At 37.4% G+C, this 144,179-nt stretch overlaps 1 protein-coding gene, 1 long non-coding RNA gene and 1 other non-coding gene across 4 annotated transcripts; 1 reads left to right on the plus strand and 2 right to left on the minus strand.

Moving 5' to 3' along the window:
* The first annotated feature begins 18,879 nt into the window (after window positions 1–18,879).
* On the plus strand, window positions 18,880–69,085 carry RPS17 (ribosomal protein S17). The gene is made up of 2 exons (XM_089827435.1): window positions 18,880–19,427; window positions 68,794–69,085. The coding sequence occupies exon 1, from the start codon at window positions 18,952–18,954 to the stop codon at window positions 19,420–19,422; it is 471 nt and encodes a 156-aa protein (XP_089683561.1). The 5' UTR covers window positions 18,880–18,951; the 3' UTR covers window positions 19,423–19,427; window positions 68,794–69,085.
* Window positions 69,086–112,237: 43,152 nt separating this feature from the next.
* LOC149564377 (uncharacterized) lies at window positions 112,238–114,964 on the minus strand. Of its 2 annotated transcripts, none has more exons than XR_016363602.1 (3): window positions 114,889–114,964; window positions 113,165–113,498; window positions 112,238–112,995 (listed from the first exon to the last, which is right to left on the minus strand). It is a non-coding gene; the product is annotated as an uncharacterized LOC149564377 (long non-coding RNA). The 2 variants fall into 2 exon arrangements; XR_016363603.1 differs by lacking the exon at window positions 114,889–114,964 and adding an exon at window positions 114,425–114,525.
* Window positions 114,965–115,365: 401 nt separating this feature from the next.
* Window positions 115,366–115,437, minus strand: TRNAT-UGU (transfer RNA threonine (anticodon UGU)). The gene has a single exon. It is a non-coding gene; the product is annotated as a tRNA-Thr (tRNA).
* Between the last annotated feature and the right edge of the window lie 28,742 nt (window positions 115,438–144,179).

Below are 144,179 nucleotides of genomic sequence, written 5' to 3' on the forward strand. Positions count from 1 at the left end.
TGATAGACTTGGGTCTACTTCATTATTTCCTTGGTATTGAGATACATCAGTCTTCATTAGGGATCACATTATCACAACCCAAGTATGCTCTTGATCTACTTGCTCGATTTTGCATGAGTGACAATAAGGTTGCATCTACTCCGTTCCTTTTAGGTGTTAAGTTAGAAGCAAAGTATTCCACTCCACTTGTTGATGCGAATTTGTATAGACAACTGGTTGGAAGTCTCATCTACTTGACACATATATGCCCTAACATATCCTTTGCAGTTGACATGGTTTCTTGCTTCATGCAAGAGCTGCATGAACTTCATTGGAAGGTAGCTAAACACATCCTACACTATATCTAGACTACACATATATATGGGATATGCTATGCAGCTGGTACTAGACTATATAGACTCAAACTATGTAGGAGATATTGATTCTCGCAAGTCTACTTCAGGGTATATGTTTTATTTTGGTTTCAGCCCCATTTTTTGGTAGAGTAAGAAGCAAAACACTATTTCTCTCTCATCAACTAAGGCCGAGTATCAAGGAGTTGTAACTACGCCGACAGAAGCTATTTGGTTACAACAAATTCTAAAGGAGTTTGGTTTTGACATACCTAGACCCATAGTCATACATTGTGATAATCAGAGTGCCATTGAAATCTCAAAACATCTAGTCCAACATCAGCATACCAAACACATTGAGGTTCATATGCACTACATCAAAGAGCTGATTCATAAGCAGGTCATTGCATTGCAATATTGTCCTATAGAGCAACAAATTGTTGACATTTTCACCAAGCCCTTCGTGAAGGTCAAGTATCTTCATTTGCGAGATCTCTTAGGGGTGCAAGATTTTTCATCAGGGGAGTCACATGACTCTTCTCTTCTTTATTGTACATATCTCTCTTTTTAGGGAAGGGTTTTTCCCATGAGGTTTTCCCTCTTTCTCTATTTTCAGAGAGATTGCATTCATTACATTGCATTGTATGTACATCTTTGCATTTGTACATGGGTAGCTAACATGGCCTAATAGTCAAAACCCATTATGCATTTTCATCATAGCTTTTGTAAGCTTAAGTGCATTCCCCTATGTTGCACTTAAGGGGGGGTGTTAGTGTAAATAATTAATTATTATTACACTTTACTTAAGTTTACTTAGGCTAAATGCATTATTTTATTATTTGTCATGCAGACGCCTAGGAGTATGCATACTCATATGAGTTGTCTTGTTGACAACACAAGAGTTAGCAACTCATTTTAGCACATGGTGTCTACAACACATGAGTTTTCATATTCAACTGAGTTGTCATGTGGACAACACAGTTGTTCACATTCTAATTAAGTGTTAGATTGTGGTGACTGAAGTTATGGCTAATTATGGCTGACATGTTATAACCCTAAAGCAGTTTAATACTTGTATAAAAGGGTTTAGGGTTGGGTTTTTTTTTTATGTTGTGATGCGAAAATTGGTTCTTGCGACGGTATTGAGCTGTAAGGGATTACAGATTGTAATCAGGTTGTAATCACTGGATTGTAATGAGATCGAACTTGTTGTTTGGTGGACGTAGCCCAGGGATTGAGTGAACCACGTTAAATCTTGGTGCCTTGTGTTCATTTTTGTGTGTTATATTATTTTATGTTATTGGTTATATTTGCATATAGTTTTTTATTTCTATCTATGGTTTATCCTAACAAGTGGTATCAAGGCCTAGTTGTTTTTCAGTTATCCTTGCAGGAAAGTTTCACAGTTGAGTAGGAGTCTCACGGTTGAGTGGGAGCAATGGTAGATGAGGGTAAGCTGAGGGTTGATAGGTTTAATGGGCAGAACTTCCAGTTATGGAAGATGCAAATGGAAGACTATCTATATCAGAAGGATTTATGGAAGCCCTTGGAAGGAAAAGCCAAGAATCAGGGAACTATGTCAGAGGTTGAATGGGATCTTTTGGATAGAAAGGCACTCGGAAGCATTAGGTTATGCTTGGCACCATCGGTGGCATTTAATATTACAAAAGCAAAGACGACAGAAGATTTGATGAAAACCCTAACAACACTGTATGAAAAGCCCTCCACTTCAAACAAGGTATTTTTTATGAAGCATTTATTTAATATGAAAATGGTAGAAGGTGAATTTGTTGCAGATTATTTAAATGAGTTTAATACTATTACTAGTTAGTTATCTTTTATGGGTATCAATTTTGATGAAAAAATTAGGGCTCTCTTGATTTTGTGTTCTTTTCCTGAAAGTTGGAATGGCTTGGTAATGGCAGTGAGTAATTATGTTCCTAGATCTAGTACCCTAAAATATGATGATGTGATCAGTGTTGTTTTGAGTGAGAAAACTCATAGGAAATCCTCAAGTGGATCTACATCAAGAAGTGTTTTGAATGCCCAAAGCAGGGGCAGAACGACTGAGAGAGGAAGTAACTCTAAAAATCATGGGAAATCAAGAGAAAAGTCAAAGGGGAGGAGGTCTCAATCGAGAGGACCAAACGATTGCTGGTACTGTGGGAAACCAGGGCACAAAAAGAAAGATTGTTGGAATCAAAAGAAAAATGAAGGAGATAAATCAGATGGAGACAAGGAGGCAAATGTGGTAAGTAACAAATTCGAACAGGATGCTTTGCTTCTGTCTTTAGAAAGTGTAGATGATTCATGGGTTTTAGATTCTGGTGCTTCATTTCATGCTACACCTCATAGAGGTTATTTCATTGATTATGTCCAAGGGGATTTTGGGCTTATTTATTTGGGGGATAATGAACCCTACCAAATTGTTGGAAAGGGAAAAATTAAGATTAAGTTGCAGAATGGGAATCATTGGCTACTACATGAGGTAAGACATGTTCCAAGGCTGAGTAGGAATTTAATTTCAGCAGGGCAACTCGGTGATGAGGGTTGTGTAGTTACTTTTAATGATAAAAATTGGAAGGTTTCAAAAGGTTCCCTTGTAGTAGCAAAAGGTGTGAAAGTAGGCACCTTATATCTTTGTATAGGTCATATTGTTCCTTCTACTTTGATTGTTTCAGAGAAAAATGAATGTTCAGGAACAATTGCTGCAGTTGAGCAAGGAGAACAAATAACTGTTGTAGATTCTGATACAACGCTGTGGCACAACAGACTTGGGCACATGAGTGAGGAAGGTATGAAAGTACTTCATTCAAAGAAAGTTTTACCAAGTCTGAAATGTGTTAATATGGATTTCTGTGAAATTTGTGTGTATATAAAACAAAAGAGAGTGAGTTTTGTAAAGACTGGGAAGGAAAACAAAAAGGAGAAATTAGAGCTTGTGCATATAGATGTATGGGGACCATCTCAGGTATCTTCCCTTGGTGGCTCTCATTATTATGTTACATTTGTTGATGACGCAACTAGAAAAGTATGGGTTTATTTCCTTAGACAAAAATCTGATGTATTTCAAACTTTTAAGAAATGGAAATGCTTGGTTGAAAATGAGACTGGTAAGAAATTAAAATGTCTCAGATCTGATAATGATGGTGAGTATTGTAGTCATGAATTTGAATATTATTGCTCCTCTAATGGTATTCGTAGATAGAAAATTATTCCAAGGACTCCACAAGAAAATGGAGTGGTTGAACGCATGAAAATGACTATAATGGAGCGCGCAAGGAGCATGAGGTTGCATGCTGGGTTGCCCTTACACATGTGGGTGGAGGTTGTCAATACTGCAGTATATTTGATTAATAGAGGTCCCTCTACTCCTTTGGGCTATGGTATTCTAGAGGAGGCATGGACTGGTAAGAAGGTGAGTTATTCTTTTCTCAAGACCTTCGGTTGTGAAGCTTTTGCTCATATAGACTCTGAAAATAGAACCAAGCTAGAAGCAAAATCAAAGAAATGTGTCTTTGTTGAACATGGCATTAATGAATTTGGTTATAGGCTTTGGAATTTTGAAAATCATAAAATTGTTAGAAGTCGGGATGTCATATTCAATGAGAAAGTGTTGTACAAAGATCTGTTGCAGCAACATGAGAAGAAAGAAGATGATTATGTAGTGCTGGATGATACTCCAAAAGTTGTTGTTCCAGCCATTCCTCATGATGTGCAGCAACTGCAACAAAAAATACCACACACACTAGTGAATGCTAGACAGTCAACGAGGCAAATTAGACCTCCACAAAGATTTTCTCCCTCTTTGTATTCTATTTTACTTACTGATGTTGGTGAACCTGAAAGTTATGTTGAAGCTGTGCAGGTGGATACTAAGATTCAGTGGGAGTCTGCAATGAAAGATGAAATGGACTCTTTGCTGAAGAATAAGGCATGGGATTTGTGCAAGTTGCTTGCAGGTAAAAAGGCTTTACAGAATAAGTGGGTTTATAGGTTGAAAGAAGAGGAAGGAGGTAAGAAAATATTTAAGGCCAGGTTAGTTGTAAAAGGATTTGCATAGAAAAAGAGAATTGACTTTGATGAGATATTTTCTCTTGTTGTTAAAATGACTTCTATCCGTACTATTTTAAGTCTTGTGGCTATTAAAGATTTGCATTTGGAGCAGCTGGATGTTAAAATAGCCTTCCTTCATGGTGATTTGGATGAAGAAATCTATATGGCTCAGCCACAGGGATTTGAGGTCAAAGGTAAGGAGAACTTAGTGTGCAAATTGAAGAAAAGTTTATATGGTTTGAAGCAATCACCTCGGCAATGGTATCTGAAATTTGACAAGTTTATGCATGAGCATGGCTATAACAGGTGTCATTCAGATTATTGTGTTTATTTTAAGAGGTTGGATGATGATAGCTACATTATTTTATGTTTATATGTTGATGATATGCTTGTAGTTGGGTCTAACATGGATCACATTAAGGGGATGAAATGCCAGTTAGCACATGCATTTGCTATGAAGGATTTGGGGGCAGCAAAACAAATCCTTGGTATGAAGATTTGTAGAGATAGGAAGAACAGAACATTGACGCTATTTCAGGTTGATTATGTTGAGAAGGTGTTGCAACGTTTCTCTATGGAGAATGCTAAAGTTGTCAACACACCTTTACCTAGTCATTTGAAATTGACTAAGGAGATGTGTCCTAAGACACAGGAAGAGGAGGATAAGATGTCCAAGGTACCCTATGCTTCAGCTGTAGGAAGCTTGATGTATGCTATGGTATGCACTAGGCCAGATATTGCCCATGCAGTGGGAGTCATTAGTAGGTATATGAGTCATCTAGGATTTGAGCATTGGAATGTTGTCAAGTGGATTCTCAGATATTTGAGAGGAACATCCAATAAGTGTTTACACTTTGGGGGCTCTACTACTGATTTACAGGGCTATGTTGACTCAGATTTGGCATGGGATATTGATACCAGGCAGAGTACTACAAGTTATGTCTTTATTGTTGGTGGGGCAGCCATGAGCTAGGTTTCTAGGTTACAAAACATTAATGCTCTATCCACTATAGAGGTAGAGTATGTTGTTGCTACAGAGGTAGCCAAGGAGATGATATGGCTTCAGTTCTTCTTGAAAGAATTGGGACATCCTTAGAAGGATAATTATTTGTTCACAGATAGTCAGAGTGCCATTCATCTTGCAAAGAATTCAGCTCTGCATTCTAAGACCAAACACATACAATTGCGGTACCATTTCATTCGGTCAGTTTTGGAGGATGGACAGTTAAAGTTGGAGAAGATACATACCAATGACAATCCAACAGATATGTTGACAAAGGTTGTAACACGGGAGAAGCTGCACTCCTCTTCAGCTTCGGTTGGTCTTTTACATTGAACATGAATAAAAGAACAGCAGAGTCCAAGGTGGTTTGATCTAGTGGGAGCCCCATGTGGTAGTGGTATTGCTACAGGATTAGTCTCCAAGCGGGAGATTGTTGTTTAGTGTGGAGCCTAATCAGTCCCCAAGTGGGAGATTGTTAGATTGTGGTGACTGATCAGGAAAGTACTGTACATACTTCATAATTAATTTTTTTTTGGTACTATTTGCCATTCGTAGAAATTTTTTTGGTACTATTCGCCATTCATAGATTCGCCACTAAAGTTATGGCTAATTATGGCTGACATGTTATAACCCTAAAGCAGTTTAATACTTGTATAAAAGGGTTTAGGGTTGGGTATTTCTTTTATGTTGTGATGTAAAAATTGGTTCTTGCGGTGGTATTGAGCTGTAAGGGATTACAGATTGGAATCAAGTTGTAATAACTGGATTCTAATAAGATCGGACTAGCTGTTTGGTGGACGTAGCCCAGGGATTGGGTGAACCACGTTAAATCTTGGTGCCTTGTGTTCATTTCTGTGTGTTCTATTATTTTATGTTATTGGTTATATTTGCATATAGTTTTTTATTTCTATCTGTGGTTTATCCTAACATTAAGAACATGGTGTCTACAACATCTTTTTATGTGACACACCTATGTAAGCTTATTCTCTCATCATCTCACTAACTTATGTGCTCAATGGAGGATAATCCACTCTTGGTGGACATGTGCTTAGTTGTGAGGCTTATCATTTTGCTAACTTCTAGTCATTCTAGAGGCCTTTATATATAGGCACTTCTAGTGTACTTGTACATCAATTCATTATCATATTGTTATTATGATCATACATCATTTGGTCTATATTGTGCTTTTTTCTTGAGCTTCTTGATCTTGGTGTCATTTTGCCCTAAGAAAAATTCTTATATATCTCACACATAAAGTGTAATGTGATAACATCTATCACCACATAAACTGGAATTTCTCCTACACCATGTGCAAGAATAAGATGCAAACTCCTAGGTGTCTAGTATGTAAATTACTATAAAATGCATTAGCCTAACTAAGATTAAGTAAAGTGTAACTAGGAACATTTAATTACACCAAAAATACACACAAAACCTCTCTATATAGATCTTTTTATACATACCTCTCTATTTTTATCTCTACTCATTTTCCCTCTTTGTATTTCTCCATCTCTTTATATTCTACTCTTTGTTCCTCATGACTAACTTTTTGGTTTTTGTGTGTGCATATCTATATGCATCTCAAGTTTAGATTGAGAACACAAAATAGTTGATGAAAAATTATTCTCTCAAGTTTCATCTATTTCCCCACCTATATTGCTTATATATCTCTCTTTATTGTGCTATGTCTATTTTTTAAACTCATTTTCTTTCCATCCTTCCACCAACCTCCTTGTACTTGATTTCATTATACTTACACCTTTTTTGGTATATGTTTGTCTCCATCTCCATCTCTTTATTTTTTTTGACAATTGTCTCTAGTTTTGACCAAAAGGTCATGGAAGGTGAATTATCAAGCCTTAAGTGGATAATATTGCCCTAATCCTATCTTCTTACGGGCACAATCTCTCTTTGAATTATTGACATGAAATTATATATATATATATATATATATATATATATATATATATATATATATAGTTGATATGTATGCCTAAGTTTCCTTAGTGTCCAAACACTTAGTCATTTACTAGGCAAGGATGGAAGGTAATCACTACAACCGAGTCATCTAGTAAAGGTTGAGTACATGGAGACTTGTTTATTTTGCATTACATGCTAAGCAAGTCAAAGATTGCCAAGCACCCTAGTTGAGGCTAAGTGCATATATAATCAAGCTATTATAGTTGAGATCGAGTAAATTGGAAGACAATTTTTGGTGAGTGAAAAGAAAAGATCGAGCAAGTAGAAGTCGAGTACTAGCATGAATGTTAGTTATGACTAAGCGTCAAAACATTAGATGTCGAGCAAAATAGTTTTGTCATATGAGTTTGAAATCACACGGACACCTATGTAAATCATTTTCACTAACTTCTATACAATATTTAATAATTGTAGAGACAGTTAAGATGGAGTTTATGCGTCTTTGCAGAAGGTAATGATCCATAGGAAAGTGAATCAACCAATCAGAAAATTAGAAGTAAACGCCAAAAGAAAATGAATTGTAAACCGTTGATTATGATCCAAAACTTTCAAAGATTATCTATTTAAGGAGAGATCTAACCCTAGGATCAGTATGGAATGCATGGATGAATGAAAGTGTGTATGTACAAGTGGAGGGAACAAGGATAGAATAAAGAAAGAAAGACCAAGTCTGAAAGGAGATTAGACAAAGCAATCCAAGTTGTGAAGGATATAATAGACATATCATATTAAGAGGTCAAATTGAGACATCGAGCAAAGGAGATACGAAATTAGCTTGTAGAGCAAACTGAGATCGGTATGGAATTTATGGATGAATGAACGTGTGTATGTACAAGTGGAGGGAACAAGGATAGAATAAAGAAAGAAAGACTAAGTCTGAAAGGAGATTAGACAGAGCAATCCAAGTTGTGAAGGATATAATAGACATATCAAATTAAGAGGTTAGATTGAGACATTGAGCAAAAGAGATATGAAATCAACTTGCAGAGCAAACTGAGGGTTAGGTATTGAATCAGTTGTAACAAATTGAGTTCGAGAAAATCTCTTAACCGAGTGATCCTAATAGGCCTATATAAATGTCCTAACAGAGTCCTTATTTAATTGTAAGTGCAAAATCCTTTAACAGGGTAAGACCTAGTAGTCTTAATAACTTTTAACAAGATAGACCCCTCACAAGGTAGTGTTGAAAAAATGTTCAGTGCTCCCCTCACAATTCATGACAAGGGCTTAACTACCTCCTATGTACTATAAGTTGAGTGGTTGTATCAGACATTGACTGATTGGTCTTTTGGTGCAACAACAACCTCATTCTAACAAGTGGTATAAGAGCTTGGTCACAAATTCAAATTCTTAGACCCTCAAGTAATGTTGAGGGGGAGATTGTTGGAAAAATGTTCAGCGCTCCCCTCGGAATTTGTGACAAGGGCTTAATCACCACCTATGTATTATAACTTGAGTGGTTTTATTGGGCATTGATTGATCAGTCTTTTGGTGTAACACAACCCCATTTTAACAAGTGGTATCAAAGCTTGATCACAAGTTCAAATCCTCAGACCCTTAGGTAATGTTGAGGGCAAGATTATTGGAAAAATGTTTAGTGCTCCCCTCAAGATTTGTGACAAGGGCTTAATCACCACCTATGTACTATAAGTTGAGTGGTTGTATCAAACATTGACTAATTGGTCTTTTGGTGCAATGACAACCCCATTCTAACAAGTAGATCATTTATTTTGGTCAAACATTATAACCTTGATAGGTTAACTTTATTGTTGTGACAGTGAAGATTTGTGGGTTTCATCCCCACCCTAGATTTACCTTCACATTGAAGTGTTTTTGGGTAACCAAATCATTTGTGTTGTGTTGAATCTTTTCATTGATATGATGTATTCATTTAAAATTCAACATTCAAGTTTTGATGTTAGATCTAAGACATGAGATGAATTAGGTGTGAATTTAGTAATTTGGTTTTATAAGTAAAAGTTTAAGATCTTGATTCACCCCCCCCCGCCCTCATATCTTGTACTCGCAAGCCCGCCAAGCAATCTCGTAACCCCCAACAAATAACCACACAATGGAAACTCAAAAACAATGCAAGATTTGAAGCCAAATCACTATACTTTATTCATAGATATAACTATTTACATGCAATGTGTCGGGCTGTAAGGCCTTCCCAATTATGGCCAAATACAAAGCAATTACAATAACAGTTCTACAAGATCCCTCAAGATCCAACCCAAACACTAGCTAGTCCAGATCCACACTCTGGTAGAAACCTCCAAGGAAGATCCAATTGGTACTCGCAAGCCCACCAAGCAATCTCCTTGTTTCTAAACTGTAGCCACTAGCCCTTCTCACAAACTTGCAACTCTACCTCAATCCTACTATAAACTACCTCACATTCGGCACTCTGTCCATAGACTCAGGAAAAATCGCTCCTCTACTTCCTCCTTCTCTCCAAGCTTCTACTAAAAAGAGATCACATCTTGAAGCTTGATTACAAATGCTCATATGCCATGCTTAAATAGGCACTTACCACCCAAGATGTTACAAACACAACCAATGTGGGATAAAAGGTAAATACAAATACCTTACAACAAATATTTAGTTCCACCCAAATACAACTAAGCACCACCATATGGCCTAACAAATATTAAATGCATGATTTAAGGAAATTTCCACAAACTTCTAGAATGCCACCTACACACCTCGATAAATGGAATGATAGCCATTTTTATTTATTTTTTCTATTTATGCCACCTATGCACCTTGACAATAGAAATTCCTCTTTTCTCCTTTTTTCCTTTTTCCTTTTTATTATTTTTCCTCTAATTTTCATCACTTTCTCTCTCCTCTAGGTTTTTTTTTATAATAAAAAAAAAAAATCAAGATGCTCCTGCATCAAATTCCACTCCAACACTCCCAAACACCTACGTTGCTTGTAGACCTAATAGGCCTAATTAGGATTGGATTACAAAGCAAGTATAAAGGAATGGGTACATAAGAATTGTCTCAACCCCTTGGATGCATTCTCCTACTCCAAAAAGTACCAAATCCTTAATTTCATGGGTCACTCAGATCATTCAAGAATATGTATGCAATATCCCCTACAATTCATGGTCAAATATATAGGGATATTTGACCTAGGGTTGGTTACTAAAAATAGAAAACCTTAAGATCCTACCTCCAAACTCTGAAATTCTATAATACATCCTCCTAACTTTCTTTTCCAAGATGGTCATAGGATTCCACCAGTGAAAAGTCAAGTTAGGGCTCCATTTCAATGAAACCCTTAACATGATGAGGGTTTTAGACTAGTCAACACTAAAATTTGAATAACTTGTACAAAAAAATTCAAAAGAACACCAAACCTAGTGCAATGTGAATCTAATTCATACTTCTATCCAACCATGCCAATTTATCTGTAATCCCAATCTATACAAGTCTGCACACTTACCAAATGCAACAAATTGAAAGCAAGCTCTCAATAATTTTATTAATTTCAAAGTCACAATACATGAATCTTCGTATGACCTCTATTTAGGAGGCTTACAACATGTTTAAATACCTTTCCCCAACAACTAAAACTTCCCAATGGAAGTTATGATCCGTTTTCAATGAGTTGCTCTTTAATCAAGCAATTATGTAACTTTTGCATTTTGACAATGCTAACAACTTTGACAATGTGTATGCAACTTTTGCAACTTTATGTTTTTTTCCTATTATACGACCTTAGGATCATCAAATCACAAAACATCATAAAACATGTTTAAAACACATATTCTATCAAAGTGTGAAGAAAATCCCATTTTGACACAATTGATTCCAAGGTTTATAAAACACCATTGAAATCCTTGGCCTTACAATTAGGTTATAATGAATGATTTCGATACATCCATGAGATCCAACCTCTTATTTGTCTAAACCTCGTAGAAACACTTAGACTCATGCCTAGGGCACCCTGCACCAAACAGTGCCATTCTCAACCTCAACTTTCCAATTATTTATTGAAACTTTGCTTTGGAAAATGTAAAGTGTAGCTCCATATTAGTTATCCCTTTGGTTTGTATTTTTCTCCCTCAAATGCCTTGAATCTTAAAAAAATAGTTGTATAAAGAAAAATAAAGGATGATGCATATGAGACTCAAAAAATGTCAATACAAAGACATACATGTCACTTAAATAATTTAATAGTCCAAAAAAACCATTATCATCAGTCTAAGATCTATCAAATGTATGGCCACCATAGTAGGCATTAACCAATATGAATGCCCTTGTTGATGTATCAAATAGTAATTGTTTCATGCATATCCACTTGATTATACTCATATGCTTGTAATATATTGATGCAGTAAGAACTATAGTCATCAATGTTTAGGTAAGATGTGAAGACTTCAATCACACACTAAAGTGGGATCAAATAGTCTAACACATAATGTATTGCATCTAATTGGTGGCATTTGACATATAAACTCAATCCCTCTTTATATATAAGAGAAAAGAGAGAGTATAAAATGATGAAGAGAAGGGAAGAGGATGAGGCATAATTTTGTAGTGGTAGATGAACAAAGAGAGGGAGTCACTCTTAAGACACTACAATCTAAATATTAAACAGTATATAAATTCAATGTAAGTGAATAATTAATTAATTTGGAACTATTACTTATGCTTCCAAATCTTGATTATGCACATGATTTTCTCAATGTCCTACTACCCATTAAGATCATGGAGGGGAGAGGATGAGCTAATTGAGCATCCCAACTTTGCACTGCTCAAAATCCTATGTGGAAATTTTAAATCACCCCCAATTTTTTATAGTAACTTACTTGGCAAGTTCCCTACTTATAAACAAGGTTTCAAGGCCATATCATAAAAAATGACGCGAGAACAACATGCTTTTTGTGAAGGTGCCCAAAAAGACTAAAAAGTTACGTGAGACTATAATTGTACGTTAAGTCACATTTTGTTGGTGCATTGATGTGGTATCACATGATTTGTTGCTTTTTAGTTCTAAGGAATAGTAGTCATCATCACAAACAACAACTTCAAAGTATTGGTGCATTATTACCAAAAATATTAGATATTTTATCAAGTGAAAAATAAGTGAGACTATACTTGTGCATCAAGTTATATTTTGTCGGTGTATTGATGTGGCATCACATTATTTGTTGTTTTTCAGATTTAAGAAATAAAAGTCATTGTCAACAACAACAACTTCAAAATATTGATATAATATATCAAAAATATAAAATATTTTATCAACAAATACTATCACAACTATTAGAAATTAGATTGCCTAATGATCTTGAAATTTGATCACCGTTGATCGCTGGGATTTTTGCTCTGCTAGGGTTTCTTGTCTCATGCGATTTTTCAGTTCTCTTGAGTATGTCTCTTTGTCTGAACTTGCCTTATCCAGGCAACACCTATCAAATTGCATTTATTGCGGGAGTCTTTAGGCTTTTTTATCATGGCTCCGGCCAGCGGTGACCCAGTTGTTTCTGGTGTGCACGCTGCTGCTTCGGACTGCCATGGCGTTGCCTCCAAACAGATGCCCGCGCAAGTTTGTCCCAAAGGTCTTTCACGAGGTAATCCTGATATTATCCTTCCTTTGCAAGAATTTGATGCTGCATGTGACTAGTTAGAGCACCACACCTTGATAGGATATTTTGTGGGTCCGACTCCTCCTGAAGCTATGCTTCGAGAATGGATTAACAAGAGTTGGACCCCTCATGGGGTCCACCTTGATGCCGTGAAAAACCTTACCAAAGGTTTTTATTTATTTCACTTTGCCAACCCATCACAAGCAGAGGCAGTTTTCACCAACGACCCTTGGTCTGTCCATTCTTCTCTGCTTGTTTTCCAAAAATGGTCCCGAGACTTTACTGTCTCAGATGATAAAAAGCTTAGGGTCCCTGTGTGGGTTGAGTTCTCAGGTTTACCCTTGCCATGTTGGCATTTCATTGAGTCCATTGCCTAAACCCTTGGCAAGGTTGTCACCAAGGAGCCTGAGAAATTCTTGAATACTAGCCCTCAGCGTCACATTTGCATCAAAGTTGATCTTTCCAAGGATCTTCGTGATTCTGTGGAAATTCAGATTGGGACGCAGACCTTCTCTCAGAAGGTGCTTTGCCTAAACCTTCCTAACACCTGCTATAGGTGCCAGTCGGCGGAACACAAGATTTGAGATTGCCCCTTAGTTACCTCCAGGGAAAACCCCGTGCCTAAAGTTGCGCCTGCCAAACAAGCCGAAGGGAAAAAAGAAGATTGGGTTACTGTTGGACGCAAGGGCAAGGCTGCCGCGACCCCTTTGCAGCCCAAACAATCTTACGCGGCGGTTGCCGTTGTTCCTCCTATTCCCACAGGAAGGTCTATACCAGCTAGCATGGGGACGTAGGTGGCTTCGACAATTCCTCCTCAGAGGGGTTCATAGGTTTCAAACCTTGCTAATATGTAGGGGATCAAGGCTATCGCTAGGGCTTTTGCCTTGGTTGGGGCTCGCACTCCGCTTGCGATCTCTTCCATTGTGCCACCAGCAATATGATGTTCTCGCAGTCCTCTTGGACGTGCAGAGGTAGCGTAGATAAAGCGACATGCTATAAGTTTTGAGGATTTCCTGTATGACTTTCACCTGGCTCCTACCTTCTTGCAAAATAGCTACTCCTCTCTTGAGGACAAGGATGACATGGAAGAGTTCTCATGAACTGCCTTTCATGGAATGTTAGAGGTCTTATGGAACTCACCAGAAAGTACTATGTCCGGGATACTCATCATAGACTTGGTAATTTGGATTTTTTGTGTTTACAAGAAGTAAAGATCTCTGGTTTCATGCTTGATGCTGCATGCCGCGTCATTTAGCTGGATGGCATTATGTTTTCCTCGCAACATGATGCTGGTCGAGGTGGTGTAGTTACTCTCCTGTCACCTTGCCTTCATTTTGCTATTATTTCACATGGTACTGACCCTTCGCATAGAATTGTTTGGCTTTTACTTTCCATTAACAATCACTCTTTTAGAGTCATTAATGTTTATGCTTCCAATGACGCTGTTGAAAGAGCCTAGTTGTGGGCCTGGATGGCTGACAATTTGACTCCAACTACTTGGGTCATGTGTGGGGACTTTAATATGGTCGAAGTGACATCTGACAATATGCCTTTTCGTTGGACAGCTGGGGAAAGAACAACCTAGTACCACATGCGTAATAAATTGGGCCTGTTTGATCCCAACACTAACTGCCACCAGAGTAGTGGGGTCTGGCACACTTGGTCCAACTTTCGAGCTGGCCCAGATCGTATATTAAAACGTCTTGATTGTGCCATGATCTTTGTGCAATCTTTTTTCTCCTTTTCTGAGGATCGAGATTTGCCTGTCATTCCCTTGTCAGATGTCACTTTATTTGACCATTGTCCTATTTATTTTGGCATTACTTGGCAAACAACTGTCCCTAAGGTAGCTAAGTCTCAATTTTACCTCAACACGTTAGTGTTGATGCATGCTTCCACCATCTCACATATCCTACATGTCTGGAATTTGGAGCCACGTCCGCACTCTCAAAGGGGATGGATTCAATGGTGGAATGATGTCATTGCCAAAACTACGCAGTTCCTGCACATCTATGGGCGTCAAGTCACCATTTTTGGAAAAAGGGCTTATGCAGCTAACAACCTTGCCCTCAGAAAAGCTTCTGAGGCTCTCACTCTTAACCCCTTTGATACAGATTTGCAAGTTCATCTTGCCAAGATTTGACATAACAAGCAAGTTGCTGACAACTATGTTGCCCGTGGAGCTCAACTCAAGGCTTGTCTCCACTAGTTGAAGGTTGGAGACAAAGCCTCAAAGGAATTTTTTCATGTTCTCTGAGCTTGTCATACCAAAGTTGGGATTCAGAAACTTAAACAGGGCACGATTGTTCTGTCCAATCTCCCCGACATCCTGCAAGCGTTCATTCATCATTATGAGAACGTCTTTGCTTCGCAGGGAAATTTGGTTGCCTAGGAAGATGCTCTCTGAAAATGCATCTCTGTTACTCCCAACCGCCTTGCGGGGGAGTAGTGTGCTTTCTGTGAGTAACTTCTTTCCCTCAACAATCTTAAAAAGGCTGCCTTTTCTATGGCAGATGACAAGTCCCCTGGGTGTGATGGATTTACATGTGAGTTTTACAAGCACCTCTAGGAGCAAATTGGCCTTGATCTGCACAGAGTCTATTTGAAGCATATCATTCTAAAAGCTTAGGAGCCATTATAAATAAAGAAAATATTAAATTCATACCTAAGGTTGGTGATCTGGAGGACATATGCAATTGGAGGCCCATCACCCTTTTAAATGTGGCTTATAAGATAATTGCCAAGGCACTCTCTCTCAAAAATAGGCACATGCTGCCTCTAATTATGCGGCCTGAGCAAACTAGCTTCATCAAATCTAGATACATTCTTGATAACATTATTGCTGTCTAGGAAGGGATGGAATGGGCTCGCAAGTCCAAACAGAAGGTTATCTTTCTAAAGATAGATTTTGCCAAAGCATATGACCGCATTGAATGGCTCTTCATCCTAGCTATGCTCCAGGCCCTGGGATTTAGTCCCAACTTTATTCAATCCATGGAGATGCTTTTTGGTGATGCTAATGCTTGCACTACCATTAATAATTCACAGTCTGAGACCTTTGGGCTCTTTCGCTCCATCAGGCAAGGTTGCCCTTTAGCTCTAGCGCTTTACGTTCTTGCTGCTAAAGGGTTTGGGTACCTGCTTGCTCATTCTATTTCCTCAGGAATGGTTCGTGGCATTACCTTGCCTGATTCTACTTCCCAGCTTGTCAATGGTCATTTTTCCAATGATTCCTTCCTTACTCTTCTTGAAGAGGAGGAAAGCATCAACAATGCACTATCTTGTCTGAAGACTTTTTGTCAAGCCTTTAGCTCTTTCATTCAATGGCATAAAATGGTCTGCTACCGCCAATCTTTTTTGCCAGCTCCACACTGGCTCAGCCAATTTGAGTGGAAATGGGTCACTCACGGTGGAAATTTTCATTTTCTTGGCATCCCTTTTGCCTTTCAGGCTTCCCCTCTGGAGCTTTGGAATGCTGTCCTTACTAAGATTGCGAAAAAGCTTGATTACTAGATTACCAAGCCGCTCTCTCTTGCTGGTAAATTCCAGATTTGTTCTAAGATTTTGGCAGCCACCCATGTTTATTATTCTTCCTGTTGGGCTCCTTCCAAATCTTCCTACCTTAAGTTGGAACGCCTGCTCAGAGATTTCCTATGGGCTTCTGGTTCCGATCATCATGGATTTCACAGAGTCACTTGGGAATTTTGTTGGCTCCCTAAAGAATCTGGTGGCCTCGGTCTCTTTTCCACTCATAAACAAGGTCTTGCGCTTTGTGCCAAGTGGATCATTCAAGCTATTACTGGAGACAAAGCTTGGAAGATTTTGGTTCGCCATTGCATTTCTTCTAGCTTCCCTATCAACAGACTTGCGTGGAAGGGGATTGGTTTTTAAACCCTTCTCATCATGCGTGATCCTATTGTCATACAGGGCTCATTTGTTATCAAGAGCATTTGGAAAGCTTGGGAGGCTATCAAGCCCTAGCTTCATTGAGCTGGGGATGACTTTCGTAATGGTCTCTCCTTGAATCAACAAAATATTTGGTGGTCTCCCCTGTTTGCCATTCAGGGTAACCCTCTTGCTAAGACCCAAGGTGCCAGTGCTCTTCGTTTTTTCAAACATGGCATCAGAACTATCAAAGATCTCTTTTCCAGAGTCACTATGAGTTTCAAGACCTGGGAAGACATGCGGGTTCAGTATTGCCTTGTCCGTGCAGATTGATAGACTTTTGACCTATTGCTTTCCTCCATCCTTGTACATGTGGCGCACAAGGTTGGAATTTAGTTTGGTCATCCTTGGTGGCATGACTGGAAGTGGTATCCTGATATTCCTTTTGCCAACTACAAGCCCAATAAGGGATACTGATGGCTTTCGCCCCATCTTCCGATGGTAGACATGCTCAATAAGAGATGGCATTTGCAATCTTCGCTTTCTCAATGGTGAAAGCACTTCGATACCATCTGGTGCACTATTACTAAGCCCAAGATCACCCACTTTGCTTGGTGCCTTGCCTTCCAAGGTCTTCCCCTGGGGCCTCGGCTCAAGCACATAGGGGTTCCTGATCCCAGATGCCCCTTCTGTGGTCAGCCTGAGTCCTTTCTGCATATTTTCTGGTTTTGTAAATGTGCGCAGAATTACTGGCACTGGATTCATGATTTTTTCAAGCCCTTTAGGCCCGAACCATTTTCATGGCACATGATCTGGCTGGGTGATTCCCCCAGAATTCCCAAAAAGTACTCCCAAATCTGGCATACATTCAGGATGGAAATTTTGTTTACTCTGTGGAAAGATAGAAATGTTGTTTTATTCACACACAACTTTTTGGATGTTAACATTGCAATGAACACTAAAGCTTGTATTTGTAACAATGTTATTATGCAGATATAGGTGCAAGCTAACAAAGTTGCTTACCTATAGGAGCTGCTCAACCACTGGGGCAATGCCCCTTGCACTGTGGCTCAAGTACCTCCAGATGCCTCGACAGATACCTCGACGCCTTGTGGCCATAGGCAGTAGCGCCACTCCTCAGGCCGCCACTCACACACTCCACGCTCGCAGGCCTCCTGCCACCGCTCTCCCAGTGGTGGGGCTGGTAGCTGGAGGCACCTCTCTGCCTCCCCACCCCGTGGTGGCTCTGGCTGGTCCCCACCTCCTCCTCTTGGCGCTCGTTGAGATAATGCTGGAAAATGGCCCCACCTGGCGTTGGCGATTTCTCCTTCACCGCCTGAGGTCAAAGATGCGGAGGCTGCCACTGATCCCCCTGCTGCTGTTGCTCTTGATGATGGCTGGTCTGTGCCCAGCTCGCCCCCCAATCCCAGAAGTGATTGGGGTTTCAATGACAAAGATGATCCTCCTCCCTTGGCTGCCACTGCTTTGGCAGCCTGAGGTTGCTATATATGTTTTTTTTTTTTGGATGAATAGTTGCTTTTTCCTGCTGATGCCGTGTGTTTAGTTCCGGCTTAGGCCATTTGAACTCTCTCACGGGGTGATCTTGTATCCTCCGACCCTTTTTTTGTGAATTGTATTCGAAGTATATTTTTTAACAGAATAGGACTATTCATCAAAAAAATATTAGAAATTAATAAATATCACAACAAATCAAAATATAATATTACTATAAAAATTAAACTTATAAATTACTTGATAAGTATGAGATAATTTCCAGAGCAAGTCAAATTGTGATATTGCTATTAGATTTAACTGTATGATTTTTGAGTCAAATTATAAATTACAAATTATAATATTACTATTCTTCTCCATTTTATATAAATTTTCTTAACTCATTTGACCCTCCACATCTACTAGACTCACCGATTGCACACGTGTTTTGCTAATAAATAATTGCAATTGATAAATATTTTCGAAAGAACGGACTTACCTATTATATGGTCTGAAAAACACTTTCCAGAGTGGGAGGATAAGGATATAAGTTGTGCATAAGGTTGCTGCTTACCATTTTTTCTGGTTTCCTCCAGCTTCCACTATGGCAATGTCGTTGGTGGGAATGGGCATCAAATTTCCAAACACCTACACAACACGGGGCTCAAGCTTAAGTATCGGGCAGAGCTCCTGTTCATTCTTCAAGGGCTCCACCCTTTCCCCACCAAATTTCCCTATTATCAAAACAAGGAAGAGCATAGCAGTGGCAATGCCAGTAGTTGCTCGGAAAATTATACAGGGAGAGGTCGTGTGTGCAGCAAGTGATAAGACGGTTCGAGTGAAGGTGTTCAGGCTGGCAGTGCATCCGAAATACAAGAAGAGAATTAGGGTGAAGAAGCACTTGCAGGCGCATGATCCAGACAACACTTTCAAGGTGGGGGATAAGGTTCAGCTCCAGAAGTGCCGACCCATCAGCAAGACCAAGGCCTTTCTTGCACTCCCTTTGCCTCCACGCAGTAATGCACGCCCCCAGCCTCAAGAGCTTTCCCTTCCTCTGGAGTCCCAATCTGCATAACTTAGGTATTCTTCCACGCCCTACTTGTACGTTTCAGAACTGGAGGAAAAAAATAACCTGTTTTGCTTTCGTCATCCTAATTGTATATTTTAGGATTTACTGATGTTGCCTAAATTAGAACTGGAGTGAAAGGAATTGTTTTTGAAACCCATGCTAGAAGTGGAGTGAAAGATGAATGATTTGATTGCCTTTGGACTGTCCATTCTTGTCAACAAAAAATACTGCTCAAGAATTAGAGGATGTATCTAATGATGTATTCTATCTATTGCCAATATTGTTTGACAAATATGTTTTCAGGACGAAGGAGAATTATTTTCAGCAAACCCGACAGTTGTAAGAGCAGTTGAGCTACTATTTCTAATTGTTGAGTCTGGCTGTTGAAAACTCATCTTCACTTATTCAAAACAGAGCACCCTTAGCACGCCTAGCTTTAGACTCAATGATTCTCACTTCCTTGTGTTTGATTATTTCTTATGCTAACAAATGATGAGTACTTAGGAAGCCTTATCTTGCGGTTTATGTGCAGCACATCTCTTTTTGAGTCTACTTTATAGCCGTATCATGTTAGATAGACAATATTATTTTTTATAATAGCTGCAGCTACATTCTCGTAGTGCTTCAAATACTGGATATTAAAGGAAGTAAGGTTCATTTTTAGCATTCTGTGCTCACGGCCCCTGCCCCCACTTTATTTGACCAAGTAGATTCGTACTGGTATTAATACAAAAAGAAGAAAATCTGTTACAGTATCACTATGTTACTTTTTTGGCTTGCAGAGTTCTACACTTCTGCCACTTGCAACAGTCCTCCTAAAATGACATATTCAATCCAGTTTCCTGGGGAAAGGTGCACATTTTTTGCTTGCTTGCAGTGCAAAATTCGTCTGTGAAAATAAACAAAAGGAAATGGACCTTTATATGCCAAAGATCGCATGGCCTCCTACAATTTTAAACTTTCTTGATATATTGTCCCCCACACCGCCAAATACACACACACACACACAATAAAACTCTGATGAAATAGAAAATAACATAATTGATCTTTATTGAATCATAGTTATGAAATACATTAGAGTTTGCTGCAATAGCTTACAACATGGGGCCTTGGCTTTCAATGATACATTGGCACTAATGCGTGGGAAGTTTGAATTAGAGAAACATTTGATATTGCAATACAAACCATTTGTTCTGCCATCAAACATTTGTAATTAACATTAAATTCTTCATCGGTCATTAATTGACTTCTACTGGTCATGAGTGATTCTTATGTAATGAGCCTTTAGCCTTAGGATTGTTCTATGTTGGTTGCAAGGTAGTACAAAGCTGAATGTCACATGAAACATGGATCTTGGTAGCATGTATTGGGAACTGTCAAAATATATGTGGTAAAGAATATGCATTGGGGCTTGATGCAGTTCATATCACAAACCACCGTAGGACCAGTGAATGCAGAAATGTAAACAAGTTTTTCAATAAATCTCTCACAGTTGTTGCATGGCTGAAATAATGATCTCTATTAAGCTTGTGCCCAAGTCTAGAACTTTGATATGCCTTTGCAATAAGAACCACAAGTTGTGGTGATCATGTGACACCTGGAACGTTATTGTAAATTTGCAAGCAAACAAACAAAATGTGTAAGAAAAAGTTTTTGGGTGATGCAAGATATCTCTTACACTTAGGATGCCCCTACATCAAGCACCGAGGATAATATGAAAAGTGGATCGATCACTTTCTGCTGGCCTGGGGGGAGTCTATTGGTCTACCTTATTATTATATTTCTTTAAGAATGTTATAAAAGGAGGTTGAGAGCTCATTGTTGAGGTTAAACATGATTTGCTTCTGCATTTGCGAGAACTTGCATTCATCTCTTATATTCTTAAGGACAAAAACCCTATTGAAAATATTAGTTTTGGGGATGAAAAACCTAGATGGTCAGTTGTGCTGTTCTGAAGAGCTTTTTGTGTTGAATGCTAGTAACAAAGATTATGATGCGTGTTGAATTGAGTTATGACTATGTTACCGGGTTTAGTTATTTTATGGCTGAACCAAGGTTGGGTTCAAACCGGGTCTGGGTACCATGTTGGTTTGATTTGCAGTTTGCCACTGTCTGTGATGATTGCCCAATGCTTGTGAAAAATGCCCTTTCCCTGCACGCTTGGGAAAAATGCCTCCCTTCTCATGTTCCTTCTCCTGCATTGGGCAATCACCACATCTTGTGCACTGGGCTGTTAATCGCTGTGTCATCTAGCATTTATCAACCATTAATCATTGGGCCATGCAGGATTTATCACCTCCTGCATTGGGTTTATTTACCGTCATAGTAATAAAGGGTCATAATATTATATGAATGTTAATTTATTATTTTTGTTTTAAATCTATATAGAAGTTGTAAGAGAATTAGGCATTTAATGATGGTAAAAGTGCAACTATGATGCTTTTAATATTGTTTTAATTTAATATCTGTTTATTTATGATTATTTTAATTTATTAAATATTGTATTATTTAATTTTAATAAATAACGCATTCATTAGATTATTTAATTATATAATTTAATTTTAAATCTATTTGGGGACTCCCTATCTATCTATCTATATATAAAGATAGATAGATCTATATTGATATATGTATGTATATTTTACATATTTTTGTACTAACGAACCAAAACAAACCCAAATACCATTTCAAAATTTTCTCGTACTGGCAACCCGGTTCTTGAAACCCATATTTGAACCCAAACCCGAACTGGCAACTAGTAATTTCTCTTGGAGTGAAGAAGATGGAGATTATTTGATAAAGTTCTATATGATGTCTGTTGATCTTTTGCAACTCGTGGTTGAAGATTCTGTATTCAAATGCCCACCCAAACAACTTGAAACTATTCAAATGACCAGGTCCCTCCCGTTTGATTGAATCTCTTATTTGGGAATAACATTGTCTCTTGTTGCAGACTGTATGAGCCAAGAACAGGCTGTACCACCACTGATTGGGGTGTATGAGCTAGGCATGAAATTTCCTCTTGTTCTTTGTGTTTTTGACTGGTTGGAGCTGCCTTGGTTTAATACTGATGCTTTCAGTTGGTTGGAAGTGTACTTTGCTATGTTTTAAGGTTTCTTGATGATGTTATATGCTGGTTTGGGCTTTTAATAGTGCTGCAATGTATATATTTGAACAGAAAAATCAGTTAATTCAGTGCATTCAGCATGCTTAGAGCCTGTTTGAAGGATCCTTATCATCTGCAAGATTAGTACTCTAGTGGATATGTTCTCTAGTATCGGTTCTAAGTGATTTTAGTGTTTCATTGTCTTGATAATTTGTTGCAGCAGTCAAATTTGTGGTCATAGGTATATGTCAGCATATATTAGTAGTTACGTTACCTAATGGTGATTTTGTATTTCATATTGCATTTTGTTGTAATTAAACACTCTGCTGAATAATTGAGAAATGCCAGTGCTTTTTATGGAAGAATCCTGTTGGTTGTACCCCAGAAGACTCAATTTTGATATTTTGACATTTCATCAAATGTTTGGCATGCAATCCTTAAATTCTGATTTCTGAATATATATATGTGTGTGTGTGTGTGTGTCTATATATATGTATGTATGTATATGTATATGTATATGTGTATGTGTGTGTATATATATATTTGTTTTGTTTGTATCTGAATGATTTTGCAATTACAAAACATATAACAATGCATGAAATAAACTTTTATTTTCCTAATCCAAACATCCCAATTTATTCAATATGAAATCTGATTGCATAAAACAGCAGTTATTGGAATTTGAGAAGTGAAATTAATCAACAATTGTGAGAACCTGGAATGCCAGCATACACAAATTTGTCACCTCATTTATTGTTACTGCTGCTACTGTAGACTATTCCACTACTTGTTGAATCTTGGGAATGATAAAAGAAGGCCCTCTGATGTCAAAATGTACCTGGCATCACCTTATTGCAGTCTTGCACACACAAACAGTGCCTCATACAATCAATTGCAGCCACCAAAGAACCAAACACAGGCATCTAAGACAAAAAACGCAGGCATAAAACAGTAATGTTGTCCCTCTAACCATGGCAATGAAAGCCTTTAATTCCAAACGCTGCCCTCGTACAGCTTCTATCTGCATTCACCAAATCAATCCCCAACTTGCAATCCCTCTCTGGAATGAATGCGGAAATCCTCATCCCAATTTGATCACAACGTTAGCACAATCATAACCTCTGGATGAGACTTCGCTGATACATTTCATTGTTAGAGAACAACCAATTGAAAGTGCAAAGTCTTAGAAGAATTCTCAATCCTTCCAACTTCCAATTGCTCAAACGCTAGGCATAACTCAACACCAAAATCGTCAAATAACAAATGCTCAATAGAATGATTTTATCCTTGCATTAAATACATATATAAAAATCGAATGCAGGCCAACTGGAGGCTTCTTGGTCACACTTTTCATAACTTAAAACATAACTTAGGCAGTTCAAAATATTTGCTTTTGTTGCCATGTATTTCCTTCTAAATATAAGCACCATGTCTCTATAATTAATTAAACATTAAATGCACTTGAACACTTTATAATATAAACTTAATGTTTAATCATTAATTAAATAGAATTTAGATAATGATCAATAATGACTATAGTAGTTAATTAAATTCTTCGAAGAACTTGTTCCAAACCTAGGTGCTTACTGCCTGACTCAGATGCCAAGGTGCCTTGCTAAAAATAACATTGGCCATAATTTGACTTACTATAAATAGTAAGTCCCAAACTATAAGCTCTGCCGATGACCCCACAACTCCATGCTACTGCCAACTGTTCATGTTCCCTGCTCAGAATAGTAATCTTGGCTTTCTTGAAACAGTAATTTACCATAAATAGTAAGTATGCCAATCTGACTCAAATGAAGAGCGAACCTGAACATCCCTGACCTTTGGAGTGGGAAAATAGCCTCTAGTTTGTTCAATTGAGACCCTCTATTTGCTAGACTTAGCCTACAAGGGCCAATGAAGGCTAAACTAGATAAACTTTGATGCTCACAAAAAATGGGACACAATAGTCTGCCCTCCCTGAGATTGCTTGCCCCCTAGCAATCACATCTACAAAGAAACTCCACTACACTGGAAGTTCAAAGGAAGACTGAAATGTCCCACACTGAAACACAATTGCTATAGCACCAACATAACCACAACTCAACAAAAATGAACAATAAATCATTTGTTCAATCTATGCGCATTGCGTACTGAAAGCGTGCACCTGAAACAAATCATGTACATGAAGATTGAAAGTGAAATTGCCTGTAACCCACAGTATGTACACAGTGCAATACTCCCCAGTTAACCTAGAGTGGAACCTTTAACCTAGAGTGGAACCTTAATGCACAGAAAAGATCCTACTACACACCATAAAGTGTCCAACAAAATATGTCTAGATCGTAAATCTTGAATAGAAGCCTAGCACTAATCTTGTCACAATGTCACCATGTGGACAATGGTGAAGCAATCCAACGGGACCCATCCAACCAATAGTTTTAAACCTACCATCACCTGGATCCCAGAATGAATGAAGCTCACATCCATCATTAGGAGGTAAGAATATCTGGAATCATCTGCTACACCAAATCACACGATACACTCTATAAGTCCCCCATGGATGTGAAACCCAACCTCTGCTAAACTGCCTTGGATGTGTTGGCCTTGCAAGAAGTCCACCACCAACTTGCAGCTACTGATTCTATTTATTGAAGATGGTGAATACCCATCCCACAGAGTATGGTATAATCTTGGAGCCAATCCACACTGATGCACCATTTAGTCCTCGACACGGGGATCAAAAGAAATATGATGAGTACTCCTCACTGTGCAGTCACAGTAAAAGGCTCCAATCTCTATCAATGGCTCACCTCTGACTACTCTGGAATCAGAAGATGAACCCGATCTCTGCCTTCAAACAGTTGATTGGACAGGGCCTTTGGTGACCCTCTTGGCAAAACCCAACTACAAAATCTCTGTGAGGACGCATTGTAGTCAGAGTATCTACAATTGCCCCCACCAAATGCTGAATGCCTTGTGAACCTCAGATGAAAGTAGCCTTGGTGACTGGAATGGTAATTCCCGAAACTCCTGTCTCTCAAGTAGGAACTCAATTAACAAATCTGTGCAGTAAAAACAATATGAGGTAGGATCAACTTGTTCTTCTACAACCCTCAACTAATCACTTTGACTTGGTGACATGATAAGCTGTAATATCCCCATCAGCTGCATGAGTTGAAGTAATAGATTTGCTTCTAGGAGAGGGAAACACATCAACATGAGAGCCATACTCCCAACCAGACGACACTTTGCAAGTCTTCTATGTAACACACAACTCTCTGGAGGATCCGCCACTGCCACACAAGAGCTATCAGTAATCCGACTTGCATCATCTGTCATAAAACTGACCTCGGGAGAACCTGATGCAACCATTGGCTCTGTACTGCTCTCACCCAAAATGCTCATCCCAACTAAAACTTGCATCCAAATCTGTGATGGTTGTAGCCACATCCTCAACACATCCACCACCATAACCTATAAGGTCATCACCAACTATAACTGTAGAAGATTATACTTGTCTATAGCTGGTGAAGACTTTGCCAAACTCAACTCCATGGTAAGCTCCTCAATCTGTGACTGAGATTTTCAAAGGGCCAATTGTGCTATTTCCAAAGCAACCATAGTCACTCCCAACTAATGGGTGAGCTCATCTACCTCCTCTTCCTTTCCACTCAATGCATCATAACAAAGGCAACTCCACTCGAAATGATAGTCTGTTAGCCAATAACTGTAAATGATTCTGTTTCATTTTTCTGACGGGGTCTCAAAGTGTATAAAACTTTGTAAGGGAAAGACTACCATCATAGTGCTCATCTATCACAAGAGTGCTCCAACCATAGATGAGCCACATCAAAATTTTCTATGGCTGTGGCAGTCATTATGTCATTAACCTTAAGTTACCAACCAAATGATGTCTCTGAAGTTCATGGCTACCATGCAAGCTCTCTGAATCAAACAGTGCAATATGATTTAAAGCTGAATCATCATTGTGCACTATATAATAAGCAACGTCATGTGTGCTATTGACTTTGCACACAATATCATTAAAGGTACTGCTGCTATGTGCCTCATAAGATGACTCAAAAGACATAGAAGTTTCTGTCTTGACATTAGCTTTCTACACTTCTTCGAATGTCATTACAAGCCCCTCCAAATCATGATCCTTGATAGGGTGGGTTGGGCTGATTTTGGGAAGGCCCAACAATATTCATATTCAAATTGGGCTGAGAACAAGATTTAGTGTGCAAAGAACATTAACAATAAGAGAAACATTCACAAACTAAAACTAAATTCACATATAAGCTTAGACAAAGAAAGCAAACAAGAAATGCAAACCTCAAAAGAGAAAACACTACATGCTTCCTTGATTTTGTAGATGTGTCCTTTGATGTGGATGGTGGAGATGGGTAATGGCAAATTGGTAGCCTTGTGAGCTCTCAATTTGGCATTATAAGGTTAAGATTGATGACTTTGGTTCTCAAAATAGCATGGTAACTTTAGCTCAAGGATTGTGATGAAATGGCTTGGGAGGGGATTCAATTTATAGGCCAAGGGGTAGAGGGATGGATGGCTAAGATGCAAGGATGGAGAGATGGTTAAAGAGGGCTAAGATGCACTCAAAGGGGAGCACATGGATTGTGCTTGTTTAGCACCAATGGGAAGGTGACACTTGTCACAAGGAGGATGAGTGTGAGAGGGTAGGATAAGGGGTTGGTTAAAGGCATGATGGGGGAGATTGAGTATGGAAGAGGGATGTAATAGTCATGAGTGGGCTTGTAAGAGTCTTTTATGGTTTGTAAGAGCACTCATGGCTTGGTGGTTGGGATATTTTGGAGAGGGGACTTTGATTTGGTTTAGAAAAGTCTTAAACTTGTTTAGGGAATGTGACAACATTAGGAGGTGGATTAGGCTTGGGTTTAGGATTAGATTAAGGATGTTACAGATGAGCAAGTAGATGACATTAATGAGGTTGGGTGAGTTAGTGGCTAAGCTAGGTTAGTATGGGTGGATGGGGTGGATTAGGCTAAATGGAGGATTAGGGATAGGTTAGGGGTTTTTAGATTTGAAGATTTTATTTATCAAATAGATTTATTTAATAAATGAGGATTTTTGGAATTAGATAGGAGAAAAGGATTTAATTGATAAATGATAGATTATTTGATTTATCAATTTTGGACTATAGATGATTAATTAAATTAATCAGCTAGGGGATGGCAAAGGATTAATTAAATAGGAATTTAATTAATGATGCCTTTAGAGATAACTAAATAGGATTACTAAAGCGGTGTAATCGAATTTAGGTGTCTATATTTTGCCCCTCTTTGACATAGTGTTGAAACAACACTATTTCAAAGAAGTTCGAGTGAAGACGACATGAGGAAGATATTTTAGCAACAAGGTTGCCCCAGTCTCGGATAAGAAGAGGAGAGACTAGACTTAGATGATGCCCCCTCAAGAAGGCGGCGAAAAGAGAAAAGAGGCTCGACGACTTCTTGAAAAGTACAAGAAATCGAGACGAGCAGAGACAGATTGGCAAAGAGGAGGGGCTGAATTAGCTCAAACTCTCACTACAGGAGAATGATAAAGTAGAATTAGAGGCACAATAGTAAAGCAAGCTTAAGACTTTCCAGGATTGGGAGGAGGATGGAGGAGTGGAGCGCTATAAAAGGAATCCATGGTAGGGAGATGGATGATGGAATGATAAAGCTGATGCAACAGGATTTCAAAGAGTCGGATTGATGGAAGATGGTTTTTGGAGATCCCTAAGACTAGGATTGTGGATCTCGAAAGATGAGGCTTGGTGGATTGATTTGATTGCTGGATCCCTAAGACTAGGATTGTGGATCCCTAAAGCTAAGCGTGAGGAGTGATTCAAAGAGATACTGATGCATAAGCTGGGGGAGGAGTGACAGATGCTGGAGATGGATGGGGGATAATGGAGATGAAGGGAACCCATTGAAGCTTTTTTGAGCGGGGGGGATACTTCAAAGAGAAGTACCACCATGTAGTTGAGCACTAGATTTGCTATAGGACTGTTGGTTAATTGCCAAGGTTACCAAGAACATCAAGGCCTTTTCACCAACCGTCCAGAGGACCTACGAACTGACTTAAAACAAACACGGAAGGATTGCCCCAGTATCACACATGAATCCCAGAGGAAGCAGCGTGGAAACGACACTGGGTAACCCACAAGCAGAAAAGAAAACAAGCAAAAGACATGATCAAGACCTAACGCTCAGATTGCCCCATTTGCAGTATACCATGATATGGAAGATCGTGGCAACCTTGAGGAGGGAACAAAAGATTGCTTGGAAAAGATACTTCAAGACCCAAAAAGGAAGATTCCAAATCAAAAGAAAGTGAAAATCCAAAAGAGAGCTGTTTGCCAACGAGATGGGTAGGACGAAGTACTAATGGACCAAGATCAGACATGAGGAAAGCTATATCTTGCAAGGATTTATCAGAGAGCACCTATGCTGATGGATGTGGATGAGTGATGCGTCTGGCAAGCTGAACTAAGAAGGATAACACTTTGGTGACAAGAGATCTAGCTAAAGGATACATTGGAATAGCTAACCAAGGGTTGTGCGATGTGTGCAAGATGCTGATCAAGGACGAACTAACACGAAAGCTGGATAGATACAATGGTACTAAGCTAAAGAGGATGTACAAGCTGATAGACCAAAATATGTTACACATGTGCAAGTTTGTTCATGTTTTGGTTTTTGTGAGATGGAAATGTTTGTGAAGGGTGGGGTATTTATAATAGTTGATAGGTGGATAGGTAGATGGTTTGCGAAAAGCTTAAGTGAAAATGGGGTTTTTTGTGTGCATGTGATAGGATACAAGCTAGGATACAAGATTATTTACAAGTTGGAATATGGTACAAGATTTGGACAAGATTCGGATATACAAGGTATGGTACAAGATTTACAAGGTATAATACAAGCTTTGGTACAAGATTTACAAGCTGAGGTACAAGATTTTACAAGCTGTACAGGAGGTATTTACAAGCTTCATTAGATTTTGGATATTTAGTTGGAACACCAAGGGAACAAGCAGGTGTTTTTATGAAATGATGGGTGGATGAGGGATAGGATAGTGATAGATAATGGATTAGTCTTAGTACACAAGGCGCCTGAATTACCAGGTTTTCACCAAGGTACCTATCCAAGGCGCTTGAATTGCCAAGTTTTCACCATTGGATGCTTATTTCTCTTTACTATTTTTTTGTATTTTTCAAAAGCTGGGTATACCAAGGATCTTCAAGCATAGAACTTCTTGAGATGAATGATGTTAGTAGGATCATTCAAGAGTTCTCCTTCTGGTGTAGATAGTTGATAGGCTCCGGAGCCAAAGGAGGCAATGACAACATAGGGACCAAGCCAGGTAGGTTCAAACTTGCCTTTCTTTTCTCGATCGGCTTGGACTTTCAAGTTTTCTTTGAGGACCATGTCACCTGGCTGAAAGTGTTGTGGAAGCACTTTCTTGTTGAAATTCTTTTTGAGACGAGTTTGATAGACTGTGAGATAATCATAAGCTTGTTGTCGCTTCTCGTCTAAAAGATCTAGCTGGGTGAGCCGAGCTACTCTGTATTCTTCATCTGATATTTGCCCTCGCAAAGATATGCGCAATGAGGGAAGTTCAACCTCTATGGGTAGTACCGCTTCGGCACCATAGACTAAGGAGTATGGAGTTGTTCTTGTGGATGTATGGAAGGAGGTTCGATAGGCCCATAGAGCTGGATTTATTTGTAGGTGCCAATCGCGGCCGGAATCATTGACAACTTTCTTTAAGATTTTGAGGAGGGTTTTGTTAGTTGCCTCTGCTTGGCCATTACTTTGTGGGAAATACGGGCTAGAAAAGCGGTGATGTATGCGGAGGGAAGTGCTTAATTCTTCCATGTTGAGATTTTCAAAGTTACCTTCGTGGTCAGTGAAGATGGTGGATGGGATGCCGAAGCGGCAAACAATGTGGTACAAGATGAATTTGGAGACCTGAAGTCTTGTAGCTGAGACTAGGGGGACTGCTTCCACCCATTTAGTGAAATAGTCTGTAGCTGTTATTATTCATTTATGTCCATTAGATGAGAGAGGTGTGATGGTTCCAACTAGATCAAGGCCCCAACAAGCGAAAGGCCAAGGTGGTGCAATAGGCTGTAGATCCTGTGCTGGAGCGTGCACAGGATTTGCATGCTGCTGACATGGGAGACACATTCTGACAAAGTCACAGGAGTCTTCTTCAATGGTAGGCCAATAGTAGCCTGCTCTAAGGATTTGTCGTGCTAGGACAATACCACTTGTGTGGGCATCGCAAAGTCCGGAGTGTACTTCTTTTAATGCCATCGCAGCCTCATTTTCATCTAAACATCGAGAGAGAGTATTGTGATAACCCCGACGATATAGGGTATTGGCTATGATAACATAGCGGGATGATTTTCGGACGAGGTTTTGGCGTTGGGTACATGTGAGGTGAGGGGATATGATACCATCGTTAAGGTAAGCGTGAATCTCATGGCACCGAGGGGATTGGGGACCAACCACGATACAAACACGGTTTGAATCCTCATTCGCATAGGCGGGGGTGAGGAGCTACTCGACTAAAAACTCATACTGTGTAGCTGCTTGGGGAATTTCCAAGAGCGAGCCGATAGTAGCCATAGCGTCTGCTGCTTTGTTCTGCATTCGAGGCACTTGTGTAAACTGAAGCTTTGTAAAATGCTGGGCTAGCTGATCAACTAGCTCTTTGTAGGGTAATAGCTTTTCATCTTTGGTTTGATATTTATTTAGGACTTGCTTGATGATGAGCTGAGAATCGCCAAAGATTTGTAACTCAGGGATGTTCCATTCTGCAGCTATCTTTAATCCTGCTACGAGAGCTTCATATTCTGCTATATTGTTGGTGCTAGGGAATTGTAGCTTGAAGGCTTTTGGAATGTAATCTCCCTGAGGTGTAACCAACAATATTCCTGCCCCTGATCCATGAGATGTGTATGAGCCATCAAAATAAAGTTTCCACGGGGGCTGTTCTTTTATTAGACAGATATGCTCATCTGGAAATTCTGTGATCAAAGGATATGCATCTATTAGAGGTGCATCAGCTAGGTGATCTGCTATAGCTTGCCCTTTGATTGCCTTTCTGTCCACATACTGGATGTCAAATTCGCTAAGGAGCATAACCCATTTGGCCAAATGGCCTGTAAGTGTTGTTCTGGAGAGCATATACTTGAGAGGGTCAATCTTGGAGACTAGTTGGATGGTATGACTTAGCATGTAGTGGCGAAGCTTTTGAGTTAAGAAAACAATTGCCAAACAAGCTTTTTCCATAGGAGTATAATTGAGTTCATAACCAACTAGGGTTCTACTGATATAGTAGATGGCTCTTTCTCTGTCGTTGTCATCAAGTTGTGCTAGAAGTGCCCCTAGAGCAATAGGCGTTGCTGATATGTACAAAATCAGGGGAGGACCAGGAACTGGTGGAACCAAGATAGGGGGATTGGTGAGATATTGCTTGAGCTGGTCGAAGCTGCGCTGACATAAAGGATCCCACTTGAAGTTTTCATCCTTCTTCAGTAAATGTGTAAATGGTGTACACTTATCTGCAAGCTGGGAGATGAAGCGCCGAACGGATTGAAGCTTTCCCTGAAGAGAGCGAAGCTGTCGCAATGTCTGGGGAGGAGGCATGTCTAAGATAGCCTTGACCTTCTTGGGGTCAATCTCTATACCTCGTTTAGAAACTATAAAGCCTAGAAGCTTGCCAGATGTGACCCCAAAGACACACTTCTTGGGATTCAACATGAGATGATATTTGGCTAACCTATCAAAGACTTTTTCCAGGTCAGCAAGATGATCCATGAAGGTATGAGATTTGACCAAGATATCATCCACATAATCCTCCAAAATGCTATGGATAAGATCATGGAAAATGGCTGCCATAGCTCTTTGATAGGTAGCCCCAACATTCTTTAGGCCAAAAGGCATCATGTTGTAGCAAAAGGTTCCCCAAGGGGTACTGAATGCTGTCTTATGCTGATCCTCTTCTGCGATCTTGATTTGATTATACTCGGAAAATCCATCCATGAGGGACAAAATTTCATGTCCAGCTGTAAGATCTACAATCATATCTATGTTGGGCAAGGGAAAATCATCCTTTGGACAAGCTTTGTTAAGATCTCTGAAATCAGTCAGGGACCATGGTGGAGATCCACTCTGAGTAGTCGATAGGTCGGATAACCTTAGCAGCTAACATTTTTTCTAATTCAGCTTTGACCAGTAATGCCACCTTGGGGTGCATTTTTCTAAGCTTTTGTCTGACGGGCTTGAGCTTTGGATCGACTGCAAGATGATGAACTACAAGCTTTGGATCAAGTCCTGGCATGTCCTGATATGACCATGCAAATCGGCCAATATTCTCTCTTAAGACCTCAAAGAGGAGGTCAACTTGGTCTTGTGATAGGGATGCAGCAATGTTAACAAGTCTGGGGATCTCTGAAGAACCGATGTTGACTTCTCTAGTATCCTCAATTAGAATAGAAGACACCTCTGGTCGATTATCTTGAGGAGGCAATGCTAAATCCTCATGTTCTACTTGTGACTCTGGATTTTCTTGCTGAGGGGCTTTCTTCGCTGCCTTAGCTAGTCTCGGATTCACCCTAGTTCCAGTTTTGGGTGTATCGGAACTAGGTTGGGGATTTTCTCCAAAATACCCCTTGGGATCTAGCTTATAGATATAGGCAGAATCTGACTTTGTTTTCTTGTGAGGAGTTTCGGCTCCCATGAATCTCAGAAGCGCTTCCTCTGATGTGAACTCATCAATGTGTATGACGCTTGGTTGGTCCCAATCTATGAGTTGTGGATAGGCGAGTGGTAGGTCAATGAGGTGGATGGATAGTTTTTGGAGAACAGAGTCTCCGAGGAAGATTTGGTCTAGGATATCGTCGTAGGCTCTCTTTTCAACTTCCTCAGGAATGTCTTCGATTTCAACAAGGTCGCGGTGAATGTTCGAAAAAGCGTGACCGTTCTCATTGGTGCCCCCAGTTGTGGGTATGCCAAAGCCAAAACCTGACTTCGATTCTCACTAGTGTGCGTCGATGGGGCACATGCCTCTTTCTTCTGGTCCTAGACCACCACCTTGATAGTTCCATTTGTTAGTGATGAGCTTATGTTCTTGGGGATACTTCTGGCTGAAGTGATCAAGGCGTGCTTGATTTCTTAGAGGCGCATCCTTATGTAACCAATTGTTGATATCTGGAGTGAGCTCCTCATGAAGAGGGATTTTCGAGGATACAAAGGTTGTTGGACCAAACTGTTTGTATCGAGGAGGTGGAATCTCCTTAGCTTTGTGATATGTCGGTCGTCCATGGGCGTGTGGATCAAGTGGGAGTGCCTCGACAGCAAATGCATTTGACAGACTATACTCTCCACAGCCTTTGTTATTGATCTTCATGGTAGATAGGGTGGAGGCGAGGATGGTTTTTAGGTCATTACAAGTGTGGGATGAACTGGCGATGGCTGTGCCGATATCAATTCCAGGGCAATGGTTTGTATATGAAGCTTCAATCGCATTGCAGTAAGCAAAGGGTTCTGGATCGGCATGGATGGTTACCTCAGTGTCTTGATGCGAAAATTTGATGCACTGATGGTAAGTGGATGGAACGGCTTTCATGGCATGAATCCATGGGCGATCGAGGAGGATGTTAAATGGTAGGTTTAGATCAATAACATGGCAAACTGTCTCTTGGATGACCGGCCCAACCTTGATTGGCAGCAAAATAGTTCCTTCTGTGGTTCTTTCCAAGTTGTCATAAGCTTTGATGGTGATAACCTCACTGATGATATCTGCCTCAGTATACCTAGCTTGTTTTATGAATTTTAGGGTGCAAATATTCAAGGCTGATCCATTATCTATCATTACTCTTTTCATGGCAAAATTGGATACCATGATGGCTATGCGAAGCGAAAGGGTGTGATCTGGCTCAACCACGGGTATGTCGGTGGGTTTGAAAGATAGGGCACATGAGGATGAAAGGTGTCCAACAAGATTACGAAAATTAGTAGCTTTGATATCAGAAGGGACACGGGATTCTATGAGAGCACTGTCAAGGATGTCTTTGTACACAGGACTAGTGCGGAGAAGGTCTAAAATGGAGATTTGGGCTGGCATGTTCCCAAGGTGTTCCAAGATATTGTACCGGCTTTTTGATGGAGCTGATGGAACTGGTGGGCCTGCGATGTTAAATCGTGCTCTTCGAGTGGTGACTGCACACTCATTGTCTGGTCCTCAAATATTGATAACATTGACAGAAGGCTCTTTCTCGGATATACAACTTATAAGGCTACCATAGTCTATATTGGATGAAGTGTGGTCATTGTTCTTCCCATGCTGTTGGTTTGGCTGGCGGTTGTTCGTGTTGTTGTTGTTTTGGATAGGTGCTTTTCCAGGATTTTGGTTATTGTGAGGAGGAAACGCATTTTGATAGAGCTGCAAGCCTGCATTGGGAGAGGTTTGTGCTCCGACTATGATTTCTTTCTGATCAATGAGGTCCTGCACATAATCTTTTAGTTTCATGCATCTGAGGGTGGTGTGACCTTTTACCCTATGAAATTTGCAGTACTCATTGTCTTTGTACCATGCAGCTTTGGATTGGCTTGGGTCAATTTGCTGGGTAGGAGGAAATTTGATGAGGTTTGCCTTGACTAATTTCTCAAAAATGACATCCAATGGCTCACCAAGGGGTGTATAGTTTCTAGGTGCAGGTTGGAATCTGGGTTTTTGCCCTGCAGCTACATTGATGGCATTAGCTTGATTGCTAGATCCTTGGAAGTTGGGTCTTGGATTGTGGCTTTGATAGCTTTGGTGATTTTGTTGTTGGTAGTTGATAGCTTGTTGGTTGTTTGGTTGATATGGTGGGTTGGGCTGATTTTGGGAAGGCCCAACAATATTCACATGTCTCGTATCAGTAACCCCATCTGTTGCAATGTGCTTGTTTTTGTTCCAATACCTAGACTTGTCATTGGAATGTGATTGATTTTGGTTGGCCTCCTTGTAAATCTTGACCACATCGTCTTTAATGAGTCCTTGCTCTAGGATCATTCCTTTCTCTTTGATATCTTTATAGGTCTGCAAATAGTTCATGGTCATGTGGTGAGCCAAGCTGGGATGGGCATTATCAATAAACATTTTCACCACATGGCGCTCTGGCAAGGTGCAGGATATGCGGGTGGTAAGGGTTTGCCATCTTTGCAGGTATTCGGCAAGGCTTTCTCCACCTTTTTGCTTAGTGTGGACAAGGTCAACTATTGATAACTCTGTTTCAACAGGATGGGCATATTGGGCTACAAATGCCTCAGACAATTCAGCGAAGTTTTTAATTGTGCCATATGGGATTCTATAAAACCATTCAAGAGCTGGCCCGGCCAAGCTTTTGGGAAAGAGGCGTAAGAGGAAGACGTCACTGTATGCCACTTCTTGGCAGTGCATGTAAAATTCTTTGATGTGGGTGACTGGGTCTCCTTTTCCTCTAAATTTGTCAAATTTAGGTATTTCAAAATGCTTGGGGAATGGAGTCATAGTAATGGCTCTATCAAATGGATAAGGACACACAGTCTCAAACTTGAATGTCTTCGGATCATTCCCTTCTTGGATGGCTTTCAGAGCTGTCTTCATTTGTTCCCATTCTGAATTGATAGGTGATGGCTGGGGTGCCCTCAATGTAGGAGTGCCTTGAGGTAGGTATGTGCTAGGTGGGGCCACTGAATATGGATGGCTGTGAGGGATTTGCTGATAGGGATTGTAAATTCTTTGGGTAGTTGCATGGTGGATGACAGGTTGCTGAGGTGGAGGTGGAGGTGGAGGTGGCACATATTGCTGCATGTGCTGCGAGGCTTGCTGTTGATATGGGATTTGAGGTTGGGATTGAGGAACATAAGCTAGCTGTGGGATAAATGGATTGCTTTGTGGAGGTAAGGTATAAGATGGTTGTGAAGCTTGGGGAAAGGATCGGGGAGCTTGTGGAACTTGACTTTGGATTTGAGAAGTTTGACCAATATATGTGGGTTGCGCCCCCATTTGGAATGGTATCTGCAAATAATTGGTGGTTGGCTGAGGTGGTGGATTACCTCCTAGAAGTGGCATTGAAAAGTAGTTGGTAATAGGAGGTAATGGATTAGTTGGTGGTGGAGGTGGCGGGAATTGAAAGCTTGGGAATGGAATTGATGGGGTTTGATAGCTTGGTGGCTGGATCTGAAAGCTTGGTAGAGTGGTGGCAGGAGCTTGGGTCACTTGAGAGCTTAGCAGAACATTGGTGGTAGCTTGTGGGGTTTGATAGCTTTGTGGAGTGAGAGTAGTAGCTTGTGGATTTGTGGCTGATGGTACTGAGCTCCAAGGACCTAATGGAAATGACAGAATTGTGCTTTGGGCTGTGGTGAACAAGTTGGGGGTGATGAAAGGTTGATTACTTGGCCCCATAGTTGGCATTCCTATTGTATATTGCTGAGGTTGGCCAAAGATGCTAGCACTGACTTGGGAGATGGGTGGATTTGGAAGGCTGGGTTGGAGAGCAGCAGCAACAATAGTGAAGGGAGTGAATGGTGAGGTGTTTTGGGCAAAGATAGTTTGGAGTGGAGAGGTATGAACCAAGGGTGGAGTGGTGGTGGCTGGGTTGGCTTGTGGAATGGAGATTTCAACTTGGGTGGAGGATGGTATGTTTGGGTCTGTTGGATCAAAAGGATTGGCTTGAGGCTCTTCTTTTGGCACATATTGAGGATAATTTGGATCATAAGAGCTGATGGGTGGTGTCAGCTGCCCAAGCAACGGGTGAGATGGATCTGATAACGGAGGAGGTCTTCCAAAGTCGAAGGCTCCTATATTGTCCCTTCGAAAGTTAGCCATGATCGTTTCTTTGTTCTTGTCTATAATGGCATTCACCAATACTGCATTTCCTGGTTGGTTCATAAAAGCTTCAATGTCAGTAGGTGATGGTATAGCGTTCTCTAGGCTGGAGGATGGTTGAGTGCTCAAGGGGAGCGATGCTGTTTGATCCAAATGATAGGGCTCCATTGTTTCCTTCTTCTTGGCTAAGCGAGTGACGAGTGGCATGAAAAATGCTCCTAGGGATGAGATGCAACAATGCTGGTGGATGCAAAAGGGGAAGGCTTTTCTATGCAGAAGATTTCCTAAGTTGAGGCAAAGCTATATGACAAAACCTAAGGAGGATTGGGTTGGGGATTCTAACTTCAAAGATATGTTGCCAAAGCATGAAAGGTCTGCTTTCCTATGTGCAAGCTTGGTGGTGATTGTGTCAACTTAAGGATAGACTGATGATCCTTTGGGAAGAACACGAGATTGACCACTTGTGGATCCCAACCTTTAGCTCAAGGTGATGAGGGATAACAAGTGACAAAGCTAGATTACCCTAAACAAAGCTCTGTCAAAGGGGTAACCTTGGTGAGATTGGTGGATTTGGAAGATGTTAGGAATGGCAAACTTTTGGTAAAGTGACAACAATTTTGAAGGCTTGGATGTGAAGTTTTTGGATTGTTGGTTGGATGGTTTGGTTCTAAATGAGATGGATGAGCTAAAATGCTTAAGGGGATGACCTAGAATGGTTGGCTTTCCTACAAAGATGACTCTGAAGTGCAGCTTAGGCAAGATGTGGAGAAACAAAGGGGTCTAATCATAGAAATCATGCCTAGTTGGTAAGGCATAAGCAGGGTTAACTCTTGGATGTTGGCTAAATTTGATAGTGCGATCTAACCAGGCTTCTTGAAGGGCTTTGTCTTCTGCTTTGTGGAGTTTGGCAATTCGAGGGCTTGGTGTTATTTCCTTTCTCTTGGCTGAAAGTTCTTGGTATGCTTGAGATGGCTTGAGTTTGACTTTGTGAAACTTCTGTTTGGGTTTGGGTTGTTCCGACATAAATTCTTGAATCTGCTTGGCTTTGAGAGATCTCGGTTGTTTTGCTTTGACTCGTTCGACTTCTGGAACAGGCAGTGACTACGGTAAGTGTGCCCTAAGCTAGGATCGACCAAGTTTGGCAAACATTTATTCAACAAAATAAAAAAAATCAAGCAATAGATAAGAACAACCAGATAGAAGTTTGTGATTCTCAGAATGTGATACTTGCGCCAAGGAGTGTATATATTCTACAAATGTTTCGATCAGTCACTTTAAACACATTAACATCCTAGATGGTTGTCTGCAAGGCTGACAGTTGGTTTAGCTAGGGAGTCCTCGATATACCCAAGGTACATAAGACTCAAATCCGTAGATGAAACCAAAAAGATGTCACACAGCCGAGAGGAGCGGTAACCCACTTCTCCTTTTTCACTTCTCAAAGGTATAAAGTTCCTTGAGGCTTAGCTCGAGTGACAAAATCTTGATCCCAAGAGAGGTGTCTTTCGATTCACCTCCCGATTCTTATACTCCGCCGGAACGCTGGAGTTGAGGTCGTCCCAAGGGGCGATGAAATCCCCAAGCAAGCCTCCTAAAAATTTAAACAAGATTTTGGATCCTAATCTTATGCACCCAAGATGGCCTCGAAAGACGACAAGGGGAGAGAAGACTTGGATGATCTTGGGCTAAAAGGCATAATTCTTTTCCAACTGACGCTTATGTTTTCTGCTCTAGACTTTGCAAGCACTCATGTTTAAGATGCAAATGTTCAATTCCAACTTGAAATGCGCCAACAAAAGTAAAATGGATCGAAGAATGCAAGCAAGAAGAAGAGTTAGGGTCAACAAAAAGCAAACTCGCGCGCCTGGAGGCCCTCCACGTCAAGTTCCGATTGATTTTCTTTAAGGCATTCAAGATTGAGTATGAGTTTATTTTAAGCCCAAAACAAAGATGTGTGAAACTCGATTTTAAGCGCGCGCCCGGAGGCCCTCCACGTCAAGATTTGTTCAAATTTTAATGCCCAAATGAAGTGTTAGCGAGCCTAATGTGCATTCAAGGAATTTTCTAAGTTAGAAAAACTAATAAAAACACAAGTGAACTTTGATCTTTGTGGAGCATTTAACACCCTCTTAGGTGGACCCATCCCCATAGATGGCGCTGAGATTGCAACCAATGGTTAAATTGATGGGTGATTAAAGAGGGTGAGTCCAACTACAAACTCACTTAGAGCGTCTTTATTTGGTTTTTATAATTTAGGAAGTTTCTAGAATGTAGATTCTTTTTATGCCCAAAAATTGAAGTGTGAGATATTGTATTGTTTCATTGATCCTTTGCATTCAAGATTGAGTTTGTTTGTTTTAAGCATGCATTCCAAGAAAGGTTGTTTTTAATCCATGATATTCAAAATTATGTTTGAGCAACATTCATTCAAAGGAAAAATGTTTAAACATTCAAGTTCATTTTAGCAATATGCATTCAAAGACAAGTGTTTAAACATTCAGGTTCATTTTTCAAGCGCATTAAAACCATGTAAAAAGAACTTGCAAAAAACATGATTAGTGGTTTCATATGTGCTCCAACCTGCAATAGCTACAAAAAGCCAATTTGATTAGTAACCCAAAAATCTCAAAATTTGAAAGCTTAACTATGGGAAAAATAAAATCAACTTTTTTTGTTCTTTTTCCTAGGCGTAAAAATGCTTAAAATAACCTCTACTCTATGGAACCACCAAAAGTTAAAATTCGATTTATACTCTTTTTTTTTTTTTTGGGTTTTTAAACTACAGAGTGCAGAAACAAAGATGTTAAAACAGAAATTCAGCAAAGATAGGCGGAGACGACAGTTCATCAGGCGCAGACGCCAAACTGCGGAGATGTTGATCTGCGGAGACGACAGAGAAAGAGGTGGAGACGACAGTTTAAGTTGGCGGCGGCGGAGACGACAGAGTATCTGGCAGAAACGACAGTTTGCAGGTGTAGACGCCAATCTGTGGAGATGACAGTTGAGGTTGCAGAGACGACAAAATAGCTGGCGGAGACGACAGTTTGCAGGCGCAGACGCCAATCTGCGGAGACGACAGTTGAGGTTGTGGAGATGACAGAATAGCTGGCGGAGACGATAGTTTGTAGGCGCAGACGCCAATCTGCGGAGACGACACTGCGCGAAAAGAACTGAAATGTGCGGATTTTTCCAGAAATTTTTAAAATTTTTTTTTAAAATTTTCGGATTTTTAGAGGGTATGTCTTTTTCGTAAGTGCGCCTTTCAACCTGCAAAAACAAGGAAAACACCCTACAACCTACTCAAACAACAACAAGCATTAGAGGGTTAGTTTATAAAAGCAACATGTAGATTGAAATGGATAAATAAATGACCCATAGTGGGGTCCCATCGGGCGTGCCAAAATGTAAAACAAGATTTAGTGTGCAAAGAACATTAACAATAAGAAAAACATTCACAAACTAAAACTAAATTCACATATAAGTTTAGACAAAGAAAGCAAACAAAAAATGCAAACCTCAAAAGAGAAAACACTCCATGCTTTCTTGATTTTGTAGATGTGTCCTTTGATGTGGATGTATGCCCAATCGCTTGCCCAATTGCTTCAATGGTGGAGATGGGTAATGGCAAATTGGTAGCCTTGTGAGTTCTCAATTTGGCATTATAAGGTTAAGATTGATGACTTTGGTTCTCAAAATAGCATGGTAACTTTAGCTCAAGGATTGTGTTGAAATGGCTTGGGAGGGGATTCAATTTATAGGCCAAGGGGTAGAGGGATGGATGGCTAAGATGCAAGGATGAAGAGATGGTTAAGGAGGGCTAAGATGCACTCAAAGGGGAGCACATGGATTGTGCTTGTTTAGCACCAATGGGAAGGTGACACTTGTCACAAGGAGGATGAGTGTGAGAGGGTAGGATAAGGGGTTGGTTAAAGGCATGATGAGGGAGATTGAGTATGGAAGAGGGATGTAAGAGTCATGAGTGGGCTTGTAAGAGTCTTTTATGGTTTGTAAGAGCACTCATGGCTTGGTGGTTGGGATATTTTGGAGAGGGGACTTTGATTTGGTTTAGGAAAGTCTTAAACTTGTTTAGGGAATGTGACAACATTAGGGGGTGGATTAGGCTTGGGTTTAGGATTAGATTAAGGATGTTAGAGATGTGCAAGTGGATGGCATTAATGAGGTTGGGTGAGTTAGTGGCTAAGCTAGGTTAGTATGGGTGGATGGGGTGGATTAGGCTAAATGGAGGATTAGGGATAGGTTAGGGGTTTTTAGATTTGAGGATTTTATTTATCAAATAGATTTATTTAATAAATGAGGATTTTTGGAATTAGATAGGAGAAAAGGATTTAATTGATAAATGATAGATTATTTGATTTATCAATTTAGGACTATAGATGATTAACTAAATTAATCAGCTAGAGGATGGCAAAGGATTAATTAAATAAGAATTTAATTAATGATGCCTTTAGAGATAATTAAAGCGGTGTAATCAAATTTAGGTGTCTACATTACCAACCACTAAGTTTTTTGATTTATTTTCCCAGGTCCGATTTTCAAAATCAGATCCATTGTGGCCTGCACTTGCATCACATAACTTATCTCTAACACTCAAATCTTAAGTGTCTATACAAGAAGACTCTATACTACCATCTTCTACCCATGGAATGGCTGCTATCACAGGAGGTGTCTACTAAATCCGTTGTGATAAAAATCAGAATTATTATCCATGCTGATAACAACTCCTTGAGCACCAACACTCTCTTCGAATTTCACTCTTGTTTCCATTATTTCCTATTTACTGATAAAATTATCTGTATTAGTGTTTGCTTCCTTTTTCTTTGCAAATATAGGATCCAAGATCTCCGAATTTTTTAGAAGCCGTGATAAATTCTTATCATAGTTTTGAAAGGCCTACATGAGCTCTGGCATGGGATCCTGTAAAGACTTTGTTTTATGCGTACCAAAACAAACAAGAGTTCTGGTCACTCTAATATCAACTGTGGGAGCTCAATGATTGTCCAACAGCAGTAGGATGGCAGGAAACCACTCTAGTAGCACTGTAAGAACCCTGTTGGTTCTACCCCAGATGTCTTAATTTTGACCTTTTGACATTTTGGCAAGTGGTTGGCATGCCGTCCTTAAATTCTGATTTCTGAATTACATGTGTTTGTTTTGTTTGTATTTGAATAGCTTTGCAATTAGAAAACTATAACAATGCACGCAATAAAATTTTATTTTCCTAATTCAAACATCCAATTTATCCAATATGAAATCTGGCTCCATACAACAGGAGTTATTGGAATTTGAGAAATGAAATTGATCAACAATTATGAGAACCGGGAATGCCAACATACACAAATTTATCACCCCATTTATTGTTACTTCTGCTGCTGCAGACTATTCCACTTGCCGTTGAAGCTTGGGAATGATAAAAGAAGGCCCTCTGATGTCAAAACATGCCTGGCATCATTTTATTGCAGCCCTACACATACAAATGCTGCCTCATACAATCAATTGCAGCCACCAAAGAACCTAACACAGGCTAGTAAGACAAAATGCAGGAATAATAATATTGTCGTCTCTCTAACTATGGCAGCAGCAGCCTTTATTTCCAAACGACCCTGCATGCAATTGCTATCTGCATTCACCAAATCTATCTTTGACTCGCAATACCTCTCTGGAATGAATACTGAAATCCTTAGCCCAATTTGATATCAATTTTAGCACAATCATAACATCTGGATGAGATTTTTGCTGACGCAATTAATTAGCAGAGAACAACCAAATTTAAGTGCAAAGTCTTTGAAGAATTCTCAGTTCTTCCAGCTTCCAATTGCTCAAACCCTAGGCACAACTTAATCACCAAAGTCATCAAATAACAAATGCTGAATAGAATGACTTTATCCTTGTATTCAATGCATTTATAATTCTCAAATGCAAACTGGCTGGAGGCTTCTTGGTCACACTTATCATAACTTAAAACATAACTTAGGCATTTAAAAATATTTGCTTTTGTTGCCAAGTATTTCCCTCCAAATATAAACACCATTTCTCTTTATGCTTAAATAAACTTTGATGTACTTGAGAACACTTTATAATATCAAATTTATATTTAATTTTAATTAAATAAAATTTATATTTCCACTCTACAATGATTGATAATGACTTTGATAGCTCTTTAAGTTCTTCAAAGGACTTGCTCAAAATCTAGGTGCTCACTGCCCGATTCAGATGCCAATAACCATATATTGACTTGCTATTAGTAGTAAGTCGCAAACTGGAAGTTCTGTCAATGTCCCCAGAACTCCATGCCACTACCAATTGTTCAGGTGCCCTGCTTAGAATAGTAACCAGGACTTTCCCATATTAGTAACTTGCCATAATTTATAAATAGTAAGTGCCAATTTGACTCAAACGAAGAGAAACCCTGAACATCGTTGACTTCTAGAGTGGGAAAATAGCCTTTGGCTCAACCAATTGAGACCCTCTATCCACCAGACTTAGCCTATGGGGGCCAATGTTAGGCTGAACTAAACAAACTCTGATGCTCACAGAAAAGGGGACATCACATTTTATAATTGCAGCTTATTGAATAAGCGACAAGTGGCAGTGTTGTAATTGCACTCTGTTGAATAAGCAAGAGGTTGTCGTATTTGTTGTGCTTGAGCTTTGATATTTGTATTCCTTGATTGCACATACCATGGATATTGGCATCCATCATGGTGTTTTTGTAGGATTAAGTTAGTATGAGAGCTTCACATTTAAATCCATATGTTGTATACCAGAGAGCAGCATGGCTGCCTTGAGTTTATGAATAAGCCTCATAGACAAATAATGTATTAATTGATGTATGATTGAGTTTTGGGTCTAGATCAATGAGAAGCGTAGCTTCCTATTCATAAAGGAAATGACACTCTGCTAGATTCTTCATCAAGGAATAAATGTTAACTCCCATCTTTAAATGAGTGAAAACAACTCTCCCTTATAAATGATAGTCTCATCCTCCTGACCAATATCCCCACAGAGAGGGAGGACTGTTGCACATAGAATATACCCAACTAGTGGTGATATCTAAATGTTGAAGCTTCTTGATAATTTAAACAATTAGTTGACGACTCCAAGCTACCAGTTGTTAATGTGACCATGGCATGTTATATAGCAGTTTCAATTTACGAGCTATTCACTCCTTACTTAAGCCTTCTGAGGTCGATTTCTTTACGTCTCATATCATAGGATTGAGACACTTGTCATTATCATAGTTTGTCCTAGGGTTTTTATAAGGCTTAATCCTTGTCTATGTAGCAAGGTCATCTTATTGTTATTGAATCTGTCCTCAGTTTTATTTTAAATTAATCTGTCATCAAATTTGTCCTCCAACTGTCAATGTCACTGGAGATTATAGCATTGATCTGTCCCTAATAAATTGGTGCACTTTCCACTTGGATGCATTCCAAAAATATCATCACCACCCAACATGTCCAAAATTGCCACAATCTGTCTTGCATGTTCATTCCAGCCAAATCGTACATGTGGGGCATCAATATGAAGAATAGATCTTTGGTTGCAATTTGAAATCAGATCAATTATGTTCACTGGTGATCTCTGTGTGAAATCACTTGAAGGAATTGTTGGTTTTTGTCTGCCAATTCCTATCTAGAGGGTGTTTGTCCTTAGTTAAATTGAAATAAAGTTAAGTACCTCATCAAGTTGTTAAAATTGGAAAATAGAATGGTTGATCAATATGCCTACTCCTTGCTTGGTCCCTTCGAAAGACAACACTTCAAATTCTCTTCATGATCCTCAATTGATATTTGAGTGGAACTTTTAAAAATAAAATATAATCACAGCAGACCCTATCTTATAGTTTCACTTTGTTTGAAGCCTTCTTTCTGATAATTCCATTTTATAGTAACACTTAAGTAGCTTCTTTTATGAAATAATGTTCCTCTTGAGTTATTATTATGCTTACATTTTCTTGGTGCAAACCTCCCAAAGCCCACAAGACATGAATGTTGGGCATTTGGGTTCAACTTGGCATCATTTCAAAAAGGGGACATTAAATTGTGCTACTTGTCACCTACAAGGTCTGGTTTGGCAAAACATGTCTCAACAACTTGTAACATAAAATAAAGGAAAAAAATTACAACTATTAGATACATACTTCATAAAAGAATACATATTATACAATCAAAAAAATCAGAAATTGTAAGATATTATTTAAAAAAATTAAATTACTAACTTGAGTTCAAGTTCACTTACCTTCAGTAACTCCAAACGTGAGAACATTCTAAATATTCTTCGAGTCATGTGGTGGTTTGTGATGAACATCTGGATGATCTCAGCCTTTGCATACATCTCCTTGATCCACTCAGTATTGCTCCCAAGCTTTTGTAGCATACGATTGAGTGAGTGAACCACACAAGATGTCCAAAAAAGATGCTGATATCTCTCTTCAACCAACAAACTAGGAGCTCTACAATTCTCTACGTTGTTTGTTATGACTTGGACAATGTTTATAGCACCCACTTGTTCAATGACAAAGATGAGGATATTAGCAATAGATGGCCCATCTTTTGCTTGCCCCTCTTAAACCATTGCTTTCAAAATTATTGCCCCTTTAGGGGACACCGCCAAAACATTGATTGATGGACAATTTCTAGCATATTTCGACACATCTAAAACAATTGTTACTTCTCTCTCAATCCATGAATCCTTTATGGCCTACCCACACCCCTTGGTAACAACCAGCGAGATCTCCAACTAGCCCTCCTTATTCTAGTTGGAGGGCAGGTCTTGCCTCCTTGGTCCGTCAACCCTATAGAATTGTAGGCATAGAATAGTAGGGCCGCCCATAGAATTTTAGGGCAGCTCCAGCAGTGAAGGCTTAGCTTAGGCCTTCAATTGCTTATCAATCAACTTGACCACTTGATCCAACAAGGTGGTTCGTACTCTCTTAATACTGGGGCCCTGATATCATGTAGGAGCTTCATTAGCACTTCTCAACATCTTCTTCCAATATGGAGAGTAATCAACATTAAAAGATAGCCCATTTGAATACAAGCATCTTGCCACATCAACATTGGCAATTTCCCTACTTTGATTTTGAAATGCAATTTCTATTGGCACCTTTCTTTTGTGTGTAATGGGTGCTTCATTTTCACAGTCAAGGGCAGCTGAGGTAGTTTAGAAGGGGTGATCTTTGATCACAACATTTGTGGGGGATTTCATTCCCTTTGCTTTTTTTTTTCACTTCTATTGCTAGTGCCGTCAATGTTACTTTGCCCGCGTTCTTCTCTCTCTTTTGCTTTCTCATGCTCTTGAATATATTTTAATACTGTTGAATTGGGTACATGTGCACTTTTTTCCAGGACATTTCTTGACTCCTCTTGCAAGGTATCCACACAAATGGCCTACCATATGAAAATATGAACTATTCCTTTCTACATCACAACCTTGACATTTTCAACGGAATGCACCACTTCTTGGAAGGGGACTTACAATATCCACATACTTCGATAAAGGAGAATCAGATTGGGGTTCTATTCTTTGTTTGGTATTGCCTGTTAAAGTAACTAAGATCCTTTCTGCAAATGTAGAATCATAGCCATTGTTATTGATGATCTTCAAATGCAGATTTGGATCTCATATAAATATGAGAGGAGGAGACATGTCCCTATAGTTAATTATCATTTAGTTAATAACTATATGTATAACTCACCTTTAAGCATATATAATATTAATATATTAACCATATATGTAATATATTATTATATAATAATATGTAATGCATAATATATATAATATATATTATATATATAAGATATTTATCTTAAAGATAATTTACCATCGATAAGGTATCTCATAATAAAATCAATCCAACAGAGGCTAGAACAAGTCATGTCCTGTAGAGACATGATTCTACTTGGCCAAAGGCCACGTAGGGTCATGTCCCTACTTGATCATCGTCGGTGTATAAGCAAATACAATTAGTTTGCTTCTCAATCGACAATCATGTAGTGGTAAAACAATTACATTGAGGAAATTCATAACACAATAGTCTCTTCTGGTTATAAGAGCCCGATTAGTTAAGTCGTTTATATATATATATATATATATATAATATGAGACATTAAACAATGTTCATATAAATCATGAATACAAATACTCAATGTAATGAGTATATCACTTCAATTGATGCTATACTTCAACACTCCCTCTTAGCAAGGGAGAAGTGAAAAAACATTTTATGAGATATCAGTATCAAGGATATCTATACACAACATATTATCAGACTTTAACACTCTGAAATAGTGACTTGTCAGATAACTACAATCACAATGTTATGAACACTATCATAACATATAATATGATCTCTAATTGTCCGAGACAATATCTAGAGTAATCATAATGTTTTCGTTAACAATGACTTTCGACGTATCTGAAACAAAATTGTCATAATAATAGGCCTATCATTTGCAAGATCATCACCTTACAAAGATTACCTTTTGACTGTTTGTTATCATGGTGTCCGACAAAATCTGGCCCAAAGAACCATGATAATAGGTCTACCATTTCTAAGATCATTTTATAATGGTTATCTTCTGTTTATATATGTCAATGAAAAATCGTCACCTTTCATTACATATCATATGTGAAATAGTAACCACCATGGACCCAGTCATAGGGTGGTACAAAGGGTTTTCACCTCATATTTCTCTCTTGTAGAGGAGAGCGCATTATAAAGAATTTCTCTTAGAACTTCTTCTCATAGAGAAGATATCATCCACAAAGGATTGCATCTCAAAATTTCTCCCTCTAAACGTTGATCCTGGGAAGTCAGGTCCTCTTGTTACTTGCTCAGAAACTCTCTTTACCCAAGGATGCCTGTAGAACTCATCACTTCCTCATAATATATGTTGGAGTAGGCCCATCAACATCATGCAATCACCCACATGTATTTCTAGACTCACTCTGAATATAAATCTTCTAAGCTCCTACATTGCCTATGAAGAAGTGTCATACTCCCTCTTAATGCAGAAGAATCTCATAATCTCAATCATCATACTCCCTCTTAATGTAGAAGAATCTCATAATCTCAATCATCAAAGATGAGAGCCTTATTTTATCCATCTTGATCATCAAGGTCTTTGGAGTTACTATCACTAGGTTGAGTTTGCCCAATATCTGGTAGCATGTGTAAAGTACCAACTTTCTTTTCCAGTAAGAACATCCTCAGACATAAAGGAAAAGATCAAGGCAAATAACCCTTATAGTATGTATAGAATTAAAAATAAGAGAGAGACTACAAATTAGATAAATGCAAAAGATAAGAATACTTATTTGCACGTAAAGATTCAGAAATTGTCTTCTTAGATTATTTGAGAATAGAACATCTCCCTTCTAATGAAGGTTCAAGTGAGAATGTTACATTGACTATTATTCCCCCCCCACAATATAAAATTCCCATCTTATATTGTTTTCTATCAAATATGATAACTTCTTTCTTGAAAATCCAAACATTCATTTAGCTTAATAGTAGAAACGAACACAAACTTGTCCACAATATGCCAATATCTTGATTAAGATGATTGTGCCACTTGAATGACTCTACAACTCATATGTCAAGTATCATTTATCGTAGATGATTCAAATGAATTCACCACTTTCATATGATGCACACAAGGGGTAGGCCCATTAAGAGCACATAGTTGCATGAATTATAGTCCTCTTGACTGTTACAATTTATCGATCATTGAAGATTCTATCACAGCATGGTTTACTCCCTCTGAATCAATATGATCGAGATCATTGAAGGTTGACGAAACTATATCCTCTATCTGCTCCCTCTCTTTCAAGGTTGCAGCTGATGAGATGTCAAATGTTCGGTTCCCTCTTAATCAATCTCCTCCTTTCTGTAATAATATTCTCGGAGGAAAAGATCAAGGCAAATAGTTCTTATAGTAAAAATCACCATTAATTATTATTATTATATTTTGACTATAAGAACATTAGAAATTTAATTTTAAATAATCATCTATATAAATGGTCCACTTTAGCATTACATAGATTAATGCTCCATCCTACAAGCTAATAGATATAGGATTAATTATATTCCACACACACACACACACACTCACACACAAAAGCTACACTATCTGATTCTCCCATATATATTTATTTAATTTCACTTTCTAAAGAGAGCTTTACAACTATGCTCATTGTCTCAATAACATAAGGTATGAACCATAGTCATAATATTAAAATTACATTAAAGTTTCTTAATAAGTGGGTCCCTCATGTACCTGAACTAGCCTCTTTCAAGTGTCTTTCGATAGCATCCGTGTCATTTCATTTAAATTCCACCGATGACATCACTATGCCAATTATAAGAGCATAAGTTGGGGGCAACCATTTCATAGTAATTACAATGGGACAGATCTCTCAGCACCCTCTTGGAGGTACCCACGTGGAGACACCAATGGCCACGTACAGACACCAATGGCCACGTACATCAACTCGCGTACACCTTTTTCATTCACTACTTCCATGTAATCCTTTTATTTGATGTATTTCTCATTTTGTATGCTTCGTTTGTCAAAGTACTTTTGACGTGGCCCACCACAATGCCATGAGTGCAATCCATTTTATGCATATGTAGAGAATGTGACTTTTAGGGGTTCTATTATTCACTCTTTTACTCTACCGAATGATGGTAAGGCCCATTACTTATGTGGCATATCAGATGATTTGAATCTTGTCTTCTTCTTGTTCAATGACTAGCCAAAAGTGGAGGCATACTGAAGGTGGTTTCAAAACAAGTGTCGCCATTGGACATTGACCTGACAAATAACATCTGCAAATTTCTTTAGCTTATTTTCCCTCTGCCCAATTGACTTATATCTTCCATACATACAACTCATCCAATATATATATATATATATTTGTGTGATATATCCTTTCGGTTCATCGAAGGTGATCTTATCATGCTGATGATATTTCATTCTTAGCAGTTCATCGACTCCTTGTTTAGTGGTAATGTTCGATCCGTTGAGGTTGATTTGTATCAACCCATACTTAATTTCTGTCATGACTTTCCACAGTGTCTTTCTCAAGCCTTCCTTGCACTTCATGATGGCAGTTACATGGAACTTTGCCCTTTGTTTCATGCTCACGCTTTCTTCACTCTACTCGTAGAAAATATTTTAGAAAGATTTTTAGTTTGGTTCAATACAAATTTAGGTCAAGGAATGTTGGTAAAGTTCCACCGATCACATAAAGAACCTTCAATATTATCTGTACTCTTCATTGTTGTTCATGCTGCAAATTGGTGTTATCATCACTTGTTTGTAGCATCACAACACAACGTTATTGATTGCAAATTTGAGGATTGCCGCACTGGATGTTACTATTGAGCCTTGCAAAATACAACATTATATGCGGGCTCTTAGAAGATAGAAATATGTATCAACATCACTAGTCATTGGTATATTCATCAATAGTTGCACAAGATGTGAAACTTCCTTCAATACGATCATTGCTCATTTTTCTGAACTGTTGACAGGGCCTTATCTAGGCTTGGAGATCCTTATACATATGTGTTGCGTTTGCTGTTTATATGCATCTGCCACATGTCTCATGTTTAAATGGTTCTTATTCTTTTACGTTTGCAGCCTGTTCTGATACCATGTTAAAGTAACTAAGATCATTTCTGCAAATGTAGAATCATAGCCATTGTAAATGCAGATTTGGATCTCATATAAATATGAGAGGAGGAGACATGTCCCTATAGTTAACCATCATTTAGTTAATAAATAACTATATGTATAACTCACCTTTAAGCATATAGATAATATTAATATATTAACCATATATGTAATATATTATTATATAATAATATATAATGCATAATATATATGATATATATTATATTATATAAGATATTTATCTTAAAGATAATTTACCATCAATGAGGTATCTCATTATAAAATCAATCCGATAGAGGCTACAACAAAGTCATGTCCCGTAGAGACATGACACTACTTGGCTAAAGGCCACGTAGGGTCATGTCCCTACATGATCACCGTTGGTGTATAAGCAAATACAATTAGTTTGCTTTTCAATCGACAATCATGTGGTGGTAAAACAATTACATTCAGGATATTCATAACGTAATAGTCTCTTTTGATTATAAGAGCTTGATTAGTTAAGTCATATATATATATATATATATATATATATATATATATATATATATATATATATATATATATATATATATAATGCGAGACATAAAACAATGTTCATATAAATTATGAATACAAATACTCAATGTAATGAGTATATCACTTCGACTGATGCTATACTTCAACATTGCCTACTAGGAAGAGGTAGATGCCATTGTAGTTTCTTTTCCTATGGCAAGAATTGTATACATATTTAATATAAAACTTGAAAGCAAGAGAATGAATTTTTTTTAAAACAATGGCTAGATCTTATGGACAATGAAAGATAACTGGAAAAAAATAAAAAGCTTAAACAAAAACAAAAAGAAAATGGAACAAGGACTTACCTCTTCCACTCATTGTAAGTGTGCAAAGGTGTAGGAATGAGGCACAAACACTTCAAGATGGCTCACAATTGAATCTTCCAACTCCTCCTTGCACAACCAAACTCTTGCTCAAGCATCTATTTGCTCTTGCTCAAGACAAAGTAACTACTTGCACACCACAAATAAGTTAGAAACCAACATAAGCCTTTCATTTACACATTTTAGGGTTAAGGATGTCAAAAGTTTGTTAAATTTGCAAAAAAAAACCATTTTAAGGCCGTTCGTGGGGCCTAGTTCGCATAATTCTCTTGTGTTTCGATCTTAGATTGATTAGTTCGCCCAGGTACGATGAGATTGGCTTGCAGTTTGAATTGGGGTCTTAAAAAACAAACCTTGTTTGGACTAGATGGTGAACTATACTTAGACTAGGTATCAATTTGTACCTAGGGTGGTCCAACAGAGGGCCGGGGGGATGGGGGGGAGGGGGGGACAAACCAAGGTAATGTAGGAAATAACATTGGTGGAAGGCTAACTTATAAAGAGATAAGTATTCTTTATGGTTGAATAATGTTCATGAATTTTTCATACTATTAATTCATGATATGTCATTGGGATCGTGAATCATGTATCATTCAAGCATTGATATTTCTCTTCAAAATAGTCTTTGGACTATTATTAATCTTTCAAGATAGCCCAAGAAGCATAAGAGATTTCCTTCAAGAAAGGAAGATCTTGATAATTGCTTGCATTTCTTCAAAGGGGAAGAATTAACATTCAAAGGGAGTTTGATAATTCATCAAAGGTTACCTTCATCGAGAAGGTCAAAAGGTTGATATTTGATTCATAGGGAGTCTGACATATATTAAGAAGCAACCTTGGACGAAGAGGTTAGAAGGTTGATATTTGCTTCAAAGAGAGCCATTCATTTTAGAAGGTTGATGTTAGGTTTAGAGGGAGCCACATCACCTTGGTAATGCATTTTTCTATGGGAGAAGTTTGAGGTGAAAGCCCCCATTCCATCTTTTGCGAGTAGGTATGGTATATCCACGCTCTACGAGTAGGCATAGTGGAGATGCATTCTTCTCTGGGAAAAGTCTAAGGTGAAAGCCCTCATTCCACCCTTTGTGAGTAGGTATGGTGGGTCCACCCTCTGCTAGTAGGCATGGTGGGTCCACCCTCTACAAATAGGCATGGTGGATGTCATGGAAGAAATTCCATGATGTGGCACTTTTGTTTATTCACCCTCTGTGAGTAGCCATGGTGAACTTTCTGTGTTCCATTTGGGGATGTAGCCATGATGGATCCACTCTTTGGGAGTAGCCATGGTGGTTGTGTTGACTTGCATTTTCATGGGAGTAGTCATGATGGTTGTCATTGTATAACTCGGATAATCAGAAGGAATCCTCCCTAGCTAAGAGGGAGTGTTGATGTGTAGCTAGGTCGTATCCCTTCTAGGGCATCCTAGTACACCTAATGGCTAATTGGCTTGTCAGCCTTAGCCATGTTGCTAATGAACTTTGTCATATCAATCCTTTTTGGGTCTGCCCTATTTGGGCAATTCATGTAACTTGCAATTATGTAATTGGGCAAGACCCACATGAATGTAAATTGTAATTAATAGATCTAATCCTATTCTTGGCATCAAAACTGCTGACTGGAGGTCTATTAGGAGGCGTTGATTCATACATATGAAAGGCCATTCTTGCATTAATATTAATGAATTCTGTGATGTACAAAATATGTAGTGTGCTTGGGGGTGATGATAAGAGCTTATCATCTATGGTTGGCAAGGCAACAGATCTGATGGTTTGCTTGTGGTCGACAAGCACTACCATAAAGTCAACATAATCAACAATTTGTAGTTGTTTTTCACTAACTACAAACGAACCAGAGCAAACTATCTGCTGGTGCAATGTCATCAAAAGGTTAATTGAAATATGTATTATGTATTAGGCACATATCTACCACCTTTCATCTTGATCCCATAGATTCTACTGATCTTCTTGAGGCGAGGGTTTGAAATTCTTTACAACAGATATACATCTACCATACTTGCTTTCATTGAAACATTCACTTTTGTGCAAGTATTCACATTAGTGACAATAGGAAAGTTTCAATAGATGCATGTATTCTTGATTGCCTCTGTCAATCAAAGCTACATTGAGAGGACAATGGACATACCACAGGATTGAGAGTGGGATATTGAAGGATTTGCAAATCAGGAATATTATTGGTGATGATAGAAATCCTTGAGATGCTTAAGTAAAAAGCTTTCTTTCTCCATCTCAGATGTGAGCATCTACCATGGAAGATCCACCTAGTGGTAAATAAATTCCTTCCTGCTGCAGTTGTAGCTGAAAAATCTACTTTCCTGCATTTTAGCCAACATATACTGTCATAGAGTTCTTCCCCAAGGCATCATGAATCAAATTTTACTATGGTGTAGTATGTGTTGACACTTTGAAGCTAAATTCCATCAAGTTGCTTAGTTAGCATATGAGTTGTGCTTGATATGGTGTTTGTGAAACTGAAAATATCAGATTATATCCAATTCTCTTCTTCCAGTAAAGAGAGGGTGTGGTGCAGAGTGACAGAAGAATATCCCTCAACGGAACCCCGTGGCTCCCCCAAATAAGATTTTGAAGGATCACAGAAAGAACTAATTCCTCCAAAGGAACTCCTTGTCTAACTTTCCATCTTTCAGACCCCACCTCTGCAGTCAAGCTGGAAGTGAACGAAGAGACTTGGAGGGCTGACACTTGGCAATGCTATGCCCAAGTTTCTCATGGTGGAACATCTAAAAGGAAGCCCTCATAGTTCAGAAATTGACTCCGTGAACCTTGATCTGAGAAGATGTGAATGGAATCTGGAATTATGCGAAGGTTTGAAGATATTGATGAAGACATAAACCCTCATATAGCTGCTCTGAACAAATCTTGCTGGGAATCAATTGTCACAAAGTTGCCAATCTGTTCAACCATCCTCCTAATAAAATTTAGAGACATTGGAACCAAAGGGAGTGTGTAGAAACAAATCCAAAGGGGGATCTTGGTTATGGTTTCAATCCTAGGATTGGGAAAGAGCTTCAATGGGCAAATCAAAACAGTAGCCTTGCCAGAGAAGCAAGGTCCATTGAGTCAAAACAAATTTGTGATCTTCCTCTAACTGAAAACTAATGTGAAAGAAACCTCTGGACAGCGAAAAAAGAGAAGTGCATTTAAGCTTTCTCCATGTAGTCTTAATCCATGAAATGAACTGTAGTTGGCAGTTCTTAGAAGAAATCTAAAGATGAGGGATCTACCTTTCAATTCCCTTGCAACTTAATCAATACTGTCCTCTGGAAATATCAAATTTGTTAATCAAGTTGCCATCTTGATGGAAATGTACCCCAAAATTAAAGACTTAGGTCTATATATATCCTCATTCCATGAATGATCTAAGTGAGTTGTTGCTCAATGTTTGTACCCTTCAGTGGCTTAAAACCAACATCAACTGTCACTGCATGCTCCTCTTTGCCAATACATTGCTGAAAATTCCGATACAACTCCAAAGCCTGAGACACCTTCACCTTTATCAACATGGGGGAAAGGTGGGGAATGATTCCAGATTTGGGACAAAAAGGCACTGCAACAATGAAAACGGTTAAATGGCTTATTGTACTCCACAAATCTTCTGAATAAGAGCCCACCTATGTGGCTTACCTTCTTTGGTAAAAGTGTCAACTGTATTTTCAGGCTTAGCACACATTTATCTTCTTTGGATTCGGGACTCAGAAAATGGAGAAAGTTTTATCATAACTTTCTAATATGACATCTTCATGCTTCGATTCATTTTGGATTCCATTTCTTTGCATTCAGCTTCATGAGCTCCATTTGTATCATTGACAAGAACTGCAGAAAACCTGAAACAGATATTCTCCAAACAGCCATTTTCACTTGTTTCCTTTTCATATTCAGTTATATAATGATGGATATTTCGTACCCTAAATATAGATGTGAAAATGATGAATTGCAGTAGTGCCAAATTTAAATTAATAAAAGTCAACTGAGCATGAGGAAATTAGAGCAACTCATACAAGAATGGAAGAAAAAAGGGCTTATAGAGCCTAAATTTTCAGAGAAAACTCTAGGAACAGTGAGGACTAATGGTTTCCTCATTCATCATCTCCAATCCAAATACAATCTTAGGCCTCTTTGTCATTATACAAGAAAGAACATTTAGCGTTTTGCCCAAAGATTAATCACTAACTCTCACACTTACTTCTTTGTTCTATTCGAGCCAACTTGTGGTACTGGTCACTATTGCACACTCTATGACTTAAGACTCAACCCATACATCTCTTGAATGCTTCTTCTAGTTTCCAATATACCTAATTAGTAATTGCAATGGTTATTAATGTTTGTACAAGCTAAAGTAGAAGTTGAAAAGGTGCAATGAAGAGAAAAAATGCAGAATTCTTGTTGTCACTGACTGTTTTTGTGTTATGGGATGAAATTACTGATTTTAGCACCCTAAAGCCTGTTTGGTTGCTGGAATATGATTTAGGAATTGGAGTCTAAAATCCTTGATTTGGGACTCTGGAACTTGAAATCCATATTGCGGTTTCTGGAATTTATTTAGGGACTATTTGGTTCAAACCCAAAAATATTTGATATTTGGAATTTGTTATTCCAAGCCTGTTTGGTTCAATATATGAATATATGGTTCAAAAAATGAGTAAAAGTTACAATGACAGGCGATTCATATCTCCGATTTGTTCAAGGACCTGTTCATGGTGCTTCCTGTTGGAAATATAGGAGTAACTGAGAGGGGAGAGGGGTGAATCAGTTACCACTAAAATAAATCCCAGATCCCTTAGATGTCAACAATAAAATTTAGACTGAGAAAACTGATTGTTGTGGTTATTTGGTAAACACACATAAAATGTTGTAACTCGGTAAATGCAGAGTGTGAATTACTTTTAGCAGATCTTAAAACATTAATAGTAATTAATTTGCAAGCATAAGAGAAATAACATGAACGCATGAGACACCAGGATTTAATGTGGAAACCCAATTTGGGAAAAACCACCAATGTAATTAATTACTGTTTTTCACTCTTCGAAAGTGAGCTCTGTTAGGAGCCAACCCTGTTAAAGGTTACAAAACACATTGTTAGGTGTGACCTTGGTAGAGGATTTAGTCACCCTGCTAGGAGTGGCCTTGCAAGAGGTCTTAAAACAATTCAATGGAATTGCCACCCTGTTAGAGGATTTACAACTGGCTGTTAAACCGACTCTGTTAAGAGATTTTAGATCACTGCTACAATGGTTAGAGAGTAACAATGAAATGACCTGATTGCGATGCAACTGAATTGCTGAATCCATATCTCTTTCTTGCTTAAACTTGATCCTTCCTGATCGAATATTACTTTTCTGCTCCACAAGGATACCTGCTTATCCTTCAAGTTCGCTTCCTCTCTTTTCTTCTCAATTCAATCAACACACTTGCACACACTAGAATTCTCAACTTGACCTTTCATTTATACTTTCTAGATTGTCACATCGGCCCAAATTCAAATTACAATCACCAATATTCATCATCATAGTCAGCTAGAAACAATACATAAAGTAATTAAGCTTCATATGCCAAAACAAGAAAAATCCTTCGAGAGCCGATCCTACTCGGTAGAAACTATCTTTAGAATGATTCTCTGTGTTAACCAACAGAGGCTCAGTTAACACTACGAACTTGCAGAAATCCTTTGGCAACCGAGTGAACTTGGTGAACATTGACTCTGTCCAACTTTCCCTTCATTAACCGAGTGAGCTCGGTTAACACTCTTTTTTGCCTCAATTCCTTCGACACCTGAGTGAGCTTGGTAGACACTGTCATCTGTTCAGAGTAAACTTGTGAACGCTTGGTAGACAAGGAAAACTATCTTCACTGACTAAGTGAGCTTGGTAAGCATTGTCTGTCAATTGATATGACATTTGTGTAACATCAAAGACAACACATAATTAATCAATTGTATCCAACACTTCCAACTCCACACATGTCGAAAATGTCGATGTTCATTGCAAAATAGAATTTCAAGAAAAAGTTAAAAGAAAGACGAAAGAAATTAAATATGTGCAATACTAGTTCTTTTATTTAATCCAAACATACGAGCAGGTGCAACAATAGCCAAAAATTTTCCCCCAATTAAAAAAATTGTAGATGCAATAATCTTTTGAATTTCTTCAAGCGGCAATTGCGTTTTTTTACAAAATGGGGTTCAAAGGGTGCCCAAAGTAGATGCAAAGGGCATCATTTCTTTAAACACCTCACTCTCTCAGTTACAACTCAATTAAATTTCAAAAATATGTGCAAAAATAGGTGCTCCCAAATGGGCATCTGGATGTCAAAACCAATTAAATTGCACTTTAGTTGAAATCCTCATTTTCAAAAAACGGGATTTAAAATGGGGATTAAAACGGGAATTCCACATAACAAGTATTTTGAGGGGAGACAAAATTCTTGTTTTGGGGGTCAAATGGGGATACCGAATCCACATTTTTCCTAATTCCAATTCTCATTTTGCAGACCCAAACAGTGGATTAGGATTTTTTGAGAATTCTGAATTCCAATTCCCACTCAAATCTGCGATCCAAATGGTAATGGTTTTGTGTTTGCCCCAACAATTGCAAAATCCGTACTATTCGAAATCAGCAATTGCATGATCCATAGTTTAAAATACTGGCGAAATAACGCCAAAATTGCAAGTTATCGTGAGTCAGCAGGAAAAAAGATTTAAACGCCGAAAATCTTGGCAACGATATTTCCAATAAATCGTGGCGTGTATATTTTATTAAAATCGCGATTAACCAGAAAAGGCGGCAGTTTAAATCGTCGATCAACACAAAATGACAATTTTTGGTTTAGAATGCAGTGTGCATGTCATCGCATGAAAAGCTGGCTTTAGGTATATGGTCGAGACAGGGTAATGAAGGCGGTTTTGAGACAGGGTAATGAAGGCAAACCGCAACCTCAGTGTTGATGAAGACAGAGCCTCACAAACCATTTCCAAATCCTCCCACGCCGCACTATGTCGTGACATAAGCTTATGATCGATGATGCCTTTGGTTTCGTAGTTGTTTTCAAAATTTCGATATGGGTTAGAACTTTATTAATACGTTTTTATAAAATTTATGAAACATAAATCATATTCTATTAAAATTGATATTTTAAATTTTTTAATAATATAAATTTAAAATGTTACATTTAATTAGTATAAATTGTTAGATTAAAATATAATCATATTATAGAATATTATATTGTAATTTTATTAATTAAACCTTATTAATATATACTAACTATTTAATAATAAATATTTATAAAATTATTATTAACAAATTACATGTTAATATTTTAATATTTATTATTATTTTATTAAAATTTTCAAATTATTATATATTCTACAAATTTGGTGTATGTATGCCTTTTTAAGAATACTTTAAGAAATTTCATATTTTCAAATGTTTGATAAAAGTGCTTTTTGCCGATTCTGAGTTTTTCAAAAAATTTGGGCTAGCTGAGATATTGCCAATACTGAGTCTTTAAACTATGGCATGATCATTCCCAGTTGATGAAATTATGTATTTCAATTGAAAGTATGTGGATGAAATTATGTATTGCAATTGCAAAGTTTTAACAACATGTGCTCCATAATTATTCCCTTCTAGAAATAACAGTTTCACACAGATTCCTGAAACACCCTGGTAGAACATATTGTTATTGAAGGTCATAAGCTGAAAACATTTATGCCATGTTTTATTATAAGGTTATAAAACCTTATATCAAGCTTATCCCATTTAAAATAAATATAGTCTAATAACATTTAGATAATTGCATATTTATAAAGAACAGTTTTGAATAGGTGTGACAAACATGCCTTGAGATGTTTTGCCTTCCCTTCTCTATTTAAGATAGTTCTCTCACATTGAAAGGCATTTAACTTGGAGATGAATATTATCACCATGCATAAGAAATATTATTGGCGTCGTGAAAGTAAAAGAGTGGTTCCCTTGTTTGGTATTCATTACAACTTTTAATAGGCCATGTTGTAAGCATTTTCTAGTATAATGATTGTTATGTGGATTTTTAATCTGAAAGGGTTTTCCCCATGTAAATTTTGTGTAACGTGTTTAAAACTTTTATCTGTGTATCATGTAATTCTAATTTTACTCATTTGTAATGATTACTGACCTAAAATCCTAATTAGCACACCTATTTCATTTCAATTTGTGACCATTTTCATTGTGAAATCTTAGTGCAATTGACTTCTTTTCTGATCCATCTATAGATCATTCAATATATGGTATTTACTATTTTGCAAGTCACTATTTTAAGAAATGTTAGTTCAAAACTATAGCCTTTGTAAGTTACCCGTTTTGAGCTATAGTAGCATGCACTTTGGGCATTTAGGAAAGTCAAAAAACCATTGTTTTCAGAAATACTATGAGCTGAAGCTGAAGAATTCAAGACATCATTTTCAGTAGCAATCATTAGACATGGTCTTCTGTTTTAATAAGACAAGCATTCAGCATTATGACAAAAGCTGAACTTAACCCTGAACAATTTTCACACACACACATGCTCATTATCCAAAAGAGTGTTTTTTATATGACAGACATATTTCCATGTATGTCTGAACTTAGAATGGTATGATAATAGGAGCATTCGACACCAAACCCTAAGGTTTATCAGGTGCTCTAGAAGACGATGAATTGTAAACACTAGACATTATTACCCATTTTACATCTTGTTTTCAACTAGAACTTTACAATTTCTTAGGAGACGTGAGTATAATATGGATTTGCAAAAATATTGTAGTATAGACTGTAGTTATGAACTTAAAGTAGCACTTCATTTGAGATGATGATTGTGGAATCATTAGAGGATAGGGAGGCCATTCCCTTGATGTGGATTTTGAATTCAACTCTTTAGGGGAGAGTCTTTATGATTACCTTAAATCTACCAAATTGATCACTTCTTCCTTCCAACCTGTCACTTTTCTTGGAGGCATTAAGCTCCTCATAGACATTTTAGATTTTATACGAATGGGTATAGGTTGGTGAGACATGCTCTTCCCTGCATCCTACAATGGTTGAGGCTCCTCTATTCTCACTCTAGTGGTTATGGTTCTTTCTCTTCTTGATGTTTGGAACTTCCTCTCATCTTCGTGATGTATATCTCAGCAGTAGGCTTCCATTACAAGCTAATTTCCCACTACTAGTAGTTCCTTTGCCTCGAATGTTGGTGGGGTGGTCTACATGACATCAGCTGCCTCCTAGGATTATCCAACCTAGTTCACTTAGGTTTGGACTCTCCCCATTGATCCTCTTTGTGGTGATCCCAAATCTACTAGATTGATTGCTTCTTCCTTTCAATCTATCAACATTCTTGGAGGTGGTAAGTGTCCTGTAGACACTTCGCAGATGGGTCCAGATCAATGAGGAATGCTCTTCCATGCATACTGATACTGCTAGGCTCCCTTGCTCTTACTCTAGTGGTTGTGGCTCCATCTCTTCTTGGCTTTGAGGACCTTCTCTGATGCAGAGAGAATCAATTGATGATTCAAATCTGCATATATTCTTTATCTCACTGCACTTCCTACACAACCATCCCTTCATAGAGATTCCAATCCCCTCACTATTTTAATGATCAATGAACAAACTTCATGGTTACCTATCGAATCATCTTCAACTCAAAGAGATAAACAAAATACCATCATATGAAAAATGGTTACCAAATAACGAACACCCCGCCCTTGGGTTGCCTCTAGATTGGTAACACCAAAAGATCGATTACTAAATATCGATCATGCTTCAATACCACCTTGGAAACATCGGCCTCTACTTTATGATAGTTCGGTTCCTTCAATGGTTTGTAGGAATCAATAATCAAACCTATATCCCTTGGCTTCTTGTGTGAACCTTCTTGTCAACATGCCGAACAATACTAGTTTTACCACCTTACACGCATAAGAAACCATGCTCGAACATGGAGCTCTCTTTGAAGGCCAATACTTCGTACTCGATTAGGAATGATTCCCCATATTGATGCAGGTGCATCACAGAAGTGGAATCATTTTGAAGACTATGGCGAATACCTGGATTTGTGTGGTTATTTACATTGTAATATGGTTTAGTAAGCCATTTTATGTTTTTATTAATTGAGTCCAAACAGTCTAAGTGTCATAAACATGAAAAATGGAAGGTTAATGTGTTTTAGAGTTTATTCAAATTGGTCATGAAGAACCAATAAGGAAATTATAATGAGTTAGTTATCGATTGTGGGAAGTTGGTTAGTTATTTGGTTGTATTTGGTTTTGAAAAGTTATTTATGCTTGTATTCGGCAAAAACTGAGGAGGTGAGAAAAGTCTCGAGGAAGGAGACGATAGATGTAATAGGAAGGAATATGTGACGAAGAATGGAATAAGAATGTGAGGGAATGAGTTTTCTATTATGAATATTGTATTCTTCTATTGTTCATTTATGTTCCTCTGTTACTAAATCCTTCACTGATTGTGACAGTTACAAATTAGTTTAAGCTATGTTGTGGAACTGCATTTCTTTCGAAATCGATTCCATTTGCTATTTGTGGACCGATTATCAAAATTTTAATGCTCTGTGTACATTGTGATATAAGTTGGTATTAGCAATCGGTATGAAGGTGTCGATTCATTTATAAATTGAGGTGTTGAAATAGTCCTGATTTGGGGAACTTTATAAATAAAAAATCTTATGTGATTATGTTTATGTGTCCCCTTGCTCAATCGAGTATCAACTGAGAAACCGTAGGTTCACTCTCAAAATTCTTTAAGATCGGGATAGACTCTAAAGGCTGCTACACAATTATTCCATTGTTTTCGAACCTTGGAATTGTTATTATAACAGTGATGAAGCCGTGAGGAACCCGAGGTGATATGTGTGTGCAGAGTAGCTCCTGTTTGGTGTAGTCCTAGGCTGTTTGTATCGAACCACAACATAATGGAAAAAGAGATGTGATGACAGTCTGTTGGACCCATGAGCATTGCAATTTCAGTTTGGGTGCTATCAGAAAAGCTCGTGTCTGGCAATGATGTTTAGGGGTGTATCAAGTGGCATTGAAGTTCATTGTTAAAGAACCGAGGATGGCAAAATGGTGGTAGATCCATGAAGGGATGGCGGCAATTTGGAGTAACTGTGAACATTGAAACCACAATAATGATGATTCAGATGATATGGGGAATCATTCCTAATCGTGTACGAAGTATTGGCCTTTGAAGAGAACTCCATGTTCGAGCATGGTTTCTTATGCGTGTAAGGTGGTAAAACTAGTATTGTTCGACATGTTGACAGGAAGGTCCACATAAGAAGTCGAGGGATATAGGTTTGACTATTGATTCCTGCAGACCATTGAAGGAACCGAACTATCATAAAGTAGAGGCTGATGTTTTCAAGGTGTTATTGAAGCATCATCGATATTTAGTAATCGATCTTTTGGTGTTACCAATCTGGAGGCAACCCGAGGGCGGGTTGTTCGTTATTTGGTAACCATTTTTCATATGATGGTATTTTTGTTTATCTGTATGAGTTGAAGATGATTCGGTAGGTAATCATGAAGTTTGTTCATTGATCATTAAAATAGTGAGGGGATTGGAATCTCTATGAAGGGATGGTTGTGTAGGAAGTGCATTGAGATAAAGAATATATGCAGATTTGAATCATCAGTTGATTCTCTCTGCATCACACATCATTTGAATCATCATTATTGTGGTTTCAATGTTCATGGTTACTCCGGACTGCTGCCATCCCTTTATGAATCTACCACCATTTTGCTATCCTCGGTTCTTTAACAGTGAACTCCAATGCCACTCGATACACCCCTATACATCATTGCTAGACAGGAGCTTTTCTGATAGCACCCAAACTGAAATTGCAATGCTCATGGGTCCAACGGACTGTCATCACATCTCTTTTTCCATTATTTTGTGGTTTGATACAAACATACAAACATATAAACAGCCTACGGCTACACCAAACAAGAGCTACTCTGCACACACATATCACCTCAGATTCCTCACGGCTTCATCACTGTTATAATAACAGTTCCAAGATTCGAAAACAATGGAATAATTGTGTAGCGGCCTTTGAAGTCTATCCTGATCTTAAAGAATTTTGAGAGTGAACCTACGGTTTCTCAGTTGATACTCGGTTGAGCAAGGGGACACATAAACATAATCATATAAGATTTTTTATTTATAAAGTTCCCCAAATCGGGACTATTTCAACACCTCGATTCATAAATGAACCGACACCTTCATACCGATTGCTAATACCAACTTATATCACAATGTACACAGAGCATTAAAAACTTGATAATCGGTCTTCACAAATAGCAAATGGAATCGATTTCGAAAGAAATGCAGTTCCACAACATAGTTCAAACTAATTTGTAACTGTCATAATCAGTGAAGGATTTAGTAACAGAGGAACATAAATGAACAATAGAAGAATACGATATTCATAACAGAAAACTCATTCCCTCACATTCTTATTCCATTCTTCGTCACATATTCCTTCTTGTTACATCTACCGTCTCCTTCCTCGAGACTTTTCTCACCTCCTTGGTTTTTGCCGAATACAAGCATAAATAACTTTTCAAAACCAAATACAACCAAATAACTAACCAACTTCCCACAACCGATAACTAACTCATTCTAATTTCCTTATCGGTTCTTCATGACCGATTTGAATAAACTCTAAACACATTAACCTTCCATTTTTCATGTTTATGACACTTAGAGTATTTGGACTCCATTAATAAAAACATAAAATGGCTTACTGAACCATATTACAATGTAAATAACCACACAAATTCAGGTATTCGCCATAGTCTTTCAAAATGATTCCACTTTTGTGATGCACCTGCATCATACTCCCAGGGACACAAAAATTCTAGTCCCATTGAATTGCCATAATCTTCTTCCAAATCTTCCAGTTCGGATGTGTCGTTTGGTGGATGCCTGCAAAATTAAAGATAGCTGCGAACATCGCTTCTGATGAAAAACTTGAGCCCAAAATCAAGTCCTTCAAATATAAGCCCAACTCATAGGCATCAACAGTAATAAGCTCCGGCACACCTGCACAAAATAAGACAAAGAAGTCTCCTCCAGTCATTTGAATACTGGATTGATCCTCCAAAGGAATCAAAACTTCATCACTATATCCAGCAAAGGAAAAATTTCCTTCATAGTGAACTATCTCCTTGTTATCCTGTATGCTCACCAACACTAATTCTTTTTCATGAGAGATCACATCATCTGCCCCATCATCACAAGCTACATCCCTATCCTCAAGATTTTCCGGGATCAAATCACCATTGCCCAAATCAACAATCTTCTCAGCATCTTTGTCTTCAACAAGAACCTTCTCAACCCAAGGCTCATCCCCAACCTTCTGCTCCTTACCAGCATCGGTTTTCTCCTCTTGTCCTTCCAATGGACAACTCTTCACCTTTATTTCTGCTTCTTCATATGCTATCTGGGCTTCTATCAAATCAAGTAGGGCTTGATCTCCTTTCTCCTTCATTTCTAACTTCATCTCAAATGCTGTTAAGTCATCTTCAAGTTTCTTTGTTCTTGCTTCTAATCCTCTTTTGCTTTCTTCCTTCCTCTTTTTCTCTGCTTCTTTCTGTTTCTTCTTCTCTTGTGCTTCCTCATATGAAATCCATGCATCTAATTTCAACAACAATTTTGAAATCTCTTCTTTATCTTCCATATTGGAACTTGTTGCTATTCCAGCACTTCTAAATGCTTGCAAAGTACTCAAATCCAATTGGCCAAGTTGAATTAGATCTCCCCCAACAATCATTCACAAATGGGTGCACAGCACCAAGTAAAAATCTGGAACTTATCTGCACAAACTCATCAAAGAAAATCTGAAATTTTATCTGCAAAACTTGTTAACAGCATATTCAAGAAAACATAATCTATCCTGGTGTGATTTCCACTATCACATGCTCAGAATCTTCTGAGCTCTGATACCAATCTAATGCAGAGAGAATCAACTGATGATTCAAATCTGCATATATTCTTTATCTCACTGCACTTCTGCACAACCATCCCTTCATAGAGATTCCAATCCCCTCACTATTTTAATGATCAATGAACAAACTTCATGATTACCTACCAAATCATCTTCAACTCAAACAGATAAACAAAATACCATCATATGAGAAATGGTTACCAAATAATGAACACCCCGCCCTCGGGTTGCCTCCAGATTGGTAACACCAAAAGATTGATTACTAAATATCGATCATGCTTCAATAACGCCTTGAAAACATCGGCCTCTACTTTGACAGTTCGGTTCCTTCAATGGTCTGCAGGAATCAATAGTCAAACCTATATCCCTCGGCTTCTTGTGTGGACCTTCCTGTCAACATGCCGAACAATACTAGTTTTACCACCTTACAAGCATAAGAAACCATGCTTGAACATGGAGTTCTCTTCGAAGGCCAATACTTTGTACTCGATTAGGAATGATTCCCCATATCATCTGAATCATCATTATTGTGGTTTCAATGTTCACGGTTACTCCAGAGTGCCGCCATCCCTTCATGGATCTACCACCATTTTGCCATCCTCGGTTATTTAACAGCGAACTTCAATGCCACTCGATACACCCCTAAACATCATTGCCAGACACGAGCTTTTCTGATAGCACCCAAACTGAAATTGCAATGCTCATGGGTCCAATGGACTGTCATCACGTCTCTTTTTCTATTATGCTGTGGTTCGATACAAACAGCCTACGGCTACACCAAACAGGAGCTACTCTGCACACACATATCACCTCAGGTTCCTCACGGCTTCATCACTGTTATAATAACAGTTCCAAGGTTCGAAAACAATGGAATAATTGTGTAGCAGCCTTTGAAGTCTATCCCGATCTTAAAGAATTTTGAGAGTGAACCTACGGTTTCTCAGTTGATACTCGGTTGAGCAAGGGGACACATAAACATAATCACATAAGATTTTTTATTTATAAAGTTCCCCAAATCGGGGCTATTTCAACACCTCGATTCATAAATGAACCGACACCTTCGTACCGATTGCTAATACCAACTTATATCACAATGTACACAGAGCATTAAAAACTCGATAATCGGTCGTCACAAATAGCAAATGGAATCGATTTCGAAAGAAATGCAGTTCCACAACATAGCTTAAACTAATTTGTAACTGTCATAATCAGTGAAGGATTAACAGAGGAACATAAATGAATAATAGAAGAATACGATATTCATAACAGAAAACTCATTCCCTCACATTCTTATTCCATTCTTCGTCACATATTCCTTCCTGTTACATCTACCGTCTCCTTCCTCGAGACTTTTCTCACCTCCTCAGTTTTTGCCAAATAGAAGCATAAATAGCTTTTCAAAACCGAATACAACCAAATAACTAACCAACTTCCCACAACTGATAACTAATTCATTCTAATTTCCTTATCGGTTCTTCATGACCGATTTGAATAAACTCTAAACACATTAACCTTCCATTTTTCATGTTTATGACACTAAGACAATTTGGACTCAATTAATAAAAACATAAAATGGCATAAATAACTTTTCAAAACCGAATACAACCAAATAACTAACCAACTTCCCACAACCGATAACTAACTCATTCTAACTTCCTTATCAGTTCTTCATGACCGATTTGAATAAACTCTAAACACATTAACCTTCCATTTTTCATGTTTATGACACTTAGACTATTTGGACTCAATTAATAAAAACATAAAATGGCTTACTGAACCATATTACAATGTAAATAACCACACAAATCCAGGTATTCGCCATAGTCTTCAAAATGATTCCACTTTTGTGATGCATCTGCATCATTCTCTCACCTTCCTTTCATGGTGTCTCAGTGATAGGCTTGTGTTACCAGCTTTTTACGCACTATCAGCACTTTTTATACATCCAGTGTTGGGGAGTTCAATGTGAACTACCTCCTAGGATTGTCTAGCCTAGCCCTCTAGCTCTGGACTTACTTGATGAGCATTCTCATACTCTGCAGTAGTGCTCCCACTCTCTAGCTCTGGACTTAAACTTGGTGGGCATTCTTAGACTCTGCAACAGGAGATCCTATGCAACAGGAGATCGTTTCTGTTTGGATTTAACAATCAGGTCACCATTGTTAACCCAATCCTTTTACAATCCTGCTGTTTGTAGTGATGATATAACAATTTCCTAAAGGGTTTTTAATGCTCTGCGATAAAGAACTTGTTAAGATAGCTTTCTAAAAATACTAAATATAAAAATTGTTCAAAGGATCGTTGCAAAGATAAGAATTGAAAGAAGCTGAATTGTTAAGTTTGTAAGGGAAAATGTTGACAAGTGCCCCATTACGAAAAGAGATGGATGCTTTGATGGAGTGGATAAGCTGATGACACATGTTTGAAAATAATGATTAATGTGCTTCTGTAGTAGGATATGTTATGCCCAAAAGAGCCAGCCTATAGTTAAGAAGCTGTTAACCAGAGTTGAAAATTGTGAATGACAACCTTAATGAAATATCAAGGGAGAACAGCCATGTGAAAGAATCCTCTCTTTAAAGATAGCTAACTTGCTACTAGTTTTTTTCTACATAAAAATCTTGTGGATTAGAATATTGCAGACTTGAATAGGTTAATTTTTGAATTTGTATAAATAAAGAATGGTCACCATCCATTTTTGTTGTTATTCTGTTTCATTAAGTTGCTAACCACACGCTAGAAAAGTTTCCAGTTGTTTTCATTTGGTATCTTAATTGGGCTTTGTGTGTTTGCAGGAACACCTTGTACTCTACACGAAACTTGTGGTGTATCTAGAGATTCTTACAGGTGAGGACAAGGAATTATCTTGCAACACTATATCGTTTAGATAATCTGACCATTCAAAAACATTTTGTAGAAAGCAGATTGTAGCTTTTGCTTCAGAAGAAGCATGTTGATCAGAATGACCATTTCTTTTGGAGGCCTTACAAAATCTCTTTATCTTCTGAAGAAACCACATGACAATTCAATGTGCCTGTTGTAAGATAATACTTTTAGTTTTAAATGCTATTCATAGATTTTAATTTTTATCTTTTGTTGGAAAATGGTGTTTGTTCAAAGATTCTGCTTCCTGTCATGAATTCTAGTCTGTCTTCTCAAAATTTGTCTGCACAGCTCCACTACCATAGCATTTATGTTTTGTAATTTCTGTGTTCAATGAAAATCTTAAAGAAATTACGTTTATTTGAAAATAAAAATAAATGTATTGTATCAATAGGAACTGCCCCTTGTGTGGATAATAAAAACTACAGGAAATGGAAAGGAAAAATGCCTAAACAATTGAATCCATCTGGAACACTTTCATGCTCTTATTGATTGTACATACTACATACTACATATAACTAAGCCAAAATATCAGCACTGCTCATAAACATAATAACCCACATCCAAATGCAAAAAGAGAACTCTAGTGTGTAACTAGGAGGAGAATAACATTAAAAAAAATGATTCTAAGAGTCCAAGACAGATTTAGAGACAGTTGGCAATTCATTATAGCGACTATGAGCGGATCAAGAGAGGGCACTTTTTGAGTTTGAAATGACATTTTTGCATTCGGATTTTTGTTACTTCCATCACCAGTCCTGTTTTCAGTTAACTGAACATAAAAATATTTCACCCTTTCTAATCACTTTACGCACAAAGATCATAGAAAAAGCTTTTTATATAGTCCTTTTTGAAGAAACAGAACATATGATTTCTCCCTCCTAATCGTATTACTCAGGATGATGGAAAAATCTATTATGTCAGAATTTAGAAGTAGTTGGCATTGAACAGGATACCCTTAATAACATATTTTTATCGTTTTCAGTTCGGTAAGGTTGTATGCTTGCATCCTATTCCCAGTGATCTTTTCAGCTTTTTGTACGCTTGATCCCATATGTCTCCATTATCCTCTTTCCAGCATTACTTGCCCTCTCCCTCCCTTTCCCCCCATGCACTGTGTAGTCGACAATTGGTTTGTAGTCGGCATTCGATGATTTAAGTATTTAATAGTTGTGTTAGTGGGTAGTTAGGAAGCGGGGAGTGTGTCGGTTGGTTTCTAACTGACCCCTTTATAAACAAATTGATACTTGGACATTGTACATTCATGTTTTTGGTGATATTAATAAAATAAAAATTGTTCCTTGCCTCCATTATGATAACATTGTGGTATTGTATATTGGTGATTCTGAAGGTAATAGTTGTGTGATATTCTGTAATTTTTGGTACTATTTGCTCTTGACATTTTTGGCACCGTTGCCCAAGTTAGGATCTGGAGGTATTGTGCTAGACAGGATGGACTAATTGGAAGACCATTTATACCTTGCATCCAAATTACTAATAGCGACAGAGAGGAGGAAGTAACTAGGGAGGATCAATTGACACGCGACTTGGTGACAGCGTGGGAAGTTGCGGTCGAGCAGTACGTGCAAAGGGAAGCCCGTGAGAGGACGGTTCCTGAGAGCATGGTACGCGACGAACTCTCCGTGCCACCAACGGTGCATATCTCCTAGGACAAATTCCTCGGCTTTTGGCAAGGAACCTCGTACATATTGAGGACAAAAGAGCACAAATCGCGAGGGAAAGAAGAAGGCAACAAGTTCTTCAACGGTTTACTGAGAGGGTGCGGAATCACAAAGTAGAGGAACCCAATAAGCCAAGATAGGGAGATAGGCACTGAATTAGTTCATGCCGCTAATTCCAAATAAATTCAGGAGGACAACACCAGAGGATGAAACTGAGGAGGAAGTCGCCCTAAGAACCTTACATCTCCAGCAGCAAGAAGAGAGACGCCGTAACTAGAGAACACAAGGGGATTCCCACCGAAGTCAGGAAGGGTGGATTGAACATACCGTTGAGGAACTAGCCAATTTGGTTATTTCGGAAACACCAGAAAGACAGTTTGGGTGCCGAAAACTAGAAACCCTTGAACGGCAAGAACTCCCTCAAGAGGAGATAAGGAGTCAGGAGTCTAGCCCATCAGGAAGTGGTGTTCCATTGGGAGGTAAACTTCCATCAGGAAGTGGAGTTCCATCGGGAAGTGGTTTTCCATCTGGAAGGGGTGTTTCAGCGGGAAGTGGGGTTTCGTCCGGTGGGGGTGTTCCCTCGGGAAGTGGGGTTCCATCCGATGGGGTTGTTCCCTTAGGAAGTGTTGTTTCATCAGTAAGTGGCATTCCACCGAGAAGAGGTATTCCATCTAGAACTGGGGTTCCACTTGGTGGTGTTGCTCCCTCGGGAGGAGGGGTTCCATTGGGAAGGTGGCAACGAGGAAAGAAAATGGTAGTCGATAAGCAAAAATTGCCTAAATTTACGGGGGACGGATCAAAGGACCCTGCTCGCCATTGCAAAACTTGTATAACTATATGGCAAGTGAACGGGGAGAATCATTGTAACGAATGGTTGAAGGCATTTCCTGCCACATTAAGAGGGATTGCCATAGATTGGTATGCAGACTTGGATGCTGGCAAGAAGAACACTTGGGATAACCTGTGTGGAGCATTTGAGGAGGAATTCAAATTGTTAAGAGATGATGAAATTGTCACAGAAATCTATAACACTGGGCAAGACAAGAAGGAATCGGTGAAGGCTTGTACCAGGTGACTGAAGGAACTCATCAGCAAATTGGACAAGAAGCCTGCAAACGGGTTAAAGAAAAGATGGTTTATTGGAGGACTCACCCTGCCCTTAAGAAAAAAAATGAAGATAGTCCCACCATCTACTTTTGGAGATGCTTGTACGCGTGCCATGGACATTGAAACCGAAAATAAAACCTCGAAGAGGAGATGGCATGGAAGCTCTAGTGAGAGTTCTGAGGAGAGTGAGGAAGAGTCGAAAACGATCCAAGCCTTGAGGAAGGACCTCAAACGACTAATGAAGGAAGTAGCCGGAACTAAGGATGAGAAGAAGGAAGGTAAAGACCTATGGTGTACAAACTGTGAAAAAGAGGGTCATGCCTGAGAAAGATGTTTTGCGAGATTTGCCAGATAGGGGGTCATGCAATCAAAGACTGCCCTTTAAACCTAAAAACAAGGAACACCCAGATATTGTTTGCTAGAGAATAGTCTGAACCACCAGCAACTCCCCCAAAGAACAATAATACAGAAGCTTCACCAGGGGGGTACAAGAATAACTGGAGAGGCAGTGCCAATAGTAGTAATAACAATAGCAACACCAACACACCCCAACGGGCAATCCAATATGATTCTAGAGGACAGCCCATGATCCAATGCCGGAGATGCAACGAATGGGACCATTTTGCTCGAGAATGTCAAAACAGAGGGGGACAAAATGGAGGAATGCTCTGCAAATGGTGTGGGCCGGGCAACCATGAGGATTCGAATTGCCCAAGGCAAAAAGGCGTGAACATGTTGGATATTGTAGGATCAGAAAGTGAGGTACTTGCAATAACAAGGATGCAAGCCAAGAAAACCATGTCCCCAGAGGTGACTGTGGAAAAAGCAAGATTTGAGGAGGCAAAGCAGAACATCCAAAATGAGTTGAGAGGGGAAACAATAGCTAAGCCAGCCAAGACCTCTAGGGGCAAGGGGGTACCTAACATCATAAGGAAAGTATTAGAAACTACCATTCCGATCTCCATTGGGGAATTTACTGGATATACTACCCCAGTTACAAATCGCATTGATACAAGGAACGCTGCCAATTCAATAGGATCCCCAAGGGGAACCAGAAATAGTAGAACAAGTGGAACCAGAAGCAGTAGAGCAGGTAGAAAAAGAAGAAACTTCAATGGAAAAGGAAGAAAATACCTTATTTACAATAGGTCTAAGGAGAGCGCCAGCAGTAGAGATGGAGATCATGGGGTACAAACTCTCAAACACGATAATTGATGGAGTCTCCGGGATGAATGTTGTATCGGAAGATACTTGGAAGGTGATTGGGAAACCTTCCTTGTGGCCGCCCAAATTCCAGCTCGTAGGAGCAGATCAGCATGGCATTAAACCGATTGGCACCTTGATAGGGCAAAAGGTAATAATAGGAACCCAACAATTTGTTTTAGACTTTGTGTTTATTACCTTGGAGAAGAAAGTATATGATGCTTTATTTGGGAGAGGATGGCTAGTAGTAGCAAAGGCCAATCACAACTGGAAATGAAACACCCTCTCTATTGAATCAGAAGGATGGAAGTACACTATAGATCTCAAGGACAAGTCAGTAAGTCAGGACTTGGCATTTGACTCCGAAGAAGAAGAATAATGAAGGGATGGAACCCAATGAGGAGGGAGTACTCAGGTTAGGAGAATACTTGGAGGATGACACAAACTCCCTTAAGGGTTTATTTCACTGGCAGATGGGAGATTATGAAGTCTTCCAAGCAGATTGCAACATGTTACAAATACAAGAATCAAAGGAAGGCAAGTGCAAGTACAATGTCGGGGATTGTGGACGTACGGTGTACACAGTAGGGTGACGTACGGGGTGTTTGGATAGCGGAGCAAGGCGATGTACGACCTATCAGACCGTACAAAAGTGGCATTGTTATAGCCATACGTGGGATCAGCCGTACAGAGGACAAAAGTGGTGTACCATACGGAACCCAACATACTAACAGATTTTTGACGTACCTGAACAAAATCTAGCATACGGAGGACAAGGTTGTGGTGTCGTATAGAACCTAGCGTACGAAGGGCAAAATTGGTGTGCTGTACAGAACCCAACGTACAGAGTATTGGTGTACAGAAGACCACCTTCAAATGGCGTACGGGTGCCAATTTTGCAACGTACGAGGGATAGCGTACGAGTGGCATCTAGCCATACAAGAGATTTCTGTACAGACTTGCATAAAGCTAAGTTGCGTATGGCTGTTGTACGACAACAGGGATACGAACATATCAGCGTATGGTCCGATCAAACATACTCTTTACAAATTCTACCAACCAAAGAGACCATTCTACTTGTATGGTTATTTTTTTAGCACACAGTTCTTTGGGGTGGTCATTGGAGATATCTCAGCACATGCTGGTAGATTGTAGATTGGACATATCCCTCTGACATGGTGAAGTTAAGTACGGGGAATCCCAGCCGGGGCCACATTGTTGATTCCAAAGGTACCAAAGCTGCTGCCTTATAGGCAAGAACTCAGAAGTCAGTCATGGCACAGGGCAAGACTAAATTGTCATAGAAGATCACTACTTCTAGTATCAGTTTTGAAAGTGTGCTCGGCAGTGAGTGTAGGGCATGGTGGGAAAAATCAAACGCAAATCATCCTCTCCGAAAGGCATTGGTCACCGCTGAGGTGGACAAGATTATCTTTGATTTACACGAATTTGAACCTATCCTCCGAGATTTGATTACGGGGCATGATGGAGCAGGTCATCAATCTGTCATACAGTATGCTCAACACCAGGTGACAGTTTCTTATTCTTCCGAAGTACTTAGTAGGATTTTTGGAATCCCTAATCGAGGGCAGGAGTTGAGCAAAGCCCCTATGACAGGAGAAGACAAGCGGAAATGGCTAAAACTCCTGTGTCGCCAGGATCTTACCAATGAGGAATGGGAAGGTATTCGGAAGAATAGTTGGGGGCTGAGAAAGGTTTTCATTGCGAATGAGGAATGGCGTTGTGTGGTGGATTTGGTAAAAAGTAAGCTCACTCACACCTCTAATATTGCTCTCTGGATGTTGCTAGTGGTGGATGGCCTATCCTAAGGACAGATCTACAAATGGGCTCAACTCCTTTCTGGTAGACTGCGGGAGTCCCTGGAGTTGCGGCATAAAGCTTTCTACATGCCCCATCATGCAGTGGCTTTGTTCTTGGAGGCAGTTCAGCTTCAGGTTAGTAGTGAACATTGTGGGACATTGGTACTAGCAAGTAGAGTGGAACCATACCGACTAGGGATGACATCTAGACACCTTGGGTGTGGGCTCCCAGGGTTGTGGTGAACCCACCAAAAAGAAGGCACGACAGGCCGTAGTAGCAGAGGAGGACGAAGACCAAGTTAGTTCTGAGGACATAGAGAGTGATACAGATTCCTCCTCTTCTGATTCCCATGCAGCCGAGATTCACCTAAGTCCCTTACAGGGCACCCCACGTGAAGTAGTGTTTCTGCCACCTACAATAGGGCCCCTTCCTATAGGAGTCGCTGTGGTTCCTCAGCCGGCTTCTCCACCTGGTGATGTTGTGGTACCACTAGTTCCTTCTACCGAAGACGCAAGCTTAAAAGCAGCAAGTGGCTTAGGATGCTTTCCGACATGGGGGGCTTCTAAGCTATCTATTCTAGGGATCAAGCCCCTTCTCTCTCCAGACCAACCTACTCGCACCAAGGTGATTGATTTAAGAGGCCAGGTTCACTGTGTACACGAGGTACGCCTGCAGACACCTCTCGGGCTAGAGGTGGTCCAGCCTGTGGCTCTCATTGTTCAGTCGGCTGTGGGGGAGCAACCGAAGGACCCTTTCTCTCCGAGTACTTAGGTGACAATGGTAGGAGCAGATACCGTTTTAGAAGAGGCTGACAAGTTGTTGGAAGAAGAGGGTTTGGTGTCATCCCTTGTGCCCTTGCGGCTTGAGGAACCAGTGGAGATATAGAGTGGGTGTGAGGAACCTCTGGTTCCAGCTTCTTTTGCAGCTCAGGCAGAAGGATTTCTTACGGAGTTACGGGCTATGGAGCATTCTACCCGAGAACTCCTTCGACATGCTCAGTCCTATAATTTGGAGGGTGTACTTGCCGCAGTTACAACATTAGCCCAGTTCATGCGAGCTGACTGCTATACAGACTGGGGTCTCTTAGAACAAAGTGGATACAGTCAGGAAGATATTTCCACTACTTGGACCAACCGTTCTATCATTTCTCAGACCCAGGTTGCTTCCTCTCCTCTCATGGCCTCTTTGGCTGCTATAGAGATTGCTTTCCAGGGTTTTTTTTGGAAGCCCAGTGGGAGAAACATCTTCATAAGCAATGGCAAGCAGAAAAGACTACTCTGATGGCGGGTTGGCAGTTGAAGTGAGCTAAGTTGGAAGGCAAGTTGGCAGCGGCCGAAGCTAAAAAGATGGATACTTTGCGGGTACTTTAGGGCGTTTGTACTAAACAGAAAACGACAGAGTGGGAGCTGCAACGCTTGCGAGGCACTCCGAGTCCAAGGATGTGCTCCTATCCTTCTTGAAACATTTCTCAATTGTTTTTAGTCGTCCTCTGGAAGACGACTCTTTTTTGGGGGGGATATATGTAGTTGGCAATTGGTTTGTAGTTGGCATTCGGTGACTTAAGTATTTAATACTTGTGTTGGTGGGTAGTTAGGAAGCGGGGAGTGTGTCGGTTGGTTTCTAACCAACCGACCCCTTTATAAGCAGATTGATACTTGGACATTGTACATTCATGTTTTTGGTGATATTAATAAAATAAAAACTGTTCCTCGCCTCCATTATGATAACATTGTGGTATCGTATATTGGTGATTCTGAAGGTAATAGTTGTGTGATATTCTGTAATTTCTGGTAGTATTTGCTCTCTACACACTGCAGTCCAAGTGAGAGGAGACAATGACATCTACCTCCTCTCAGCAATTCGTAAAGGTGGTTATTTAGGAAAGGAGACAAATGTCGAGGATTTTGGGTCTTATTAACAATAAGCTAATACATTAGTAGTAGAGGTAGTTTACTGACCAAAATGGCTAGTGGCTGCTATCTGAAAAATCCTGGCCAATAGTTCAGTTACCAACCAAGGAGGTGGATTATGCATTATATTTCCCTGGGGAAAGAGCTCTCATATACAGGTGCATGAGATCACTGTTAGGCAAAAAGATGGTAGAACTTGGGTTTATGTGTGCACCAAAGAAGATACATCTACATGCAGCTAAATACATTTTGAGAAATCTAAAAGTTACTATTGGCATAGGAATCAAATATGATCAAGTCAACATCAACCTTCATGGATATTCTAATTTGGATTGGGCAGGCAGCCCTACTAAACGTAAGAGTACTTTTGGATGTTGCTTTAGTCTAGGATCTGGAATGGTTTCTTAGTTCAACAGAAAACAGTCTTTAGTTGCATTAAGTCCTACCGAAGCAAAATACATTGCCTCTTCCTTGGGTGCTAGAGAAGCGGTATGGCTATGGAAGTTGTTAGTAGATTTGTTCAAAAGACCTTTGAAGCCCACTGTGATTCATTGTGATAGTCAAAGTTTCATCAAGCTTTCAGCTAACCTAGTTTTCCACAATCGTTCCAAACATATTGAAATTCCTTACCACTACATTAGAGATATGGTGGACCGAGGAGTCATTCAGTTGGAGTACATCAGTACTAATGAGCAAACAAAAGATATCTGTACTAAGCCTCTTGCTAAAGTAAAGTTGGATCACTTAAGAGGAAAACTTGGTATGATTAAATTGTAATATTGAATATTGAATTTAAGTTTTCAATTCATGTGAGTTTATGCTTTTATTGTTGTTTAGTTGCATCAGATTTGTAATGAAAGATGACGATCTTTCATGGACACATATTTAGAAGGTAATCGTTTGTAAGGTGACGATCTTGCAAATGATAGGCCTATTATCATGGAAATCTCTAGATATTGTTTCAGACAATTAGAGATCATTGATAACGAATCCATTATGATTACTCTAGATATTGTTTCGGACAATTAGAAATCATAATATATGTTATGATAGTGTTCATAGCATGGTGATTTTAATTATTTGACTAGTCACTGTTTTAGAGTGTTAAGATCAGATAATTTATTCAGATATTCTATTCTGAAGGTGTATTACTTCTCCCTTGCTAAGAGGGAGTGTTGATGTATAGCATCAGTAGAAGTAATGATAAAACTATGTTATGTGAATTCTGTTCATCAGACATATATATATATATATATAATTGTCATAACATACGTTTGGATGATTATCATAATATTATTGGCAGACATTGTAATGTGTATATTATCGGCAGACATTATAATGTGTATTATCGGGGGTCTTGTGTTTTACTGCCGATCACATAATCTATTGTATTGCAGTGTTTATCTGAACTAAACAGTTGGTTAGTTATGCCTCTGTAGAGGCATGACCCTACATTGCCAAAGGCCACATAGAGTCATGACTCTACGGGGAGCATGACCTTTCACATGTATAAATATAAGTGCAGATCGATGGGAAAGATAATCAATCTAAGGCATTACAGTCCCAGTGATCTGCACATTCATTTTGCAGGAGAACTCTTGACATTATTTATTGGAAGGCGATTTACATGTTCTCACAGCAATCTCCATTGTAAGACAGTATATCTTCAGCAATCCTCAGCACTAAAGTTAAAGACCCAGCAATCACTTGAGAGAACAGACTCTGCATCTCTGGTTCTGCCATTGTTCAAGTAAGGATATCAATTATAGTCTATATCTGCAGTAATAGTTTTATCTATCAGAGATCACTAAAACTAACATATGCAAATTGGAAGGTAATTGGCTCTGTAGATACATGAGTGATGTGAGCAGGCGATTTAATGGAATTTCATGAAGGGTGAACATATATTGTTCGTGGATGCCTAAATTTCCTTAAGAAAGTGGCCTCTCATTGAAACCAAATACCCAAACCCTGAAACCTATGGAATAATTTCATGCACAAGTGCGGTTTAGGATTAATTGCACAAGTTTCTTTTCAAACAATGAGTGAGACTTCTTTGCTTACAGTGATTGCCAATGATATAAGAGAGTATGCAGCAAAATTCAAAGTCATACTCAACTCAGGAATTTGAAACTTTATATATATATATATATATATATATATATTGAAACAAGCTTACAAATATGGCTCATGTGGAGCATCCAATAAAAAAGTCAATAAAAAGCATCCAAGAAATCAACAAAGATAACAGCTACACCATTATAGAACCCACCCATAAAATCTCCCGAAAGATCACCAAGGCTGATCAGATGGCTACAATGAAAAGGCCAAATCAATAACAGACCAAGATCATAAAAAAACGAATCCATCAACATTGGATTAACTACTTGCTCAACCTGAACATCCAGCAGAACTTGGCCTGCCCTTTCCTTATCAAGATTTCAACATTCCTCCTCAAAGTGTTCACTTTAAAATCAATACAATCCTGAACCCAAGCTTCTAGCTACATCTTGAGAGGAACTACTGGGATAGGCAAAGAAGAATAAGTGATAAGATAAATCATTAATGTCCAACAAAAAACCACAAAGAGGATTCAAGGGACTGCCAAAAAACGACAATGGGTCATTCCACAGCAGGAACACCAAACAGTGCCCAAAGAAAAGAAGCAAAAACCAAAATGACCGAAAGAGGAAAAGAGAGCAAAAAGAGGGAAAGAAGAGCCCCTATCCCTGACTACAGAATCTGCACTGCTGCGAAGTACCCCAACACCGAAGGATAAGCCATAGAATTATCAGGGGGGCCGGGCCGCTTCTGGTGTTTCCTGGAATAGAATCCAAACCATTACTTACACCACCCTGAACAACCATAGGAACTGACGCATCAGCAGCACTAGGAGTATGCTTAATAGAAAATTGGAAATCACCCTCAACAACTGCATCAGAAATATTTATAAGATTACCAACAGCCTTATGAGCAACACATCAACAACTGGAGAGTCATCACCAGGGACAACATGAATTAAAGGATGATGTACCTTATTTTTAGCCTCCGAATTCGGAAGACCGGAGTCAAATGGAGTTGGGACATAACAGTCATAAAATGTTAATTTCTTCATTCTTCCAAACATCTTTCAAGAAATGAGGATCCTCATGACACTCAAAAGGATGAATAGGATCTATTATATAGGTGTCATCACTGTCAATAAACACAATATCATTTTGATGATGACAAATATCATTATCAAAGGAGAATTTATCCGAGCTGCCTTCCTTATGAGAGCTGAGGTTAACAATAGCCTGGGGATCAATATCAATAAACATGTTTATGTCTCTGCTTTTTATATGCACTTGCAAAGCTACATTGTTGAAATAACCCCAATAGGTTATTACTCCTTCCAGCACCAAATTTTTTTATACTTAGTGGTTTGACATTTTGTCAAACAGTTTGCACCACTGATACGACCCTAACTATCAAGGACACTTAAAGAACCAATGCTTAAATTAAGATAATTCATAAATCAACCTGTCTTGTAATCTAAACAGCCTTATGAATAGATAGTGTGCTATTAAGTTTATCAGACTGGGCATACAATTGTTAAATTAAGAAATTGATAACCTCAATTCACCAAATGGACAAATACAGATCTGTGGCAAAACTGATAACAGGGATTAAATTCCTCTGGCTTTAAAAAAGAAAACAACATCAAGAACCTGGGATGCCACTGATGGATTCGGTCTGTCCTTTACCTCCCTCAGAGCATTTTCTAAAGTTCCTAGCTCATCATTCACTGCAATTCTCAATACTTGAAAAGTCACGAATAGCTGTCTTCATTCATTCTTGCCTTCCTGAAAATTTGAAAGCAATGCTATGCACAAGTTCCGCTAACTCTGAGGTAGAATGGATGCCACCAGCTAGACGAGCTTCTGCAATCTTTCTTTGTATTATACGCTACCGACTTTCTTCTCCCTAGTCACGTAAGATGCACCCCAACTCTGCTCCGGCCATGTACTTACTATATCTTCTGTTCTGTGAAGTGCCTCTGCAGAACTCGTAGTCACCTTATCTCTGTCCCACGTTGATGGCAGTTTATGCAATAGGATTCCTTGAAGTCAAATCGCCTTGGACGCTAGACAGTAATGGCACACGGTATTAACCAATATGGAGATCGCAGGCACAAGGTGAAGGACATCTAGCTTGCACAGACACTTGAGGCTGAGAGGGCAGATCCCACACAACTCGCAATGAAGATCCAATATATAATGCCTGTCCAGTCCAAGGAGAATGAAATTGGCCCAGAACTCACCAAATTTGCACACCAATCAGAAAATGCTGTCCTCCCGATATAATTCGGCAGTCCACGATAAATGTGGATTCAATTGTTGGCTTGCCCGTTTGCCAGTCTATGCGATTTTATATATATATAAAATGGCACCTAACTTAATTAAATCGTTCCCGCCTTCGGCTTGACTTTGAGGCACCACAACCTTGTTGGAATCTGCTGGAGGATGCTCGGCTATTGAGTTCGCTGGAAGGTCTTGGGAAATCGCAAGAGATAAAGATCATATATGCCTCCGCCTACTGTAGTATTGGCTCCAAAATCGGTAGCCAAGCTTTGCATATATTTCTGACCCTTGCTGTTTCAGCTAGCTCCTACGATCTTGCTCCAGGGATGATGCGTCCCAATTATTAATGCTGATTGAATTATATACACTTCCAGCCGTCGCTAATAAGGATGGATTCTCTTTCTCAATTCTGGCTGACAAAGAACAAAGGAGATTCTATACTGCAGCTATCTCTATGTAATTATTTGGCCTTAGACCCAAATTAATGCCCTGATGAAATGATTGAATGTCACCTCCAATCTGCAATAATTCAGATGATATTTCACACCCTCAAAATTGCGTACCTATTGAGAGTTTTCGTTCTCAATGGCCAGTTGTGACAATTGCAGAAACCCTAGGTTCCACAATGCACATGTGATTGAATCACAATCTGATAACAAGAGAGAAATAAAACAACTGCCTGATTAGAATGGAGCCCCGAGGTGCCTATTTATTCTTTTCTCTCCATTTTCTCTAGAAACTTCTAGAACATTTTTGATTTTATCTATTAAGTGAAAATATTTTATAATCCAAGTCACTTTATTAAATTAATTAAATATAAAGTTACCTTTTAATACTTATTTATTTGATAACTTTATAAATAATTAACTTAATATCACTTATACATTTAATTAAAATAATTAATTAGTCGTCCTCATAAAATATTCATTATTTTGGACAACTAAATTAATTAAATTAATTAAATCGAACTGCCTCCAAAAAATGGGGACATGATAATTGTTGATCACCACAAAAATTGTTGACATTGTTTGAAAATCCAGAGAGCAATTGATTTGTGTCTTGGAAAGCCTCATTATTCCTAGCAATCTACAAAAGTCGAAGATTAACAGCAGATGAAATTAGCCGCAACTTAGAAAAAGACACCAAAATGAGAAGAATGAACAATTCTCCCAAATAAGATATCAAAATTTCACTCCTTATTCAACACTTTTATTCTAGGAAGGAAGAAAATAAATCTAAACAAGCTTACAATAAGGGCACTTCAAAAACAATTGTAATGGCTCAACTTTACCACAAACAGAACAAGATTTGAACTCATGACTAAATATAACACCAACAAATTTGTTCAATGAAAGTACCTACCTAAAAAAGGACTTCATAGGCTCATAAATGTTTGACCAAATCCTTTGCAATATTTACTCCAGGCACACATAGGATCATGGATTTGCTCAACCAAACATTTGGAGACAAAATAAAGAACATAGGAAGAAAATATACATCCAAAAAGAAGCTTGCTTTGCTGTATCACAATCATCAGATTAACTCCATGATCCATCCATTATCCAGCCCTACATGTCCTTTATTGAGGTGTTGGAGGTATTAAGAGAGAAGAACCTCAAAATATGTAGCTATTATATTAGGGTCAAATCATTTCCGCCCTTTGTTTGCTATCCAATTAGGGAAAGAATTATTCCAGCTGAGAAAACTCATTTTTTGAATTACAATATTTGAATCAGAAGCAATACAGCAAATATCAATCCCCTTATCCGAATTACTCAAACAATTGTTATTATTTTAGCAAAAATAGAAGTACTATCAACTGATTGCAAATCAACAATAGAATCTCAACCCCATAACAGGTGCTTCAAATTGTAATCTCAGCAAAAAATGAATAGACTCAAAAACAAACTCGAGTTAAAAGCAAAAGGACAACCCTGTCTAACAGACCTTCAAAGAGGGAAAAATAAAAAGAGATGATACACACTGATCTTAGCTAAGGCAGCTTCAAAGAAAACACTTACCATTCTACAAAAATTTCTCAACCCCAAAGATTTCAACACAAGAATGATTAAAGGCCAATCAATTTTAGCATTAATATATTCGGGTTAGAATGGTTAGCCCAATGATGCCTGTCCATGTGGCAATTCAAATTATAATGATAATGATGTAATAAAGTATGTAATTAGGTGTAGGTCATTAAATAAGCTAGTTGTAGAAATTGCAGATCCTCAGTGGTCATATTGTATTGTCATTGAATGAGGTAGATGTAACATTAAGTATGATAGTAGTTAATACTGCATTATTACATCTATATAATGATGGGTCTCACTTTCAGGCAGAAGCCATTTTATCTCATCTCATTTCATTTCCTGTACCAACATTGATACTAGAGCGAGCAGTAAGGTTTGATCATGCAAAGGGAAGTTGAGAAGAGAAGATTGTGATTGTGGTTTGGTGTCACATATTTGGCTAGAGTACAGTTGTGGACAGAAATTTCATTACAATTGCAGGCAACAGGCAAAAATTGTTGCCAGGATAGTTAAAAAGAAAAATGTGAGCATATTTTAAGCTTATAATAAGTGTTCAGTTGACAGAGAAAGTCACCATTTGTTTACAAAAAATATAGGGGTGGCAGGTTAAAAACATAGCATTTTTCTTAGCAGAAAAGGGTTCAAACTATGTTCTTTTATAGCTAAAACGTGCCTCAGAAAATTCAAAATTGTGGGCTATCTTTCTGTTTTCTGCTATCCTAGGGTGCACCATCTATGGGCAAGAAGGACAATTGCAGAGGCTGTAATGGCATGACTAAGGCAAGGAAAAAGTGTAGGTTTCAGAGGCTGTGCAAGGGTTTTTATTTACAGAAAATTCTTAGTGATTTTTAAAGGGATGTGCTGGTTAGAAAATTTAATGTTTTGGACTTGTGGCAAAGGCATTTTGTCAAGTTTAATTCCCCTTTGGTTTCAAAAAATCATTTGTAAATTCTTGTGTCAATTTATAGTTTAAGCATAGTTACACTACCCTAGGAGACGGGGGGACAGAGGAGCCTTGATTTGGGGATGGCGGTGGGGGATGGGGGTTGCTGGCGGCGGAGGGAGCAAGGGTGTATGTACTACACATATGGACTTAAAATGCTAGTTAAGAAAAGATGTTTTACAATTATATAATATAAGATACAAAGATGTAAAAAACTTAAACATTGAACATTGCTTGAAGTTTTCACCATGAACATCATGATTCATGATCAAATGACAAACAAACAATGAACATTGAACATTGAACATCAGCAAATAATAAATATTAGTCTATATATCAATCTTCATAGCAATAGTATAAGTATCTAAATTCTACTATCTAATAGTAATCGATGATCATATGAGTCATGACATAAAGATGATTACAATAAGTATCATGTGCCATGAATCATGATATCAAAATAGGTATATAATGCAAACAAAAACTACAAGTCTCCAAGAGTCCAAATCAATGATCAATGATCATCCCCTGGAGGTTGGAAGTTGAAACTCATCGCCACTGGAACTATCAATCTTTCCAAGATCAAGAGCGAAAAAGGGAAAACAACTAGCCCTATGGCTGGATCTAAAGCATCCTCCTCCTCATCAATCTACGATGGCTCCTCAAGCTCTACATCCCATTGTGATGTTGGACTCTCCTTGTACACAACTGTCTTGCGATCATCGATACGCAACACATTGTGTACAACCACTAGCTTCTCTACTCTTTGAGAGGCAAATCTATTCCTCTTAAGAGAGTGGATGAAGCTATATGTAGACCAATTCCTCTCAATGAAGGAGACGTCTTGGCATCCCCCCGCAATGAGGGAGACTCATTCGCTTCCCCTTGCACCCCCACAATCAGAGACGTCTTGTCGTCTTAGACAATGAAGAAGACTCCTTGGCGTCCCCTCGCACCCCACAATTAGAGACATCTTGCCGTCTTCGGCGGTGGCGGCGCTCTGAGTGGTGTCGCCCCAAACGATGAGACGTCCCCCGTCCCGAGGACATCCTCATCTCCGAGACAACCCTTTTTTTTGGGGGGGGGGGGGTGCATCCCTGTGTTACACTGAGTTTAAGGGGAATTCAAATTTGATAGAATTTGCAAAATATGAGTTGGGATTAAAAATATCTATAAAATCTAAGGTTTTAGATTTAGAAGAGTCCTGAAAAGATGTGATGAATTTTATTTTTAAGTGACTCGAATTTGTAATGCGACTAGTGACATTTGTTCACTATTGAACAAACATCAATAGTAGGAGTCACCTTTTATCTATTTTGTTGAGGTTTTGTACTTTTAATTATTCAAAGCTTTGGATATTCACAAATCGACATTGTCTAGGATGTATTTGAGCAAAAGTTTAGTTAGTGCATTGTCTTTCATATTCATGGTGGCTTTTTGCTTTGTAGTATTGTTAAATGTTAATCAAGCATTCAACTTAGTACCACCTTCTATTTAAAAACTTGATTCGTAACATTGTAAAGTAATTATTGATAGACTGTTGATTTTGTTATGAAGAAATGATTCTAAAATCTAGAGAACACATGCTTTCTTGTTAGGGTATGAAGAATTTGAAAATTTTGAAATCCCTGCAATTAAAATAATTTTCTATATTAATCCATTGAAGTTTGTTTTCTATCATTTGCATGTCCACATACAATGAAATTGTCACTTGCCTCTAAAGCTAATAGAGCCACAAATTTGTATAAACTTTCCTTTTATTAGCATCATAAAGTACTTTTGACAAGTTTTTTTAGCATCATAAAGTTTGTTTTCTGTCATTAGCATGTCCACATACAATGAACTTGTCACTTGCCTCTAAAGCTAATAGAGCCACACATCATTCTTTTATCTCATTTGTGCCATGAAAACCATTGCTGTGAAACTAGTTCAACGCTGTGTGGAAACCATTGTTGTGAACCGAGCTGTGTGACAGGGCCAATGTCGAGTGCTGTGGAGCCAGGGTTGTGCGCTATTTGCAAGGCCAATCCACCCTTCTTGTGTTTAGCTGCGATTGTCGAAGTGGTGAGCTGCACTTGCATGCTCTTGTGCCAGTCCACTCTCACTCACTCTCTTGACGTGAGCTACGACTATCAGAGCCTGCTTGTCTTGTCCTTGCTGCCTTTAACACACAAGTGCCATAACACACGGGCTGGGGGAGAAGTCAGTGTTTGGTTCTTCATTGCATGTGGACTGTTTGACAAAATGTCTGACTGGTGAACTGTGCCTCTGTGCCTTTGTTGTAAGGGTCTGTTACTGTTTGACAGAATGTCTGAGATGGGATAATTTTTAACAGAGACTTCTCTTGAGTGGTAGTGCATTCCCCTTGTATGATATGGACCCCCTTTCTGACCCTGTTACTCTCTAACATCTCGTGGACCACTTGACAAAATTGGAGTTCAAGAATACTATCCTGAAAGATGTAGTTCTCTTGTCATCCACACTTTCTAAGAAAATGTGTGATCGGTTGTCTACTTTGGAAGCCGAGAATCATCCTTTTCGGGACAAGATGCAATCCCTAGTCACTGAAAATACAAGCCTTCGATCAGATGTGGACATTGTTATCGAGCAACTCAAGGAATTGAATACCATCAAACATATACAATCTAAGGTTGTTGACAGGCATTCCTCTTTGCTGACAAAAACTGAAGCCAAGATGAATACTTGGGCATCTTTGTGCAACTCTACAACTGCAACACCACTCTTACGTGTCAAGAAGTTGGTTCAAGCGAAGATGGATGATGTGCAGGTGAGGCAGACTCATGAATTAAACCTACGGGTTCGTGGTCTCCCTTCAATTGTTGACCCCTCATTGGCTGGGCACTCCTTCCTCAAGGACCAACTTGACAGGCCAAACATCACACTTGACAGGTGTTGGTTAAGCTTGGGTGACACTATATTCGGTTTCTCTCCCTCTCAAATAGGTTGCAGGCTCTTAAGGCAAAGAGGAAGTTATTCCCTCTTTCCCCCAAGATTTACTTAGACAAGGATCTCACAAAATCCCAGGTGGCAGAGTTGAAACATTCCAGGAGCCTTGTGGCTGAGGCGAGGCACAATGGTAAGTGAACCTCAGGGCAGTCATCCATGGTTCCCCTCCTAGCGGTTGGGCTCCGAGACAAGCTTCCAAGACCGCATGATGCTCTTGAATGTAGTTGGTCAAGGATGGATCCTCCTCTAACTCTCCCTTGATATACTATTGGAATGATAATGACTCTTTAAGGTCCCTTCCGAGTCTCCTCCATGATGTTGTTGGCTCAACGAACATTCTGGCAGTCACTGAGACACATGAGAGTCTTGTTTGTTCTCTGCTAGGCTACACTAGATATCAGTGGCTTTCAATATGTAGGGAGGAGGTCTATGCTTCTAGGGGTGTTCGTGGATCTGGTGGCATGGCATGCTTGATTAGAGATGATCTTTTCAACACTTCATCGGTGGTTCATTCTAACACTTATGCTAGATTTATGTGGATCCGCATTGGCCACACCAGCTGTCGTTAGAGAGATATCTTCATTGTTGTTTGTTAGTGTCTGCTGATATCCGTGCCTTACGCCATACACAGTGTAGAGGATAGGGACCCTTTTACTGACTTATATGACTTCATCTCCAAGTTCGGGGCTATTGGAGACGTAATCATTTTAGGGGACTTCAACGCACAAACTAGAGATCTTTAGACTCCTTTGCATGACCATAGTTCCAACTTGACCTATACTTCAGAGAGAGATCCTACCAGTATGGAGCTTCAACGCTTATCTGAGGACCGCAGTGGGCCTCTTTCCTGCTACGGTGGCCACCTTCTCCGTCTTTGTGAGTCCTTTGACTTGGTGATCCTAAACGGCCTCTCTTGTTTCTCGAGCTCCAAGATTTTTACCTGTTGGCCTCATAGTGGGGGTGCGAAATGGTTGACTACATCCTTAGTTTTGCTTCCATCCCCCTCATCCACAGCTTAACCATTTCCTGCCTCCCCCTACCTGATCACGCTCTCCTTAGCCTTTTGGTTCGTGTCTCTTGTTCTTCCCACCCCCTTCCTCCCATCTCCCACCCCCCCATGCTTTGCTCTACCCACCTACTCGTTTTTGCTTCTTTGAGAGTGACCAAGACCTTTTCATCCTCCATCTTAGAAGCTTTCTCTGCTCTAATAGTTTTACCGATCATAGCCAGGTTTCCACCACCATGTTCCACTTGCTTGCCTCCGCAATGTGGGAGTCTTCTCTCCTCTCCATCCCCCATCACCCTTCTTCTCGCACCCCTAGATCTATGTGGTGGAATACTTGTCGCATGAACCAATGGTATGATGATACCTGTAGGACTCTTCATCACTCCTTGCGCTTGACCTTTGATGCTTATTCCCCCGCTTACGCAGACTTACGATTATCTTACTCTCGCCTTCTTTGCCATAAGAAGTGGTTATTCATTGCCTCGCAGTGTAGGTCCCTCCATGACATGCTTACTCATTGTCCCAAGTTGTTTTGGCACATCATGTTCCCCCATTGCTCCCAACCCCTGTCCACCTCAGACCTTCGTTCCCTTGCCTCCCACGTTTCCATGCTTTATGACATCCCTGGTTAGCTAGCTCCCTGTCCCCTCCTGCCTTCCCTTTGTCACTTGTTCTCCACTGCCAACTTTTATGAGGCCATCAGACTTATAAGATGTAGTAGGGCAGCTGATGAGGGTTTTCAGGCTGAGTTCTTCAAGCTTGGTACCTCAATCCTATGTCCTTTGCTTTCTACACTATTCAACAGAGTGGTTTGTACTGGGTTTCCAGACTCCTGGACGATGCACGCTATTCACCCGATCCACAAATCTGGGTTGTCTTCAGACCTTGACAACTATAGGGCCATCATGATTGGGCATACCTTTTCCAAACTCTATGCCACGACTTTGAATAGCATTTTATCTAGGGAGCTTGTCAAGAGAGGGTATAAGGCCAAGGGCCAAGCAGGCTTTCAGGTAGACTACCATGGACCATATCTTCACACTGTGAGCTATTATCGAGGAGGCCCGCGACCGCAAGACGAAAGTCTACTACTATTTTGTGGATTTTCGTAAGGCTTTTGACTCCATCCCCTGTGCGGCCCTCTTTCAGAGGCTTAGAGATATTGGTATTTTTGAGATCTTACTGACAACTATCATGAGGTTATACGAGAAGGTAGTTGGTAGACTCAGGACCCCAGAGGGTCTCTTCAATCCTATACAGAGCACCATTGGGGTGAAGCAGGGTTGCCCACTTTCACTCACCTTGTTCAGAATCTACGTTGACAAGCTCGAGGCCTTTCTCAATGACTCCTCATCCTCGGAGGATGGTTGCCATCAACACTAGGTACTGATATCCATCCTTTTTGTTGATGATGTGGCTTTGTTAGCTTCTTCTCCCGAGGGGCTTTAAAGGCTCCTTGATAGACTTGCATCTTTTTGTGACTTAAGACGGTTGTGAACCTTGAGAAGACTCATGTTATGGTCTTCAACAGTTTGAAGACCTCTCATCTCCATTTTCACTTCCAAGGTTGAGAAGTTGAGATTGCTTCATCTTACACTTACCTTGGGGTTAAGTTCTCTGGGCCCCATTTCAGCTTGCGACTAGCCATTCAACCTCATATTTGCAAAGCACTGGTTTCCCTTGCCATGCTCAAGAGAGAGTGTTTTACACATCACATCCAGGGCACCTTGACTAAGTTATCCCTCCTGGATTCCTTAGACCCACAACACTCTATGGTTTGGTGGTATGGGGGCCTTCCCTTTTAGACTTAGATTGGGCCTTGATCGAGCGTATCCAGATTTTGCTCCTTCATCGGATTATCAAATGCTAGAGATCCACCCCCCACAGTGTTATTTTGGTCAAGATTAGTGCCCACCCTTTCAGATTGGCGGCCATCTTTGACCTGATTTGGTTCCTCCACCGCCTTCGTGGCTTTGTGGACTTGGCTGAAGGTCGACACAAATACCCTTACTTGGCATACTGCTCTTCAATCGCTATTTTTGACTCAAATTCAACCTCTAGGGCCTGCTGTTGGTATGCTCAGGCTACTATCCTTCTGAGATCAATCGGGATAGATATCAACCGTCTCCCTCCCTATGAGTTCTCATTGGACGCTCTAGCTCACCTCCTCCCCTCTCGGCAAGAGTTAAACAAATATGTCAGACTTGACATCTACAAGCAATATATTATTTGGACCTGGGTTGATCCTCTTGGGGGTTTACACTCGAGGATGGCATTCTATGCCGAACATTTTATGGATATTCGAGTTGGGATCATTAGGCGCCCTGAATACTTGCATAGACAATGGACCCATGCCCTGCAGATCTCTCGACTCCTTTAGAGTGGACTCATCGATTTCGGATTCAAACCGACCACCATATTGGTAGAGAGGATCGGATTTGTAGACTTTGTACCATGGTTGAGGCTGAATCTGAGACCCTTTTCCTTTTCAGACACCCCATTTGTGATGAGATCAGAGGCAAATTCTATTGTTTGTTTAGAGAGTGCAGATCCCTCTCAGACTTCTTTAGGTACACAGATTAGCGTTGCCTTGTGCTCTATCTTTGTGAATCCATACAACTTTGCGACCATACATTGCAACTATCGTTGCCCACGGGTCAGACCTAGGTACATCTTATCACGACCACCTTCTCACCCTCACTTCCTACCTAGGGCACGAAGTGACCATTTAGTTTACCTAACATCGACCACTCCAAATGAGTGAAACCCCACAATGATCCTCTTCGCCAGTGACATGATTCCAACAGTCCTTAGAGACAAAACAAAGCCTTGGGTCACCCCAATCCTTCTTATTCATTGTTGTCCTTCTTCCCTTTGAAGACGAATCCCTTTTCATGTTTGGGGTGATTCTCGCTCTCTTCTTCTTCATCTTCCTTTTTTTAAGGGTTGTGCTTTCTCTTTTGTTGATACTGTTTGGGGTTCCATTTGTTGCTATCTTCTTGGTTGTAAGCTCCCAATCCCATAGATCCGCGTTGTGGTTTCTCGTTGGACATTAATATATTTATTTTATCTTATCTTATCCTTAAAGCTTAATTTAACTAATTTAATAAATATAAATTAATTTAAATTATAAAATAATAATTTTTATATTAATATGTTATAAAATGAAATAGTAAACTATGAAACTAAATAAATGCACAAATAAATGTATTTAGTTTTATGATTAAAAAATTATTATTTTTTGTTACAATTTAAATTCATGTCTTATAGATGTGAACGTTTTATTAATTAAATAATTTAGATTGTATGTCAAATTTATACATTCTTTGATATTAAATTTTCAACATGAAGTTAAAGTTTTAGAGTTTTATTTATATCTAGATTTCAACCTACTTAATTTAGAGTTTCTCTTTATTATTCTTCTAACTTATATTTGCTTCCTTAACTATTTTAAATTTTTTAAGGCTAATAGTTTTTACAATTACATTCAAAGATTGATTTTGATTGAAAGTGATGTAATCTAAACATGATGTAATTTAAGCATTATCATCTCAATGTGAAAACAAACAAAAAAAGTTGAGATAGCTGATTTTGTATGAATACTTGTTTAATTGTTTCAATAATATCCAACTATATCACAATGTTTATGTATAAGGATAAGTTGGGGCTAAATATGTGAATGTATGTAGAGATAGACAAGGCTAGGGTAATAAGCTAAACTCTCCACAAGGCAAAATCATTTCCATATCTATACATACATTTAGATACTCTCTTAAAATGGGAAGAAAAAAATACGTGAGAATTTGCATGGATGTGCAAATTTTAGCTTGTTAATAATATGTTATTGATGATTCATTAGCATAAATATGTACAATTTTTTTATGTGTATGTAGGGATAGACAAAGGCTACAAAATGAACCAAAACTTTGTACAAGACACCATCATTCGCATATGTACACATTTATTAAGATATTCTTCTAAAATGAGATAAAAAAAAATGCATGATAATTTGCATGCATATGCAAATTTTAGATTGTTAATAAGATGTTATTTTCAACAATATGAAATAATATTCACATGTGATCTAAACATGCATTTTTTGGGTTAATCTTGCTCTTCTATACTATTAATTTGAGATTTTATTTTTAATTAGGTAATATTTTATTCTGGAAGTTTTATTCTTGTTTATTTTAGTTCTTTTAAATTAAACATATTATATTTTGTGCCATTGTTGCAATGGAAGCAAATATGTGAACTTTATTCTTTGCTAAAATTTTCATCCCCATTATACATAGCACTCCCATTGGCTTATTGTTGCACATACAAAAATGCGTAACTACTAGTATAAATATAGTCTGTACTTTATCTTCCATTGTGGATCTTATTTGTCATCTAGGTTACCATGTTACCACGATGCCTCCTGTGTCTGCTCTCGCTTCATCTGTTCTCGCTTCTTCCTTTGACAAGGATGCCGTTGATGGGTGTGAACATCAATCTTCTCCTGTCCTTTCTTAGGCAGCCATTGGGGCAGGGTTTCATCCTTTGCCCATGGCTGGGGGCGGCCCCTTTGCTGTGTTTCGGGCCGGGGCTTCTCCTGTGGGTCCTGCTGGGGTGGCTCTCCATTCCCCTAGAGTTGAGGGTAGATCAACCATTTCTTATGCTGATGTGGCTACCTATGAGGTTAGTCTTGGAGGTCAGGCTATGCGTTTGGAGCCTCGTGCTGTTGTGCCTATTGTTGTAAGTAACCCAATTATGATTAATCTAGAGTTTGATATTGTTGATGAGTTTTCCACTTATGTGGTGGACTTCTCATCTACAACTGCTATTTTTTGTTTTAGGGGATTTTGGCCCTCTTTGTCGGATCTACATGCTTGGATTTCCAACTATTGGGAGTTTATCATTTCAGATTTAGTCTAGATTTACCCTGTGGTAAGGGGCTTTTTCATTGTGAAATTTGCTACTAGTGAAGATAGAAATGCCATCCTATGCCGTGATTTCTCTTGGGAGGAGAGGTTCCCCTTGATGGTCAAAACTTGGTATGTGGATTTTGATTCCTTGACTGATAGGATTCCTTTGTGGGTAAGGTTGCCTAATCTTCCCCTTCACTTATAGTTGGATTCTGTCCTAAAAGGTTGTGGGGGAGGCCTTCGAGGATTTTTTGCTGCTTGATACCGCATCTTCCAATGTGTTCTGGATGACGTATGCTCACATTCTAGTGGAGATAGACATCTCCAAGGGGCTCCCAGAAATGATTAAGTTGGCCTTTTCTAATGGCTCTGGGATTCAGCTTCTTGATTATGAGGGTATTCCCTTCAGATGTAGGAAATGCCATGAGACCAACCACCTCATTGTGCGCTGCTACTCTGAAAAGGTTAGATCGAAGAAGACACCTTCTTGGTGGATGGGGGTTTTCGATGATCACCCCACGACTCAAAAAGCTCACTCTGTTGGGGATGAGTTGGTTGATTCTTCTCAGGATCTTCTTTGGTGACAAATTTTGTTGTCATTTCTTATGATTTAAATGTTACCCCTACGACGGTGACCAATATAGATGTCACTCCTTTGGATGCAACAAATGTTGATTCAAAATGTTGCCCCTATTGCGGCTCTATCTCAGGACAGAGCTGCCGTCCCTCCTACTACTGTGGTCCAGATTTCGTGTGGTGGTGGTATTTCTTCTCCTGCTGCAAAGGTTTTGGGGGTTGGTTGTGGTGTGGATGACTTTATGTGGCAGAAGGTTGCTGGGAAAGTGGAGGATGGATGGATAATAGTAAAAGGGAATAAGGTCAAGCCCCCCAATCCATTGTTTGATATGTCTTTACGTTCTCAAAAGATGGGACAAAAATGTAAATCTTCAGGCTCGATTTTTTTAACCCGTTGCTCGCCTGTTCTTTTTGAGGCTATCCCCTTTTTGTTTGGTTCTCTTGGCCTTTTTGGCCTATTGTTCCTTTGTAGTTTGACATGGTTAATAGCTAAATGTCTTCTTTGCAACCATGGGGTTTTAGGATCCCATTCAAAACTTGTTTAGGTGGTAGTAGTGCACTGTGTTATCTGTGAGGCCGCCCTAGTCACCTTGTTTTTGGCGGATGATCTATTTCACCTTAGGAATGTTGTTTTTTGGTTTGGGCTTCATTGAAAATTATTTGATGTATAAAGGGTTCTAGGGACCCTTCAAAACCTATTTTCCTTAATAAAAAACATAAGTGAAATGAAATTTTTTTGTACGCTTGTTAGATTGAAGTAGAACAAATTAGGATTTTTCTGTTAGGAATAGCTAATGAAATTTGAAGCATAATAATAGGGTATAATGTTATGTAAACATCAATATATTCTAAGATTTTGTAACGTCTATTTTTACATATTTGTGAGTTATTAATGTTGCAAGTAAATATTTTAAGGTTTGTATGGTCCTATTTTAAATATTTTCTAAGGCTATCAAAATTATTTACCCTAAATGTAATACTAGTCAAATATACTAACAATGCATAAGATAAGATAATTTATTAATGTCCAATAGGAGACCACATACGGGTCTAAGGGACTGAGAATACAAATAGGAGCCAGAGGGTAGATAGACACCAGATGACGTCAGAGTACAAGAAAACAAAATTGAAAAAATGATATCTAGGGTTCTTGTATATGTGTGCACTTGCCTAAATTGTTAGTAATTGGTGTGTACTAGGCCATTCATATAAATAAATTTACACATTGAACACAATTTTTTAATTCAACAAAATATCAAAGTGTGGGCTCCTATTATGAGATAGGTGGGTCTAGGGAAAGAATCATGTTGTGTCTAGCATATTTTATGTTTTTTCCCCCTTTTTTCAAAGACTATTTGCATCCTTCCTTGATGGTATGAGTTCAACTCATCTAGAATCTCTAGTTTCATCTCTAAGGTTAATTAAACATTGTCACAGACTTAAATTACATTGTCTCAAACTAAGGAACATGTTGTAAGGATAAGTGTTGTCGCTTGTATTGAGACACATCAAATGGGTACATATTTGTAAGAAAATTCTCAACTACAAATAGGAAGGGTATCCACCCAAAGTTCATTGCCACATCATGTTAGCATCTCCAAAACAATTTTGTGTGATTTCATATCTATCAACTTGGAAGTGGCTGTAAGAAAAATGACGGGTATTGCCCTTTAAAGGACCAAAATGCAATCAAGAGTTAAGAAAAACAAGATTGTGTTTCATTTTTCCAATCTAAATTGTTCATTATTCAATTGGCTAGTTCATGGTTGTTAAAAAATAGCGTCCCTCTTTATAAAAGAACAATATAATATTTATACTAAACTTTAAAAAAAAAAAAAAAAACTCTAAATATGTATAAAAGAATTTTCTCTAAATTTGAACAAGGTCTTTGCATATTTGAAACAATATTCATTTCATGTCATTCCTTTCTTAGAATTTAATGTGAGATATTCTATAATTTGAATTACTAAATTGTTTCTATTGTGTAAATTTTTGACATCAATATTTGTTACATTATTGTCAAATTGTGCCAAGTTATTGTGAATATTTTAAAATATCTTATTAACTAGTTCTTCAAATATAAATTCAAATCTATCCTATAGATAAATATGTGAAGAAAATGGATTATTAAGAAGAGTTTAATTGTTTCAAAATGAAAATGAATTAATAGTTTGTTTGGGGCCCAAAACTAAGTACATTAGGTTGCTCAAATCAAATAAGAAACATTGGAGGAGAACACATAATTTGTTTTTTTAGCACAAAATGAAGTACATTAGGTTGTTCAAAATCAAATACGAAATATGAATTATTATTTTATCACTTTGGAGAAGATACAAAACATCGAATTCTAATTTCCAATCAACTAATACATGAATATTTAGTTGGACTAACATGTAGGCTAATGAAAAATATTTATTAATTGTTTTGTTCTTCCTATTTATTATTACATGTATTTTTTATACTCTAATCTTTTATCCTAGAAACGACTAATATTTTTAAACTTAACAATACTGAGATTGTGTTTAGAGTTTGTCTCAATTATCAAACAGTTTTACAAGAGTACTTGATCACATTAGATAATTTCAACTAGTTTTTTCCATTTTTTTGATAGAAGCTTGTTTTTGTTTCAACCTTCAAATGGTTGAGAGAACAACATCCAGAACTTACAAAATTCAAAGAAAAAGAAAGGAGTCCTCTGTCATGTGTTGACCCTATCATTCCTTTGTTTGAATATGAATCATCTACTTAAATATGTGGAATTCACAATTCTTTGTAGCTTTCTTTGCGAGAGTTTTTCTATCAATAGATGTTAACATTATTTCTATATCCAATAAAAAAAAAAATACAAAATATCCCCTATGAATGATAATATAAACTTGAACTTGACCTTCACCATTAAATCCACTTTAAAAAGAAAAAGAATGCTCCCTTCTTGTTGGCATGCACCATCATAATTTGAAACAAATGAAAAATAGAAGAAAATATTTACTGTGGAAAAAACGTAAAAAAAATTCAAAGCAATATTTACAACACATTTTTCACATTAAATGTATAAATTTTCCACATTTTCTTAATTGATCCTACACTAAATAATAACATTTTCTCACTAGAATAACTTACAAAAGAAATAATATTAATCATAATTTATTATATTAGACCTATATTTATGACATCAAGAGTTAGACTAAATTATAATATATAAAAATATTCCTTTTAAAAATAAAATCTCTAAAATAACTTATTAAATGAGTATTTACTACATTAGCCTCATATTTATGATATTTCACTTCTAGCTTGCTCTCGAATTAGAAATATTTTGATTAAGTTTGTTTTGATTACCTTATGGATATTAAAGTTAAAATAAATCATTATTTTGATTATCTTGTAAATATTGTAAAGTTTATTACCAGACTTAATTGATTGCAAAATTTTGTTGCAGGTCTTAACAATAACACCAATGGAATGAATCACATCCAAAATCTACAAACGTTAGTACAATAATAAGATAGAGGAAATAGTATTGAACTCAATTATTTTTGATCCTTTTGAATCGCTTGCATTAATAGATTTTGATGCCAAGATTACATCAGGCAAATTGGATAAATATCAACAGAAGGGGTGTGGGGATGAATGGACATGTCTCCAATTGGAGACATGGAAATTCATTCTCACACCCATTCATAGTTAACTACTGCTCATCATTAGTTATATATATATATATATATATATATATATATATATATATATATATATATATATATATATATATATATATATATATATATATATATATATATATATCATCATCATCATCATCATCAATTTCAGACTGTGGAAGATACAACATGTATGTATGCATATATGTATAATAACATGTGCATCATGTTGTACACATATACATACATATGTGCTTACCACAGTAATGTCAGATCGAAGCTACATGCATTAACACACCCTCTTAGCTAGGGAAGACAAAGTGCATCTATATAAGTTCTTTTGTACAAAAAGTAATATCCTCAAGATATATATAAGAAAATCAAGTCTCGTGATATTCTTTCTAGTTATGGTGTGTATATAGATATCAAGTCACATGATATCCACCATAAAATATCATAGTACATCCATAGATATTAAGTCACATAATATCCACCATGAATTTGAACATATTGATCTTCAACAGATATCAAGTCACATGATATCCATCAACATGCTCTTTTAACTATCATGATTTTTCCTTGAATATCAAGTCACACGTGTTCATCTCAGATTGGGTTTGACAAGTGAATGTCAACACACTTAAGTTATTTACTTAGTTCAAGCCGAACAAGCAACATATGCTGAGCAAACCATAGACCATGCCGAGTCATAGTGAGTGCCGAGCCACTCATGTGCTCGGTCACTCAAGTGCCGAGTAGATAGTATATACTGAGTGACACAGAAGCCGAGTAAACATTGGATGCTAAGCAATGTAGGTGCTAAGTCATAGCAGAAAGATTAATTCATGCTAAGCTTCAGAGACTTCAAATGCCAAGTAACACAATTTTGACATATTTATTTGTAATGGCACAAACAACTATGTAAACCGTTTTTGAGCCAACTTAAGATTGAATTTTGATATTTTGGAGATAAGAACAAATCTCTAGTTGGATTCCCTATGCAATTACATGCAGTTAATCAAAAAAAGGGAAGGATTAACCGGCAAAATGGATGAATCTCAGCCGTAGATTCATACCTAACCCTAAGTCACTAAGTCTTCTTAAGGAGGACGAAACCCTAAACTCTCTATCAGTGTAGAAGGAACAAAGAGAATAGTTTGCATGCACAAACAGAGCATTCAAGGTGGCTTAGAAGGTATGAAGTGAGATTGAATTGCAAAATTAGTTAGAGCAGAACAAAAGGTAGAGAAGAGTATACAACATAGAGACATCTGATTGAGAAGGATCAAGAAGAGAAGTGTTTAGAGGTGATCTATTATCAGGCAAGCAAGTGCTAACCGCATGATCAAAGCTGAGACATTCTAACAGGTGATTTTAGTCAAAATCTCTTAACAGACTAGTTCTAACAGGCTGTATGAAATCCTTTAACAGGGTGCTTAGTTGTAAGTTAAAGTCCTTTAACAAGACAAACTTCTAACAGGGTGCTGAAATCCTCTAACAAGGTGAGACCTAATAGTCTTTGTAAGCCTTTAATAGGGCAGACCTTTCATAGGGTAGATTATGACTTATGATCAAAATATTGTAACCTTCATTGGATACACTTTATTACTGTAGTAGTGAAGATTTGTGGGTGTCATCCCCACCCCAGTTTTACCTTCTCACTTGGAGGGTTTCTGGGTAATCATGTTTGGTGTTATGTGTGTGAATGCTTACATGTTTACATGATTCAGATGTATATGCTTTGCATGTTATTTCAATTTACTCATTGAATGTTTGAGATGGATGTGTGGTGAAATTTTTATGGGTTCAAGATTAATTCCAATGACATGATATCCATCATGATAGTAATCTAATTATTATGAAGTCATCCCCTTATATTATCAGAATCAATATTTCATTATAAAAGATTATCACCTTAAATAATGAACATAGGGTAGGCCCATGAGTCATAGAGTCACACATATGACAAAAGAGTTTACACTTTAAACATCTTTATTTAAATAATACAAATTTACAAAGTTGAGACTCAATCTCATAAACTTACATTTCAATCAAGCCAAGTTTCCTTATGAAATGATCAAACTTCACTTTAGGAAGAGCCTTGGTGATAATGTCAGCTGTTTGATAACTTGCATTAATATATTCTAATTGAATAGCTCTTCTTTTCACCATGTCTCTTACGTAGTGATAAGGAATTTCTATATGCTAAGATCTATCATGAAATACTTGATTCATATGTAACTTGATACAACTTTGGTTATCACAATGAATAGTGGTAGGTTTCATAGGCTCCCCAAAAAAATTAGAAAGCAACTTGCAAAGCCACACCGCTTGTCTAGCTCCCATAGCTATTGCAATATACTCTGCCTCAGTAGAACTTTGAGCAACAAAAGCTTGCTTTCTGCAGATCCAAGAAATCATAACTGATCCTAAATTGAAACAACATCCTGATGTGCTTTTTCAGTCTTTTACACCTCTGGCCCAATCAGAATCACTATATCCATGTAACTTCAACCTGCTATTCTCATATTTAAGTTCATAACCAATAGTACCTTGGATATACCTCAATATATGCTTCAAAGAAACAAGATGAATCTCACGAAGTTCACACATGGACTAACTTAATGCATTCACTGCATAGCAGATATCAGATTGAATATTTACAAGATACATCAAGGACCCAATTATTTGTTTGTATAAGGTGGGATCAACTAGTCTGGATTCAACACTTGCTTCCTTTAGCTTGTGAATGTTGGTTTCCATAGGTGTAGACATAGGTCGATAGTCCCACATTCCAAATCTTTTCAAAATATCAATAGTATACTTCTTTTGATGTAGAAAGATATTACCAAACTTTTGACATACTTCCAAACCAAGAAAGTAATGAAGAATTCCTAAATCCGTCATTTTGACTTTAGAAGCCAAATCTTTCTTACACTGATTAATGAGATGTTATTCCCTTGTAATTAGAAGATCATCAACATAAAGAATTAGAATTAGCACATCACCTTTAGTTACCTTGAAGTAGAGATTTGGATCAGCCACGTCCTTGGTGAATCCAAGATTTAAAAGGTATTTGTGAATCCTTTCATACTAGGCCTCGGGAGCCTATTTGAGTCCATATAGAGCCCTCTTCAATTTACAAACATGAGAGGCAACATCATGAGTTACAAACCCTTCTGGTTATTCCAAGTATACTTCTTCCTTTATTTTTCCATTAAGAAAAACAATTTTTACATCCATTTGATGGATTTTCCAAACTTTGGATGCTGCAATGGCTATTACAGCTCTAACAGAAGTGTACTTGGTAACTAGTGCAAAGGTTTCTTTAAAGTCAATTCCTTCCTTTTGAGAAAACCCTCTAACCACAAAATGAGCTTTATGATTTTCAATGCTACCATCTACAACATACTTAACCTTGAAGAACCATTTTGAAGACACAACAAATATTTCCTTAGGTCTTGGAACTATGTCTCAAACATCATTTTTAGTATAGGATGGTATTCTTCCACTATGGCATCTTTCCAAGCTTGATGTTTAAGTACTTCAAAAGTACTAGAAGCTTCATGATTCGAACTCTCACACATGAAAGCATTATATGCCAATTTTCTAGATCTCTTGCTTTCTCAGAAGGTTCCTGAAGGTGCTGCGAATCCATCTCCTTCATGTATTATTTTCCTTGCCCAAAGTGGCCTTTTAGTATGATTGAGACTCTCTTCTTGAGTCTTTGGAAGGATTTCAGTTTTAGTTCAAGTCTCTTCAGGAAACTCCCTTTGAATCTCAAGAGCAGGAACCTCTTCTGGAGATACATCAAATGTATCTAGTTCATCAAAACTTTTGGCTCTTCTGAAAGCAATGTCCTCCTCAAAAATGACATCTCTGCTTAGTTCTATTTGTTTCTGTCCAGGTATGTAGACTCTGTATCCTTTTACTATTTCACTAAAACTAATGAGAATACCCTTTCTTTCAGAAGGTTTTTAGTCCTCTTCTCCTTAGGTACATGAACATACACAGGACATCCAAATATCCTTAAATGACTGATGTTAGGTTTCTTTCTAGAAAATGCTTCTTCAGGAGTTATTGTCCAAATGTGAATGCTGAATATAGATTTTTGTGTTGGATGCTTCAACTCAGAAGGACTTACTCAAATTTTGATAAAAAAATCATAGCTTAAGTAGCTTCTACAATAGTTATGTTCTTCCTTTTAGCAACCCCATTTTGTTGAGGATTGTAATGAACTGTGAACTCCCTCTTAATCCAAGTAAGTTTGTAGAAATCTTTAAATATTTCAAAAGTATACTCCTTCCCATTATTTGTTCTCAGAACTTTAATGTTCTTACTGGAGGAGTTCTTAGTGATAATTTTGAATTCTTTAAACTTAGAGAGAATCTCTTCAGATTCTTTACATTTAAGGAAGTATATCCATGACTTCCTTGAAAAATCATCAACAAATATCACATTGTACAAGAACCCTCCTATAGAAGGTATAGACATGGCCCCACATAGATCAGAATGTACTAGTTCCAACACTTCTTTAGTTTTGCTCAAACTATGAGGAAATGACCTTTTAGCGTTTTTCCCAAAGGCACAACCTTTACATGATTAATTGTGAATATTATTTAACTTGGACATTTTGGTTACTAACTTCTCCATTGATGTTAGGGCATGAAAGTTGATATGACCTAGTATTCTATGCCATATTTTATTTGAATATGAGGTCTCATGTACAAGTGCAAGGTTTGTCTTAGCACATAGCTCATATAAAAGTCCTTGTCTTACTCCTATTGTTAGAGCCCATTTAATGGTGGAATTTTTAGGACATGCTAGTATTTTCCCTCCCATGAATGTAATTCTAAAACCATCATCTTCAAGTGTGGATATAGATATTAAATTCCTCTTAATACTTGGTACATAAAGAACTCCCAAAAGTTGAATAGAATTTCCAAATTTCAATTTTATGGTGCAGGTCCGAATTCCTTTTACGAAATGTGCAAAATCATCACCAATTGTAACTTCTTCGTCTGTTTCTATTTGCATGCTTTCTAGGTTATCTTGATATACAGTGATGTGTCTTGAAGATCCATTGTCAACTATCCATGTATTAGTTTGGGTTGATATCTGGCTGGATAATGCTAAATAGAAGGCATATTTCTCATATTCATTGCCTTCATTTGATTTTTTAGATTTTGCAAAAGATGCTTGAGGTTTAGATCTATCGGGACAATTAATCACATAATGTCCATATAGATCACATCTAAAGCATTGAATTTTGGACAAGTCTTTCTTCTGTCTAGATTGTCCTTTTCCACGATAATTTCTTTTCCTTTTGTTATTTTTCTTCTTTCCCTTCTTATGAGTGTTTGTATTAGGAACTTGAACATCTTCATCTAGGGTTTTGTGTTTTCCCTCAATCATTAATCTTGATTCTTCTTGAAGACAATATGATCTTAAACAATCTAGTTTAGGGATTTTAGACAGCACTTATACCTTGTACAAAGGATTCCTAGGAGTTTGGAAGTCCTCCTAATGCTATTAAGGACAATTCTTGATTTTCAATCTCATAACTAAGTGCAAATAATTGATCTCTCAAATATGTGATTCTCAAAAAGAAGGCATTTATAGTTTCTTCTTTATTCCTGCTTACATTATTCGTCTGCCTTTTAAGAGCAAGTTTTATGCCTGTATTATTGATTATAAATGCATTTTCAAGAGCTCAAAATATATGATATGCTATGGTATGTTTTTCCACAATAGGTACTATGTGGTCTTGAACAACATCCACAATTATCTTCGTAGCCTTTTCATTTTTCTTAATACATTTTGATTTCTTAGGATCATCTTTAGGTTCCTCTTTGTCCTCTCTTACAAATGATTCCAATTTGTTTTCTTTTAACAACATCATTAATCGAAGTTTCCAGGATTCTAAGTTATCAACACTTCCAAGGTGATGCTCAAATCTCATTGTGTTTGTCATCTTGGTAGAGAGAGAGAGAGAGAGGATTGTTACTTAATGTAAAATTTGATCCTTATAAACTTAGTGTGGTCTTTCCTTAGCCAAGCTTTGATACCATGTAAAGTTTATTACCATATTTAATTGATTGCATAATTTTGTTACAGGTCTAAACAATAACACCAATGGAATGAATCGCTTTAAGAATCTGCAAACGTCAGTGCAGTAATAACAGAGAGGAAATAGTATTGAACTCATAATTATCTTTGATCCTTTTGAATCACTTGCATTAATAGATTTCGATGCCAATATTACATTGGAAAAATTGGATAAATATCAACGGAAGGGGTGTGGGGATGAATGACCATGTCTGGAGACATGGACATTCATTCTCACACCCGTTCATAGTTAACTAATGCTCATGATTAGTTATTGTCTTAAACACGGTGATTAAATGTATAATCAATCATTACATCTGCGACCCAATATAAAGGATAGATCAATCGTGATCTAAACATCAAAGGAACCAAAAATAATCTCAATCACGCCTTAATGATCTCAACACACACACACACACACACACACACCTCATCGATTTCAAATTGTGGAAGATAGAACAACATGTAAGCATGCATATATGTATAGCAACGTGTGTATCATGCTGTTGTACATATATACATACATATGTGCTTACCATAGTAATGTCAGACCAAAGCTACATGCATTAACACATATAATTTTAAAAAAAGTTATTTTTATTCCATCTCATATCATAAATATTCTAATAAATCTTGCTTTGGTTTCTCTATGAATATTAATATTAAAATAAGATATTGTCCGAGTCCATTCTATGCTCTCAAATCATAGTGTTGTTAGTAGATAAAAATAGAATTGCGTAATATTTTTTAAAGTTGTGGAGGGTTGACCCTTCTTGTTTTGTAATTCTTTGTGTTGATTAATTTTGTATCCCTCTCATTATTTATTTAAAATTTAAATATAGATTTGAACATATTTCAATGTAATGACATTGCTAAACATTATATTTTTGTACTTTATGTTTCTTAAAAGTAAAGTTGATTTCATCTTCAATTTTTTTCAAAAATAGCAAGCAAAAAAGAATTCACTTCACAACATCAAGTAAACACAATAGACTTAACAACATGCTCCCTCAACTTCTCACTGTGCATTCTCATTCAAAATAACATGTTGTATTAGCACAACAAAAAGAAAGTCATTCTTAGTTTTGGCATGTTAGCAGGATAAATTATTTGGTAGTGCCAAAATAAGAGAATGAGAATTAAAAAGAATCATTAAAAAAAGAGGATAAGGCTTACAAAATAATTAAAAACTTACAATTTCTAAGCATAAGAAAATAAAGGCAAGACATGAAAACAAGCTATGAAAAATTTGGATATAGTTGTTGAAGAGTAGAGAAGCAAGATTGAAATCTCATCCATAGTAGAGAAAACTAGAACCATTTGTTCAACAACTCCTTACATTGATAAGAAAACAAGGCTTCGGGATCATTTGAAGCTTTATTTTTTTCCCCAAAAACTCACTCAAAACAAGAAAAAATAATCCCATTCACTAAATAGAATTGATAGAACTCAAAAGAAACATCCCAAGAAGACTATGAGGATTGCAAAATTGGATTATACAATATGTCATGAATATCTCAAACAATTCATTTTCTTTGTTTTGAGATAACAATTTAAGGACGCCAAATTTATTGAAAACTAGTTTCTTTTTGTTTAAAAACATTGATCATCTCTTCTTAAACACATCTCTAATAGTAATTTAGATGGTAAGCTACTGTCTAAACTTTTCTAATTGAAAAATTATCTAGTGCCAAAAAATTGTCTCATGTTGCCAAATTCAAACGTCTGAATTGGACAACTTTTCAGGTATAGAAGAATGGGGCAATCATGTGTTTTTGTTCTCAGAATGTTGTCTTTCATTTGAATTTTGTCTCACACCACCAAAAAATTGTGGAATCTAGATTCTTATATTGAAATATCGTCTCACACTATCAAAAATTTGTCCAATGATAGGTGATGTTTAGTGTAGAGAAGTTGTTTGGGGGTGTTATTGAAAACTTTTCCAATGACATGTGATGTTTAGCGTAGTTTGGGGGTGAAGATTTATTCATCCTTGTGATGGTAAAGGATGCACGTAGGGTTGCCGCACATACTGTTAATCTACTAATCACATAATTAGAACCTTCCTATATGTTGGAGATTCTACTTTATGAAAGGATGTGTGAAATGATATTTATGTAAGGATCATTTTACCTTTATTTTAAAATTGGGTGTGAGAAAATTCTTCTCTACATTTCTCACTCTTGTATATTGGTCTTATAGATATAAAGTGCATGGCTAGTTTGGAAAATAAAAGATGCTTCAAATACCCTAATACATAAGATGTTTACGATAAAATATGTTTTTGTTTGTAAAGATAAAACTTTAAATTTAGTTGGTATATGAAATAAAAATATGAAAATGATAAACTTAAATGGTTTAATATAAATCTAAATTAAACACCCTCCTTTGCAAATTCTATCCTAAATAATTGTAGTTTTAAGGTTTTCCCTTTTTTTTAACCACATTTACTAACAACAAATATGTTCGTAGCAAACAAACTCATAAATTAGTTTCCCAATGTAATACTCATACCCTTAAGTAATACTTATTATGCACCTATTACATAATAATTCACATTTTGAAACTTCTTTTGACATTGTTGATTAAGGGAAAGCAAGTTTTGAAGGGGCTCTAAAACCCTTTATAGAGCAAGTTTAAGGAGGGACTACTTGTAACCCACACCAAAAGATAAACATTAAGAGCCACATAGAGAATCAAAGAAAAGAAAAGGTAAACCATAGGTGAAGAAAGGGGAACAAGACAAATAAGCTTTCCCCACAAAAGCAAAGAATGGCATTTCAAAGGGAAAGACCAATTGAACAATCGTCTACCCAAAAACAATCAACTCATTCAATTTAGGATTTCCCTTAGGATCCCTTCTTATGAGATCCAAGGGTCATGTCAAAAGAAGGAGAAGATTTCTCAGAGTATTTACTCTTGATCATAATCCATCCTTCTTTGATCTTAGCACACTCATCCTACCAAGTGAGTGAGTCCACCAAACAAATACAAACAACCACCACAGGGACAATAGACCCAAAAGGGATAGGGGTTGAAGAAGAGATGGAAACAATAGGTGTACCATCATTACAAGTATCATTTGGGACAACAAGCTCCTTAGGGGGAGGAGGTGAAGCAGAGACAACGCAGGATGATGAGCCAACAAGGATACCATTAATGAGGACACCAACAAAGACATCATTAGGAGGGGCAGAACCATCAGAAGCTTCCAAATGAAATGAAGGAGCACCACCATCGGCAACATCAAAAAGGGAACACCATGAGAAACTTCCATAGAAGATGAATCATAATCGTTCCCAATACCAACATGAGACGCCAACTTTGGTTCCTTAGAATGAGCACTTATGAACCGTGTAATGTGGTGAGGAGGCACCTATCCACCGTGAAGAGTGCTTCTTTTGTAATCCACATTTTTCTACAACATGCCTAGTCTTGAAGCACTTTCTACATCTAGAAGGAATACCTTCATAATCAAATGGTTGAATCCAAGACCCCTTAGGCGACATGAGCTTAATCTTTGGTGACACCCCCTTGGAAGCATCAATATCCACCAAAATATGAGCATAGGTGGAGAGAGGAATATCAAAAGACTCCATATCTACCATTAAAAATTCTCCCAGAGCAATAGACCCATGTGGGGCAGAGAAAACTTCCTTTGATGTTACTCTAATATGTGGATTGACAACCCAGTGTGTCTCATTAGCTCATCAGGATCATTCATATTCATTGAGTAGGACTATTCTTCTTAACTATCTTTCTAAAATTAGTTATCAATTTTATAAATTTTCCAATACATTTTCTATTTGAATTATGTAACGCCCCGCTCAGGAACCCAAGAGAAATAAACCTAAAATGTTACAATGTTTACTGAACTATTTTTTTTTAAAAAGTTTAAACAACATCAAGATAACATTAATGCGGAAGCAATATGAACATATACATCAAATACACATATGCAAATATAGATACAGTTTCAAATTCCTCAAGAGTTCCTTTACGTTGAGTCACATTTAATGATTTTAAATTAATTAGTTTAAGTTCCAAGTATAATGTCTCAAGATCATAAAGAAATAACAGATACATAAATCGCATAAGCAAATGCATAAGTATAAACCATACAATGAAAGTACATCCAATCAATAACATCCACTGCACATGTCGTAGGGTATGTGAAAATAGATACTGTACAACAGAATACATGATAACATATATACTTCATCTGAAAAGAAGTCTCTGAGATAAGAAGTAAGAATGATAAAGGTACATCTTCTACAACGAACATCCAACAGCTGGCAATGTGAAGGGGAACCCAAATGGTAAGAAGGCACTACCTCCCGACCGCGTGGTTACCTAGTCAGGCTTCCACTCCCACCGTGCAGGAAAGATAATGAACGATCCACAAACGACTATCAAACGTAAAACACTCCTAGGCATGGAATACCTACTAGCCAAAACTATCTCAAAGGTAACACATACTACTCAAGAAGATAAAATAAACCAGAAAGAAAGAACACTCAATCCAATACTGACATCACATAACCAAACATCATACACAAACCAAGTATAAACCAAATACCAAGATCACAAGATAAAGTCAACAAAAGATAATCATCTCAAGTCAAAAGTCACATGTCAAAAGTACAACATCCATGAATCACCAATCATCATTAATGAAAGTAAATAACCACATCCAACAATAGATACACCACCATACAATAAGTACACCACCAGAGATACACAAAGTCCACAAGATCTACAGAGGAGACTCAGGCTACATACTAGGGAGTGTCATCACATGTCTGCTTGAGTTACCCTGGACTGATCTCTTAATAGACCCCGGACCCTCAAGCGTTGAGTTACCCTGGATTGGTCACTATGAACCCCGGACCCTCAACATCACACATATGGAAACTAGAAAGCCCTCTCAAGAAGACGAGGCACTCATCTCATTCCCATCCTTAGTCTATACAAGCACTCAAGGCATGGGTAGATCAAATATCTCTAACTTATCTTTTTAGTGTGTTTCCCCCCATAAATTTTACTTACTAGATTATCACTTATTACATAACTTGCATTAGGTTACCCTGGTACTGACCACTTTGGGTCCCGGACCCCTATTGCAAGCCACTCCCAAGTCACATACCTAGACAACCTCTCCTAAGCACATAAAAACACAGTTGTGTCCCATACCACAACACCCATAAAGATCAAACTTGGTTCCTTAACAGGCAACCTGATAACAAGATGGATCAAACTAAATCCAAATACACATAAATGCTCACAAAACAAATCTCATAAGTATAAACTCCAATTTGAATCACAAGAATCATCATAACATCTAGCCACATAATAGTATCCAAGAAATCTCACAAAACTTCTGGTGTACATCCTAGACTGGTCGACATCTAAACGACACCAAAATCCAAAAAGAAATATAGACAGTATATAGAAAACATCATAGTCTCACAGTTGGATTTGATTGATAATATATTGTTGAATTAATGTAAGGCTTCAATTTTCGTTTTTTTTTTTTTTTTAAAATTTTATTTTTTATAAATTTTATTATTATTATTATTATTTTTAAAATTTTTTTTTAAAAAAAAATTTATTTATTTATTATTATTATTATTTTTTAAAATTATTATTATTATTTTTTAACTAAGTCAAATTTCAATAATTTTGTTTATTAGAAGAACAACCCTTCTAATAAATTTAGATAAATTATTATATATGAAAATTTTAAGAATTGTATTATAATTCTATATTCTTTATTTTATAATATTTTTCTCAACGAACTTCATAACAATATTATTTTAATATATACATATTTTAATAACATTTACGATATTAAATTGATAGGAAAAATAAATTGAACCCTTCGAATTTTTAATCCTAAGATTTTCATTTCCAAAAACAAACCCCTTCCAAATTTAAATTTCTTAATTCCATTTTAATTCAAAACCCAAATTTCAATTTAATACTAAATTTCTTTCAGAAGTAAAACAAGGTTTTCTAAATAGTTTTTTTTCAATCCCGATTCCCAGAAGAAATCAAATCGCAAAAGATTCAGAAGAAAGGTAGCAAGATTCATTCAATAAAATTTGAGAAAGCAATTTCCAACAAGCACGAAGAAGACAAAGATCCGAAAGTGTTTCTAGAATGGTTCACAAACCCTACCTTGATGTGATGCTAACAATCTGGTGAAACCCTTGCTAATCCGAACCCTTCCAAGCTTCCAAAGATTTTTTTGCTCCCCTTTCCAAAAGTGTGTTCCCTGAAAACCTGTCCCCCTAATAATGACCCCAAAACCCTCTAATATAGAATTTAATTACCTTTAGGGTTTCTGTCTCCACAACTCTAAAATAATAATTATTTTATTTAATTAATTCATTCATGCACAATTAATTTCCCTTTTAATTAAAATTATTATTTTATTATTCCTTTCATGCACGTTAAGTGAATTGTTAAATTACTTTATTTAACTTTCCACTTTACTTTAATAAATTTATAACTTTTTAAATCTCATGTGCACATTATTAAAATATCTTTATTCAAGTTCACATTTTTATTTTTTAATTAATTTTATTTTTAACTCATGCATAATTCATGCGAACTATAATCTTTATGATAATTAAATATCTTTTCACTTTTAATTTCATTTTTAGAAACTTAATTGATAAAATATTTATTAACTTAAATAACAATAATATTTAGCATTTATTTAAAAATGCACTCTAAATATATTATTATTAAATTAAATAAATATAATCAAGTTCTAAATTTAAACTTTAACTTTTATCTCCAATATTTAATTCTCTCTTATTTAATTAATTCATTCATGCACAATTAATTTTCTTTTTAATTAAGATATTCTTTTATTAATCCTTCATGCACTTTAAGTGAATTGTTAAATTACTTTATTTAACTTTCCACTTTGACTTTGCTTTTAAAGTTAATTTATAATTTTAATCTCATGCGTACTTTATTAAAATACCTTTATTCAAGTTCACATGTTTTTATCTTTTAAATTAATCTCTTATATTTAAAACTCATTCATGCGAACTTAAATCTTTTCCATAAATTAATATCTTTTTTTTTTTCCTTTTTAATATATTTTTGAACGTTTTAATTTGATAAATATTTATTAACTTAAATAACAATAATATTTAGCATTTATTTAAAAATGAACTCTAAATATATTATTATTAAATTAATAAATATTATTACGTTCTAAATTTAATCTTAAAACTTTTATCTTCAATTTAATTCTTTATATTTAATTAATTTCTCAATTAATTAAATATAATTAAATATTCATAATATCATAATAATTTTCCATTAAATTAAATTATTAATTTAATCTATTAATTAGACTTAATTAATAGAAAATACATCAAACAATCACAAAACAACATACACACAAAAATACTCACGGGTTTAAAAAGGGTAGACAGTCTGTTACGAGTCCTCCTTGCAGGACAAGTATTATAGGCTTATGGCTAGGATTGGACCTGATCATTATCTTCCCATTCTCACCATTTGAGTATTTGTAATAGGGCACGCTCATCCTGGCAATTCAGGGAAGTTGATGCCCGGTACCTACATCCTGCATAAAAGACGAGCATGTACATGTATATAATATATCTAAACTAAACAAACAATGGCGGGGAGTGGTTCATCGTGTAGATCCCGACTAGCAGGTGACTACGACTCCCTCCCTTAACCACATCAAACACGTCAGACAGAAAGATAAAATAAACACGCACACCATACACATGCAAGTATGGGGTAAGTATCGTAAAAATCACAAGTCTAACATCAAATGTGTACATATAATAATGCATCTCTATCAATACACCATAATCATCATTAAAGACATCATGTTAACATTTTTATGAAAGAAACCACATTTACTAACTAGGATCATCAAAATACCATTAACAACACATGAATGAAATCAACTAAGCAATAATAACCGATGCATTTGTAATCAAAGTCATGAAATAATATCATAATAATGTAAATCTAGTATCTCTAAAACTAATCAATGCATAAAATTAGCTTAAAAGAATTTGACAATGATAATAGAATGTGAACTAGGGGCAGGCACTACAAATTACATGTCCTGGTTGTAGTAAGTGTTGAGACATAGTGTGGAAACCAATCACTTTCGTAGCAATCAAAATACCGAAGTATGAGAAACTGTTAAAAACTATTGTGCACTATTTTCAATTCTTAAGAAATGAGAGTAGGAAGTAAACAATAAAATTGAATAAAGTAATAAGTAAAATAGGTGGAGGGGTATGTAAAATATTTGTACCACATATATAACAAGAGCTATATTGCAACTAGAGTCCCTACCTCTAGAGAGGTGAGGGGGATTAAGGAATGAACATGAATGACAACAAAGCTTGAATGTCAGAGTATTAGGAGTGTTAATGCATAAGAGGGACATATACTTCTTCTAGCACATGATGTCTATTGCCTAGGCTTTCATTTTAGTAATTGGGCAAAGTGTATGAAATATGACTCCACCATTGGGTGTATTATTTTACTTTACCATTTTTTTATTTTATCATTTTATTTTCAATAATTCTATCAGCTTTATATGTTTATGTTATATACCTAGAAATGATGGCATAGGTTCGAAACCATTCTTTGACTTTGTCGACATATTTTTATTTTTGAATATAAGACCTTTGATCCCAAGTGGCTATGAAACAACAAATATTGATAGGATATAATATGATTGAGATTTTAAAATCAATTTTCATGAAAGATTCAATCTTATAAATTCATTTCACTTGATTTAATGAGAATTAAAACTAGGAAGATCCAAATGAATAGGATTATCTTGTTCCTTCTAATTAATTTGTTATATTTTTATAAGCTTTTCATAATGATAATAAATAACAACTTGAACACAATTAGAAAGTAATTATTACAAAGGACTTAAGTCAAATTACCTATAAATACACAAACTTACAAATGGTATCAATTTTTTAATCAAATTTCTTATATATTTATTCTTCATATATATAATCTTCAACTGATGTTTTTTTTTCAATGTACATCACATATCATAAAGCTCTGGAATACAGTTGGAGAATGACATATCGGACATTCTTATTGGATATACAGCATGTTGAACGCACTATAACTAGAATTTGGTGGGCAGAGGTTGATCGGAGAGGAAGGCCTTCAACAAGGCAAGGGATCTCCCTGGCCGAGAGAAGGAACTCGTGAGATGCTATCCCGATACGTGCAAAACCCTAGAATGTTAATCAGGTTGATTCGAAATAACAGTCACAGAAAGGAAATGTATTTGCCTTCTTTTAGCAGAAATGTACGTCTTTCCCTTCAAACCAGATACTATAAGGAACCATTGTGTTCAGCTGCATGTTTGAAGCAAGACTGGTTATCAATCTCCTTGACGTGTTAGAGGAATCGCCCAATCTTGATTTCCACTGTATTCTTGATGCCAAAAGGATTATGCACCTTTTCTGCTATAAATCACTAATTTAGAAAGAAAAGTACAAATCAATCGGGCTTGTTAATTCGCTCTTGATACTTAGAGGTCAGACCTATATGTACCCAGCTAATGGTTAAGAAAATCATTTTTTGTATCTTATTTTCAACTTTGCTAGTCTTTGTTGGAGAAGAATTCTGTGATTTTTCTTTCCCAAATTGTCAACCAAGACGATGAGGAATTATAGTGTAGATACTACTTCTAGATTGTCATAGCCAAATTTCTTTTCGTGGATATGTAACACCCTCCACATAAGAGATTCATCTCTATCATCCTTTCCCACTGCATATGCTGTATCAATGCCAAGCAATCTCAAGCCTCCCCTGTTGAGAAAACAATTTTCCAAGAAATCAGCACAGAGTCACGTATATCAAAGAGAATTTCTTAATATTGACTACAGACCTTGTGAAATATTCAAGATAAGAAACATTGATATGAAGTGCTCTAGATTGTACGCATAGCAGCTTGTTAAATTATGGGTGAAAAACTTACCAACAATAGGAGCATCTTTATCAAAAAAATGCTTCACATATCCTCAAAGCATCTAGAGCTAAATCCTCTGCTTCTTTAGTTCTCCCTTGATGATGCAGAATTGTTACAAGAGACAACATAGTAAATGATGTCTCTGGTGCATCATTAACTACCCTAGCTGAAAGTATCCCTGGGCTCCTTCTCAGCAGCAGTTCACTTTTTTCAAAATTTCCAGAATAGGCATAAGATGTTGCTAAGTTCTGAATGTGTATTGCACAAACTAGGATGATCACTACCAAGAGCTTCCTCCTTTCTTAATAAGTTCTGCTCCCACAATTGCAGGGATTCCTCTTCTCTGTAAAATAGTTGAGGATAATAGTTATCTTATATTAAAAATATTGAAACAACAAGCAACCAAACTAAAGAAACATGGATATATGGCAGCAGCATAAACATCAGATTGAAGAGGATAGATGTTATTGATCTGGCTGCTGCATCAAATGCATTACAATTCCTCTATATACAGAGGCTGGCAGAAGTTAATGAGAGAGGATCTTAACTCAACTACACTATACATGTGGCAGCACAAGCTATGGTGGAAGTAGTCTACCAGATTCCCTTTGACAACACTAACAATTCTCTTAAGCTACTGCTCGGACAATTTGACAGACTGGCAGTTTCGGTTGAGTAAATTATTCCAACAAAAAAATTGACAAAAATGATTCTTCTCATGTACTCTGAAATATTTGATATCTTCAACTGCAGAACTAAATCCATCCCAAAACTTGGTGTTCAACTCTTTGGCATTAGTTTCAAAATTTACCAATTACATAAAATGTCACACGCAACATTATAAATCTGAATCGAGGAAGGAAAATTTTCAGACGAAGCTCTGACACATATTTGATAAACTGTACACGATTATTTTCCCACATACTGACAAATTGTAAAATTCCTCATGGCAGTGATGCTCCTAAACTAGAAATACACCATTACTCTTTGGGGCGAAAAGATCCAAATTTTCTATTTCAATGGATCATAAAAGATGTTGTAGGTTAAACTGAGTAAGAAAGTACTCTCCGTTTGTCCTAGTTTTGGGTACCAACTTCAAAGTCAGATCTAAATAATTAATTAACACTATTCTAGTCTGCCCATTGTAGGTGATCCCTCTACTTTTAGGGCACATCACACTTCTATCAGGAGAGCCCAACAAGGCGATTCCTCTGAACTTGCAAGAATCCACAGTAAATGAGCCCTACCATAGCCAAGGAAAAAACCTACCAGTTGGACAACTGTGTATGGGAATATGTGGTGAATTGCAAATAAATGAGAGTGATGCTGTACTGCCTTGCGAACTATGGAATCCTCTCCTTCCATTTGCCATGCTTGCTGCTGCATCAGCATGTGAACATGCTAACAGGCTTTAAAACCAAAAACCATAAAACAACTTTAACAAATAGGTATTATTAGCAGGGAAGGGGAGAAAAGAAAGGGAAAATCCAACTTTATTTGTAGAATATTATTAATGCAAGTATGATAGGGAAAAACAATTGCTTTATATATATAGGTATTAGTAGCAGGGAAAGGGAGAAAAGGAAACAAAATCTCCAATTTTGTTTGTAAAATATTATGATGAGTACAGATATGATAGAAAAGATGCGATAATGGCTCTGAAATTATATTAATCAATCAATTGTCCAATGTCTGTTCAAACCCTAAATAGAAAAAACTAGAAATATCCTTACCTGATTAGAAAATCAAAAGGCCTAGTTCATTGAAGTAAGGGCATATCTACAGAGAGATTAAAAGCTGAGTTACTCTGTAAAAAGCTCTGAAGCAACACTTTGAAAATTATGAACATGCATCAGAGTTTTTTTTTTTCCTTAATTTATGTGTTTGGTTGTTATGCATTCTGTGCAGTCTTGACATTTTTCGTTTAATGTCAAATCAACAAAATGTCTGCTATAATGTGAAATGATTCAAATTATGTGAGCCAAATTATATTTCAAACATTTTCCGTTCAATGTGAAATCAGCAAAATGTCTCCTATAATGTGAAATGATTCAAATTATATGAGCCAAATTAAATTTCAAACATTTTTCGTTCAGTGTGAAATCAACAAAATGTCCCCTATAAGATTCAAATTATATAAGCCAAATTAAATTTCAAAAAATAAGCCCACAACAAACCGTGCAGTTTGAACCAAGCTTCCACATCACCTTTGCCTCCACGCAGGATCGAACTACGGACCTTCAGTTTACAAGACTGACGCTCTACCACTGAGCTATAGAGGCCTGTGAACAGTAATGTTATCTTTTGCAAGACTTTCTTTTCTATTACAACACTTACAACCAATTCATTTTCACATCTCCACACCAGTCGTCTAGGGCCCGTTTGGTGAGCGGAATAGGAATACGTATTCTGGAATAGAACGTATCCCTGTTCTCTATTTGGTTCAGCCAATATTTGATGGGAATTCGCGGACTTGAAAATTTATGTTTTCTAAAATAAAAAAAATAGAATAGGAATACGTATTCCAATAACACCTATTTGGGTGGAATTGCAAAACCCCAATTTTGGGCCAAAATTGGAATACGTATTTCTATTTTACTTCGTATTCCAATCCTGTTTTGGTGCATCCAAACAAGGAATTCAAAATTTTTGGAATACGTATTTCTATTCTGCTCACCAAATGGGCCCTAGTGGTAGAATAGTACTTTGCCATGGTACAGACCCGGGTTCGATTCCCGGCTGGTGCAACCTGTTTCCATTTTGTGTTTTTCAAGTTAACTATTTAAATCTAATTAGCATTCACTAGTCTTCAAATGTACTGGATCAATCTATTGACTCTCAGATAAAAATTTGGACAAAATCACTACGTTCTGTAAAAAATAAAAGTTTAAGACTTTATTTTGTCTTTAGTGCATTTTGGATGGAGATTACCCTATCCCTCCCCTAGAGTAAGCGAGTGTCTCATTGCACATATGTTGTATTTACTAGTCTTCAAATGTACTGGATCAATCTAATGACTCTCGAATAAAAATTTGGAAAAAATCACTATGTTTTGGAGGAAAAAAATTTTGGACTTTGTTTTGTCTTTAGTGCATTTTGGATGGAGATTACTTTGTCCCTCCCCTAGAGTAAGAGAGCGGTCTCACATTTGCACATATGTTGCATTGCATGCCATACAACTTGGACTTGCAATATCTTTTGCATTCCAATCTAGTCTTGTTGTATGATATACTAGATTGGTTCATTGATCACTTTACTTCTATTGTGTTTGTGTAACTCTCTGCAATAGTTAATAGCATTAGTTTTGCTATAGTTTGTCCCTGATGTACTCTAATAGATAGTAAGATAGGGTAGATTGAGTCACAAAGATACCATAATGATACGATTGGGTGCTTTTATAGCAAGACTCGAACTTTAATATGGAAATTATCAAAATAGGAGTGAAAATTAATGTTAATGAAACTTAATATAAAATTATTAAGTGAAAAACTATTACAATATTTTTATCTATTATGAAGAATCCCCCCTTCATCCAATGTTTATTATAAAGAAAATGCATTGTTTCCAACTATACATGTCCCTAAATCATTGTAGACACATACTAAGACATACTATTATTTGTAGATGTGCAAGACAAAACCCTTCCTAGGTTTGTACATAGCGTATACACTCAATTGATAGCTAGAATACATTTGGGGCATAATAGACCCATAAAATTGGATATAAAGGGCCAACCATCTTGATGCACAATGAATTGGCATTTTAATTTAAAAGTTTCTACTCTGAACCCCTTTTCAGAACTTCAAAAGTTAGTGGACTTGGCATGTAGAAGATATCAAATCTATGATGTCATATGTGGAATTATCGAAGTTTGTGTAACATTTATAATTAGCACATGCACCCAAAGTAGGTGCAAGGAGTATGTTGATAGGGGAAAAAGTCCAAGTTTGTGTAATGTGATTTTATTTTAAAAAAAGGCGTGTTTACAATTGTGCCTAAAATTATGAAGAATTAGTTCAGTGTAGACATTCTAAGGCCTTGTATAGATAGAATTTCTTAAAAACCATGTCACACATGGATACAAATGAAGGATGAAGGTGTGTGCTAGAAAATGTGTCCTGTTAGTAGCATGAGTTAACAGTAGCATGAGTTAACAAACAAACATTAGTTTAAAACATTGAAAGTGTATCAAAGATTCATCAACATGAAAAGAACAAACATTAACTAATGCTTGCTTGGGTTTTGCAACCCTAAGCAGCTAACAAACCCAATTTTCTAGCCAACTCTACAGCTCAACAAGGGCACCCATAAGAGGCTTTGTTGGTGTGTTAAGATAGGGGGGTATGTTTGGTGTGCTCTCCCAAACAAAACAATGGAGTGAATCTCTTGAGTGGATGTGCAAGTGTGAGTGAAAATGAAATATGAATCTAGGCTAAATGAGATGAAGAACACCTCAAGAAATGGCTATGAAGAAAGCCATACTTGAGAGCATTCAAGGATGAAACTATGGAATGCAACTAAGAAACGAATGAGATGTGCAAACTAAATTAAGATGTAAATGAAATGGAGATGCTAATACATGAAGAAACTAGGCTAACAATGCATGAGATAAACTAAATCAGGTACCAAATAGTTAGTATGCACCTAAAATCTCTATGAAAATCAAACTACAATGCGAACTCTTAGCATGAGAACTCAAAACTCAAAATGGCATGGTAACAATGCAACAATAGGAGATGCAAATGCTTGAGACAAGCCCTCTATTTATAGGCTTGAAGGAGGGTTTGGTGAGGTGGCATCCATGTAGATGCCACATAAGGTGACATGCAAGCCATGCAAATGGTCAACATTTCAAAGTTTTCTCACACATGTGTGAGCAAACATGAAAAAAAGAGTGGGAGACAAGAGTGCAAAGGGGAGTGTGTAGGCATGCCATCTCACAAATGTGTGAGCACACTCTTAGGCTAATGAGGGGGATTCGGGAGATGATTAAAAATGATTAAGTGGAATTAGAGAAGAAATAGGCTTAAGAGGATGAAAATGATGGTTATAGGCTAGGCTCTAGGTTAGGCTTAAGATTAAATTAAATGAGATTTAATTTAATCATGGGTCTAGTGGAATTAATGGGATGTGAGGGTTTAAATAAATAAAATTTATTTTAAAAAGGGGTGATGGAGGATCATGTGTTAAATTAATTTAACACATTAAGGCTAGGAGTATTTAAATTAAATTTAAATACTTAGGAGAATGAACTCATTTAATTAAAATAATTTAATTAAATAAGTAGAAGAATGTGAGCAATATAATTAATTAATTAATAATTAATTATGATGTCACGAGCAATATTAAAATTAATTAATATAGTGTTTAGGAACGATTTTAAGCGTCTAAAGAAGGTTGATTAAATAAATCATTCAAATGCAAGTGGGAAAAGAGCCATTTTTATTACATGTTACAACTGGTTGCCTTCTTTTAGGTTTCCAATAACTTGGTAGTTGTATTCTCAACCACCCTTAGCTCGTGTAAGACAAAAGTCATCCATTTGAGTTGAGATTAATTTTCTAGATGTAGATTCAAAAGGAGTTTCAAGAATATTAAACAAAGGATGTATTCTAGAATGATTCATTCAACACTCTACACATAAAACCCTATTTTGCAAACTTGCATTGAATGCCCAAATACAACTTAATTCAAAATCTTAAGACATAACAATTGTTGTTTTGTCCTTAGGCATGATTTCTTCAGTCAAACCTAATGCAAGAGCATCTTGGGATGCCTTGCTATCCTGCTCATCTTTGTTCATTTTCCCTGTTTTTTCAAGTTCTAGTGTTGGCTAAGTGTTCCTGTATGTGTCGAGTTGTCTAGTATTAGTCAAGCATTCTTTCATGTGTCGAGTGAACCTGATGTTTGTTGATGCTTGGTTCCTTCTTTGATTGAGTTTTTCTGTGACTGGTTCTTAGTTTGAGTCGACTTGTGTATTTAATTTGGATCATGGATTTAATGTAAGGATCTTGTCTTGGGATATGTGCAAACCATCTTGAGGTCAATCTTCTATTATATAATAATCTAGAAACTTCTCTAAGTCATTTTGGCAAGAATAAATAGGGATGTTTAAGTCAGGTATCACTTAGAAAGTCTTGATGGGAGAGTGAAGTAGAAGAGCTAATTAAGGACCTATGAAAATTCTAAGTTTGGAATTTTGTAAATCTTGTTGGCCCTAACCCGGAAGGCTTCACAGTTAGGCATGTATGCGGATAATTTGATGAATCAATAAAGTATTTGTTATTCCTTCTCTCCTTGGTGTTGTCCTCTATATTGTTTGCTTCCATTATGTTTACTCAACAAGGTGTTTCAATAGTTAGGTGTACCTCTTGCCCTAGCTTTTTCACATCCCTCCTTGCATCAAAACCAAATTATAAATAATATGTTCTTGTAGCTACAAACATGGTAAGATTGACGTTATGCACTGTTTTCAACTCAAATAATAAACATGTGTATCATGTGTTATTTTAACTATAATTATAATATAACCCATTTCCATTTTTAGATATATGCAATGTAGACCAAATAAAAGATTTAATTGATAATTTGAATCAATATGGGTTTTAACATATAAACCCCCATAGGAAAGAAAACAAAGTCATGTCTTACTTCTACAAATCTAGTTTACATGGACTCTTAATGAACGACTTGTTTGATTTTCCTTACATGATTGCTTTAGTGATGTGGAAGCTTTTGTTGAGCAAATTTGTGCATAGTTTAGTTTGGAGGATTTTATGAAATTCGGAGTGCGATCCTTACCTATCTCTTATTTCTCTTACATTGTCTTTAATATTATCATATAAATGATAATATGATTAGAACATAAAATTTCTTAATATTTATTTTTCTACATGTATGGTAGTTTAACTTTTGTTAGCTATGTATATATTATATTATCTACAAAAATATATAGATATAATCATACTCAACTATGAATGTTAAGGAATTCTTATAGAAAAATGAAATTCTTATAGAAAAATGAAACTTTCTTCCTTTTCAATGAGAAAATTCTAATCCTTTTATAGTTGTATTGATCCATGTCAAATTGCAATATTGCTACCAGGATTTAATTGTGCAATTTTCAAGTCAAACACATTAGCTCTTCTTTCATGAGTAATGGTTATGAAGAGCCCATCTCAAGAATGAATGGAACAATTAGCACTTATTGCATCTAGGTAATACTCATAAAGGTGAAGAATGAGGTCTTTTCAAAAGATCACCCATCTCAACACATTGTATTAAAATATTAGACATTTACCACAGTAATCTCAAAATCCTTAACAATAACTAAAATTTGTACTTAACTATCAAATTTCTTCTCCAAATAAAAGAGGTTCTCTTAAATAAACCAATCCAAAAGAGAAGGAATGAATAACTACCCTAACTCTAATCTTGTCTAAATTACCTTGTATTACATGATGGAAAAATCAAACTTCTAATCTTATTAAATAGACTATAGATTTAAAAGTTCTTAAAAAGTCATTCAAACTACTATTTGATGTTTTATTAAAACTTATAAAATCAAATTGAATTTTTTTTAGATAGCTTTTTGATATTATCTAAATTTTAAAAAGTTCAAGTTACAAACATGAGAAGATTTTACATTCCTTTTTGTCTGCAATTCTATTGGAGCAACATACTCTTGAAAGTTTCTAGTCTTCGTAAAAATTTATTCTAGATGTATAAAGATGGACTTTCCATAGATTCTAAGGAAGATATGTAAATTTATTTATTTCTCTAAAATATGTGAGGAAGCCGTATAAGGAGCTTCCTGAAACCTTCTCCAAAAATACTTGTCACTATCAAGACCAACACAATTGCACTAATAATGATATCTTGACTTTTACTGATGAGGTCTATTGTATACTAGCCTCTTGAGTAGATCCCATTTCCATAGTAGGGGATATTTTCCACAGCAAGACAAGTTTTGATATTGCTATCATGATTCAATTATGTAGTTTTTAAGTCAAACTTATTGAACAATGTTTCAAGAATACTAACTCACACAAACCCATCTATCATGAGAATTAATGGTACACTTAGCACATGTTGGATCTAGATGATGCTCACAAAGATGAAACACCACGACTTCCTAGGAGGTCATCCATCCTAGTACTACTCCATCTTGAGTGCATTTAACTTTGGATTTTCTTCCATGGTTAAAACCACTTTGCTTGCAACCTGATTTGTAAAACCTTCAACAAGTGTTGTTCCTTATGAGCCATTGATTAGAAAACCCTTAAGCTCATTAATCAATAAGTAGGATGTATTTTTCACAAGTCAAATTGTGATACTACTATTAGGATTCAATTGTGTATTTTTTAGTCAAACTCATTGACCCATGGGTATGTGTAGGATCATGGTGTGCCAAAAAGTGACAATGTGAAAAAAGTGGAGTTTGAAAATGTCTAAAAGCATTTCAAAATCCGCTTTGACTTTTTTCCACCCATCCTGATACCAAGGCTAAAAAGTTTGGGCCAAGCCTTTTCAAGTATCCAATTGGTTATCAGGTGTTTGATATGAAATCAATTACCTGAAACCTGCAACATAGATTTTTAAAAAAAAAACTCGAGAATGATTTTTGCATTGCATTTTTGGGTTTGCTTGATTGTGCTCCATTTTGGGTATTGGATTTCAGAATGATTATCGAATGCAAGTAATTTTTTTTTTGTATTTTTTAATGATTTGAATGAATATTAATATAAATTAGTTATTTTAAATAGAATTTGTTAAAAATTTAGGTATTTTTAATAGAAATTGTTGGAATTTAGGTTTTTTTAATAGAAAATATGTTTTGCAAATTAATAGGTATGTCTGACCCAAATGATGATACTGAGCTAGGGAACAATGTTCCTCCTAACCCTCCACCAAACAATCCAGTACCTCCTCAAAACCGTCCACCAAACAATCCCCTACCCCCTCAAAACCCTCCTCGAATTAAAGATTTGATATTTGAAAATCTTGCCTAACTGAGGGTTTTGCAAACCACGTATAACAATATACCTACATTGGCTCCCATGTTATCCATATTAAACACCATAGTGGATAATATTGAAACACTTATCAATGAATAAAATGTTGCTCTTCACTAGTGTGAGAAAATGCATGCCATGTTTGATGATGGATTGGACTATGATGAGATTGCGGCCCTAAATATAACTAAAGATGATATAGTTATCCTTTTTGTGGACCCCAAAACTAGTAAACTAGTAGATCACACAAAACCCAAATTATCCATTAAATGGTCCGAAAATCAGGCTATGCAGGCCAACTTTTGGGATCGTTGGTGGATGGTTTTTGACAACCCTCCACACAAAAATTTAAAGGTGCCATTCTATTTCATTAAAAAATTATATGCCAAATTTGTATTACACCTCAAGGTGAACTATTGGAGCATGAGGCCCAGCATGGGTGTAGGAGGAGAAGCTCCTCAGAATAGACCCTTTTCCCAATGAAAGAAAGATGGCACTTTTTCCCCCATACTGATGTCTCCCCCCTCCTCCAGTGCAACATCCTAATATCATTGCAGAGGCTAGCTCTCAAACTATTAGAGTCATCCATAGATTGAGTAGTCTATTGATATCCTAGGCTAGGTCAATCTTTCCTCCCTGTGTCAATGATGCTGGCGTGAGTTCATCATTAGTGAGCTCATCACATGTTTATGTGCCAATACTTGCATAACATGCAATAATATTTGTCTGGGTCCCATAGGTTATCTTTCTGAGTATCAAATTGTATTTGAGGAGGAGGATACACCAGACGCACGTATAGAGACTACACACCCTGATGTGAGAGAGGAGGGGCATGTAGAAGTATGGCATCCTACTGTGTTGGTATGCGTATACATTTTTTTGTTATGACATATGTGATTTAAAGTTAATCTTTATAATAGAGTAATTTTAACCCATACTGACTTATATATGTATGTGATCTTCGTTTATGTTTATTTGATGACTGAGGAGGAGCTCAGATATGTTGATGATGTGATGCTCTGGGCTATTTCATTTAGCCTTGAGACATCTATGGTACATTATGTCTTGTTCTTATTATTTTTCTATTTGACATTGGAGCATATATGGTTTCTAGTCTTTCTTTTTTCTTGTAGGTATCACCTATCAATGGGGGGAAGAGTGCGGGGGTGAGGCACAACCCATTGACAAGGGAAAGGTAATTAGGTATTTTAAAAGTGATTAAATATTGATGCATTCTTGTAAAAAAAATTTGGTAAAGAAATTTAATTACATTCTTTGTGTTATAGGGCATGGCTACTAATGATGAGTCTAGGCATATTCGATGTCACAGACCCTTTGGCATTTCCATTTGCAGCGAGAGCCCCATTGTATGTATAAGTATCATTTTTTTTTACTTTTCTTATTTTCATAAACAAATTCAAAACTGATTTCCATGATATTAACAACTAGTCTTTTGTATCTCATAGGAAACACCTAGTGCATAGGAGGTTGGATGCCAAAGTTTTGTATCTTTTCTCACACAACCATTATATCCAAAGGAGGAGTCGACAGAGGTAAGTTGTAGTTTGAATTATTGATTATATGTTATAACTTTAGTATGCTAGGAATTTTAACGTTATAGTTTAAGTTGTAGATTCATCTGACAAACATACTTGAACATATATAGGCTACAATCAATGAGGTTCAAGCATTGCCGATGACATATGAGAGGATTGTTGATCGGCATAGGAGGTCGACGAGAGAGGTATTTATGATGAAATTTTAATACTATAAATCTTCATTAAAAAAAGTATCATTATGCATTTGAGTAATTCAATGTTAGATACATAAAATCATATAAATTTAGTAGTCTAACTTTGGGTTTTCTTTTTTTATTTCTGTAGGAGGCATCTAATCCACCTGGTGCAGTGAAGAGGCTAAATTTTGATCACCCACCAACAACATAGGATATTATAGTTGTCATAGGATGCATCATGAGATATTTTGAGATGGCATATGACACATTGTATACAAAAACATTAAAACTATACACATTTCGATGGCATGATCAACCACATTTTGTATGTGGATCTATGTATTTTGTTATATATATTTGTGTAATTTTCTTAAGGATACATGAACTTTGATATATATTCGTGTAATGTGTCTATGGATACATATATTTTGATACATATTTTTGTCATTTATGTGCACAATGATATACATATTAATTTAGTATAGTATTGTTTAATTTATCATGAATCATGCGTATTGTTCATGTTTAAGGGAATATCATTCATTTTGATCATGTTTGTTATATTTGATTCAAATGCAATAATTTGTGAAGAAATTTTAACAACCTCTTATTATCAAATGTTGATGCATAAATGTTTAATTTGAAATGATCTCTACAATCCCTTAAGATGTCACTATGGTTCACCTGCCCAAACACACTTAGAGCACCTTGGAGACTCTTCGATATAAGGTGGCCACGAATGATGGAGGCACTCCGTGGCTGGAACAAGGGTGTCACTAAGGTTCATCCACCCATCCAAAGCTAATGGTGATGACGATTTGGTGCCAAGATTAGTGGTTTCAAAGTTATGTAGTTATGCACCAATGAACTGAGGCACATTGCAAGTTTTGGCATTGAGCAAGATTGTTGTGCCGAATCGAAACAAAAGGTGATCTATCAAAAATGAGATAGATTATTAGAGGCCTCAGCATTAAAATCTCATAGCATTCAACATTTCACCGATAGCCCCCACAAGATCCAAGTTACAACCCTCAAAAGATCAACCTCCAAATGCACTTAGAGCACCTTGAAGACTCTTCAGTACAGGGTGGTCGCGAATGATGGATACTCTCCGCAGCTAGAACAAGGGTGTCACTAAGGTTCACCCACCCATTCAGAGATAATGGCACTGCAAATTTGATGCCAAGATCAGTAGTTTCAAAGTTACGTAGTGATGCATGTATGAACTAAGGTACACTGCGAGTTTGGGCATCGAGAAAGATTGTTGTGTCGAATCCAAACAAAATGTGATCTCTCAAAAATGAGATAAGTTATTATAGGCCTTAGCATGACTATCCTATAAATTTTAATGTTTCATTCATATCCCCCACGAGCTCCAAGCTGTTACGACCCTTGGAAGATTGACCTCGAAACACACTTAGAGCACCTTGGAGACTCTTCGATATAGGATGGCCGCAAATGATGGAGGATCTCCGCAGCCGAAACAAGGGTGTTACTAAGGTTCACCCACCCATTTGAAGCTAATGGTGTTGATGATTTTATGCCAAGATCAACAATTTCAAAATTACGCAGTGATGCACCTATGAATTGAGGCACACTGCAAGTTTTGGCATTAAGCGAGATCGTCGTGCCGAATCCAAATGAAATGTGATCTCTCAAAAAAGAGATAGGTTATTGTAGGCCTTGATAGGACTATGTTATAAAATTCAAAATTTTTTCAATATCCCCCACGAACTTTGAGTTACAACCCTCAGAAGATCAACCTCAAAACACACTTAGAGCACCTTGGAGACTCTTTGTTATAGGGTGGCCACGAACGTTGGAGGCTCTCCATGACAAGAAAAAGGGTGTCATTAGGATTAACCTGCCCATCTGGAGCTAATAGCACTAACAATTTGATGCCAAGATCAATGGTTTCAGAATTACATGGTGATTCACATATGAACTGAGGTACACTGTGAGTTTTGGCATCGAGTGAGATCATTGTGTCGAACCCAAACAGATTGTGATCTCTCAAAAATAAGATAGGTTATTGTATGCCTTGGCATGATTGTCCTATAACATTCAACATTTCACTGATAGCCTCCATGAGCTCTGAGTTATGACCCTCAAAAGATCAACCTCGAAACACACTTAGAGCACCTTGGAGACTCTTTCGTATGGGGCAGCCGCGAATAATGGAGGATCTTCGCGATTAGAAAAAGGGTGTCACTAAGGTTTACCCACCCAACTGAAGCTAATGGCACTGATGATTCAATGCCAAGATCAACAATTTCAATGTTACGTAGTGATGCACCTATGAACTAAGGCACACTGCAAATTTTGTCATTGTGTGAGATCATTGTGCTGAATCCAAACAAAATGTGATCTCTTAGAAATGAGATAGGTTATTGTAGGCATTGACATGACCATCCTGTAGAATTCAACGTTTCACCAATAGCCCCACAAGCTCCGAGTTATGACCCTTGGAAGATTGACCTCCAAACATACTTAGAGCACCTTGGAGACTCTTTGATATGGGGTGGCCACAAACATTAGAGGATTTTTGTGGATGGAACATAGGTGTCACTAGAGTTCACCCACCCATCCAAAGCTAATGGTGTTTTGGATTCGATGCCACGATCAATGGTTTTAAAGTTATGTAATGATGTACATATGAACTAAGACACACTACAAGTTTTGGCATCGAGTGAGATCATTGTTCCAAATCCAAATGGAATGTGATCTCTCAGAAATGAGATATGTTATTGTAGGCCTCAGCATGACCATCCTATAGCATTTGAATTTTCATTAATAGCCCCCATGAGCTCTAAGTTATGGCCCTCAGAAGATTAACCTCCAAATGCACTTAGAGCACCTTGGAGACTATTTGGTATGGGGTGGCCGTGAATGGTGGATGCTCTCTGTGGCCAAAACAAGGGTGTCCCTAGGATTCACCAGCCCATCTAGAGCTAACAACACTGATGATTTGATGCCAAGATCAATGGTTTCAAATTTAAGCAATGATGCACTATGAATTGAGTCACACTGCAAGTCTTGGCAACGAGTGAGATCATTGTGCCAAATCCAAACAGAACGTGATCTCTTGGAAATGAGATAGTTTATTGTAGGCCTTGACATGACCATCTTGTAGTATTCAATATTTTACCGATAGCTCCCACGAGCTTCAAGATACAACCCTCAGAAGATTGACCTCGAAACACACTTAGAGCACTTTAGAGACTCTTCTATATAGGGTGGTTGCAAGTTTTGGAGGCTCTCCATGGATGGAACAAGGGTGTTACTAGGGTTCACATTCCCATCTGGAGCTAATGGAACTTACATTTCGATACCAAGATCAATGGTTTCAAAGTTATATAGTGATGCACCTATAAACTGAGGCATACTCTGAGTTTAGGCATCGAGCGAGATCGTTGTACCGAATCCAAATGAAATGTGATCTCTCAGAAATGAGATAAGTTATTGTAGGCCTTGACATTACCATCCTATAGAAATATATATTTCACTGATAGCCCCCATGAGCTTCAAGTTATGACCCTCAAAAGATCAACCTTGAAACACATTTAAAGCACTTTGGAGACTCTTCAGTACGAGGTGGTAACAAAGGTTGAAGGTTCTCTGCGGCCAACACAAGGGTGTCAGTAGTGTTCACACACCCATCAGGAGCTAATGGCACTGACAATTCAACACCAAGATCAATGGTTTCAAAGTTACACAGTGATGCACCTATGAACTGAGGGACACTGTGAGTTTTGGCATCGAGCGAGATCATTGTGCCGAATCCAAATGAAATGTGATCTCTCAAAAATGAGATAGGTTATTGTAGACCTTGGTATGATTGTCTTGTAGCATTCAACATTTCACTAATAGCCTCCATGTGCTATGAGTTAGGAACCTTGGAAGATCGACCTCAAAATACACTTAGAGCACCTCAGAGACTCTTTGGTATGGGGTGGCTATGAATGATGGAGGCTCTCTGTGTCCAAAATAAGGGTGTCACTAGGGTTAGTATTATCAATGACTATTAAGTCAACCTTAGTCCAAAGGATTTCTTCCTGCTGTTACAATTGTTAGAAAGTACAGTAGAATGTTTGATCTGACAACTTACAATTTGGTATTGCTAATTTCAAATCTCAATTTAGTCCATCTTGATCCTTTTTTATCTGATATGAAATTGTTGTAATGTTGATCCTCTATTTTGCTAACCGATTCTACAATTTTATCCTTCTTCTAAGTCACTTTGAATGTCTTTTAGTCACTTCACCCCTTTCTTCCTTCTATCCTTCGCTTATACTAATCTTAATACTCTTTGTGAATTATGAGGCTTCATCTTCCTTTTAAAGATTTTGTGACTTAGGGTTAGGTATGAATCTATGGTTGAGATTCAACTTTTTTGCCTCTTTACCATTCCATTTTTCTAATTGGTTGCATGTTGATTGCATGGGGAATCAAATAGTTTCAATCTTATCTCTAAGCTTCAAGATCTATCCATAAGCTATCATTAAAATGGTTTACATATTTTTTTGTGCCATCACAAACTTCTATGTCAATTCTATGTCACTCGACACTTGATAATACTGATGCTCAACACTTATTGTAATTCTGTCTAGCTCAACACCTGAACTTGCTCTGCATCTATTGTTCACTTGGCACTTGAACTTGCTCGACACTATTTATTTGCTCGACACTTGAGTGACTTAGCACTTACTATATTTATGGCTAGCTCAACACTTATTGCAACTCGACATCTACACATATTATACTTGGCATATATTACTAGCTCAACATGAACTTAGTAAAGATCTTAAGTGCATTTACACTCAATTATCAAAACCAATATGAGATCAACAATCTCCCCCTTTGACATGAGTATCAAAACACTTAACTATACATGATGAATCTAATATCCCTTGAGTATAATACATTCATGGTTTGACATATATAAAAAACTTCAAAATGTTTCAAAATTCTATAATAGACTATATACCTCAAAATTTTGTATCTTCCTCTGAGTTCATGTACCTTTTTTGTATAAAAAATCTCTTTGAGTAGATTTGCCTCTTGTTGATACTCTTTGTCATCAATCATTCTAATACTCTTTATCTGATATGCTCTTTTTCTTCTTTTTACTGTTTACTCCCCCTTTGTTTGCTCTTCTCTCTATTTGCTTTATCTCCCCTTTCACATGTCTCCCCCTTGCATATTTGTCTCCCCCTGGCTTTTATCTACTCCTTACATTTATCTCCCCCTTTTTGACACTTATGTCAAAGGGTCTATACACTAAGTGTGTATTTAGCCAAAAATTCTTGTTAACTTCCATTATAATCTTGAGAGCAGCATCCTGGTTGTCTATGGCAACATCTAGGTATTTGATTTGAATGGATGTCTCTGTTGCAAGGTGAACTAAGTCGTCCAAAGTTGAAAGATTGGGATCTTTCTTTAATACTATTTCAGCATAGGCTAGTTCTTTCTATAGTATTTCCATGTGAGGGGTTAGGGAAGCTTGAATATGAACTAACTTGGCTCCTTTGTTAGCTTCTTTTGTTGTTAATACAACTAGTTCCTTTTGTGTGTGTAGCACTATATGGAAATGCTTCTCACTCTGAGCTAGGTTTTGTGGCAATTGCATGCTAGATATTTTTAGGTTTCTTTCCAGACTCAGAATCCTTTGGCTTGTCTCTTATGTGAAGAATGTGGGACCACACAATTTTGTGTACAGTGAGAATATATTCTCAACTACCTTCTTCACTTTTTCAATCTTTGTAGCCAACTCTACTTGCGATAGTGCTATCTCACTTGATATTTTCTCATTAACCTTGGCTTGAAATTTCTTCTTAGACCATTCCAATATTTTAGCATTTTCTTCTTGGTCTTCACTTGTCACCTGTTCCACAATGTCTAACAATTGCTCCAATATAGGCTTGAATTAATTAGGTGTTTGCAAGCTAAAAGCATCTAAAAAGATGTCTTTTATCTCATGAAGTTCTTGCCTTTGCTTATACTCTTTTATGAGTCTTTCTTGTTTCTTCTTTCTTTCTAATGCCTCTTGCATTATATTGATTTGTTCTAAGGACATGGTTGTGTAGTCATATTTTGGTATAACTATTTCTTCATCTAGTGTTGAATCTCCATAGTGAAGTACCCTTGCAACCTTTATTGAGCTCAAGCCTAGTGCATAAATTTGAAGTGGCATTGCATCAGTGCTTAGCTTTTGAAGGACTTTGGTAGGAGTTCCAATTGTTGGTAATTTTACCAATGTCTGAATAGATTCTTGCTCCTTCTCCTTTGGAATGTCCTTATCATCATATGACTTTCCTTGATCAATCACTATTATTTGTCTTGCATCTTGAGCTTGTGTGTGTCAGGCACATATACTTCTATTTGTCTTGCTTGATCATTTGTGGGCTCCTCTACAGTCTGAGTCTGTTGTTTAATCATAACAACTTTTATTGTGGTGTCAACCTTTGTAGATGTATCAACTAATGTTTGCACTTGAGGTTGTCCACTAGTAGTTGTAGGGATGGAAGAAGGTGGTTCTTGTACATTCACCTTATCCCTAGTGATTTCAGCTACTTCTTTCTGTAGCTCATCCACACTGCCCAATATTCCAGATTATCACACAATTTAGCTTGAAGTATGGATTGGTCAAGGATCTTCTTTAGATTCTCTACAGTCAATGGGTTGATGTTTTGAGATGAGCTATCAGGAACATCTTTCACTATTACTATGTCTACAGGTGTGTTTGTGTCATGTAGAGAGCTTAATGCTAGCCATTTTGTGTCTTGCACACTCTATTGTGTTTGTTGCTCATCGGCTATTTTCATTTCATCCTTCTTCTAATGTGCCTCCTCCATTGCGTTCTCTTGCTTTTCCTTCTCTATTTATTGTTCCTTGTCATTATCCTCTTCTTCTTCTCCTTCCTTGATAGTAGTTAGGCCATAAATCAACTTCCACATTTTAGTGGACTTATTGACAACATCCTTAATGTTGTTTTGAAAAATGCAAAATGCTCGGTATTTGGGTGAAAATTCGCTACCATGTTTCTTAGTTGCTTTAGTAATTTCCCCCTTTGTTAGCTTTGGCATCACTTGAGCTAATTTTTTTTCTCTTATTTGTTTTTCAACATTTAGGCAATGATGCCATTTAGTCTCAACTATTGCATACAATTCCTTGGGCATTGTGTTGTCCAATTCAAGAGGATTGTTTTTGAATTTTGCCATCATGGCATACACTGACTCTTCTAACATATTTTGGTCCTCTCTACCTAGTTTACCAAAATCAATATTCTTTAATCCAGTTAAGTCTGCATTATCCCTAATATTGTCACAAATGTTCTCAAGATTAGACTTGGGAGCATGACTTACCACTTTGAACTAGCTGGTGTCCTCTAACTCGGTCCTCTCATCATCAGTCTTTGGTTGTGCAATGTATTTTCTTCTTGGTTTCTTCTACACAGGACCTTTTTGTTCAGTAGCCTTCTTCTTTTATTTTTCCTACTCCTTAGCTTTGGAGCTGTAGGCTTTGTAGCACTTGGTTTTGTAGTTTTCTTCCCTTTTGGCTGTGCTGTAGGTTGTGTCTTAGCCTTCCTCTTCTTTGGTTCAGGTTTGGATGGTGCTTCCTCGACTTGTTCCTCAGCACCTTCTTCTTTTGCATCTTCACCCATGCCTTGGGTCAAAGCAAGAGGTTCTTGGCCTTGTTCTTCTTCTTCTTCCTCTTCATCTTCTTCATCATCATATTCATCTCCAACACCTTCTCTAAATTTGGATTTTAGCTTTGTCACCATTTTATCTTTCTTTTTCAAGGTTGAGGAAGTTTTCAACTCCATTTCAATATTTGATTTAACAACATCATAATTACCAAAGATTTTGGCAGTCTTGTCTACTTCCTCTAAAAGAAGAGCAGTGATGGTAGCTGATGCTTCATCAATGTTGATTTCATAGCCCAAAGGCCTTAGCCATCTGACTCTAGGCACTGCAACTTGAATGTATGTGTAGGCAATATCTACTAGAAAACAAATGTCATTGTAATACTACTCTACAAGGGAAACATGAATTCTCAATCTTTATTTCATGGACTTCTTGAAGTCCTCAAAGTAACTAGTCATTACTAATTCAAAATTGTCACCCATTTGTTCAATGTATTCATTGATTTGCACAACAATTAACTTATTGGTCTTCCATCCCATCTTTCCAAAAGATGGAAATTCATTTTTCACATAAAAGAATATACATACCAAAATTGAACCAAATTTGCACTAAGCACTTTTAGATTTCCTTATTGCTCCTAGGTTCTCCATTATTTGTTGCATTTGAAGTTCTGCAAGATCATAGGTATGATCTTTTTTCACAATCTTGTAGCCTACATCCACTACTATACATGGAACACTATTCAGTCTGCTTGACTGATAGAACTTGTGGGAAATGAATCTAATAGCAAAGTCAAGAAGAGGGTATAAGATGGTATCAATTATCATTCCTTACTTGTTCCATTTGACTCCAGTATTTTTCTTAATCACTTCTTTTGAGTCGCTCCTTAGGGTCTTTGGCCGATCTATGGTGGGGTAACCTATAACCCTATGCACAATTTTCTTTGTGATTTTTATGGGTCTACCCTCTAACCATAGGCATCCATCATGTATTCTGCTGAGGACTATCTTTATCCATTATGTTTTGAAAATGGTGGGGAATCCTAGGGCATAGGTTAACCCTTTTCTCTCCACAATCTTAAACTCTTCCTTCAATAACCCATTTTCACATAATTTATCATAGGTCTGATGGATTTCCATATCCCCAATTCCTCTAACCTTGTAGTTATAACATTTTCTCATGTCCTATACCATAACTACCTTTGGCAAAATCATTGATAATGCACTTGAAGGATCCTGTTTATATGCAATCTTTGGAATGGCGTTGAAAATGGGTTGTTTAACCTCATTATTGACCAACTAAACCTCAAAGGTCTTTTAATCCTTCACATTTTTTAAACTAGAAGCCATACTACAAACTAGGGTTTTAACAAATTCAAAACTACGAAGAATACCTCTTAGATCGATGAAATGATGCTTGATCTCTGTTACGATCCTTGCAAGTGCATCAAACTCGTTCATAGATAGCTTCTTCATTTTTCTTTCTCTTTCTCTAGATTTGAAATGATGAAAAATGGGCAAAAAATCAGCCTTATACCCTTCAAAGCATCACATTTGATGCATGGTGCATATACAATTGTAACTCGGCTTCAATGTGATTTCTACTTAACTTGACATTCATAGAGATTTATTTTCACTCGGTTGCTATTAGCATTACCTTTACTTGGTAGCTACTGATCTTACCTTTACTTGTCAGCCACTACTAACTCATTTCCAACTAGCTTTTGCTGACAACTAGACACATACTAGTATTTACTCGACATATGAAGAGGACTTGTCACACTTGATAGTAATGTGGAAACTTGGAGATTTAGCCTTGGATTTTTCTCACTTTCTTGCATTCATGTGCTTGATGACCTTGTTTATTGCACTTATGACAATGACCCATGTTTTTAGGTTCGTCGTGTTGATTTGCATTCTTGCTCCTACACACATTAGCAGTATGTCCTTTATTTCCACAAAAATGACAAGTGGGTTTGGAGTTCTTACCTTTGTCATTCCTTTCTTTAGTAGTCTTGGATGATTCTCCTTCTTCAGTGCTAGTATAACATAGTCCTAATGTGTCATTGTTGGATCTAGGGGATTTCAGTAGTTGCTCAAAGTACTTGATGGCTTCATTTGGCTTGTTGAAGCTTTTAGCTATCTCTCTCTCCCTTCTTAGACCACTTTGCAGTTGTTCATTCTGTAGCTTCAATGTGGTGATCTCAATGTCTTTGACATTTAGCTCATGATGAGAATTCATCATCTGGCTTAGTGTATCTAGTTGTATGTTGGAAATTATGGCAAGCTCAGTTGACTTCTTTTCCTGTCTATTGGCTAGGTTTCTCTTGTCTTCTTCTATCATGACTTTGTCTTTAGTGGCTCTCTTCTTTTGTTTGGTCACTTCACATAGCATCATGACTTGTGATTCTTGCTCAATATTGAGACTTCTAATCTCTTTTTCTTGAGCCATGTTCTTCTTCATTAGATCTGCTATTGTTACATCACACTCATTTGAGTCTCCATTAGCAAAGAATTTGGTGGTGTCAATCTCTTTGTACTGTGTGTCATTTTCTATAATGGAAGTGTCCTTCCTTCTCTTGAAGGATTTTCTTGATTCTTCTCTTGCTACTTCAAGTGAGTACATAATGAGTTGGATCTCAATTCCTTAGTTTCCTATAATCTTTCCCAGTTTGTAGACCTCCATCTTAACATCTTTTCTCTAATTTGTAAGGCTTCTCTCGATGAGAACTTATCTTTGATACAAATTGTTGGGATTTACAAATGGAAAATGTATACTTCTGGGGGGGGGTGAATCAGAAGTACTAATCTTTAACCAATACAGTTTTTAACATCAATCATTACATGCATTAACACAATGAAATAACATGTAAAGTAAATGCATTCACACAAACACTTGACACTAGATATGATCACCCAAAAACCCTCCAAATGAGAAGTTAAAATTGGGGTGGGGATGACACCCACAACTTTTACTACTACAACAATAAATGTAACTTGTTAAGGTTACAAAGTTTGACCATGAACCATGGTCTACCCTGTGAGAGGCCTGCCTTGTTAAAGGCTTACAAAGGACCATTAGATCCCACCCTATTAAAGGACTTTATGCCCTGCTAGAAGTGTACCTATTTAAAGGATTTTAAACATCCACTTGGAATGTCACCTTGTTAAAGGATTTCTCAATGACTGTTAAGTCAACCTTAGGCACAAAGATTTCATCCCACTAATATAGTTGTTAGAAAGTATAGTAGAATGTTTGATCTGACAACTTATAATCTGGTATTGCTGATTTTAGATCTCAATTTAGTCCATCTTGATCCTTTCTAATATGATATGAAATTGTTGTAACACTAATCCTCTATTCTACTAACTGATTTTGCAATTTTGTCCTTCTTCTAAGTCACTTTGAATGTCTTTTAGTCACTTCACTCCTTTCTTCCTTCTATCCTTCACTCATACTAATCTCAATACTCTTTTTGCATTATGGGGCTTCATCTTCCTTTTAAAGATCTTGTGACTTAGGGTTAGGTATGAATCCATGTCTGAGATTCATCCTATTTGCCTCTTTACCATTCTATTTTTCTAATTGGTTGCATGTTGATTGCACGGGGAATCAAATAGATTTGACCTTATATCTAAGCTTCGAGATCTATCCATAAGCTAGCATGAAAATGGCTTACATATTTGTTTGTGCCATCACAAACTTCTATGTCAATTCTGTGTCACTCAACACTTGATAATATTGATGCTCAGTTGTTACTATAATTCTGTCTAGCTCGGCACCTGAACTTTCTCGACATCTACTATTCACTCAACACTTAAACTTGCTTGGCACTATCTATTTTCTTGGCACTTGAGTGACTCAACACTTCCTATATTTCTGGCTAGCTTGACAGTTGTTGCAACTTGACATCTGTACATATTATACTTGGCATATATTACTAGCTCGACATGAACTTAGTAAATATCTTAAGTGTGTTGACACTCAATTGTCAAAACCAATATGAGATCAATAGAGCCTACTTTTTATATCTATAATTATATTAAAAAATATTATCATTTTTATTTATTAAGGTGGTTAGATATACACCTACTTTTTATTTTTGCTCTAAAATTTTTGTAGTACTACATTAAATTCAAAATTTTTGACAAATCAAATAATTTTTTCTCTAGATAAGGCCTAGTATTTTAGAAACTACATTCAATTTTTTACAAATTCTTTTCTCACAACTTTTTGATATAAAGCCCATAACTACTTTAAAATTATGTGTCAAGTTAACATAACCCTAATTTATTGATTTTTCATTGCCACTTAAGGCCATAGTTTGGTTGACCATGATCTTGCACATATCCCCATGTCTCATGAGTAATACATGGACCCATATCTCATGAGAATTAATGAGACACTTAGCACTCATTGGATCTAGGAGATAGTGAAGGCTTCCTTATTGCCCCTTCTTTGTTTTTCCTAGTTGCATATGCAATATATTATATTCTAATATCTAGTGTCATTGGTTCACCTATTAGAGGCATTAAACTCCCTAATAAACATGGGCTAATCAATGCTCAATTTGTCAGTGATATTGCTCTATTTATTAAAATTGGTGAGTGTAAGAATTTGGCTTAGGCCAGAATTCACCTAAGAACTAAAGATCTCAACACAAGCACACAGTAGACCAAAATAGATAGAGTATGATCAAAATGACGATATTCATTCAATAACTAGATTCAAGAGTACACTAAGAGTGCCTGAATATAAAGGCCTCAGGAGAGCTTCTAGAATGCATAGAAGTTAGCATCATGATATGTCATACAACCAGGCACATGTCCACCAGATATGAATTATCCTCCATTGAGCAAAGGGATTAAGTGCAATGATGTGAGGATAAGCCTATAATGGTGTAGCATGCAAATCAGTGGAGTAGACAACATGTGCTAAATGAGGAGTGCAGATAACTATGTTGTCATCAGGACAACTCAGTGAATGATGCATACTCCTATGTTGTAGACACCATGTGCATAATTAGAGTTGCGTAACTCAATGAGAGTTCACAAACTCCTAAGTGTCTCACCTAAAATAATAATAAAATAATGCACAATAATTAAATAATGCATTAACCTAAGTAAAACTTAAGTAAGTGTAATAAGTAAATACTTATTTACACCAACACCCCCCCTTAAGTGCAACTTAGGGGAATGCCCTTAAGCTTACGAAATCTAGGATGAAATTCAATATGGGTCTTGGCTACAAGGCCATGTTAGGTACCCATGTACATAATGATATGTAATCTCCCATAAAAAAGGGAAAGAGGAAAAACCTCATGGGAAAAACCCTCCCCCAAAAAGAGAGATGAAAGAAGATGCATGCATGGATGGAGTAATCAAAACCCCCCCATTAAGACATACATCTAGTATATACATAAGAGAATGATGAGAAGAGGAAGATAGACAAGATGGGCTCCCTCCCCCCTAAAGAAGAATGTTGAACAGTGACTGCTCCGATGAAGAAGTTGATCCAAGACTGCAGAATGGTGTTTCTCCCCTTAGGAAGAAACAATGCCAGGGGTACAAATGAGATGCTTCCGCTGTGTGTGGAAAGAATCCCATGGATAAGTGATGTCTTTGAAACTTGCTCAACTGGCTGAAGAACCTGTCCCAAAGAACTATCTGTCTCTACAACTGATGAAGAATCCTACTGCAACTGCTGATCATAAGTATCCACAATCACTTCAACCTATGAGGATTGATCATGTAGAGAATGAACAAGAGTGTCTGATGGAACCCTCATGAAAACTGAAGAAGGTATTTTTGCATCAAGAAAAAGAGGTAGATCATCAAAACTGTCCCCCAAATCTGTTACTGAACCTGTATCTGGAAGATTGAATGTACCCTGTTGTTCTGGACCTATCACTGTGGTGATGTATGCATGTGGACTGAACTGATGAAGTGACCTCTCACTGTATCTGTCGATAGAACCCCACGTGTCTGAATCTGTTGAAGCACTATCGCTAGTGTCACTATCAGTTTCCACACTGTAAGATGTGCGGAGAGGAGTAGAGGACAAGCTGGGAGAACTTTCCTCTAAATGTACATCCTTCTCCACAAATATTTGATGTGTCTTAGGATCTAGAAGTCTATATTCCTTCACACCGTCTTCATAACCAATGAAGGTATAAGGCCGAGGTCATTATGCCTTGTGTCCCCTGGAAGACTTCTTTGCCCATGTAGGACAATCGAAGACTCTAAAGTGTGTCACAATAGGTTTTCTGCCACACCATGCCTCAAAAGGAGTTTTTCCATCTAAGGCTGGATGAGGAGAACGATTAAGAATGTGAGTGGCACTTAAGATTGCTTCGACTTCTAATGATGGATCTAAAGACTTGGCATGAATCATGCAACTTGCCATAGACTTAAGAGTGTGAATCCTCAAAGCTGCAACATCTGTCTTATGCGGACTGAATGTTGAAGGAGTCTGAAGAGAAATTCCCTCATGTCTGCAAAATTCCTTAAGTCTTCTATTCACATCCATGTTTCCATTGTCCATGTGGAGTACTTTGATGGCCTTTCTAGATTTCCATTCTACATGAGTCTTGAAGTCTAGAAACTTGTCCAACACTTCATTCTTGCTATGAAGAAAGTAGACCCAAGTGAACCTTGAAAAGTCATCAACAAAAGTGAGTATGTAACGACCTTGGCTGAATGCAAAAGGACCTGCTAATACCATGTGAACCATCTAAAGAACACCTATTTCTCTTGAATACTTCCCTCTTTGTAACTTCCCCTCTAGATGCATATCCACTAAATCTGTTGAACACTCACCCTTAGAAAAGTTGATTTGAGGTAGACCTTTCACCATGTGGTATGTGCAAAGTTGCTGAAGACAGTGATAGTCAAGATGACCATACCACTCATGCCATAATTACATGTTTGAATTTGATTGTGATAAGAAGGCCTTTGAAGGAGACTTGGGTACAAAATAAGAGAAAGAGTACAACCTCTTGTGATCATTTACTTTCCCCACTACAACCAAGGAATCATCTTTAAGATTGTGCACCTGAACCAAGTCAGGAAGGAACTCAACTCTATGTCCATCTCCAAAGTGAGTGACTTGGTAGATTGATAGGAGATTTGAACTTAGGTTTGGAACATAGAGAACCTCTTGAAACTCTCCATTTCAATTTCCATGTTTCCTTTTCCTTCAACTTCCATTTTGCTATCATTCCCCATGAAGATGTGCGGTACCTTTGAGTGATTCAATGAAGAAAAATCCTCCTTCGAAGAACCCATGTGATATGAGGCACCTTAGTCAAATATCCATTCCTTTGAAGAGTTTCCATTTGCCATGAATGCTTGCCCTTTTCCCTTTGAATCTGAAGATGATCCTTTAGGCAATGGAACATTATGTTTCTTCATGATGTTGGTCAACTCATCAATCTTTTTGAGATAACACTCATGCTCTTCATGACCCATTTTATTGCAATAAGCACACTTCTTCTTCTCCTTATTGTTGTTCCCTTTCTTGTTGGAATTCAAGGACTTGCCTTGGTTATTGGATTGAGGTGTTTTCTTTTTTGCATCCTCTGATTTACTCTTCCATTTCTTCTTACCCTTCCTTTATTTGAAGCTGGTCCAGCTGAATGTTGAGAACCCTCATTGTTGGCCACCAATGCTTTGGACTGAGGTGATTTGAGAATCCCCATTAATTTCAACTTCTTTTCTTCACCATCCAATAGCTTAGCATATTCATCAAAAGTGACTTTCTTGTAGGCAGACCCTAAGGTAGCCTTTGATGTGTTAAAAGAAGATACAAATGTGGAATACTCCGATGGCAACTTGTTATGGATGAGATAGATCAGTTTGTGATCTTTGATAGAACTCCTACAATCAGTAAGCTTTTTCCTTAATTCATTCACCTTGATGATGAAGTCTTGTATTGAGTCATATGACTTAGTATCTAAGGATACAAGCTCATCTTCAATCTTGAACACATCCTCTTCAGACACTTTACCGTATAGGCTTTTGAGGGTATCCCAAGCTTCCTTGGATGTAGTACATTTCTTGATTTGATACATGATTTTATCATCTACCCCCAAACATATATCAGCTAGGGCTTTCCTATCCATTGCTACCCAATTTGAAATATCAGTTGCAAACACATTATCACCTGCTGGTTTAGGAAGAGTACCATCTACATATTGTGAAACTCCATTATGCATTAAGTGATACAACATTTTGATTGACCACGAAGCATAGTTATGAGGAGTTAATTTAGGAAACTTAAAGTTGCCCATAATGCAGAAAATGAAAGAAAAAAGTGCAGAAAAGAGAGAACACAACACCAAGAACACCCCCCCTTTTCACTAAATCAAGAAACCCCCCCAAAATAGATGCTTTGGGCACTTTATCAGTAGTGCGATTACAATGGGCCACTTGCCAATTTTGGCCTTTGTGGACTTTTGATTTTGCTTGTTACAACCTCTTAATAGAGTACAAATCTGAAACTGTACAATGTGCTACAATATTGAAGCATTACAAAGCAAAGAAAGGCCCTATGCTGAAAGTGACAATTTTGTCCACACAACACTAAAATATGATGCCAGATTTGGAAAGTAGACGAAAAAATACGCACTTTCAAAAAAAATGGAACCTATTTTCTACTCTAGATGTGCCCGTACGGAGCGTTTGAAGTTGAAAAATGCAGGATTATGCAAGTATAGTCACCAAAAAATGCAAATTTTGAACAATCCGTGCACCAAAACCAAAAAATAACTGCAGCACTGAAAAATTTAAATTTTTTTACCCAATTTCAAAAAATTTGCACCTGATATGGAGTTCGGATATGCGAGTTATGACCTCTTGAAGTCGGACTGTAAAAACCAAAATCAATTTGGTGAGGGGTTGCATCAGCAAATTAAAGGGTTAAATTTGACGGTCATACGACCGTCACATCTATTATAATTGGCCCTATTTTGACATCTAGATGGGCGTCAATTTTAAGGTCATAAAATTGATGACATCAACAAAAATTTTGCCTTCTGATGATGTGGCAGATGACGTGGATTCCATACTATATGGAATGTATAGAATATATTCGTGTGGCAGAGTACAATTCAGCTGACTGGCCATGACTGTACTGCCACGTGGTAGCTTGCGTCTCCACTGTGGACTATTAATTGTGTGGTGACTATACAACCGAGGGGCAGTGATTTAGCGGCTGACGTGGTAGACACCTATGTCTGTGTGGGTGAGTGATTTTTGATCGCACGTTATCTGTGTGGTCATAACAATAGGTTGCCATGTGTCCAATTTTGGAAGGTGGTTCTGCGATCGAATCTCACTACGGATGCCAAGGAACAGACGTGTGAAGTCAATGTTAGAATATGCCACCAAAGATCCTTCTGCGCTTTTGGGTTTGAGCTTCACGGTGCCAGGAATAGGTATGATGACGTCGGAGTCGTGGGTTTTAGTCCCACATTCATTGTGGGAGGAAGCTATGGCGCTTTATATGCAGAAGCTCGTAGACTTGATAATGAAGAGTCCGTCGGGTTTTGGTCTCACTGGTGTGAGGTTGTTCGTTGTCAAAATTTGCTTCCAAGTTATGTGACGCCGGAAGAGTATATGTTACGCCAAATTTAGTGAAGACTTTGGATTTAGCAGATGTACCAGGCATCTGCCAAATATAATGCCTTGCCACTAATAAATATTCAAAATTGTAGAGCCAGGATCTGATAGCCCGGTTCTGCAAAAATATTTTTTCCTCTAACTAGGCAATTAATTCAAAAATTAATAAATCAAAAAATACCCAAATTGCAAAGAAAATATTGTTCAGATCTGAAAACAATTAAACAGATCTAAAAAAATGATCATACCCAATTGCAAATTGGTGCCTTTGGGTGCCGATTTGCAAAAAAAATTTGCCTCATGATCAACTTTCACCCAATATAGGAAAATTTATAGTTGATCTTCATCGAATTGATGCTCTGGATGCAACGGAGAGGTCAAATCTGGCTCTAGATGCTCTCAATTTCTACAGATCCTCCGAATTCATGTCTAGGTACTAAAGCATGAACGGTCTTGAATGGCTACGTGATGAGAATCCTCCTTGGCTCTAATACCATGTAAGAATTTGGCTTAGGCCAAAATTCACCCAAGAACTAAAGAACTCAACACAAGCACACAGTAGACCAAAATAGACAGAGTATGATCAGAATGACGATATTCATTTAATAACTGGATTCAAGAGTACACTAGGAGTGCCTAAATATAAAGGCCTCGGGAGAGCTTCTAGAATGCATAGAAGTCAGCATCATGATATGTCATACAACCAGGCACATGTCCACCAGATATGGATTATCCTCCATTGAGCACGAGATTAAGTGCGATGATGTAAGGATAAGCCTACAATGGTGTAGCACGCAAATCAGTGGAGTGGACAACATGTGCTAAATGAGGAGTGCGGATAACTGTGTTGTCATCAGGACAACTCAGTGAATGATGCATACTTCTATGTTGTAGACACCATGTGCATAATTAGAGTTGCGTAACTCAATGAGAGTTCACAAACTCCTAAGTGTCTCACCTAAAATAATAATAAAATAATGCAAAATAATTAAATAATGCATTAACCTAAGTAAAACTTAAGTAAGTGTAATAAGTAAATACTTATTTACACCAACAGTGAGGATACTTTCGATCATACTATTGATAGGCTCCAATTTTCATACAAAGCATCAAGGATTAAGATTGCTCCTCAAAAATCTATTGTGATGGGGTGGGATGACCCACCTTCTAGGTGGTTGGAATTAAAAATTAGGGGTGGACTAGTCCACACACAATCAATAAGTACATATAGATCCCTCTTTCTCTCAATCCCTCTATTAATTATATGTGGAATTGGTTACAGAGCAAGATTTAAAAAGAAACATTAGAAATGGAAAACTTGCCTACTATGCTTGGTTGGGAGGATTCAAGTTGTACAAAAAAATTTATTCTCGCATGTTATTTCTTTTACATATTATGTTTTAATTAACAAGTCAATAAATTTAGAAAATATTTTTAGCTCTTCTTCCATAGGAGATGTTTCATGAGTAGTGGTTCACACGAACCCCTCTGTCATGAGAATGAATGGGTCACTTAACACTCATTGCATCTAGGAGACAGGGAAGGCTTCCCTATTGCCCTTTCTTTATTTATCCTAGTTGTAGATGCATTGTATTATATTTTGATATCTATTGTTATTGGTTGACCTATTAGAGGCATTAAAATCCCTAATAAACATGGGCTAATCAAATCTCAATTAGCCAATGATAGTTCTCTATTTATTGAAATTGGTTAGGATAATTTTGATCATACAATTGATAGGCTTCAATTTCCTAGCAAAGCATCAGGGGTTAAGATTTATCCTAAAAAATATATTGTGATAAGGTGGGATGAATCACCTTCTAGGTGGTTGGCTTCAAAAAATTAGGGGTGGCCTGGTCCATACGTGATCGATAGGTACTTGTAGATTCCTCTTTCCCTCGATCCCTCTATTAAGGATATGTGGAATTGGTTATATGCCACTATTAAAAAGAAACATTAGAAATAGAAAACCCATCTACTATGCTTGGTTTGGGGGATTCAAGTTGTACAAAAAAAAATTCCTCGCATGTTATTTATTTTACATACTTTATTTTAATTACCAATTAAATAAATAAGAAAATATTCCTAGGTATTTCCTTCGGTCATATTGTCATGGTAACTAGAAAAGACACAATGTTTCTTTTATTGGTGTTGTGCTCCTAAATACATGGGGATGCTTGGTCTGGGAGACTTAAAATCTCAACGGGTTGCCTTGGCTTCAAATTTTTGTAGGCTTTGTCTAGCATTAACCATAGAAATTATTAGTTATGAATAATATGTATCTTTTAGGGTATATAAAGGTAAGTTTTGGAAACACATTGACATTTTCAAAATGTTGATGGGTAGCTTTGAGGTTAAAAGTTTTGGCTCTCCAATTTTTTCATCACTTTGGAAAGCATGGACAAGGTTAAGACATGTATTAACTCATAGAGAAAATATGGGGCATCACCCTACCTACTTTATCTTTAATAGGTCAATATGGTTGGGTTGGTACTCAATGACTAGCCTCTTGCACTAACATATTGTTGCTCAACGAAAGCATGGTGCTCTTCAAGCATTGTTTCTATTGGTGAGATCATGGTGATCAACTAGTTCTTCTCTTGGAAGGATTTGTGCCTTAAAAATGATATCCCTTGTTCTCATAAAAAAAATTGTTCTTTGATTTGCAAGGTCGTTGGTTCTTTTTTTCCCAAGGGAAATAATCAATGCAAGTCAATTTCTTGAACAATTGAAGTGGTGAGATGAGAATTATTATCAAGATTTCAAAGTGAAACAAATTTATTAGATGTTGGGGGATGACTCCTAGATTACCATTACTAAATTAATTAATGCTTCTTGGGGTTTTCTTTGGTATGAGTCTAAGTGGCATTTTGTGCTATATAGAACGTGGAAAAGTTTTATTAAACCCCAAAAACTTGCCTTAGGTGGCATGTCCTTCGGAAGAAAGTTGTTAATGATGACGTGTTGCTTACTTTGGGCATTATATTGGTCTCATTTTTTTTGTGTAGT

Source organism: Cupressus sempervirens, chromosome 4 (assembly GCF_028749045.1).
Source record: "Cupressus sempervirens isolate cs-2001-9-10 chromosome 4, ASM2874904v1, whole genome shotgun sequence".
Classification (NCBI taxonomy): Eukaryota; Viridiplantae; Streptophyta; class Pinopsida; order Cupressales; family Cupressaceae; genus Cupressus; species Cupressus sempervirens.

What these genes read in the sequence shown, in the direction of transcription:
- RPS17 (XM_089827435.1), top strand. Translation starts at nt 18,952, where the DNA reads ATGGCAATGTCGTTGGTGGGAATGGGCATCAAATTTCCAAACACCTAC.